Genomic DNA, 144,179 nt, shown 5'->3' on the forward strand with positions numbered 1-144,179 from the left:
TAATTGCTTGTTGCTAGTTGATCAATCTCATGTTGCCAATTGTGGGGTTAAATTGGAATAAAGTATAATGTATTTTATTCTATTTGTTCTTTTTAAGGTCTCCCCTTTTCTAACTCAATTAAACTGATTGCAGGATTATGTCTTCATCATATGAATATATCAGGCACAATTCCTCCATTCAGTGGCGGATCCAGAAATTTTCATAAGTAGGGGCCCTCTGACTGACCTAAGAGGGGGCCCACTCCAGTCACGCTTCAGTGATTCCCTATATAAGCAACCAAATTTTTTCCCAAAAAGGGGGGGGGCATGGCCCCCCCTTAAATCTGCCTCTGCCGTTAGGGGTTTAGTATCATACTATCATAAAATATATGAGAAGGACATAACCCGTGTCATGCCAACAACTATTTTTTAAAAATAAATGTGTTTAGTTCCGATGCAAAGACCCTATAAGTGAATCAATATTAAAGCCAAAATATGCAATCTTTAATGACCTGACAACAGTATCGTAACTATATCCCTTCTTAATAAGTCTGTTTAAAGTTTTTGTAAGCTTTTGAGGTGAATACTGACATTTTTGTGCTTTGTAAAGAATATTATCATAAAATATTGTATGTGAAATACCTGAACGTATAAGATGTCTGCATGTTGAGTTATATTTACGAATTATTGCCTTATACCGATGATAAAATTTATTAAATGTTTTGACTAGTTTATGATATCGAAATCCCTGGTGTAATAGTTTTTCAGTAATACATAAATTTTTCTCGCTAAAATCTAATACGTTGTTACATACACGAGCGAATCGTACAAGTTGAGATATATAAACACCATAAGATGGTGACAAGGGAACGTCCCCATCTAAAAAGGGATAATTAACGATAGGAAATGAAAAAACAATAAACAACTAAATATGTAATAACAGACATTTATAATGGTGTATTGTCTCTTAGATAAATTTATAATGAAATAATAATTAAATCGTAACTAAATCTTGTGATACAGCTAGGAACATTTTTAAACCTGCATCCTGTTCACAATATATTTGGCATTTTCAACTGATTTTTAGTTTGACTTAGGCTGTGCTGTTACACCACTGTCTCAATTTAAAGGGAGGTTTTAGCATTCAGAAACATTTTATCTTACCACATTTAAAATGTGTCTATCAAAGGTCCAGAGCCTGTAATTCAGCGATTGTCGTTGATGGCTTTCTACCATATTTTTTTCCAGTCATTGTTTATTTTATATATTGCCATTGGTTTTCTTCTTTTTATTGTTCAACAAGTTGTCATGCAAGGTTCTTTAATATCTTTCTATATGGTATGAACTTTGCCAAATTTAGAGGCCCTGCGTTGCAAATAGTTACTTTATACCAAATTCCTCTCAAAACTCTTAACACTGTTTGCCATATGTTGTTAAAATGTCAATTCCTCCACTGGTGGTAGAACGACCTTTTTTCAACACTGTATTTATGCTTCTTTTTTCTTTTCTTTTTGGCATGTAAGTTCAAATAAGGTAACAATTTTCAATTGCCTGTCCATTTAGAGTTAATGTATAGACGAAGGTTATCTTGTATGTCAACCTATTGTTGTGAGAAACCAGTTTCATTTATTACAAATAAGATATCCACAGCTAAAAGAGAGATAAAATAAAGAAGATGTGGTATGATTGCCAAAGAGACAACTGTCCACAAGAGACCAAAATGGCACAGACATTAACAACTATAGGTCACCTTGCGGCCTTCAACAATGAGCAAAGCCCATACTGCATAGTCAGCTATAAAAGGCATAAGTTTACTAAATGATTGTATGTACTGATGATTATAAGTCCATGTCTGAGGGCTAGAGAAAACTGATCAATTGCTAGCAAGAACTTAATTCTTTAGAGTTAACTTTTTTTGGTGTTGTTCTTATCGCTCAATGTTTAGTTACTAATATATGTGTGATACTTTTCTTCTTCTAACTATGAGGTTGACCTGTTGTCAGTGCGTACATAAAGGTATATATATTGATTGATATTCAGCACTAATAGGCTATTTCTTGGCAGTCATTTTTTACTGCTAGACGAAGCCAGAGTGCCCAGAGAGAAGCACAGACCTTCTGTAAAAAAAAATGATAATACTAGTTAATATAGATTCATGTTGAGCGCATCTGCAAAGGTTGGGATTGGAACCCACATCCTCAGTGTTTACAGGTTAATGATATCGAAGTTTGACTACTTGGACCAATGTATACCTTCTCACCTTGCAAATTATCAAAGAACTTGTTTTTTTTAAATATTTTATTCATAAATAGCTTTAAATCATGTTCTGTTGAGCCAACTGCCATTGTTGCATATATAAATAACAAATCAATACAGATTTTTGGTCTTTCAGTATGGAATATTCTTAAGACCAAAACTAGTTCATAACTGCTTTTATTACAGTTTTTTTGGATACATCATTAATAAAACAATTCAACATCACAGATCCTGACACAATAATGAAACATACAATATTCAAGCATAACAAGGGTCTTTTTTCTTTAATAAAAAGAAGATGTATGTACATGTATAATTATATAATCTCAATATGAGGCTTCCAACGGTTCCCATAGGTAACACTCTGAATGATGACCTTGTCATATATATATATACACATGTATTGAGTATCAATAGAAATAGAAAGATGTGTTTTCTATCAATAGTTTAAAAATCACTAACAAGATTAACAACCATATACATACAGTGTAAAAATTATTTACCACAGTAGATTTTTAACTGAATCAAATGGTTTGAACTATAATACTGTGGATTCATTACTATACAGGGGATACTAATTTTAGTACATTTTGTAGGTAAAGATGAACCACCAATTTCAATGTCTAAGAATTTTTTTTCTGTGCTTGTATTCAAATTTTTGCAAAACTAGGAAATAAAATGAATCCATTGTACTTAAATTAGATACCCTCAATACATCTAATATGTAATAGAACAATATAAATTGGTCAAAATGACTTTTGATGGATTTAAAAGTAATTTATATAGGCCTTTGTCAATAATGATTCCTTAAAGCGGTACCTAACACTACAGGGAGATAACTCTGTAAAGTCAGCTAAACATTTTAATTATATTGTGGTGTTGAGGGAATATTAAGCTATCAATGATCAAATTTGGTGTTTGTCAAACTGCTATATAACCAGTGTAATTTTTCTGAAAAAACGGTTGGTTCAAAATTTTTGAAATTTTTATATTTTTGTTAAAGGGTCAAAGTAAATACTTTGTAAAAATTTTATGAAAATTAAACGAGTCAAATTAATTTTAGTGAAAGTGTTAGGTACCACCTTAAGTTTAAAAAAATACATATCGTTTATAATAATATATTATATATTATTGTAAAAAAAATAATAAACCTTTCTGCAGTAACAAAACAGGGAAGAGGAGTAAATGAATCTACAGTTATAGTGATACACTAAATATTTGGTAAAACACAATGCCTACAATAACACATAGAATCATCAATCATCCAGTCATACTTTGTATGATGTCCACAATATTTGCATATTAATACAATGTAAAATATTTTCAAATCTGAATAATTACCTTTACAAACAAATTGTACAGAAATTTATAGTGCCTAACAAGATTTTGTGAGGTAGACGAAATTGACTTTAAAACGATCGTATTGACTTTTGATGTGCAGAAATAGGCAGATCGGACATATTTTGACTTTAGTTACTTACTTCTTAAGTTTGAGATTAATTGTAATCAACATATTCCAATGAGACTGAAAAATGCTTTTTTTTATTATGATAAATAATAATTTTACCTGCCGTAGTCGTGCGTAAAATATATTTTGGTATTTCTCTTACGAAAATGACTTGTTTAATGGAACAAAACGTATTATTTGTAAACTTTCTCTTTACTCTTCACAATAGGCGTTTAAAAAATAACCTTTCAACTGTATATTCCGAAAATTTTGTGAAAATCGAATAAGTGGCAATTCTTACCTTTCATACCTTAACTTTCATTGATAAAACATAATATTGACTCGTCCAGTGTCCAGTTTTAAGGTCATTTTAGTTACCGTACACATTCATGCACGTTCTAATTAATCAATAGTCATGTATGAAAAGCATAAACAAGTTTGAAGGTAAACTGATAACAACTTAATCCAATCAAATTGCCTACGATTCAATAACAATGACCAGTCCACATCATAAAAATGTATAGGGGTAAACTGGGTAGGGAGAAAATGTCAGATATATTAAGTTCATTATTTTGCAATAACGAGTAAACATTTGTTGACCAATAGATTTGTTATAATTTCATAAACATGTCGTTATGTATTGGTATAGTTTTTGGATCTTTCATTAGCGTATTTAAGGCTGTAGAAAGTTTGGCCTTCAAAAGTCAACATAATCATTGACTTTATAAAGAAAATTCGCCTTTTTAAAACATTGAATGTTCACAAATAATACGCGACAACAAAGCAAAATCATTTCTTAAAACACTGCAAAAAAAATAATTCTGATTGATGCAGTGGTATTGTCATAAATTGCACTGGAGTGAACAGTGGTACATCAAACGTCGAATTCCCTCACACAATGTTATCACACACTATAACATAAATCAAATTCAACATTAAACTCCCTAATATAAGGACAATAACATTACTAAATAAATTTAACATACTATCAAAAATAAACCATTAACATTAAATTTTCTTAAAATAAGGACAATAAACATTACTAATTATGCTAATAATTAAACTATTAATAACTTACTACCAAAGGTATGCCATCAACATTAAACTCCCAAACATGAAGGACAATAAACATTAGTAGATAATCAAAGACAATACCTAGTTTCCTAACTTGAGACCAGCACATAATGAGAATGTGTCGATATCAAAGCAGCTGTATTGAAATCTCAAACTATAGATTAGGAAAAATTTATACTTTGCAGATAAATTATTTTTAACTACAACATGTACAATGTTTACATTATTTTAATGCTACAAAAGAGAATCACGATGACAAGTACCTGAATTTTGAGATTCCATTTTTGTAAAAGTTAAAATAACTACTTGACAAAAACTCATTTGTATAATATATACTTTTCAAAATACTGTATATTAATTTCATAATGTATAATCTCTTTATCTTTATGTCTAATATGGAATCTCAAGTCTCCCCTTTACAAACAAGGACAAAACACATACCAGTAGATAGAAACAAATTACAATCATCTTACAGCCATTCATATAGAATTACAAAATGAAATATTCTATGAATTAAAAGAGCATTAACACATGTGTACCATAACAAAGAGTATTTTTCAAGAGATGTATTTTTCCTCTATGTAAAAGAAACAGAGAATGGATTGAAACTTAATTAGATCTGATATCTAACCACTGATTCTGTAAAAACCTCCTGACCATGGACAGTCCTTGGACATCTAACCACCGGTTCTGTAAAAATAATAAAAACAAAATCTCAACTAATTATCCATGGTATCGTGATTTCAATTCTCATGATTAACAAAGGGATTTCAATTGTTATGATAAAAAAAATGTTTCTATCTACTGTAGGCCCACTAACATGGTCCATATAACTGTTAAAACCATAATTTTAAAGAACAAGCTGCACTGTAATAAAGATACATGAAATGAACTGATTACATTTTGAGAGTTATTCTAATTTCATGCATACTAGAACACACCCGCGAAATCGCGGGCATATTCAGCTTGTGAACGGTTGTAGGATTATGTTTGTAAAAGATAATTATGTATCCTGGAGAATTTCAGAAAAACCGGTATCAAAAGCCCTCTCCCTTTTTCCAAAGTTCGATATTTGTTTCCTTTCTGTTATATTCAACTATTTTCGTGTTTCAGACCTCAGGCCGACTAAGGCTAATTTGAGGGATGGTCGGAGGGGTCCTGATCCCGAAATCCGGGTCTTAAAAACACGAAATCCCGAGATGCAGAATATAAAGAAATTCATATCCCGAAATACCGAAATCGAAAAATATATTCCAGGATCATGTATTGATCAATCCCCAGATCCCAGGCTTAACCAGGTGCTCCGCAGGGCGCAGCTTTATACGACCGCAGAGGTCGAACCCTGAACAGTTGGGGCAAGTATGGACAAAACATTCAAGCATGATACAGCTCTGAATTTGGATTGTGATCAAATTTTTGACATTACATGGTTTTTTTTTACACAAAACAAATGCCAAGATTTTACAAATCAATTAAAGATTTCTTCTTCAAACTTTTTAAATCTAAAATTAAATAGTTGACACAGCATAGGTTTCTGACATAGAATGAATGTGGTCTAATGAACTTAAAAGGTTTTTTTTGCCTTTGAGCAAATCACTATGCTGTTGAATATTAATCCTCTCAAAAAAATGTTTGAAGAAATTTTCTTTTTATTTATGAAATCTGAAATGAGAAAAATTTAACCCCCCCCCCTTTTTTTTCACATCCCCGTTTCCCTTTTTCAAAACTGATATCAATTCAAATTTTTAATGAAGTTTGCAACAATAACTACTCATTTAAATACATCATAAAATATTAAGATGTAAAAAAACTGCTTGTTATCACTGAATGGTAAAGATTATTTAAATTTATCAGTTGGTAGTAAAAAGTGTATATACATTGTATATTGTATATAACAAAGATTTAAGTTGATTCTGGACAAAGAAAGATAACTCCAATTAAAAAAAAATTCTTGCTATTGCACAAATAGGATATTTCTTGCTTACTATTCTGGACAAAGAAAGATAACTCTAATTAAAAAAAAAATTGCTATTTCACAATATTGTGCAATTAGATATTTCTTGCCATTGCACAATACTGTGCAATTGAAAAGACTTGCTATTGCACAATACTTAATATAATAATTTTATATCCTGATTTGGACCAACTTGAAAACTGGGCCCATAATCAAAAATCTAAGTACATGTTTAGATTCAGCATATCAAAGAGGCCCAAAAATTCAATTTTTGTTAAAATCAAACTTAGTTTAATTTTGGACCCTTTGGACTTTAATGTAGAATTTGAAATTTGAAAACAGGACCAAAAATGAAGAATCTACATACACAGTTAGATTTGGCATATCAAAGAACCCCAAGGATTCAATTTTTGATGAAATCAAACAAAGTTTAATTTTGGACCCTTTGGACCTTAATGTAGACCAATTTGAAAACTGGACCAAAAAAACTTCAATAATCAAGAATCTAAGTACATTTTTAGATTCAACATATCAAAGAACCCAACCGATTCAATTCAATTTTGATGAAATCAAACAAAGTTTAATTTTGGACCCTTTGGGCCCCTTTTTCCTAAACTGTTGGGACCAAAACTCCCAAAATCAATACCAACCTTCCTTTTATGGTCATAAGCCTTGTGTTTAAATTTCATAGATTTGTATTTACTTATACTAACATTATAGTGCGAAAACCAAGAAAAATGCTTATTTGGGTCCCTTTTTGGCCCCTAATTCCTAATCTGTTGGGTCCTAAACTCCCAAAATAAATACCAACCTTCCTTTTGTGGTCATAAACATTGTGTTTAAATTTCATAGATTTCCATTTACTTAACCTAAGGTTATTGTGCAAAAACCAAGAAAAATGCTTATTTGGGCCCTTTATTGGCCCCTTATTCCTAAACTATTGAAACCAAAACTCCCAAAATCAATCCCAATCTTTCTTTTGTGGTCATAAACCTTGTGTCAAAATTTCATAGATTTCTATTAACTTAAACTAAAGTTATGGTGCGAAAACCAAGAAAATGCTTATTTGGGCCCTTTTTGGCCCCTTATTCTTAAAATGTTGGGACCAAAACTCCCAAAATCAATACCAACCTTCCTTTTATGGTCATAAACCTTGTGTTAAAATTTCATAGATTTCTATTCACTTTTACTAAAGTTAGAGTGCGAAAACTAAAAGTATTCGGACGCCGGACGACGACGACGACGACGACGACGACGACGACGACGACGACGCAGACGCCAACGTGATAGCAATATACGACGAAAATTTTTTCAAAATTTGCGGTCGTATAAAAACAACTGATCCCGCAGTCCCGAAAAAGGTCTTGCCTCCCTCTAGTCTCTATCCTACTTTCATTTTCGCCAAATCACTACTTTCACTTTCAACAATAATTTTTTTTGTGCATTATGTTTTCTAGTCTGTACATCCTTGCGTTTGTTTGTTTGTTCGTGACGTCTGTCCGTTTGTCCCGCTTCAGGTTAAAGTTTTTGGTCGAGGTAGTTTTTGATGAAGTTGAAGTCCAATCAACTCGAAACTTAGTAAATATAGTGCCGAGGTGGCATCATTGTACTATGGACACATTCTTGTTTCCACATGTTTTACTTATTTTAATATACATGCAACTGGTATGACCCCTTAAATAGTACACATTTCAAAGAAAACAGTAGACAGAATACAGAGAGGATCTATATATTAAAGTAGCATAATCGTAGTTTACATGTAGATAAAATGCGTAAAATAATTGTCCTCTCTAAGGAGGCATAATAGTTGTGGTTCTTGCGACCTTAACACCATGATATGGAGAACGCTCTGATTGGCTTATTTATTTTTCGATTTTTGTTATCTATCATACGATTGGTTGTTTTAAACCGGAAGTCTTATCTATGACTAAAAGTCAGTATGATGACGGAATCAATATCTGGACTCCTGTTTTGTCGTTTTTCTCCAAAAATAACTCAATCTGAATTAAAGAACCTTAGTGAGCACGCTCACATACCCCACGTCCCCACATTGTCATTGGAGAAATTAAATAAGTATAAGAAAAAAAAATTGTATAAGAAAAAGTATTGAATAATAATTTACTGTCAATATACATAGTATGTCCTTATTATCTACAAAATTTCATGAAATTCTGTTGTGTGTTTTCAGAGGAGTTGAGATGACAAACTGTTGCAGAAGTACATTGAAGCAAATAAGTTCAAAGGGGCATAACTCCTAGAAAAAAAATTGAACCGTAATTTCCTGTTGATATGCACATCTACATAGTATGTCCTTATTATCTACAAAGTTTCATGAAATTCTGTTGTGTGGTTTGAGAGGAGTTGCGATGACAAACTGTTGCAGTAGTACATTAAAGTAAATAAGTTCAAAGGGGCGTAACTCCTAGAAAAAAAATTGAATCGCAATTTCCCGTCGATATGCACAACTACATAGTATGTCCTTATTATCTGAAAATGTTTCGTGAAATTCTGTTGTGTGGTTTGAGAGGAGTTGCGATGACAAACTGTTGCAGTAGTACATTAAAGTAAATAAGTTCAAAGGGGCGTAACTCCTAGAAAAAAAATTGAATCGCAATTTCCCGTCGATATGCACAACTACATAGTATGTCCTTATTATCTGAAAAGGTTTCGTGAAATTCTGTTGTGTGGTTTGAGAGGAGTTGCGATGACAAACTGTTGCAGTAGTACATTAAAGTAAATAAGTTCAAAGGGGCATAACTCCTAGAAAAAAAATTGAATCGCAATTTCCCATCGATATGCACAACTACATAGTATGTCCTTATTATCTGAAAAGGTTTCGTGAAATTCTGTTGTGTGGTTTGAGAGGAGTTGCGATGACAAGAAACAGGACTGACGGACGGACTGACGGACTGACGGACGGACGGGTCAAAAACATTATACCCTCCGCAACTTCGTTGCGTGGGGTATAATAATCATAAGAATGGATGACAAATGCGACTATGCATGTTACCTATAGAACACAGAGGCATGGTGATTAATAAATCGTGGAAGGAAGAGAAGCGACACACAAAATGAGGTCTCCTCGTTTAAAAGTATAGATATGGTTAAACATACTGCTATAAAGAAAATAACTGTCTGTTTCACGGCTATTTATTTTCTGTCACATAATTATAGTCAATAAATGTTGCTGGCTCGACAAAAAGAAGACTGATCCTTCACAAAATTTGAAAAAAATACAAAAATCATAATAAAACAATTTTTTGTAGCTATAATGAATTTTTTTTCTATGTCTTCAAGGCACAGAAAATTAAAATTTGGATAGAATAAGTTATTGGAAAATTTCGATTAACTATAGAGACATACACATTTGCTCTGATTATCATGACTATGTCTTTGTGCTACGTGTTTGGTTCACTGAAGTCTGATTCACTTAAGCTTGTTGAGCAATTATTCATTTCATCAACATTAACCTCCCCATCTACAGGCTGGAGAACTGTGCTATCTTTCAGTCTTTTTTCGATCTTGAATACATTTTCCTTTGTACCCTTGAATCTATCAATTCTAAAAATATAATAAAAAGATGGGTAAAGAATAAATTTATAACAATCTATTCAGTATGAAAGTCATTGCAATAGCTCACTATGAACCACAATTTTACTAAACTGATCTATTGTTTTTAGGGTAGTCATATGGGATTAACTTTTATTTTGAAGGAGAAGGGAGAACTAGTCTGTCTTGTTCTTTCCTTATAAATATTTAAACACAGTCCTAACAACAGATAAAAAGTTTCTGAGCTTGACAAAATCATCATTACATGAATAATAAAAATTCAACTCTTTAAAGGGTTCAATGAAGGATAAAAAAAAGAACAATGTTCAAAGATCAAAATGGGAAATTCCCTCTCAATTAAGGATGTACTTAGGTGTGGTTTAGGAATTTGTATTAAATGTTTGGACTCCGTTTTTTTCCCCTTCAAATACAGGCAAAAAATATTTAGCCCCAAAACACCCCTTTTTCTTTTTATTAAAGACTTCAATAGCTCATAAAAGGTTATTTATCGAAATTTAAGCAGATTCTATATTTCTTTTAGATCAATTTGAGACGGAAATACATGTAATACCAATGCAAATCTAAGATAAAAGTTTGAGTCAGACTTTTCTTGGCATTTTCAAAATCCAAATATTTCCAAAAGGAGCTCCATAACCTATCAATATTTTTAGCTTATTTTGATCCTTAACTAATGCTCTTCGGACTTATACTATCAATTTCAATTAAGATTTTTTTAACTTCACCTAAGTACATCCTTAAATTGTCTTTAAAAATATCCCCATAAAACCAATAAATAAATAAATATAATGCTGCTATACTTTTGTTGGCAGGGCATTACAACACCTGTTATTCAATTGAACACACTAGAAACTTTGTTTATCATATCTGGGAATTACTGGGGGGGGGGGGGGGGGGGGGGAATTTTAACAACACAAATAAGATAATAAACTTGTAATTGTATTGCAGATGCTGTTATATATGATTATATATTATACATCTATTTCATGAACTAAAGGCTTGCATTGCTTAATCATTATATTCATTCTGAACTAGTTTGGTTCAACATTTTCACACAACTAACTATTTGCCATGTTCAAAAGTAAAAAAATGTGCAATTGTGATGGCCATTTCAGAAATCAAGACATTTTGGCAATAGTATACCTTTAGTATCTTTACTACCAGGACCAGGATCTGGGTTCGTAAGGAAGTAATTGAAATCAGACTTAGTGCTTAGGTCAGAATAATTGAACTGAAATGTTTAACAACCTGAGGATCATTACTACCAGGACCTGGATCAGGGTTCTGAAGGCAGTCATTGAAATGAAACTAGACTTTGTGCTTGGTCAGATAAATTGAACTGAAATTTTTGACAAAAAAATGCATGTTGATTTTTACAAAAGTTGGATTGCAGGTTTAAAGCTAGCCTAACATTTTTATTTGTTTGAATATATTTTGACTTTTCCTGCATCACATTAATTATTCTTTATTCTGAATTTGATCTTAAACTTGCTCCAGGCCAAGTTATATGATTCAAAGAAATGGTGTTATGGCAAGCATGCAAGCAAATGTAATTCTATGAATAATGGTAAAAAAAATATCATTAAAATAGCATAAAATTTAGACATTGCAATATCAGATACTATAATCTTTTGAATTTCTATTTATATTTCTTAAAATGTAGCCCCCACAAATCAAAAAAAAAAAAAACATTTTGTAAATGAGATTAAAAGTGTCAATTTTATCCCTAGTGCACATTTGTTAAATTGATAGAAATCATCAAAATTATTTAGTTTCTTCTAGTAAACATCTTTGATGCTTGGTGTGTGTGTACCAAAAGACAAATAAAAGCACAGAAGTTTTGCATGTATCAAACCTTCATTTACATGATTTTTGGACTCATAAATGTTTTTTTTTTTTTTTATATAAATGGTGGCCATATTGTTTGGTAAACAAAACATTAGCAATAAATTCAGGATGAACAACCCAAAAATTGATTTTGAGTTTAATAATGGTTTCAAAGAAAACGATTTTAAAAAGACAATGAATGATGTAAATGCAATAATCACCAGCAATCTGGGCGAGGTGAGCTAAACCTTTGAGCCAGGTGAGCCAAAAAAGGATTTTACAAGTATTAATACAAGCTGGCTTAAAAAAAGTGCAAATCCGTCAATATATTCTGATATTATATATTATGCATAAACCAAATATGCAATAAAAAGCAAATAAATGAGTAAAATCATATAAATCTACAGCAATGTGCACACAAGTTACCCAATTATTTGCTTATCATCACTAATGATCCACAATTCTGATACGTCCTCATGCACCATCCATCTGTAATTTAAGTGTCTTTATTAAAAGAATAAAGCCTAACCTTACTGAGGCAGAACGAGGTAAAATTTACAACATGTGGAGCAAGGTCTGCACCTGAGACCACTCACAGTTTTGTTATTAGTAATTACGGAGTGGCTATTTGTCTGGCCATTGCAATGCCCATGCCATTTTATGTGCCTACAGAAGTGCATCTTCAGTAGTACCAGGGGGGTGCGTGTAATCCGATCACTGATTTTCAATATCAAGATCATGGCTGAAAACGGCGATATTAATATTTGCGATAAATTTTCCTGTTTTCAGGATTTGACAATGGAATACGATAGTATGGACTTCAATGAATGATATAATCTTATAAAATGGACTAAAAAAAATAATTGAAATCACATGGAAAATGGGAAATGAAAGCTTATTGGTCAGAGAACTATAGTGGTTATACTATGAGATATAACCTTCTTGGTTTGATCAAATTATTCGACTCCCTTCAGATGTATACATGGTGGAAAAGATTTTCAAAACAAGAGTAGTTGAGAATGGCCTTTACAATGACATGTCTAAGTTAATCAAACTTAATTATATTCTGATTATGCCAGAATCTTGCAGGTAGCCCTCAAAGTGGGATGGAGGGGGGGGGGGGGGAGTTAAAAATGCACGAGTCAAACACGACCCGAGTTTGTTTTACAAGTTATTTCTTCTCTCGTCTTACAATGTAAATCCATAGATGAAGCAAGGAATTGCATATTTAAATATACAATTCCTTGGATGAAGTAATAATTATGGAATATATATGATCTGTTCTAATTATTCATTACCCCTATTGGACTATATATGATAGTATAAAGAACACAACAATTTCAATTACCAGTAACAAACAAGATCAAGCCCCTACAATAAAGATTACAAATGTCCATATACATAATTTGCTACCCCCTGGTGCTGCTGAAGATAATATATCATGCACGCACAAATAGTGACATGCGCATTGCATTGGTCGGACAAATAGCAATGCCTGTTAATCTTGTTCTTATCTAGCCATGGCATTACCAGTTTGTTCTTAACTTTATGAGTTTGAATATCCCTTTGGTATCTTTCACTTCTTTTTTGCCAGTTTTTGGACATGATTTATTTTTAATTACAACAAGAATATGTGTCTTGAGGACACCATGCCATGCTCACTCTTTCACATTTCCATGTACTGTGAACTATGAACTCTGGTCAAAAACCCTAACTTGACATATATTTTCATAAGTTTATATCATAAAAATATGCAATTAGTACTGTAACTTTTAGGAACACTCCATATAGTTTGGGAAGTCAAGAATATATATTATACCCAGGGCTTCCAAAAAATATTTGAGCCAGCCAGACATTTTATATCTGATCCCGATTTTAATCCCTGAAGACTTAGTCACAAAAGGCAATTATGGTAATCAGATGGCCATTCCAATGATAATGATATTAGATTAAAAAACGATTTTAAACTTTACTTTGATATGAATTTGATGTTTGGATGTAAACTGTTAAATTGGCAGTGCATCATTCAGTGTGTGCACATCAACGTGCTCATATCTGCCTTTGACTCTTTATTTGTGCAAAATGACATGTCAAAAACTTTATTTTCGTTTCAAAATCACGTTTTTCTAAAACCGGATGTTGACTTGACAATGGTAAAACATTGACCATAAACGGATACGTAAAATCTGTGTACGTTTAGGTGTCATACCACCAATTAAAAGTCCCTATCTGTTCAACCAAATTTTGCAAATTTCACAGCTTTTTAAATATTTTACCTTAAGTTTAACTTCATAGAAACCAAGTATATCCTGATTCGTACATGTATCAGTTTTCTACATGCCAATTTTCAACAGATGTTTAAAGTCACATAAAAAAGAAAAGGTCTTCCTAATAGAGGTACCACCAAAAATAACCCCTGGTTTTCTGGAAATCTTAAATTAGTATACTATGGAGTGCATTGATCCTCAATTTTGAATGCAAACTCAGAAACAAGTAAATTTTAGCTCAAAATGGTCTTAATATATTTCTCTTTCACCAAAAGTTTCATTTCTGCCAATTTGTTAGTTAGTTTAAGTAAACAATGACATCAAATGCCCTATTTTTTAGTCCGAAGAGGCCTACTTTCACATACGTTCTAAATTTGAGGGAGTAATTGGTGGTGTGACACTTTTACAAAGCATGACTGAGTGAAGAAGCTCTTTCCACATTGTTTTTTCAATAAAATACTTGAAATGAATGTTTAGATACAGGTATCAATGATAATTTTAGCATTTTGAAGAAATAAAGGATGCATAATTAAATTTCCCACCTTTGCACATGCGCACACATGTTCTAGTTCATTCAACGTAGTTCTGACGATTTTTCATTTAAACCTTTTAAAATTTTTCATTAAATCATGTAGATAAACTAATTTCTTATAATTTTAATCTTTTGGACTAAATCAATGAGCTACAAACCGCTGAAATGTAAGAAAATAATTGTGAATAGACCGATCAATTTATACGATGTCCGGTACTGAACATAGTTTACCTGTCACCTGAACAGGTAGATTTCACCTGTCCAACAACTAATTAGCCTTGATTAAAATTAGAAAGTATTGAAGTAGGGGTTGTTTTGATAGTAATTAATCATCATGTCACTTTTATGACCGGAAATGTGTGGATGTTAAAGGCCGGTGCTTTTCATTTGCACCAATTGGCATTTCATTTGCGCCAAAAAAATCTTTCATTTGCGCCACAAACCATATTTCATTTGCGCCAATATTACAGGCGAGTACAGGTAAATACAGGTAAATACAGGTAATAATAGTATAAAACATAAAATTTTTCAAAAAGTCTTTTAATAATGAAGAAATAGTTATCAAAAGTACCAGGATTATAATTTTATACGCCAGACACGCGTTTCGTCTACATAAGACTCATCAGTGACGCTCAGATCAAAATAGTTAAAAAAGCCAAATAAATACAAAGTTGAAGAGCATTGAGGACCCAAAATTCCAAAAAGTTGTGCCAAATACGGTTAAGGTAATCTACTCCTGGGGTAAGAAAATCCTTAGTTTTCCGAAAAATTCAAAGTTTTGTAAACAGAAAATTTATAAAAATGACCAAATAATTGATATTCATGCCAACACCGAAGTGTTGACTACTGGGCTGGTGATACCCTCGGGGACGAAACGTCCACCAGCAGTGGCATCGACCCAGTGGTGTAAATAGTTATCAAAAGTACCAGGATTATAATTTTATACGCCAGACACGCGTTTCGTCTACATAAGACTCATCAGTGACGCTCAGATCAAAATAGTTAAAAAAGCCAAATAAATACAAAGTTGAAGAGCATTGAGGACCCAAAATTCCAAAAAGTTGTGCCAAATACGGTTAAGGTAATCTACTCCTGGGGTAAGAAAATCCTTAGTTTTCTGAAAAATTCAAAGTTTTGTAAACAGAAAATTTATAAAAATTTTATAAAAAAGAAACATACTCCTCAGAAATACATGTAATAAGAGTATAAAACATCATACAAGTTATGCTAAAACCTCGATAACAGTATAAAACATCATACAAGTTATGCTAAAACCTCGATAAAATCATACAAGTCATGCTAAAACCTCGATAAAATCATACAAGTAATGTTAAAACCTGAATAAAACCTTGGTAAAATCATTAAAGTAATGTTAAAACCTTGATAAAAACAGAAAAGAAAGCACTATACACTGGAGAACATTACTGAGACATTTGTTAGCACTATAGTAAAGTTACAAGTCTGTTCTGGCACAAAATTTATATGCAACGGTCTTGATGTAGTCATGCCTTGAAATTTCCCCTCTTAGGTACATGCCATGTTTCTCCATAAGATAGTCAGTTTTCTCTTTCTCCCATCGTCGAACTGCAGCCGGTGTGTCCATAGATCGGATTTTGATGTATGTTGTAGCCTGAATCTTCTTTACAACGTCAACATAAATAAACATGTTTGGATGTTTTGAATAAAATTGTTCATTAAAATGTGCATGGAATGACTCCGGTCCATTGTTGGTTCGTTTAAAATTAGCAGTGGGTGTAGCAGCCCAAAATGACGGTGGATATCTAGATTCCGGGCTTATATAAGTTTCCAAAACATAATCAGCAAATTTTATGCATCTGCTATCAGTTGGAGATTCAGTCATAATATCATCTACGAAGCAGTCTTCAATTTGATCAGGCGATAGATATGGTAACCCAAAAAATGATGATAACCATTTACCAATTTCGCAGGTCTTTTCCTTATACTCGGTACTTAATCCAAGATCTTGAATTTTCCGCCACCAATTTTGGCCAAGGTGAAATCTACAGCAATCGATTTTCGATCCTGGCAACATTCGCAAAATAACATTATGCATGGCTTGTTCAAAGTCTATATGAATAGACTGTGGTTTAAGTACAAGATTTCTCTGTTCACAAAGTTGAAATATAAAGTTCCACATGTTTGTGTAGCATTCTTCACTTTTTCCAGGAAGCAATGCATATACAAGCGGCACATAGTTACCATCTTTACATCCATGCAGTGTGTACATTTGAAAAAAATATCTTGGACAGCATTTAAAGGTACCATCCACAAATACATCTGGTACATCATTACAAAGACACTCAAGATTAGCAGTACAGGAAAAAATGATAATTCCACTTTCAACATCATTTATCAAAAGAAAATTCTCAAATTTGTTTATTTCCATTTTCATTTCCTTCACTGCTTCGTGGATATCTGCTTTATCTTTTGGTAAAGTAGGGTAATCTTTTCTTCGTTCTCGGTATATAGCCAAGGCAACATTTTTTAAGTCATTTGTACGTAGGTGGTTTTCATCCATTCCTGAAGAAGAAAAACAATGGTGTTAAAAATATTTATTCATAGAATACAAAGTAACATACAAGGAACTTAGAAAGTCCATAATCACATGGCAAATTGGAAGACAATGGAATCATTTAACTTTTCTGCTCTTATTTTCTTTTTTCAATTAAAATGAATTTAACAAAAGAAGATGTGGTAGTAATGTCAATGAGATAACTATAGGTGACAAACAAAATTACCCTGTAGTTCTGTGCGTATTATCTTTGAAGGTCTTGCAGTTATATCACCAGATGCTTTCCGAACTCGGACTCTGAGTTGTTGAGATTCTACTTTCTGCTGGTTTACTCCATGGTTGTGCTCGTTTAAAGTTTTTATAATTGTTTTGCTGTCCGCATCAGTCGTAATCCTGGCTTTACAGGTTTTTTTGGTACACCTGAAGGATTTGTCTCCATTTTTTAAAACATTTGATAACCTATATATGTGGTCATCAAATATCACAGAATTCTTTCCTCTGTTTGTCTCAGATTTGACTATGTCCATCTTGACACCTCACACTGGACTGGTCATGTGAACACTATATATATAATTATAACCTTAGTGACTCTCAGTTTTGTATTAGAAATGAGTATGAACTCACACATATATCCAGGGGGAGTTATGTACAAACAAAAAACAAAATAAATCGTAAATAATATTTAACTTTTCCGTTATATTACCTGTCATACCTGTAAAATGGCGCAAATTAAGGTTGTTTTTTTTGGCGCAAATGATATATAACCTTGTGGCGCAAATGAAAGGTTTGATTTTTTAAAAATTGGCGCAAATGAAATGCGCCCGTTAAAGGCAAAAGGTTGGGTCCTCCAAAAGTTTGTGAATTATATATAAATGACAGAAAAAGCCTTGAAAACTAAAATGTATATGACCGTTTTATGCTTTGCCCAGCCGGACTTTTACCGGAAATTATACAAATGTCCGGAATATATGACAGTTTTGGAAGCCCTGATTATATCAGTATAAATCACATCTGACACACAAATTTTGCTAGAACAAAATAATTGTTACTAGCTAGTATTGTTTTTTATTTTTAATAAAGTTATAAAGGCTAATTCAAGAAATAAATCTGAATACTGATTCTGACCAATTACTTTGAGCATTTCACAGCAGCATTTAAAGTGTTCAAGCTAATGAACATTGTGAGCATAAAGAGAATTTATATATTCATGAGAAACAATAAACAAAGGTACATGTATGAGTATACAATTGTTTAATCCTCCTCATATTGTTTAACTGATTCATAGACTATACATGCATTTTCAAGATAATAATGATGTGAATATGTTAATATTTATAAAATAACTAATTGAAGAATTCAAATAAACAAAACTATTTAACAAGCGACCAAACAACACATTAATTAACCATTGCAGTTAAACATCAGTGAAGTTGGATAACAAGTTGAATATTTTTCAATATTTGAGTTCTTTGTTTATTTATCCTTTATATTACATTGACAGTAGGTTTTTCAGTGAAAATAAGGTAGAAAATACAAGGAAAACTTCCTTTTTCAAAATCGTCAACAATGTCTTGCCAACACCTATTGTTGACGGACTTCAGAGGAGTCACATTTTTATTTAACTGGGAAATCACCGTATTTCATTGCAACTAATGTAATAACACAAGAAAAATACCCTGTTTTGTACTTTACTGATATGCTGAGTAAGCTTTTTATCATGCTGCAGAGGCGGATTTAGAGGGGAGCCCCCCCTTTTTGGGAAAAAATTTGGTTGCTTATATAGGGAATCACTGAAGCGTGACCGGAGCGGGCCACCTCTTAGGTCAGTTAGTGGGCCCCCACTTATGAAAATTTCTGGATCCGCCACTGTGCTGGATCACAATGATACACTCAATACTAAAACTTTGACAAATTTATCTTGACTTTCATCAAACTGTTCTTTGCTCACTATGAAATGATGCATGCTAAGATGGGCATTAAAAAAAACCCACAAAACAACTATTATCTCCACAATAAAGATTATCCCGTCCCCAAGGAAAAAAACACCTTAAGATTTACCACAAAAGCACATGTCATCATAATATACAATTACATAGAAACTAAATAAACATGCCATAAAGTGAATCCAATTTTGTTGTATCTTTCCTGAATGAATCTTACCTGTCATAAATAATTCCATCGACTCCAGATTGTCTCAGTTGATTGATTACATTAGAATCATTATTATCTTCACCCCAGCAAAACAACACTTGGCCAGATTTCTTGATATCTTTTATTAATTCAGGATGTTGTAATATAAACTTTGAATCAATATCTATACCCTGTATAATTAAATTCAAAAAAAATTAATTTGTCTAAATATAAGATGTGGTTTAACTGCCAATGAGTCAAATATCTACAAGTGACAATAGAATGAAGATGTAAAATTGAGTCTCAACTCCTCTGAAACCATACAAAGTCAGAAAGATTTGTGAAATGTAGTGTTTTGTACTTCCTAAATTTGTCTTGAAAACAATCTTTTTTCCCACATAAAACAGTCTTATTTGTCAGAGAAAATACCCAAATTTAGAGACTATTTTTATCAGTGTTTTATACACTTTCGTGCATGCTCCCCCAAAAAGCAAAATGGCCAGTTTTTGTGTTCTTCACATATTTACATATACAGATTGTTTATTATCAATGTATTTTAATTGAGTTTATTTTTATTTCTTATACGATTCTGCAACTTGACTTTGTCAACAGATTTGGAGAAGCATCAATGGTTTCTGAGATACAAGATGGGTTGATTCCTGAGGAAATGTTTTATTTTTTATTTTTTATCCGATTTAGATCATAATTTTTTCATTGTGTTAATTACTTTTAAAGAACATTAAACTAAAACTCATTTTTTTTTTACAGAACCAACAAATCATATGATTTTGATTATACATCATGGATTATTGGATTCACCAAAAACAGGCAACTAAAACTTGACACATAGCTCACCAATAAATCTGCAAAGTTTACAAAGCTGATGCCCATTGAGGCTTTGCTTGCCCTAGGATCTGAGTAATCATTTGGAAGTAAGGATTCTCCTGTTGTCAGGAATAAAACTGGATATTTATTCTGTTTTAATCTCAACCTAGAAATGAAATAAATATTAAAATGAATCAATGCAAATTTTACCATCTTCTTTTTCTTGAAATACAATACTGTTTAAATTATGTTTTATTAAAACATTTCTGTTCAAAATTTAAATTATATTAAAATTTTAAAAGAACCATGCAGTCATTCTCATTCTAAGCATACCCTAACTCTTAAGTCAAACTGTGGAAAAAGAGACCACATTATTTAGGTGCCTTGACATATTTGAACTAGATGCTCTGTAGAGCGTAGCTTTATGCGACCACAGAGGTCGAACCCTGAACTCTTGAGGCAAGTATGGACACACCATTCAAGCTGGATTCAGCTCTGAATTTGGATTGTGATTAAATAGTTGACACAGCATAGGTTTCTGACACAGAATGAATGTTGTCTAATGAACATAAACATTTTTTTTTGCTTTTGAGCAATTCACTTTGATGTTGAATATTAATCCTCACAAAAAAAAATGTTTGAAAAAGTTTTCTTTTTATTTCTGAAATATGAAAAATTGACCCTATAATTTTTTTCATCTCCCCCTTTCCTTTAATCCAAAAATGATCTCATTTCAAATTTCAAATGGAGTTTGCAACAAAAACTACTCATTTAAATACATCATAAAATATTAAAATATAAAATGTCATGGTTAAAATTAATTTTAATTACTTAGTAATAGTAACTTCTAAAAAGATAAATGGGGAATGTGTATAAAGGGACACAGATGATGCCCCCAATAGCATATAATGTTAAAAAGGGACATAACTCAAGAACTGTAAAAGTGAAGCTGCCAAAAATTGAACTTGAACTAAGTTTAGAGGTACTAAGAACTATGTAAACATTTCATTAAATTTAGTTGAGACAAACTTAAGTTAAGAGAACAGAAACGAAAAAAATCTTCAGTTTTTGTCACTTGTAAAGAGGCATAACCCTAGAATGGTAATCAAAGTGCTTGTAATCACTGAATGGCAAAGATTGTTTTAATTTATCAGTTGGTAGTAAAAGTGAATATTGCATCGTATATTGTATATAGCATTGATTCAACTACTATTCTGGACAAAGAAAGATAACTCCAATTTTCAAAGAATAATAATCATGGCTAAAAATAACAAAAAAAACTTCATCAGCAACATTTTATATTGGCAAATTTCCAATAAAGTTTATTAAACTAAAGTTATTGGCAAATTTCCAATGTACATAATTTAAAAGCAGTTTAGGTGAGATAAACAAAAAAGCTTCATCAGCAACATTTTATATTGGCAAATTTCCAATGAAATTCATTAAACTATAGTTATTGGCAAATTTCCAATGGAATTTATTAATAATAGTTTTTGGCAAATTTCCAATATACATAATTTAAAAGCACTTTAGGTGAGATATTCAAATGAATTTCAATTACCAACCTTACACTGCTTTAAAATTATGTTTTGTACTTAAGTAATTGTCCATTAACCCGGAAACCCTTTTCCCCCCTTTTTTGCACCTTATTCCTTAACGGTTTGAGCCATAACTCCCAAAGACAATTCTTACCATCCCTTTGTGGTATTCCAATATAGTAAATATAATATAATAAAGTTCAATTTAGGACCCTTTAGACCTCACTATGGACCACTCTAATAACCGGGCCCAAATATAAATCTAAATACATGGTTAGATTCAACATATAGAAGTACCCCATATATTCAATTTTTGTTGAAATCAAACAAAGTTTAATTTTGGACCCCAATTTTGACCAACTTGAAAACTGGGCCCATTACCAAAAAACTAAGTACTTGTTTAGATTCAGCGTATCAAAGAACCCCAAGAATTCAATTTTTGTTAAAATCAAACAAAGTTTAATTTTGGACCCTTTGAACCTTAATGTAGAACAATTTGAAAACGGGACCAAAAATTAAGAATCTACATACACAGTTAGATCCGGCATATCAAAGAACCCCAAGTATTCAATTCAAAGGGACCAAAAAAAAAGATTTTAAATACACGGTTAGATTCTGCATATCAAAGAACCCCCTTAGTTCAATTTTTGATGAAATCAAACAAATTTTAATTTTGGACCCTTTTGGCTCCTAATTCCTAAACTGTTGGAATTAAAACTCCAAAAATCAATCCCAACCTTCCTTTTGTGGTCATAAACCTTGTGTTTAAATTTCATAGATTTATTTACTTATACTACAGTTATTGTGCAAAAACCTTAAACATGCTTATTTGGGCCCTTTTTTAGCCCCTAATTCTTTTAAAACAGTTCGGACCAAAACTTCCAAAATCAATCCCAACCATCCTTTTGTTGTCATAAACCTTGTGTTTAAATTTCATAGATTTCTATTAACTTATACTAAAGTTATAGTGCAAAAACCAAATGTCTTCGTACGACGACGACGCCGCCGCCACTACTGCTGCCACCAACGTCATACCAACATACGACCGCAAAAATTTTACGGTCGTAAAAAGGCATCTACACTTTATAAGAAACTAATCACTAGTGGCTGATTAAATATATAGTCTTTTATACAGTAGCACCAATGAAATATTGTTCTGAAAGTTTGAAATTCAATTAATATGTAATGCCATATATGGAGCAGGACTGTATTACCCAAGTTACAGAGCACTTGAGAACACCAACAGTTTTGGCGGGATTTGTGTTGCTCAGTCTTTAGTTTTCTGTTGTTTTTTTGTTCACTGTTAGTCTTTTGGTGTTTTTTTTTTTTTGCCATGGCGTTTGTTTTGGTCTTCAACCATCCTTAGTTAAGATTTTAAGGAAGCTCAATTGTCAGGTTTTGGAATTATGGTCAGATTTTCGGAATCCTCTGGTTTTATTCTGTTGAATACCTTAACAAATTTTGCCCAGTGACCCCAATTTTTCTTTTTATAATTCTTTTACATGTATAATGATAAGCTGTCTGTTAAAGTCTTATAAAATTGTAATTATTCTTTTATAGTTTTTGTGGACTTAAAACTTGTCAATGACAAAGCTATGAAAAGTCAAGAGAGAACATTTTCCGCCAAAATTTCAACGGCTAATATCTTGAAACAAGATCGGTGATCTATATATTTTTTTTTGGTCTTTTGATTCCTTTATTAATTCCCTATCAGTATATGCTAGTGTTTTGGAAAGTTAATTATTTTGAAACTGAGAAGCCAACTCCCTTAAAGTGCCTTCACTGCGTCACATGTTTGTTTCAATGGAACAGACCCCCCCTTCTTAAGTGACTATAAATCTTATCTAGTCTAAAATACTTACAAAACACATGTGTCTGGATCAAAACTTGAGAAAACAATCCTTCGAGACTTAGCATTTTGAAACACACATCTCAAGATTGTGTCCACATATTTGTTTCTGTCAAAGAAGTTGATCTCCTCAAAAGTTCCATCCTGGAAAAAAAAAAATATTAAACTTTAAAATACAACATATTCCTTGATTGATTGATTGATTGTGGCATGCTTAATGTCAAATTGTAATTTTAATTTATATGCATATCCAACACCAGTTAGTTTTAACAATTAATACAATACGTTCTGAAAGGGGCGACAGCAGTGATGAAAAGCCAGAAATTTTGGCTTGTACTGGAAAACAATGTATGTTTGATAGGTGCAGAAATTTTGGATCACAACATCCACCTACAACCCCTTAAAGGCTTGTTTCAAGGATTCTTTAAAGTGCAGAGAGCATGAGAAAATACCAACGTGACAATATTTCTATAATCCAGCTTCCCTTGGGATTGATACTCTTTGATGCTTATGTTGCTACAACATATACAATTAAAGATGGAAGGATGATTAATTACCAATGACCAATTTCAAATCAAATGCCTTTTCAGTGGTATGCCACCTAAATGGGACATAAAACATATATAATTCATCCTATTTTGAACAAAAGATATAAATATAAGAAGATATAGTATGAGTGCAAATAAGACAACTCTCTCATCCAAGTCACGAATTGTAAAAGTAAACCATTGTAGTCAAAGTACGGTCTTCAACACAGGTCCATGGCTGACACCGAACAGCAAGCTATAAAGGGCCCATAAGACTGATGCACTGAGGATGATTTTTGTTTGCTAGCACAAGAGGCAGCAATTTGCAGAAAGAAATGTTGCACTACCTGGACACATCATTATGACACCTGAGCAATTAGTCTTTGCTCTTACTTAAATCCTGTGAGTTTAGAATAGAATCTGCATTTGACAATTTCGATATTTCTGATTTGATCTAGCCAATGCTTAAAGTGAACACATTACTGTGTGTATTTACCAATATATTTACAATACTGTGGAATCAATCATTTTTCATGTGTATCAAAATTCATGGATTGAGAAAATAAAAAAATTTCATGGATAATTTATTTCCTGGTTTTTCAAAAGTTTGTATGCAAAACTTAAGAAAACTTATACTTCATTGAACATTTAAATTCAGGTTTCCCCATTACACATGAAATCAACAAAAACAGATACCCAATGAGTGAAAAAGATGCCACAGTACCTGACGCTTGTTCTCCATTTGTTTGAGATGTTTGAGCTTATAGTTTTGCTATTTGATAACAAAATTTTCATTTGGAATTTCTGTGAAAGTTTGGTATTTTTGTTATTTTACTGTTTTTCTTAAGGACATATTCAAGATATTCCTCCATTTACCTGACTTACCTTCCATCTGTTTCACTTGTCATTGAATCTAATATCATTTGACCTATCAATAACCCTATAATATCATTGGATACTATTATCACATGACTGTCACATGACTTTTGTTTAAAATATCTAACCAGCTGTTCCATTGGGTATTTTACTTCCACGTTAAATCCCACATGCTCGTCCACAGCATCAAAACACCGTTCCAGAGTAGGGAATGGCTGTAAATCAAAGTGGTCAAGTTGGTCTTCATATTTATCATCTGCAATGAGACAAGAAAATTCCTGTAGTATTTTGTACTAATACTAACAAAGCAACAAAATATCCTCATTATCATAATTATAGTTGTCAACATATTAATCTGAACCTCAGACAAGGATGGGCATGATTGCACATGTAAACCATTTCTTGGAACATTTTTTCCCTTTTTTTACTTGAAATTAATCTGATTATAGTGTGTAATTAATGGACTAATATCAAAAGTATTTACATTACTTTTCAATAACTGTCAATAGCATGCTACTTACTTTTTAAAGATATCAAAGAAAGTTTTGCCCCATTATGTTGCTCAATGTATTTAAAGCGGAAATTCAGAACTTTACAAAAACTAAATTTTAAGTATCCTTTCTAAATTGTATGAGTGATTTGAATTTGTTTAATTTTGGTGGTTTAATGCTACTTTTAAGCACTGCATTTAGGCTTTTTTGTTGCGGCCAGTTTTTATTGGTGGAAGAAGCCGGAATGCCCGGAGAAAACCACCAACCTTTGATAGGAAAACTGACAATCCTAGTCAATTAAAGTTGGAGTCGAGTGAACCTGAACCTGCACCAGCGAGGTTTGAATTCACAACCTCAGTGTTGACTGGCTAGTGATTACAGCAGTATCCACTTAAACCATGTGGCCACTGAGGCCTCCTGATATGAGTGATAAAAGTTGATGAGGAATAAAAAGTTTTTGCAGATCGGTTTATATTCCTTTACAATAGGATATACATTAAAGGATATGACATGCACGGTAGGATTTGGAAAGAATTGACAAAGATAATCATGTTGCAAGCATGAGCACATTTTAAAATTGCATACATAGGGAACCAGATGCTCCGCAGGGCGCAGCTTTATACGACCGCAGAGGTTGAACCCTGAACGGTTGGGGCAAGTATGGACACAACTTTCAAGCTGGATTCAGCTCTAAATTTGGACTGTGATTAAATAGTTGACACAGCATAGGTTTCTGACACAGAATGAATGTGGTCTAATGAACTTAAAATGTTTGTTTTGCCTTTGAGCAATTCACTATGCTGTTGAATATTAATCCTCTCAAAAAAATTGAAGAAATAGCAATAACTACTCACTTAAATACATCATAAAATATTAAAATGTAAAAAAAGTGCTTGTTATCACTGAATGGTAAAGATTGTTTTATTTTATCAGTTGGTAGTAAAAGTGAATACACATTGTATATTGTATAAAACAATGATTTAAGTTGATTCAACTACTATTCTGGACAAAGAAAGACAACTCCAATCAATTGAAAATTTCTTGCTATTGCACAATATTGTGCAATTAGATATTTCTTGCTATTGCGCAATACTGTGCAATTGAAAATATTTGCTATTGCACAATACTGTGCAATTGAAGATTTCTTGCTATTGCTCAATACTGTGTAATTGAAAATTTCTTGCTATTGCACAATACTGTGCAATTGAAGATTTCTTGCTATTGCTGAAAACTCTGCAATTGAAATTTCTTGCTATTGCACAATACTTAATATAATAATTTTGGATCCTGATTTGGACCAACTTGAAAACTGGGCCCATAATCAAAAATCTAAGTACATGTTTAGATTCAGAATCTACATACACAGTTAGAATCGGCATATCAAAGAACCCCAATTATTCAATTTTTGATGAAATCAAACAAAGTTTAATTTTGGACCCCGATTTGGACCAACTTGAAAACTGGGCCAATAATCAAAAATCTAAGTACATTTTTCGATTCAGCATATCAAAGAACCCCAAGGATTCAATTTTTGTCAAAATCAAACAAAGTTTAATTTTGGACCCTTTGGACCTTAATGTAGACCAATTTGAAAACGGGACCAAAAATTTTATGGTCATAAACCTTGTGTTTAAAGGACAAGGTACGATAAGCATCAGAGAACGGCCCCCTAATTTCGTTCAAATTAAAAGTGACTTGCTATTAAATATAATAAATTAATAAGTTTAAAACCTATATTTTTGTAAACATTAATAGATTTTTCAACTTCCGTTGATATTATTCATGCCCTGTTGCTGTAAAGACCTCAAGATTCTGGAAAAGGGCAGAAAAATGGCAGTTTCCAAACCTTTTTCTGCATTTTAAGCTATGAGCGTACCTACGACCCACGATCATATTTATACCAGGCATTCCTTGAACATAAATGTTGATGCAGTTCAAATATTTTAGTGGGTCGTAAGTACGCTCATAGTTAAAAATTCAAAAAAGTGACAAAAAATCGTCGTTGTTTTCATTGAATCATCGAAATTTTTAACCGAACTGCGGACCGGAGATGATTTCCGGTATTTACTAGATCCGACGACGGAAATGTATTCTTGCTACGCTATAATAATGGCTAGTTTCTTTAGGAAGAAAAATAAACATATTTGAGACAGGAAAACAGGATATTCCTTTACTCATTATTCTTGAATTTAAAGTGACATTTTAGCAGACCGTCGAAATATGACCCAAAATTAGACGGAACTGTGATAAACTTCAGAGAAATACTGGGAACGTTATTGTGAATGAATATAATAACTGGTTCATACTCAAAAAGTGCATATATATACGTATTTTGTTTCATAATTGACAAAATCGTCGCCCTGGAATGTTTTAATCTCCGTTGACACTTTGTTGAAAAGTGCTTTCTTTCACGTCCGCATTTCTACCAAGTATGGCATGCCAAGTTAACATTTTAGACAATCATGTAATAAAAATACAGATGGCGAAAATAAACTACAGAACTGTGAATAATAACATACATTGTTATTCATATCACATAAGCAGACACCATGTGACAATTTTAATTAGTTAATTGTGTAAGTGTAACAATAATCAAGATTAAACAAAACTATCCAACACTTTTATGATCTAAATTATGTATCTTGAGTTAATATTTTTTTGGTCATGGTGTTGAATTTATTGGACTTATTATTTGTAATTGTCACCTGCCTTCTCGTTGTTCTATCTTGACGACAACGCGTGCTACTTCGTATTTCTTCTAAAATAACAGCACTACATGTATAATGAATTTAAACATATTCAAAAGAATAAAAGCTTCTTTTATTTTTTAATCTGATATTTACACGTCAAAGTATGGAATATGAAAGGAATAAAACGCATCATAATTAAAGATATCTTGCTTGTAAGACGTGTGTTTCGCATACAAAAGACTCATCAGTGACGGTCGAATAAAAAATGTCAAATGACCATATTAAAAAGGCTCAAAATTCCGATTTTTCTTTTTGTGAATAAAGGTTATTTATTCCTGAATATATTATCCGTAGTTTTTGCAAACAATATACAGTTTTGTTAACAGTTAATTCATAAAAGTTACTATTTCAATAATAATTCATGTTTACACAAAGTGCTACCTTTGGACATCATGTTGCTGCATGGATTGTTTGTTTCATTAATTGTTATTGTGCTATACCTTAAAAGGTTACAGTCCGTTGGAAGACATATTACCATAACTTGACACTCCGATCCAACTAGTTTTTGTTCTTACCCCTTAACGCAACTTGATTAACGGAAATCAGCAAATACCAATTTTTAAGTCTTAAGTTTGACCAGGCCGGTGTCAGAACCCACGATATCAGGCGTTTTAATTCATTTATTATATTTATTAAATTGTACAATGAATTAATAAAAGGGTGCATACTGTAAGAATCCATCTTATATGAATCCGCGCTTAAACATACACATCCACCCAAAAGAAATAACTTTTGCAACATAGAGTGGGAGGCCCATATTCGCCGGGGACACAATTTCGCCGTTTTATGATTTTGAGGTATAAACACTTCAAAGGATGGCTGAAATGGAAGAAAATATGCCGATAAATTATAATTTTATAACAAATATGATTATTTTTTAAACTTTAACAAAATTACGGCACTAACTGCAAAAGACCGAAAAACGGACAACAATTTTCGGTCAATTTCCTGAATGAAAAACAGGATTTTCAAAGATTTTTTTCTTAGTAATTTTTTGACTGATTGGCCTAAATTTCTGTTTTTTTACACCTTTGAAATGTCTGCCGTTCATCTATAATGAAATTTATTTGATAAATATTATAAAAAGCTGCATTTATTTGGTTTTAAATAGATGTGTAAAAACGGCGAATATGTGCCCCCCATTGACAAAACTTCAGGAAATTTCAAGCACCCTTTTAATCTAACTTTACAGATGATTATTTTCAAACAAACATGTTTTCAAGCTTAGGAACGTTTTGCATTTGAAGTTATCTTCATATAGAAATATCAGTATACTTCAAAAACATAACTATTCTTCTTCTTTTTTGGAATTTTATTCTCATACACACTTGTCCCGGTCTACACTTATTTAGTTTTTATACAATGACTTATGATATTTGGCAACAGTGTATAGCCATGACTCAAATATCATAACAGTCTAATTTTGTTTATTTTCTTTGGTTACATCTTCTGACATCAGACTCGGACTTCTCTTGAATTGAATTTTAAATGTACGTATTGTTATGCGTTTACTTTTCTACATTGGCTAGAGGTATAGGGGGAGGGTTGATATCTCATAAACATGTTTATACTGTTTGTGGCATGGAACACACGGATTAAACCTGATACTTGCATACAAACAAACACCATTGAAGGTACATCATTTATTACGTAACCGGAAACTCAGCATCATATATATATAACAGTACAAAGGGAGACAAGCAGTTCACATACATTGTTCCAACACATAACAGAGTTATCTCTCTTACTATACTGATATAAAACATACATAGCAAACACTACATCTCTTCCTTCTTTTTTAGATTTGAAAACATCTTGACATTTTTGTTTTACAAATAAAAATTGAACTACCCTATGTCAATTTTGTTTAAACATAAAAATTCAAATAAACAACATTGTCAATAATATGTCAACAACAACAAAAACATTTGTTATTAATACCTTTATAACATAAATCATGTAACTTGTAATTGTTCATAATGGTACACATATTATTTCAAAACAAAATCGTCAAACTTTGACGGTAACTTTTTCACTCTGACTGGTCTATCTTTCATACTACAAGTTTCATCTTGACTAGAAATTAAACACTTATTTTCATCAAAATTACTAGATTCATTTAAATTCTCAAAATCATCTTTGTGACTTGAAATAATTTCAGACTCTGTATTAACTACATTTTTGTTTGCATCAGATTGTGAGCAAGATAAATCATTATTTTCTCTCTCAATAAATTTCTTTAAATGTGTCACATTTCTCCTGTATTGAACACCTTGGTCAGATTCAACCAATACACTATTACCAATTTTCTCCACCACTTTAAAAGGGGATGGAACAAAAGGTGTAGACATTTTATTTCCACGGTCTTGCCTGACTAGAACTTGATCGGAGACACGAATATCACTCTCGCACGCACCACGACGCTTATCCGCATATATTTTTCCTTTTTCCTTTTGTTCGGCGTCTCGGTCGCGTACTTCAAAATCATCAATATTATAATCAATTAACTCCGGTAACTTTGTTCTGATTTTTCTACCAAAAAGTAATTCGGACGGACTTACTCCGGTTGTAGAATGAGCAGTACTACGGTACATAATTAAAAATTTATTCAATTCTAATTTCCAGTCGCGACCTTCGGCTTGAGCAATTTTGACACGCTTCATTATCAAACGATTTTGGCGCTCTACTTCGCCGTTAGCCTGTGGCCATAACGGAGTTGTTCTATGATGGACTATACCATGTTCGGACATAAAGTTGGGTAGTTCTTAAAATGTTGACTAACAAACTGGGGTCCATTATCGGTGTGAATTGATAACGGCAATCCATGAGTCAAGCAAAATTTTGAAATCAACGACGTAATATTTTCCGACGAAATATTCTTAGTAACAGCGACTTCAAAATAGCGGCTATAATAATCAACTAATACAAACATATAATGATTGCTCGGTAACGGTCCTAACAGATCAGCAGCTAAATGTTGCCACGGCGCAGAGGGCAACTCGGTACGCTTTAACGGTTCGGGTTTACTAGGCTGACTAACCAATTGACAACCGTAACAGCTTCGACAAAACTTCTCAATACTTTTGTCTATCCCTGGCCACCAGACCTTACTTCGTAAACGCGTTTTCATGACAACAATGCCAGGGTGACCTTCATGAGCAAGCTGAAGTACCTGTTCCCGTAAACTAATAGGTATCACGATACGAGTACCCCGAAGTACTAATTGACCAATAGCACATAGCTCACTTCGAATCGGTAGATATTCTTTGAACTCGATACGGTGCCACTGACTGTGAACAAGACATTCTCGGACAGCTTTTAATTCAGGATCATTCTCGGAAGCTCTTTCGATTTCGCATGTTGTCATCGCAACCGGTGTTGATTCTTGAGCTACAAATTTAACGTATTCCTCAGTTATATTTTCCCGATTGTCACGTGTTGTTCCTTCTTTGATCAAACGTGATAGCGAGTCGGCTATATTTTTCGGTCCGGGAATATACCGTACAGTATATGTATATGGTTGCATACGGAGAACCCAGCGCTCAATTCGAGCACATACTTTCGACTTTGTAGAGTAAATACACTCAAGCGGTTTATGATCCGTTAAGAGCTCGAACTGGCTTCCATAGATATAAACATGAAACCTTTCACACGCCCATACCAAGGCTAGAGCCTCCTTTTCGGTCTGCGAATATCTGTGTTCCGTATCGCTTAAACTCCTACTCGCGTAAGAAATAATGCGCATCTCACCGTTTTGTTCTTGTATGAGCACGGCTCCGAGTCCAACTGGACTAGCATCTGCGATTACCTTAGTCAGTGCCGACTTGTCATAATAACCTAAAGTTTCCGCATTGGCAAGACGACGTTTTAGCTCATCGAACGACCTTTGTTCATCTTTACCCCATGTGAACGTTGCATCTTTACGAGTAAGTGCACGCAGCGGAGCTGAAATAGTAGCTAAGTCAGAAATAAATCTAGCACTATAATTAACAAGACCTAAGAAACTACGAACTTCTGCTGAAGTTCTTGGCTCACGTGCTTCAACGACAGCTATGACTTTAACATCTGCTGGCCCAATACCCCGACCAGACAAAACATGACCCATGAACACTACTTTGGACATATTAAATTCACATTTATCATTGTTTAAAGTAATACCTTTGTCTCTCAGTACCCTAACAACATTTTCAAGACATTTATCATGTTCAACCTGGTTACTAGCATGTACAATAATATCATCCATAATGTTATGAACACCCTCACAGCCCTGAAGGACTTGTTGCATGATATTTTGATATAATTCAGGGGCACAACTAATACCAAACATAAGGCGCTTATACCTAAACAACCCTTTATGAGTTACAAAAGTAGTTATTTCCCTAGACTCTGGTTTTAACTCAATTTGGTGATAGGCCCAAGTTACATCAAGCTTACTAAACACTTTACTAGAGTTCATATCTTGCAATAGTTCATCTATTGTTGGAATCGGATGTCGTACTCGTTTCACAGCTGTATTAGCCTGGCGCATGTCAACACATAGTCTGATGTCATCACCTGAACGTTTTGGCACGACCACTACTGGAGAAACCCATTGACTAGGTTCATTGACATGTTCAATTATATCTAAATCTAAAAGTTCATCTAACTTCTTGCCAAGTTTATCGTGCAGATTAAACGGTACCCTCCTCATAGGCTGAATAACGGGTTCAACATCTGGGTCGATAGGTATCTGTAACTGAAATGATTTCAATTTACCAACTCCTGTAAAACATTCTGGATACTTGTCCTTAATTGTTCCAGGTTCACTAACACTGTGAACAAGCTGCAGCACACCTAACTGTTCTGCTGTATTACGACTCAACAAAGCCTGACCTTTGCCTTCAATAACAACAAATTCAATATCATTTAAAGTTCTGTTGTTACATTGTACAGTAGCTGTAAATATTCCAGCGATTTTCAATGGTTCCTCACTGCCATATGCGAATAAACTCTTTGTAGACTTGGACGAAACACATTTCACATGATTATCTTTTAAATAATTCCACAAATTTATTCCCATGATGTTACATGATGCTCCAGAATCAATTATCATTTTCAAATTCACATTCCCTATATTGACAACAATATTATCACATACAGAATTTATCTGATTTACACTGATCATGCTAAATACATATTCCTCATCATCCGTGTTATTCTGTGGTTGTTCAACAACTTGACGAATTTTTCCGTGTTTTGACTTATCCTTAGTTTTACAAACTTTATCAAAATGACCAATGATTTTACACTTCCTGCATTTCTTTCCCCGAGCCGGACAGCTTGGGTCAGTCCTAATGTGACCTTCACGTCCACAACTGTAGCAAGTTGCTGTACATGTAGACTTGTTACCCGAATTAAAACTTTTGTTACCAGAATTAAAACTGTTCTTTCCATACTGTTTACCTTTTGACTGTATCATGTTGACTTGACCTTGACCTTCAATTGATTTAGCTTGTCGTTCCGAGTCTTCCATAGCTTTTGCAATACTTCTTACATTTGCTAAAGTAAGTGTTCTACCTTTCTCAAGCAATTTACGTCTGAGATGGTGACTTAAACATTTATCAATAATTTGATCTCGTATTCTTTCATCAATTGCATTTTGATTGCCAAAATCACATGTATCAGCTCTCTGTCGAAGACGCGTTATATATTGTTCAATTGTCTCTGAAGAAGACTGAATCATAGATCGAAAAATTGATCGTTCATAAGGGGCATTTGAAAGTGGTGTGAAATAAGCATCTAGCGCACTCACCGCCTTCTCATATGCACCTTCTCCCGCACCTTCCGGCAATGTGAAGAAAATATCCTGAACATTCATTCCGGCTGTGTGCAATAATAATGCATATTTTTGATCTACGTCTGTAACCCCTTTTCCTGCGGCAAATAGTTGAAACGCCCGAAGCCATCGTTTCCAACGTGCAGACAGTCCTGTCGAGTCAGAAATGTCGAAATTCTGTATACCGCTAACATCTGGTAGTAAAACTGATCCCATTTTGTAATACAACCTTTGATTATCCTCGTCGCCAATTTAAATATATTGTTTGTGGCATGGAACACACGGATTAAACCTGATACTTGCATACAAACAAACACCATTGAAGGTACATCATTTATTACGTAACCGGAACCTCAGCATCATATATATATATAACAGTACAAAGGGAGACAAGCAGTTCACATACATTGTTCCAACACATAACAGAGTTATCTCTCTTACTATACTGATATAAAAACATACATAGCAAACACTACAATGTTTAACCCCGCCGCATTTTCGCGCCTATCCCAAGTCAGGAGCCACTGGTCTTTGTTAGTCTTGTATTATTTTAATTTTAGTTTCTTGTGTACAATTTGGAAATTAGGCAGCAACCATTTGATTTTCTGGGGGGGGGGGGGGGGGGGGCTATGGTTTTTTTTTTCTGTGCAAACTTTTTTTTCGCCTGCGGCGAAAAACAATCTATTTTTTCGCAACAAGTCGAAAACAATTTTTTTCTTTCAATTTTAGCATTACATATAGTGGCAGCTGAGGGTGAAATAAACATTTTTTTTTTCTCAGAATCAAAAACAAATTATTTTTTTCTCCAAAAACTGGAAACAAACTTTTTTTCCCAAAAAAAAACATAGCCCCCCCCCCCCCCCCCCAGAAAATCAAATGGTTGCTGCCTTAGGTATGGCGTTCATCATCACTGAACTAGTATATATTTGTTTAGGGGCCAGCTGAAGGACGACTCCGGGTGCGGGAATTTCTCGTTACATTGAAGACCTGTTGGTGACCTTCTGCTGTTGTTTTTTCTATGGTCGGGTTGTTGTCTCTTTGATACATTCCCCATTTCCATTCTCAATTTTAATATCATTCTGACATTTACCGTTGATCTCAAGGTCCAATTAATTGACCTTTAACTTTCATGGTTAAATGATTGTCCAACCCTTAAACCATATATATTCTTACAGGCTATGCCAGTTTCTTTACTGCACAATAGGCTTAATTTCTTAGGTCAATTAATGCCTCGTTGATAACTCCAAAAATGATTTATACACCCCCGTTTTTTGCCTTAATAAGTCGTTTCTAATTCACCATAGGTTTTGTACCCATGCAGAGGACACATTCCAACCCACGGTGTAGTACGTTGACGGTTGCTATTCGGAAAAAAAACGCGTCCACTGTTGCTATCCGAAACTTTTACGGTTGCTATCCGAAAAAACCCACGAGTAAACATGGTAAGTGTTTGAATTTCATCAATATTATGTATTAAAAAAACTTTGATCTTGTATGATATCGTCTTCACGGAATATAAGACATATTTGTCTAACGATTTCAGTTCAGTTTGATATTTTATATGAATTACTTTTCCAAATAATAAATAAAACAATCTAGATATTCAATTGGGAACGTAGGAGTGAACGAATTTATCGTCTAATTATTGCCATTATTGTCAAAAAACAGTAACATACTCATGATTTATACTTAGTTTAGTGCAAAAAACACATTTTCAACACATGAAATATACATTTTTCCTATTCAATTTACGTTTACACAAGTTTTTCGACAAAATGCTAGACTACGGTTACTATTGGACAAAGGCACCAGTTGCTGATTTCTATTTGACAACTTTTACAACGAGCATTTAGTAAAACAAATGCTAAATAACCTGAGATCAAATGCAATATCTTAACGCATTTTCTTTTCTATAAATAGTATGTATGGGGCGCCTGAGCGTTACTATGTATCTATATTCCAGTACTCCTTTTAACATACTTTTATTATAGGTGTAATTTTTTTTAAATATTTCTGCAAAACATACATTGCTTAATTTCCTTCGTGTGTTTCCTGGTATCTAGTGAAATGAGTCAACCGGTTATGTATTACAACGGAAAATAACCAATAGTTCATTCGAAGTGGCTACAGTTACGTTGAACAATAATTGCCGGAATGCAAGATCGGATTGGGACTTGATTAATTATGAACGTTACACTAATATTTGAGTAAGCGTAGACTCAGATATTATTGTTACGTTCGTAATAAACCAGGTCACAAATCGATCTTTTATTCCGCCAATTAGTGTTCAATGTAACAGTATTTTTAATTATAGTTAAGTTATCAAATGTAGCTTAGTTCATTTTGTATTGATATTACCGACTTTTGAATCCGGACAATATTTTTTTTCGACAACGTTTATTTACTTTGCTGATATGAAATTCTTGTCCCGAGAGCACCGAGTGAAATTTAGATTTTTACTTCTTTAAGTTGTTGTTAATTGAATGGGTAGAATAATACCGTCATATATCAGCCAAGAAGGTATCCTGTCGAAAGAAAACACTTGTACCGGATTCAAAAGTCGGTAATGTGAACATGAAATATTAAAGCTATATTTTGCAGTGCTAACATATATTCGAGTGACAAACGTGGAATATGTGAAGATACAATTTCTGATACTTTTTTTATTCGTTAAACTTGTTTTCGTTTTATAGAAAAGGTCTATAAAATAAAGGTTAAACAGTAAAATTCAGTCATAAAGGTAACATAAAATGATTTTTCCACAATTTCTACACGAAATCATTGTTTTTTTTCTTTCTTATATTCTCAAATTTCACCTTTTTATCATATTGTGAAATGCTTATAGTTTTATTTTCTGCATGTACTCAATATTCATATATAAATAATTTACAGGAGTTAAGTAAAGACATGTCCTACTTTGGCTTCAAGTTAATTACACACAGCCCTGAAAGTCATCATAATGAGTCTCAGACTATCTCAGGTCAGGTACTTGATGACTCTTTCTCAGATCCAGTTCCTCTCGATGAAGAAACCATAATACCTGAAACTCAGCTCACTCTGGTTGAATCCATCACAAGTGATGAAGAAATCATACCTGAAACTCCACAACCGAGCCCATCAATCAAGACCCAACTGGCCCAAGACCTGCTTGGTACAGTTGAAGTAACAATAGACAACAACAACAATAACCCTGCCTCAAAATCATATGTATGTGATATTTGTGATAAAACATTTGATAGGTGTACCAGTTTGAGGCGACATGTTGTGGGTCACACCGGTAATGGTCACGAGTGTCACATTTGTTCAAAGTCGTTTTACTCTAGGTATGATCTTACAAACCATGTCATGTCACATGGCAGTGAGAAAAAATTTGTCTGCACTGAATGTAACAAGACTTACAAGACTAGAGGAGGCCTGAACTCTCACAAAAAAGAACACCAAGGAAACTTTAAATATTTTTGTGACCAGTGCGGCAAAGGGTTTACCTACAAGAACAATTTTGAAGGGCATAAGGCCTCACACGAAAAAACAAAACCCTTTGGGTGTCCTGCGTGTGGCAATACATACAGATATAAATCTAGTCTAGCACGGCATGTGTGTTCGGCTAAAAGAGTTGATAAATTGTCTTGCGACGAATGTGGCAAGAAATTCAAATCAAAACGATATTTAGCTGACCATACAGCTGCTCACGCAAACCCTGAAAGGTACCAATGTGCCGGTTGTGGCAAGACATACAAATACCGGCCATCTTTATACAAACACAAAAAAGTTACAGGGCACGCCTAATTGTAATGTCTAACACATTTGTGTTGAATTTGAAGTATTTTCTTATAATAACATTAATCTTATTAGAAACATTTGGGCCTGTACACTGCTTATTGCATAAACATATTTAGATTTCTTCCAATCTTTTCCACCTTCTTTCATGAACTTATTTAACGCCATTTGCTGTTTCAAAAATAACATTCTCAAATCCTTTATTCGCACAGAAACAACCTTAACAGCTCTTTCTAACTGCTCTATCTTATCTTCTGTTTTGCCGGGAACACGCTGGCATTCTACTTTTGCTAGCTCTATAATATTTAGATCATTTTGAAGGCGCTCTCTTAGTTGGGATAGTGTTTCCTTCTCTTCATGACCAAACAGATCCTGATCCCCCCATTCATTAGTAAGTCCAGGAGCTAGTTTTTTGCCATCAAAGCTCAATACATACGATTTTGTTTCAGATTTTAACTCAAGAGCTTCATTTATAATACCCGGTTTCATTTCACTCGGTAAGCTGACTCCTACAGACTCGTAAGTAGCAACGCGCTTATGAGATGGAACAGCAAAGTTAATGGAACTGTTTTCTGGACTATATTCCCCTCGTCTATTATTGCCGCCATATTCAGACTTCATTCCTGTCATAAACCTCAGAGCCTTTCCATGGAAAAGTCTGTACATTACCTTCCAGAATTTTAAACAGTCTTCTGAATATTCCATGCTGGATGTATTATCTAGAGAATACCATCTAACAACATCAAGAAAAAGGAGGAACGCTATATTTGTTAAAGGAAATTTACCATTGTGAATAACTTTTAAGAAGTTGCAGAAATCCCCTAAAACATTTGCCGCTCTCAGCTTGCTTATGACTGTAGGTAATATTTCTGTAATTTCCTTATTTATTTTGTCGTCCGCGTGAGCATTATAGAGCTTCCTCCTAATTTTCCGCCTATTTCCTCTCGTTTTTAATGGGGCTTTTCTCAGTTCGATACTTTTAGGTCTTTCATTGGCATCTTTGCTTTGTAAAGGTGTAACAATAGCATTTTCAATTTTTGATTTCTTTTTTGGACGATTGAGCCACAGACATGCCTTTGACTTTCTCTTTTTTGCTGAAAATAACAATATAAAAACTACTAGTAACCGGTGCCTTTTTTTCAGTTTATAACCGGTGCCATATATAATGTGTTTGTATAGTAACCGTAACCCTAGCAAATCATGAAGAGTCCCGTATTATTGTCCCGTGACAAATAAAAAAACACTCTTTCGCTTAATACTTTTGAAAGCTCTTAGCAAACCAATAAATGCCCCTTTTGAAATCTTTATTTCATTCAAAACAATTAGTTTTTCGTTAAAAATGAATAAATCAGTGCAAACGATAACGGGTATTTGGCATGTGTGATCTAATTTATTCATCTCGCTTTCAAAGACGAGACCTATTTTCCTTGTTAGGGGTAGACAGTATTCGTTGATAATATCTATAGTATTCCGTAAGACCAGTTTTATTATATATATACACAAATTACCTGCGCCTGTTGACGTTTCTTTGGGCTGCTCCATCCTAAATTGCCATTTTATTTCGAATAGCAACCGTAAAAGTTTCGGAAAGCAACAGCGGACGCGTTTTTTTTCGAATAGCAACCGTCAACGTACTACACCGTGCAACCCCTACATCATATTAAATCGTAATTGCCTGGATTAGACATTTTATTCCACACAATGTCTGTAAGTGGTACAAGTCACGTCTCTTTCGTTCCATTAACTGTTAAGTATCTTTAAAAGCTGTTCAAACTCATCTCAAATTATTAAATCCTATATATTCTTGTTTTCATGAAAAGACTTTCACATTGGAACAAAGATTTTGTAGTGGTCTACAATTTAAAAAAATGTTTGATGTTGCTTAGCAAGATGTGGGATTCTATACTCGATATAGGATTCGTCCAAAAAATAATGATAATCTAGATGTTTATATTATAGTGTAACACCGTATTAGGAAGTATATTCTTAAAAAATAACTAAGCTCATACTTATAAAAATATAAAGAACCTATTATTGCATGGTTGATATGCACTTGTTATGTAACTTAGTTGTTGATCAGCGTGTAGTGACCTACAATTGAACTAAGTTTTCATTTCTAACTAAACATGTTCACAAACAGACAATCTGCATTGCGTTCAATTTAATTTGTTCAATAAAATGACTTATTGATTTGTAGTTGGCTTTAATTCAAACATGTTTTGCTGTTGCTAAACAACACTTGTGTTGCTATGCTCAATACGGAATTTGTAAAGAATAAAAAAAGATGTTTATGAAAAAATATTGGAATGAAACACCAAATGGAAAGAAAAATCTTCAAACAACAGCTTAATTCATACTTAAGAGGGGCAAGAACCAATTTTTTAACCGTTGCTAGGCAACATTTCTGTTGTCAAGGTTGTTTTTAAGCATATAATAAACAAAACCAAAGGGTATTTTCATTTGTGACTTCAAGTTCTTCTTGGACAAACAATATCATGTGCAAATATTTAAATTTTTACTGATAAAGCAATTAATATGTGATAATTTTCATTCTTAATGAAAACCGTTGCTAGGCAACCTTCCTTTCACCGGAACACAATAAAATCATTATTTTTTCAAGTGTCTACACTAAGACCATCATTGATATCAATTTAAACTTATTAGGAGAGGGGGCCAAAAATAGCCCTTATCATACCTTGTCCTTTCATAGATTTCTATTTACTTATACTAAAGTTATGGTGCAAAAACCAAGAAAAATGCTTATTTGGGCCCCTTTTTGGCCCCTAATTCCTAAACTGTTCGGACCTCAACTCCCAAAATCAATCCCAACCTTCCTTTTGTGGTCATAAACCTTGTGTCAAAATTTCATAAATTTCTATTTACTTAAACTAAAGTTATAGTGCGAAAACCAAGAAAATGCTTATTTGGGCCCTTTTTGGCCCCTAATTCCTAAAATGTTGGGATCAAAACTCCCAAAACCAATCCCAACCTTCCTTTTGTGGTCATAAACCTTGTGTTAAAATTTCATAGATTTCTATTCACTTTTACTAAAGTTAGAGTGCGAAAACTAAAAGTATTCGGAAGACGACGACGACGCCAACATGATAGCAATATACGACGTAAAATTAAAACTTTTGCGGTCATATAATAAAAACCAGTTCCACAAGTGTAAAAACAAAAGGTTTTCAGGAAAATTCTTTTTAACATGAAGGGGAAATAATCATCTTTTCTTTTTAATACAATAACATGGACAATTTGTGTTTCCCAACCCCAACCTCCCCATAAATAAGGCATGTGACTCCCTATTTTTTTTGATAATTTAAAAGCACTATGAAAACTCATTTTCTAATTGAATTTTAACCGATTCAATTGATTAATGCTACTTCAACATGGAAAAATCAAGTTTTCCTTATGACCCATATAAATTAGCTGATAATTTCAGTGTATTTTAACACAAGAGTGCACACGCTGAAATATCTCGCCTTTTTTACTAATCATTGATATTATGTTGATAGTCCTAAGTATAAAGCTTTATTACAACTGTCATATAAACTCAACATTAACCAAGAAAACTAACATTGATCAATGAACCATGAAAATGAGGTCAAGGTCAGATGAACCATGCCAGGCAGACATGTACAGCTAACAATTCTTCCATACAACAAATACAGTTGACCAATTGCTTATAAATTAAGAAAAACAGACCAAAACACAAATACTTAACACTGTGCAATGAACCGTGAAAATAAAACCTGCAGGACTGACATATGGATCATAAAATATTTCAATACACCAAATATAGTTGACCTATTGCATTTAGTATTAGAAAAAAATAGACCAAAACTCAAAAATTTAACTTTGACCACTGAACCATGAAAATGAGGTCAAGGTCAGATGACACATGTCAGCTAGACATGTACACCTTACAATCATTCCATACACCAAATACAGTAGACCTATTGCATATAGTATAAGAAAAAAGGACCAAAACACAAATACTTAACTGGGCTGGGCTGGGTCAGTGAAAAAACTATGTGAATTTAGATTTTTATCCTACATTGAAACTTTTGATGTCGTTCCTAAAAGATTGAATATTCAGATTTATTTTTTAATACTGTGAAAGTGCTTTTCGTGTAATGATCCCCATCAGTAGGTTTGACCACTGTTGTGATCTAGAGAATATATTGAATAACGCCAAATCTGAGAATACTTTAATTCTAAGTAATTTTTAACAGTCACAGAACTACAACCGCATGCAGGATTATACCCATTTAACCTTCAATAACCTTAACTGTACAACTTTTGATCTTTAAATTCTCATAAAAAATATTTTTGATCAATGAAAGTCAGATTTCCGGTATTGATATGCTAGTATGATAAAGTGTTCATTTATATCAACATAGTTCTCCTACATATGGGAAACAATAATTTCATGCTGGGCTTGATTTTGATAAGAATTATTTGACAATTCAAGATAAGTTTATAGCATTTGTTTATGTTACTGTTTTCTTTAGGTGACATGTTTATGGGGGCGTATGACATTTGCGCCGATTTTGAAATTTGTCATTCTTTCATTTGCGCCGATTTAATTTTTTCATTTGCGCCGATTTTATATTTTTTCCTAATTGGATTTACAGGTAAGTTTACAGGTAAGTTCATACTTTTACATTGGCTGAGCACAGAGTATAAAGACAAATCAAGTGACATTGCAATTGGTAAATGGCTACCCCAATGTTTCGCGTTACCATTCCTTTCCCTAAATGAAATCGATGACTACTTCACGTTTGACATTGTCTGACGCTCCGCTCCTTCTGATGACAAATGTCATACATTCTACAACAACGTACAAGAACACATTCCATAACGGTCAACCAATTCGTGATGGCGTCCATAAAATTAACGAAGGGATGAATTCAACTTCACCATTTGGAACTCTTGGTTTAATAGCTTCCTTGTGAGAAAATGCGAACTCTAGAAATGTCCCCACCAGTACGTATGCCAGACAAAGAAAAGATTGCCTTCGTTATCGACAATTACGCCAAATATAGAAGAGACGAAATCATAAGAAAGGAATATATTAGATGTGTTGCCTATACATACTCGGCAAGAACAGATTTATGATTTGAATGTATTCCGTTTTTATGGATTTGAATGCTGTACATATATTTTTAATTCGTCATTTTAGTATAAACAAAGTGCTTTTATCTTAGGTTTTTACTTCTTGATTTTAAGAATGAGACAAGAGTTATATCCATGTTATGATTGACAATTCATAACATACAAAATGTATGTACAACTGGCTAACGGAAGAGGTCTTTAATGATAAATGAAAATATCTTTACTGGGATGGAGAGTTGTCTCATTGGCACTCATACCACATCTTCTTATGTCATTTCACCTGCAATTTACCTGTTATTTACCTGTTAAAAAAATCGGCGCAAATGAAAGAAAAAATCGGCGCAAATGCAAAACGCCGGTTTATGGCATAATTAACACCTTTGATGGTCTTTAATCTGTTGATCACTTTATCATTGGTTAGTTAGTGTTATCACTACGATTCACACGGTCAATGTTTACTTTGCAATTTCCTTCAATCCAGACTATTTGTAATCGGCTTTAATTTTTCAATTATTTTTTTTTTTCAGAAACCTTAAATCCATGAATTTAAAAACCCACGAACATGTAAATATTGCTCAAACCACGACAATTGATACCCATGAATTAAAGTACTTTCACAGTATACCAAAACAATCACTTAAGGTTATATAGACATAAATCTATAGATAGTTGAATAAACCTTGAATGTACATACATGATTATTTTAGGGTGAACTTATTACAAAATATACACTTAAAAGCAAACAAATGAGATGTGATCAAACTGGCTTTCATGAACAGAGTTCCAGGATGAAAGAGGAATGTGTGATCTTGATTTATATACACTGACATTTTATCAAATGTAATATATGTCGACATCCAAATCAGAATGTCAACAAATGTGCACCACTCACCAGCATCATGGTCTTCCTTCTTATGCTCTGCAGACGACAACTAAAAAAGAGAACTGGGAATAGCATCTTCACATTAAACTCCCCCTTTCTCACTCAACTTACATAAAGATATCACATTGTTGGAAGGAGTTAGATAATTGTGTTTCATTTGTGAGATGAAAACATATTGTTTGAAGGAGTAATATCATTGAGTTAAATTTGTGAGATGAAGCAAATTTACTATTATGCATCATTGTACATTATGCATATAACATTATACAAGCACATACTTGCCAACCTCTGGCAATGGGAAATCATGTCATGACTAACATGACATGTCAAAAAGTGTGTGAAAACGTGTGACGTAGATGCGGACTTTTTAATATGAATGTGGTAATGTTCATAATTTCACATACAAAGGAGTAGGTCCAGTAAGACCCATTTTTGGCCCAAAATATAGCAGTTTTGCAAAATTGTTAAAATGTTAACCTTTAGTTATTTCTTGGAAAGTAGAAGTAGAGTGCACATATATTGGGTACTAGCATCATTAAGTCATGCGAAATTACTGAAATCTTCACAATTTTAGCATTTTAGTTTAATTTTAGACGGTTTCCGTCTTAAATAAAAGTGGCCACATTCGTGTTCATTCTTAATATGGAAATGTAAAGTTGTATTTGATAATAATAACATATATAAAGGTTGAGGATGAACACGGATGCGGCCACTTTCATTTTTGACAAAAAACATCTGAAAAGTGACATTTTTTGGCATATTTGATAGATTTTTCATATTTAAGCTAGAATCGGAGCGTTTTTAATGACTGAATCAGTTAAAATCTTTCACATAAACTAATTGAATCAACTGAAATAGACACTTAAGTGTTCAAAATCTTTCGTGAGATGAACCTGAAATTTGAGGCCAAAATCAGCCCTTACCGTACCTACTCTTTTAAATTTGTTAATATAAAAAACAATATATATTCTACTGTGAACTTGATTATGGCTATTTAAGAGTGCACATTCTAAAATCTCTTGCCTGCTGTATATATGACTGAAATTTATGATGAAAGTCTTTTAAATCAAGGTCTCAGTACTACATATACTAAACGCTATCAATGAATCTTCAAAAAAACAAGGTCAAAGTCAGGAGAATCCTGTCTGACATCTACAACTTATCATCATCCAATACACCAAAAATGGTGGATCTATCGCCTATGCTTAGAATATCTGAGGTATAGACCTTACCACAAAACCTAATGTTGATAACTAACACATGAAATGAGGGTGAGGTCAAGTGAATTTTGTCTGACAGACACATATAATTTGCAATGATTCTACATAAAAATATAATTGTACTATCCAGTATTTCCATCATTCTAATTGGCAGGCCAACTGTTGTCCTTGACAGTTATAACCATGGAAACTCAACACCAAACAAGATTTTACTAATGTTCCTGCTTATAATGGTTTCCTTTTCTTCAACAATGTTCAGGGTATTAAAATATACAACTTTAAGACTATTAATAATCTTAAGCTTTTTGTCAAAAAATGTATTTTTTTTTTTTAGAAAATCTAATGTTATAAATACATGCACTTTATCATGAACAAATATTGTCATGTATGATGTTCTAACTTTGTACCAAAGAAGTCTTTTAAAGCATCATGTTATGCTATGGAGATTTTGACCTGAGTCAGGAATAAAGATAGGATTTTGAGACCAAGAATAGAATAGTTGTATGTTTTTCTGTAAAGTTAAATACGAACCTGCATAGATTGTAGGTCAGCTAAAGACAAATCTTTAACAGATATCTTAAAGTTTTCAAGTTCATTTCTCTTTTTCTACAAAAAAATTTTTAAAAATATAAATCAATAAGACAAAGGTTTAGCTGGCATTACATACACATGTATATTTTATTTGTGTTTTTTTTTCTGTTCTTCTGACAAATATACAGTCTCAAAACTGGATATTGATAAAATTTTATATGATTTATATAATGGTTATATATTATAATGGTCTTTAAACACTTTGTATTTTAAGGTATATTGTTACAAGATTTTTAGGTTACAACTAATTTGAAAGGTGTTAAGTGGTGACCTTTGCAGGTAGATCAAAATGACCCTCAGTACAAATACTGACTTAAGAGGTAATAAGCCTATGGATTGCACCAATCCTTGACTGACTAAGAATTTTTCAAATATTACAATCTGAAAAATACACACATAGATGATATATATTTCTATTAGCACTGAGTATATAATAAATATCCTACCTTTCTATATGTAATAAGAACATGGAAGTCATGATAAACAACTGGTATCAGATCTTTGCTTAACATAACATCAAACTCAACAAAGTCAGCACCCTACAACATAAATCAAAATATAAATCTACATGTCTTCTAGGTTTATTTCGGCTATTTAGTGGTGGCCAGTTTTCATTGGTGGAGGAAGCCAGAGTGCCCTGAGAAAACCACTGACCTCCGATAGGAAAACTGACAATCTAGTCAATTAAGATTGGAGTCGAGTGCACCCACACAAGCGGGGTTCGAACTCACAACCTCAGTGTTGACTGGCTAGTGATAACAGTAGGTTCTAGGGTCTCTTTAATCACTACCCTAACCCATAGCATTTTTTGAAAGCTGTACCTCTAAAACTAATATTTGTTCAGTAGTTTGACATCTTGCCAAATTAGAACCATGAAGAACATTTTTTAGTGTTTTAAGCAAACAAAAATTACCAGTGAAAAATACACAGAAAAATATTTTAGCAAAAAATAAATGTGTTCGGCAAGCATAAAAAATTGGCAATCAGAATGTGCAAATAATAGATTTAATTTTCAGTAAAGATAGGGATAAAGAGGCTCCTTTGTAATGACTGAGACAGGGAACATTTTTTTTTGGAAAAAAATGAAAAAGATTGATATCTTCTGCAATAGAAATGTGAGAGAACTTAACCGTCAGTAGCAGCCATTAAAATAAGGAAAAGGAAACAAATAATTAAGTTCATTTTCAATCTTAATTTAAAACCTCTTCACACCAGAGACTATAAAGTCTACTGCACAATTAACAATGGCTGTGGAGCTTCAGAATTTGTTTAGTTTAAAAAATATTATTGTTAAATTTTATTTCATTGTAAATATCAAACTACAGAAAATGTGCATGCAAGACTAAAGTATACTGACACATATCATGCATTTAGTAAACTTACATGACTGCCTGCTGATTGTAAGGATGTAATAGTATTTTCTCTGATGGCATCTGACCTGTAAAAACAAACAAGTCATCTATGGTTTCCAATATAGTCTCATAAAAGAAAAAAACATGCAATCTAAGGTTTTCAATATAGTCTCATAAAAAAATAAACATTTTGGTATTCAAATAAATAATACAATTCCATTGAACATGTTGAAGGGACAAACTATCAAATATATTTCAGATAAGAACAAGTTTTAAAATAATGATACCTGCTTATGCTAGATTGAAACATCATGTCTGATTTTTTAATTTGATATGTTTTAAAACAAGTTGACAGTCCACAAACAGGCATGTTACCTCATACAGGGATATTTTTATGACAATTAAGACAGATTATACATGTTCTATATACATTTGAAAATGCACTACCATTTCTGAGTTCATAGTTCTGTTGCCTGATCATTTTTTTCCAAGATGGTTTTCAGTATAGTACCACCAAAATATTCTCATGATAACATGAAAGCTGAATTATAAGTATCTTTGACTTATATGAGTCAGACTTGATATTGGAATTGTTACAAATGAAAATTAATGAAAATATTGTTTTTTTTTATATAATGAAATTAGATAAACTAAACAATATCAGTCTATTCACCATTCTTTAGAATGCAATGGAAAAATAAAACAATTTCTATCAAAACACAATTGCTTTTGTCCAGTGTGAGGTTCCTACATGGAGATCATGGATATGTGCAAGATAAGATAAAATAATAGTGTTTAAAGTATATTTTTTTCCACTTGATAAAACCTCTAATTAATGTCTGAATTTACTGTAATATAATTACTTTTTATGTTTATATGATGATCCCATTCCCTTATGTCCTATATCTAGTGCAGCTCTTTCAAACTTCCAGTAATTCTGGTATGATACTTCCATTGTCATAGGTAGACCAACCAGTGGTTTAATAAATAAGTAATCCACTAGAAATTATAAAACATGCAAAAAAGATTATACAAAATATAAATAAAGTGGATGTATTATTTTTTCATATGGTGCACAATTTGGTGGACTTTTTCTATGGAATTATGTGAACCACTTATCTATAGTCATATGAAACAAGTTTTACGTAATTATATTACATAAATTGAACCAACAATCTAAGCCCTCTTTTCTTCCATCACGATTTTCCCCGCACAACTGAACTGTGCAGTTCACAAAGTTCTAGTCACTGCATACAGAAAAGCTGTATACCAGTACAGTATTGGAAGACATTAATTCAATATCATTCAATTTTGAAGATTTCGATGATATAAAGTATTTTATTTTAAAAGAAAGTCCTTGTACATGTCTTCTCTAGTAAAACTTAGCCATTCTAGTATTAAAGGAAAAAATATTCAACTTTTATTCTTAATTGAAGTATCCCATATATATGCATGACTTTAAATGTTTAAAAAAATGGAAAAAAAAACATCTTCAATCAGTTTTATGTACAATTTGTAGGAATTGTGAAATATATACATAGATATTCATAAAAATTCATTTTTCCTAAATCAGCTAAAAATTATACCAACAAAAACAAAATTTGTACACAGTAGTCATTAAAATTACTGAACATAAGTTACACAATACTATTAATTAAGAAACATTTATTTCATTTGGTTAAATTTCTTAGATTTTAGCAGGTGAATTTAAAAGAGTAGGGCCAGAAATGCCAAAATTTAGTCCATAAATTTGGACTTTGTAATATGAGTTTCGACAAGATTGTCCTTGAAACAACTATCACAGGACAAGGATGCAAACAACAACATCAACAATGAGCAAAACCAATAAGGTAAAGTAAGTTGGGGATAAAACAGTCAATATATAGCTTAGTATGCGGTATGAGCTTTGCTCATTGTTTAAGCCGTACAGTGACCTATAGTTGTTAATTTCTGTGTCATTTTGATATCTTGTGGAGAGTTGTCTCATTGGCAATAATACCACATCTTCTTTTTATAATTAAGGAAGTAATATCAAGTGAAAACAATTATGGCATATAGCAATTGATCACAACAACCAGACTAAACACTCCTGGTTTAGGACAGGCAAATAAGGAAGTGTTAATGATAATATTAAAATCAGGACTTGTTTATCCAATCAGAAGTAGGGATTTAAACAACTAAGACACAAGAGTAACAAACTTAAAAGAGTTCTCAAAAATACTGAAATCTATTTTAAAGGGAAAATTCGCTATTTTTTACTTATGGTTTAAATATGTTCATTATGACATAATATATATATTCACAAAGTTTTATCGCTATAAGTGCAGTAATAAAGGAGAAATTCAATAATCAATGAAAAAATATTAACAACTTCCTGTAGGTCGTGACGTTTTCTCCTTGTTTTTGCATGCCGGGATTTAAAATATAATCATTAAAAGTCTTGGTTTTTAATCATATTTTAACGTAATCGTAAGCGCGTCGATGACTTCTGCTTTATCTAATAACCAGCCGATAATAAGAAGATAAAACGCACAGACGTGCAATTGTACATATTCATGATATAAATTTTCTATGTTAATCGTATATATTCAAATTAATTTTTTAGACAACACAAAATGTTATAAATTTATTTTTAATTAACGCATTTTCGGACTGATAAGGTGAACAAATCAAAGTACAATAATCTGTAAAGACAATATGTTGGTGTACTCTTATTGACCTTTTACTGTCTCTGCTATGACTAGGTTTATACGATGTGTGTATTCACGGTTCTGTGGCAAAACTCGTAGATGGCTTTGTTGAAAGGTAAATTGTTATTTGCACTTCGGTATCATGTTAACCACGCCTCTAGGCACACCTTGCCAGGTGTGACTGTCTATTCGGATCAGTGGATTATAAAACAAGGGAGCATTTAATACACACATTTAAAATACATATTCAAGTTGGTGACAAATGAAAATAGATCGCCGTGGAATTATTTAATTAAATTTGGTGCTATTATTTATTTGAATTCAAATAAATCAATTTACTAAGAAATAAACAATTTTCGGTTAAAGACGGGAAACTTAATTCATGTTTCAGAATGAAATGATATACACCTCTTGTCCTTGATTTATGTCTCATAAAAAAAGGGGAACTTAGAAATTAGAAATAGCTTTACCAAAGCATTTTGATTGTCTTTATTAGGCAAAAAAATGTACGAGAATACTTACATTTATACTTTTGAAACCCATGTATTAATTAATATCTGAAACTATTTGAAGATAACTCTACCGAAGCGGAATATAATACGTACAAATAAAGAAAAACTACTGTTGTTTTTTAATCTTTGCACATTAATGATTAATTATTGTTATCAATAATATTGTTCATTTAATTACTTAATTAGTACCTAAAATATGTCTACCGCTTGACATTAAATCTCAGTGTGGTAGGAAACGATTATTACATATAGATTATATTATTTGGATGAGGATTTGAGTTAGTCTATAAAAACGTTAACATACATTCGAGACCAAATACAGTTGTTGTAATAAAACTTATATTTTAGTCATGCATAACTGATATTGACGAAATTAGAATAGTTCGTCCCTACATCGTTGTTCTTGAAACAATCATTGTAAGTATACATGTAAGTTTCCTGACGTATAAGCGCCATTGAGGATGAGCTCCAGAGAAAGCAGACTAGTAGCGTTTCGTTAGTTTGTTTGTTGGGAAAGGAGAGGAAATGCAACCAGTTGTACAGATAACTTGAACGACAGAATAACCATACAAGCATATATAGTCAACACAACCAGAAAGAGTTCCAATCGTTGGACGGGGAATATGAAGGCTTCCAAGAATGAACAAGTGACATGTCTGACTCTGAACAGTTAGAAAACGGACTATCGACATCGACCGTTTGTTCTTGATATTTGAAACTGCATGCATATATACGTATACGTTTATGATAGTGATGAGTTCTTGCGTCTGACAAAAACTAAATTCCTTCAATCATGGTTATATCTTGCCATACGTTTATATTGGTTCGTTAGGGGATTACTCAAAATCGTTATTTAAACATCCTGTTTGTGAGATGTAGATTCATTTCAATACCGAAATTTCGTCTATATATTAAGATTCACAAGTTATAACACGGAGAAGCTCTGAAGGTACATCACTCCCATTGTGTTTGGGTGTGAACCATCGATGTTAACAGCAATATTAAAGAATAAGATGATGATGGTAGAAAGAACTATGGGCGTCATGTGGCAAATATTACATGCATATCGGACCATGAGTTGTCAATCTGTATGAAAAGATTTCCAATACAACAATATTATTGAGAAGGAATGTTTACATGCTATACTCTCGTACTAGTATTACAGGGTTCTTGTGGCGTTCACCTTAGACACACATCTTTTTAACGATGTTTTAAAAAAAAGACAGAACCAATTTAATGTCATATTTCCCTATTTTTTTGATATAACTGAAAGTCTTTTATCTGACAAGAATACCCCTATTTAGCGGACAAGCAATTAATTTTTATAATAAGTGTCCGTCCAGTGGCATATATAACAATTGTGATGACGAATTCCTTCCTTTGTTCGAGTACAATCTTATTGAAATATAAATCTGTGATTTTACTATGTCCACAACTTCGATGAACCAAAGCAAGTTATACATCGACCTGTATTTAAATCAAATTGGTTCTCTGCTTCTTCTTCTTTTGGTATACAATAGTCTATCGACATTCGATGATTACATACTGTTGGCAACTTGGCATACGTGGACTAGTCTATTTACAAAACTTTTACCCCAATTTATTCAAAATATATATTTTTTTCTTATGTTCAATGTATACATGTATATATTTTAAATTGCGCTATAGTTCCGTAACTTTCTACCCAGTCGTATAAACGAATCGTCGACAAGTGCGTTCATTTTTAAAATCAATATTTCTAGTATGTTCCACTCTGTCCTTCACTATTAACAACGAGTATATCTTACATTTTCCCAAATTCACCCTTGGAAAAAATATTTAAATAGATTTTAATTTCATCAAATCTTATTTTTTGGGGTATTATTTATATTTTTATGAATAATATTCTTTACACCAGAAATGTTATTTATAAACAAGCGTATGAGTTTAGTAATGACAAGTAAGACAGACTTGTATATTATACATCTGATAGTTCAAAATGGAAAGTTATAAGTTATCGGCCGTGTACACTGATCAATACCTGCAGATGTGAAACGATGCATGAACTTGCAAGCCCGACAGGAAATCGCTTGAATACCTGGACGTGTCACCTCACACCCCTCACAATACCTTTGGAAGTAATACCTTTAGCCATGCTGGTGATCAGATGAGGGAAGATCAGAATTTATTTGAAAAAAGTTTATTACTTTAAAGAATTATGAACAAATTAGATTTTCGAAAACAATTTTCACGGAACACTTATTTATGATTTCAACTTTGACTTTTTACCTAATTCCAATATTAACAGTTTAAAAACAACAGACCATGGTAATTAAAAAAAAATAAGAATATTTTCCGTATCAAGTTAGTTAGTCGGATAAAACAACCGTACGAGTGACAAGATATCGACACGCAATTACGACTACATCGGTTACTGTCGTTTTGTTCCTTTGTGGTTTATAGACATATCGTTGTTATTAATCGAGAAAGAAGACAAAATGGCCGAACGCAGAGAATTGATACGCTAAATTTAAAATCGATGGTGATCGCTTATCTAGCGGAATAAAACTTTAATATCTATGAATTTGAGCATTTTTATACAGAATGAACATAATATCAATTTTTGATTTTTTTGAGAAGTTTCCCTTTTAAAGTCCTATTTCAACTATATACAGTTAACTCTCGTTGTCTCGAACTCGGTTGACTCGAAATTTCGGATGAGTCGAAGTTTTCACGTGGTCCCGAACTTTATTTTATACAAAAGTATGTAATTCGACTCCTGATGAGTCGAAATTGGATGAGTCGAAATTTCGGTTGAGTCGAACTAAATTTACGGTCCCAAGGTTAACAAAAGCATACAAAATTCATTTTTTATCTCGAACTAATACACATATGTCAAAACATGACCTCCGGGATTTAAATGGATTGAAGAGTTAATCTGACAATACACGTGTAATTAAATTTCCGGTCACTGACCACTGTATTGATTTATGACGTGCTATTTCCATGAGTGTTTACCTAAGATTATCTTTTATAAAATTTTTATAAATAATTAGTGATACATTGTTAATGTTCATGAAAAAGTATGAAAAAGTATTTAAATTGTTTACAAAACAATTAAATTGTGATTTACACTAATGAGCTTGGGTGTGTATAAAGTTAGGATTATGGCTTCCGTTGATGATCACCTAAAAACTACTCAAACGGCGTCTTTAATCTTGTTATATATTCTTTTGAAAAGAAAAAGTGAGATAAAACAAAATGAATAGAAATCAAAATTTTCTTAAATCTCTTGTATCCGATAATAAACAATTTTGTCAGCTATTAGCGACCTGAATTACGAAACTATCGATTGGAAATTACCCTCTTGGAAAAGCCATAGGATTTTTTTTTTAATTGAAACAATTGAATAAGTAAAAATAAAGGTCATTATAATAATAAAAGACTGTGACATACAAATACATCGATCTGATACTAGAATATCGATCCCCTTGCCATATTCACCCGGATTTATTTTAGCTTTACCAAGCTAAGCAAGAGTTGTGTCCCTTAGATTGTCGAACTTCCGGTGTTCGTTTGAGTCGAACTACGTGTATCTCGAAATATTTCTCTGGTCCGGCTGACTTCGACATAACGAGAGTCGACTGTAATATAAATTAACCATATTCTCCCAGACAAAAATGTCAATCAGTACCCATCTTTAATATAAAGATGATTTCAGCCATCAGAGAAAAAATATATAAAGTTAGCATCAGGATAAAGGACAAAATGTTTCATTAACTGGATAGCAATAAATGTACAGTTACTCATGTGTGTCCTGAGTTATTGAATCATGTTAGTACTGATAGAGACAATATCAAAGGTTCTTATTCAAAATTTAGTCAATTAAGAATGATGGAAGGTTTTCTGTATTTATGGCATTGGTGATATGTTATTTTCCATAGCAATATTTACTTAATTTGCTTATTATAATACCTTTAATCTGGCCAATTGGTTTATGCTTAAGACCTGTGATTGGTAAGTTTTTAATATCATTGGAGTGTTTCATTTCCATTGGTAACAAATAACTGTAACCAACATGCTTTGGTTCCTTGTCAGGGAATTGTACATAGAAATCAAACTGAAATCCCTGAAATTAAAATAGAAATCAAAATATTATGCCAGGATTTTCTGCTGACTACCACATTTTGCATAAAAATATAAATAGTTATGGCTAAAAATATCATTTATCAGTTTATGGTTAAAATTCTTTAAAAAAATTAGAACACATTGAAAAATTCAAGTTGAAGGAAATAAGATCTGTATGTAGATGTTTTTGAAATCGAAATAATCAAACTCACATTAATTATATCTGTGATACTTTATTTAAAAGTGGATATTGTAAATTCAAAAACTTATGCAATGTTTTTATTATTACACATTTTGCAAGGGGAAAGGTTTATAAATTATTAATCAAAGTGGTTGTATGCCCTAAAGGTAAATTAAACATTGCCTTGATTTATCAGTAAGAAGTAGTATTAAATATTGCATTGTATAAAACATTGGTTGTAGTTGATTCAACTACATTTCCGGACAAAGGAAGACAAAGGAAGATAACTCAATTTTGGAAAGATGATTTAACAATATTATCATGATATCATGAATCTATACGATTAAATGAGAAGAACTCATTTTGTGTGTCGCGTCTCTTCCTTCCACAATAAATCAATCATCATGCCTCTGTGTCATATAGGTAACATGCATAGTCACATTTGTCATCCATTCTTATGATTATTCAGATTGAGTTATTTTGGGAGAAAAACGACAAAAAAAAAGATATTATTCTGTCATCAGACTGATTTTTAGTCATGGATATGATTTCCGGTTTGAAACATGCACGCTTTTATCTACATGTAAACCACGATTATACTACTTTAATATATAGATACTCTCTGTATTCTGTCCAGACTTGGGGTCAATTACATTGGAATGAAATTAATTAAATTACACATTACATAGCAAAAATGGTCAATTACACTAATTACACATTACACAGTTTTTGAAATGTAATTAATTAAATTACAATTACTTTACTAAAGTAATTAATTAAATTACACATTACATTTCTTCATGATATTTTCTAACAATATTTTACATGTTTATATAATGCATGTGTAAAATATTCATGTAAGCATAGTTTTTAAAAAGCGTTGCATTTGATAATCATTTAATATAGTTATTTTAATGTTTTGTCAATTAGTCTGAATCTTCTGGTCTGAAAACAGCAATTGTAAACAGTCTTTCAACATGAGCTAATGTTGTGCAAGATATTGCTTGATCAGGACATGGAGGTTTTATGATTAGAAGATCATTATATTGATAGGAGAGGGAATTTGTTACCATTAACTTGCCAATACATCAAAAGGTATTTTGACATCTCAGAAATGAACTCATTTGAATTAAACATAATATGAATAAAGAAATTATAAATGAATTTAAAATATTTTTTTATTTTACTTTCAAAATATTAAAAAGTGTGCTTGTCACAATATTGAAAATAATTTTTAGTACAAACAATGTATATGCTGTACTGTTATACCATTGTCCCAGGTTAGGGGGAGGGTTGGGATCCAGCTAACATGTTTAACTCCGCCACATTATTTATGTATGTGCCTGTCCCTAGTCAGGAGCCTGTAATTCAGTGGTTGTCGTTTGTTTATGTGTTACATATTTGTTTTTCATTAATTTTTTTACATAAATAAGGCTGTTAGTTTTCTCGTTTGAATTGTTTTACATTGTCTTATTGGGGCCTTACCTATAGATGTTAATGTCTGTGTTATTTTCGTCTTTTGTGGATAGTTGTCTCATTGGCAATCATACCACATCTTCTTTTTTATATTTTATCTTTTATAGCTGACTAAGTAGTATGGGCTTTGCTCATTGTTGAAAGCCGTACAGTGACCTATAGTTGTTAATGTCTGTGTCATTTTGGTCTTTTGTGGATAGTTGTCTCATTGGCAATCATACCACATCTTCTTTTTTATATATAATGTCTAAATATTAGCAATATTTTGCTAATTAGATAAAATATCTGTAATAGTGGCATTGCCCCTGGACATTTTAATCTGATTAATTGCTGTTTGTTTTTACAGCTGTTACTTTTTATTTCTATAATCCTTTTGTGTATACTATTTTGTCAACATGATTGTATGCAGTGATTTAAATTCTAAATGAACCGTCTCAGAAAGATGTTTCACAGTGACACAATTTATTGTTTTTGTTTAACAAGGTGTTTATTACTTATCAATCTATTTAGTTAAAGATCTTTCTTAAAAACTGAACAACCCTTATATATGATTATCACATTTTTTAAATTATAAGACTATTAAAAAAAATCTATAGGTCAAATAAATGATATAAAAACTTCAAAATAAATTACAGACTTCATATATTAAAAGAGCATTGATATTTGAAAAATATATATAATTTTACAATTTATATTATTAAACACAAATCCTTAACTGTAACACCATAAAAGTACATGTAACTGAAATGTAATTCAAAAGTAATTGAGCATTACATGCTTTTTTCAATATAATTAATTAAATTACCATTACATGTAATTAAAAAAATGCTCAATTACACATTACATTCAAGTACATGGACAAGTGTAATGCATTACACTTAATTACCATTACATTTTTAATTACCCCATCCCTGATTCTGTCTACTGTTTTCTTTGAAATGTTTACTATTTAAGGGGTCATACCAGTTGCATATATATTAAAATAAGTAAAACATGTGACACAAGTACAACCAATCGTATGATAGATAACAAAACTGAACTAGAGGCTCTAAAGAGCCTGTGTCGCTCACCTTGGTCTATGTGAATATTAAACGAAGGACGCAGATGGATTCATGACAAAATTGTGTTTTGGTGATGGTGATGTGTTTGTACATCTAACTTTACTGAACATTCTTGCTGCTTACAATTATCTCTATCTATAATGAACTTGGACCAGTAGTTTCAGAGGAGAAGATTTTTGTAAAAGATTACTAAAGATTTACGAAAAATGGTTAAAAATTGACTATACAGGGCAATAACTCCTAAAGGGGTCAACTGACCATTTTAGTCATGTTGACTTATGTGTAAATCTTACTTTGCTGAACATAATTGCTGTTTACAGTTTATCTCTATCTATAATAATATTCAAGATAATAACCAAAAACAGCAAAATTTCCATAAAATTACCAATTCAGGGGCAGCAACCCAACAACAGGTTGTCCGATTCATCTGAAAATTTCAGGGCAGATAGATCTTGACCTGATAAACAATTTTACTCCGTCAGATTTGCTCTAAATGCTTTGGTTTTTGAGTTATAAGCCAAAAACTGCATTTTACCCCTATGTTCTATTTTTAGCCATGGCGGCCATCTTGGTTGGTTGGCCAGGTCACCCGACACATTTTTTAAACTAGATACGCCAATGATGATTGTGGCCAAGTTTGGTAAAATTTGGCCCAGTAGTTTCAGAGGAGAAGATTTTTGTAAAAGTTAACGACGACAGACGGAGGACGAAGACGGACGACGGACGCCAAGTGATGAGAAAAGCTCACTTGGCCCTTTGGGCCAGGTGAGCTAAAAATAACAAGTGAAACTGCGAGCTACTGCTCACTGATGATACCCCCGCCGCAAGTGGATAATATTAATAGTGTAAAAATATGCAAGTGTTCGGTTAACAGGAAGTTGTCGAGTGATGAATCTGAAAACGCATCACACGGTATAGCTGACTTATAAAAATCCTGAAACCAAATTTCAGAAATCCTTGTATTGTAGTTCCTGAGAAAAATGTGACGAAAATTTTTAACTTGGTTATCATGTGTAAAATCATACAAGTGTTCGGTAAACAGGAAGTTGTCGAGTGATGAATCTGAAAACGCATCACACGGTATAGCTGACTTATATAAATCCTGAAACCAAATTTCAGAAATCCTTGTATTGTAGTTCCTGAGAAAAATGTGACGAAAATTTTCAACTTGGCTATCATGTGTAAAATCAGACAAGTGTTCGGTAAACAGGAAGTTGTCAAGTGATGAATCTGAAAACGCATCACACGGTATGGCTGACATATATAAATGTTGATACCAAATTACAGAAAGGGTGGATGTGTAGTTCCTGAGAAAAATGTGACGAAAGTTTCATGGGACGGACTGACTGACAGACTGATGGACGGACTGACAGACAGAGGTAAAACAGTATACCCCCCCTTTTTTAAAGCGGGGGTATAAATAAGCCATTTAGAGGGTTCTCCATATCAAGGTGTTTAGATCGCAAGGATCACAACTATTCTACCTTCTTAGAGAGGACAATTATTTTTCGTGTTTCATATATATCATGGTGTTTGAATCGCAATAACCACAACTATTATACCTCCTTAGAGAGGACAATTATTTTTTGCGTTTATCTACATGTAAACTACGATTATACTACTTTAATATATAGAGACTCTCTGTATTCTGTCAGAGACTTTCTATGTAAGTAAAGAAAGTCCTGATTCTGTCTACTGTTTTCTTTGAAATGTTTAATATTTAAGGGGTCATACCACTTGCATATATATTAAAATAAGTAAAACATGCTCAACTTCATCTAAAACCACCTCGACCAAAATCCTTAACCTGAAGCAGGACAGACGGACGGATGACCGAACGCACGGATGCACAGACTTGAAAACATAATGCCCATAAATGGGGCAAAACAAAATATTGTTGAAAGGGAAAATAGTGATTTGGCAAAAATGAAATTACAGTAAAGTAGAGATTAGAGGGAGGCAGGACCTTTTTCGGGGCGTCGGGATCAGGTGTTTTTAAACTCGGGATTTGGGGATTGATCTTTACGAGATCAGGGAATATATTTTTCGATTTCGGGATATGAATTTCTTTAAATTCTGCATCTCGGGATTTCATGGTTAAATGCCCGGGATTTTGAATCAGGACCCCTCTGACCACCCCTCAAATTAGCCTTAGTCAGTCTTAGTCATTTATACATGATTCATATCCTACCAATGGCATGTTTATAAGGCTCTTAAAAGAAAAAGCACTGATAGGTTGTCCTAGAAGCATATTTTGTTAGACTCATAATGGTCTATATATAAGCAGTTACATTTAGGAAACGGTGCAAATTTTTATTTGATTTAACGAAGCATTGTAGCAAAGGAGAAGAACAATTGTGGTTTGAGGCCAGAAGCACGAAAATGAATTGAATTTAACAGAAAGGAAACAAATACCGGACTTTGGAAAAAGGGAGAGGGCTTTTGGTACCTTTTATACATAATATCTTTTACAAAAAATTATCCTACAACAGTTCAGAAGCTAAATGCCCGCGATATCGCGGGTGTGTTCTAGTATATATTGATATTTTTAGAACAGATTCCTACACCTTTCAAAAGTTCTTTAATTTTCTTAACAAGTATAACTAATGTTGTATAATGTTCCTTAATTATTTTAAATATGAATTATTAATAAACCTTGTTCTAACCCAAGATATAACATACCAAGTATTCTGGGTCTATTGTTCTGGCTGAAAATATCATGAAGTCACTGTGACAGTATATTTCTCCATGAGACTCTTGTGCACGAGGTTTTTCCTTTTCATTTTTCAAAGTCTAAAAAATAAACATCGAAAAAACCCAAAATTAGTATGAGTATTGTTCGGTGTGAGCCAAGGCTCCGTGTTGATGGCAGTACATTGACCTATAATGGATTACTTTTATAAATTGTTATTTGGATGGAGAGTTGTCTCATTGGCACTCACACCTCATCTTCCTATATCTATGATAAAAAAAATAATATATACTATACTTGAATAGCTTGTTTATTTCTTTCATTAGGAAAGCAATTAAGTCATCTTGCATTAGATATTCATGCTCAAGCGACAGCTAGCAGGATGTGCACCTTTAAGTCTAAAAATATCCTATTTTAATCATAAAAATCCAAAAACATGTTTGTATCACTCTGCTGTGTAATTTTTTTTTTATATATCAACAATTTTGCCAAATGCTGTTCACTGATTTTTTTACTTACTTACTTATCTATGTCAGTAAAGATCGTTGTATATTAGTACCTTAATACCAGGGTATCTTCAGGTATATATTTAGAATTTTGTTAGTATACATATTATTTATCATTAAGGTCACACTCTCCCTAAACATGAATTCAAGGAAGGAAGAGCATGATCAATCCAATTAGGTGATGTGCTGTAATGAGATGTAACTTCTGAAGATGATTTGACACCTGGGAGCATGTTTTTGTATGCATGCCAATGTAGCTTGCTTTTGTATGCACATGAATGTAGCCTGTTTTTGTATGCATATGAATGTAGCCTGTTTTTGTACGCAAATGAATGTAGCCTGTTTTTGTATGATAATCAATGTAGCTTGTTTATTAGTAGCCTGTTTTTTTGTATACATAAAGGCGGCTTGTTTCTTGTAAGCACACAAATAAAAGCTGCTTTAGTATGTACATTGATGTAGCTTTTTTTATAGAAAATAAATGTATTTGAGTGGGTTTTTGTACATAATGGTAAATACTGTAAACATATGATTAATAAATCCCTGAAATATAGTGAACTCATATGCCTGCATACTTACAGAAACCAACACTTTAGTAAAAGTCTGTGGAGGCATAGTGTGTGGCTGGTAATCATCTTCTTCATCTTCATCTATTGTCTACAAATAAAATTGGCACCCTATAGATCATCTTTATATTTCAATTCCTGAATGCCTGGAGTCGATTTCACAAAAAAGCTTATGACTAAATTTGATCGTAAGTACATGAAGTATACTGAATTTTCCATTACTTTCGATCAATCTTAGTCAACTTTTTTTGTGAAACTGACTCCTGGTCATCAGAATCATTAAAAGTGTACACAACTTTACTGGAAAAATGTATTCTGGTAATCATGGTTATGAAACTTTGCAAAAATCATATAAAGGAGTAGGTTCAGTAAGACCCCTTTTTGGCCCCAAAATATAGTAGTTTTACAAAATTGTGAAAATGTAATCTTATAGCTATTTACTGGTAAGTAGAATGCTTCTGCTACATAAATATGGGCTGTTTTTGACAATACAATGCACATATATCAGGTACTAGCATCATTAAGTCATGCTAAATTACTGAAATCTTCACAATTTTAGCATTTTAGCTAAATTTTAGACGGTTTCTGTCTTAAATGAAAGTGACCGCATTCGTGTTCATTCATAATATTGAAATGTAAGTTGTATTTGATGATATTACATAACATATATAAAGGTATAGGATGAACATGGGTGTGGCCACTTTCAATTTTTACAAAAAAACATCTGAAAAGTAACGTTTTTTGGCATATTTGATAGATTTTTCATATTTAAGCTTGAATCGGAGCGTTTTTAATGACTAAATCAGTTAAAATCTTTTACATAAACTAATTGAATCAATTGAAATAGACACTTAGGTGTTTAAAAAATGTCCAAAATCTTTCGTTAGATGAACCTGAAATTTGAGGCCAAAATCTGCCCTTACCGGACCTACCCCTTTTGTAGAGACAAAATATAAAATATAAACATCACAACACTTTTCATTTTAGTTTAACATACATCTCTAAATCGATGATCTAAAGGAGTACATTTGATACTGTAGGTCTGTGTTCTGTGACGAGCTTTCCACATATATATTGGGTTGCTGTGAAGTCGTATGTGTATTTCTGTCTTGTCAATCAGCCAGCCATTTGTCACATACTTGTTCTGTCCTACAAGTAAAAATAAAATAAGATAAAACACACGGAGACAATAGTTGCCTTCTAATGCAACTAAAATGAACTATCGGCAGTTTTCTTCTCTTTGGTTGAGTTGTTGTCTCTTTGACAGATTCCAATTTTACCAGGGGTTTCTTTTTTTATTTGTTCATTTCCCAATTTTCTATGAAATATGTATGTTGTTCTATACATTGTATATAACCTAATTGAATATATTTTATTTCCTTGATACACATTAGTAGCTTAGAATGGTCAAGCATCAGGTACTGACTCTAAATGAGGCCTATGATGATGAATAATGTTACCGAAAATGTGTCAGTCAGTTTAGCTTTCTTAAACAAAGTTTTCAAGTTGCAGATCAGAACAAAATTGTTGGACAGAGATGCAAAAGAAGGAAAGACTTTTCTTAACACATATGATTGATTTACGTTGTCCCTTAAAGCTACACATGTTTTTTATAATATTTCAATTATAAATACCGTATTCTCCAAAGGTATCAATTGTATTTTCATACTTTGCAGGTTCATCCATATATGCTGAAATATAAAGAAATCAAAGTCAGCATTTTGTGTCAACTAAAATGTACAATAGTAATAAAATTTATCAGAGACATAAATAGGAAGACATTTTATAACATTATTAAGTGTGGTCAGTCCCTGAGTCTGTAGTCATATGATTGACATGCAGATACCAAATGAATATTACAAAGTGTACATAGTAGAAATCTTTGAGGGTGCAAAAACTAAAACATTATTTGCCATTGACAGGACAATTTATTATTTACTCAAATTTGAGATAAGATCCATGCATATCAAATATAGAACCTGTCAAAACTCATAATATTGTTAGCCTATCCACACACTTGCAAAAATTATGTTGTGCAAAAGTGTAAAATGGGATCACACATGAGAAAACATGTTTTTTTTTCAGTTTCGTTCATATGCAAAATTAGAATAAAATCCTGATCAACCATCCATATTTTATAATGGTAGGTGACAAAAACCAGATATTTACTTTTCTTTTTTACTTTTAATTAGTTGAGTGGTCAAATATATTTTTACTGTTACAAACTTATTTTCATGTCCCTTTTGGTCTTACACCTTTCCCCTCTTCTACTATTTTTACATCCTTGGCTTTCAAAATATTGCTTTCTGTACATGTGTTTCTGATAAAGGTTCATCCAGAAAATGCTTAAGGTGGTACCTAACACCTGAACTAAAATTAATTTGGCTCGTTTAATTTTCTTAAAATTTTGACAAAGTATTTACTTTGACCCTTTGACAAAAATATAAAAAAAAATAAAAAAAATTGAACCAACCGTTTAATTAGAAAAAATACACTGGTTATATAGCAGTTTGACAAACACTCATTTTGATCATTGAGAAGCTTAATATTCCCTTAAGAACACAACGTCATTAAAACGTTCTGCTGATTTTACAGAGTTATCTCCCTGTAGTGTTAGGTACCACCTTAAGATGATAAAAATTTCATTTCTTCCCCTGAACATTTAAAATGTTTTTAAATAGACATGGTAATATAAGGACATGTACATTATTACACAACACAGCATAAACATATACTATATAGTATGCACCTCTTGGAGAGAAAACTCTTTGTCTTATATTAGTTTCCCATTTACTGACATCTACTGTTGTTTCACAGTCCTCACTATCAGATTCAACAATTCTTGCAATAAAGTAACGGTATTTATAATCATGCATCCCATTTGTCAATCTAATTTTTCTTTTCCATATATTCCTGCAATTGTACACATAAAAATGCATATTTATAAAATAAAATAAACGTCAGATGGCAAAAGTTTTCAAATAAAAGCCAGAAACCAGCAAAATTTACTGCTTAGGGCTTACATGTATTTATATATCATGTATATGCTACCCTAGGGGCCTAGATAAACATGATAAAAGTTATGAATATGCATGGTACATGTATTTATGCAGCAGTCAATTTATGATCGCCTATTAGTGTAGATCTCTGCCACAAGCATGACAGAGTCACAGAAGCAGAGATTGAAATCCAGCTGAGAGAAGGACAAACATTTGCTGGTGCAAATTTGGAGATCTAACATTGTTTGTCTAAATTTCAAACAAGGTTATTTAAGAATTGAATGCTTCTTTTTGTAACTGTATTGGGGTGTAAAAGCGTTGACCGAAGTACCTTTTGTATAAAGCGTGGAAGCGCTTCATTCTAAAAATGTGGGTACGGTCAACGCTTTTACAACCCTATGAACATGATGAAGTTACAAAAAGAAACATTCAATACTTGTAATTACATTTTTTTTATTTAGGATCATGAAAACATGATTTTTATCCAGTTTTTATTTAATTTACCTATGCACTTTATTGTTGGACCTCGTTTCATCATGAATGAATGTGTACTGCAATTGTTTAAGGAATAACGTGAGATTGCAGTGTAGCCAATCAGAATAACGTATTAAAATGAAACATACATCTAATGTAATTATTATGATATATACATATCAAATCAGGCCTTTGGTCCTGTTGGTTTTCTTGTTTAAATTTTTTAACACTTCATCATGTTCATGATATATCAGAAATTATTTTGCTCACATATCCACATTGAGACTGGAAACGGCTTTTAAACAGGAAGTGAATAAATATGTATACATATTAAATCAGGCCTTCAGTTTTCTTGTTTGAATTCTTTCACACTTTATGATATCATGGACGATTTTGCTCACTTATCAATACAGCCAGTGGAAATGCCTCAACAGGAAGTGAATCAGTGCATAAGAAAGAAATTGTAATACATTTATGTAAATCTACATACAATATAGTGGAAATACACTAAAAACTAGAATATTTCCAGCCATACATTGCATGAACATGTACATTTTTACAGCTAAATCTCCTCTCATATATTTACATTCCATTTGTGTTACTTTTATCGTTGCTATCAGCTTTCCTGGAAGGTCTAGGACTTGAAACTCTAGTTAGTTTTACAGCCCGGTGTGGATTCCAATTTCCTAGCATGTCACAATCTCCTATGATACATACTGTTTCTCCTGGATGTGTGTCAGCTCGCATACAAAATGTCACCTCAAAAGTTACAGACATCTGCATGTTGACTTTGTAAGGTAGTTGATTTCAAATAAAAGCAGGTAGGTTTATGAATCTTTCCTAAAATAAGCGTCTGTTATCTAAATCCATACCAGAACAGAAACAATTGCATATTGTAAATGTATCTAAAAAAGAAAAGAAAAAAACAGGACATAATTAACATAATTAAGTAATTACAATGTAAATGATATTCATGTAACAGGATAAAACACTTACACCTTTCTTAATGTTGTGACTACATGTCCATGTTTAAATTTTTACTTTTAATTCTTACAATGTAGTATAAATAATGGGTTTTACAATATATAGCTACATCATACACATAGACAATAACTGTTTAGTGTCTTTAAATATCAGCTGTATTTGTACGAGGCTAGGAAACAAGGTGTATGCGAGCTTTTAGCGAGCTACTACACCTGTTTCGAGCTGAGTACAAATACAGCTGATATTTAAAGACACTAAACAGTTATTGTCTTTATCCTGCAATTAATTCTGTATATTGTTTGTGTATTGAAAGACACAAAAACTAACATATTAAGAATTTATTTTCTATTTGTAATCCCTTGAGGCCTGCGTAGTAATATCACAATCAAACATTCGCAAAAAAGAATCTTGAATGGTCAACAATAATACATCGCTCAAGGTTGATAATTATCTATTTTAACATAACAACTAATTTCAACAGTTAACACAAATAACAAAACATTGTCAAATTTGAAACAGAAGTGTACGAGTTGTCCTACGCTGTATAGTAGGACACCCCATTGCATCCTTCAGAGTTATTACTTGAAAAAAATACATTATGCATTATGAGAAAAATAGTAATCCCATGATATTATCTTAATATTTGGGAGAGTTAGACGACTCCACTTACCTGCAAAAGTCAAATTACTGGTTTCTTTTTAAAAACACTGAATTTTATTTAGACATACACTATTCCATAAAACCTAGCATGTTTGTAAACCTGATTTTCCTTAACAATGCATAATGTACATGTATATGTCATGCATGTAGGCATTGAAGAAATAAACCGGTTTATTCTGGCTAATCTTATATTCTGAATGTTATCATGTTTATAGGTAAAATATTAAGAAATTCATGTTGGACATTTGGAGTTCCCATAATTATTGTGTATACAATGAACTAATGCTGGATTATTGGATTATGTAACTTGTAATAACACTTATAACTAATTTATCAAGGTTACATGTAATCCTGGTGTAATTTGTTAAAATTGAAGAGATGGAATACTTTATATTTTAATGTCCCAAAATGGAGAGTACTGACATGACTGATTGTAATTTTAAGATAAAAATAAACTGTGTATAAAGGTGTGATGTTCATTTTCAATTTGTAACTTTAGTTAATATATTCTTTTTCAAATATGAAAATTGTCCTGATTATTAACTTAATTGATAATGTGTCCAGTTCAACAAATGCTAAAGATTATCGTTTATTCTAGGCCTAGGCCTATTTTAATAAAATTCAGGTAATTTATTCTGTCTCTCAGATGTCTATTGATGTTTTAAAATATTCAAAACAGCCAAATTTAATCAGTTTTTATATTTTATAATTTGCACATGTACATATAACAGGCTATTATTTGAACTTGAAATTATTTTTAATTATGGAATTTGCTTGATTTCTTGGCCTTATTGAAATTTTCAATAAATTCCATGTTTATTCTGTACTGAAATGTTCTGTGCTACGCACAACACTTTCTACAATGTATTACAAAGAAAATAGTATATTTTCAATAGAATGTACTGTGCTGTGCACAACACTATCTAACCAAAATATATTTTATGGAAAGTGTTATTAACCGCTCAAAAGATTATAATACCAAATAAACATGTAATTTAATAAAAATTTTAAACACAAGAAATTATGCAAATTCTATAAGGCCAACTAAAATTAATTAGTAGATTTTCATCCAAATTTTTGAAAAAAATGGGGCGGGTGGGAGGATTTTATTTTTTAAATTTTATTTCATATGAAACCCTTTTGCATGTTTTGTGACGAGTTCTTCATATATGCAAGTGAAATAATAAGCTTATATCATGTATTGTTAAGGCCGTACAGTGACTTATAGTTATAATGTCTGTGTCATTTTGGTCTTTTGTGGATACATGTAGTTGTCTCATTGGCAATCATACCACATCTTCTTTTTTATATACACAAGTATGAGGAATCTAACATAATTTTTCCAATCCTTAAATGAATATATCTAATTGCGGCTTTAAAAACTTAAGAACAAAAACGTGTGAGAAATACTCTCTTCAGTTAAGACTACCTACACCAAATGTATTTGGGTTTCTAAACAATGGTTTGTATTCCCATAAAATGAAGCATATGCATTGGTATGCAACACAATTATTATGAGTACAGAATAAAATGAAAACTCAGAGAGTGTTGAAAATAATAGGGTTGGTACTTTATATGCAAGATGAAAATATAATTATCATGTAAAACATGAACTTTATAATAAAAAAAAGTTGTTGTTTAATGACTCTTTTTGGGTGTATTGGGACATTTGCTGTTTGTCAACATAAAAAGACAGCCATGGGTGAAATCAAAGGGCTTGCATAAATAAAATGCATATGTTAGTCGACTTTTTAAATTCAATAAACGGTCATAAATCTGACAAGTTTGTGCTTGTGTTTCAATATCTTTAATCCAGTCATGTTTTCTGTATCAATGGTTTCCACGAATCTTGCGCTTTGGGTATCATTTACAGTTTAAATTTCCTGAGACAAAGTCATTGCATAAATAAAAAAGTCCGCAGTTTTCCGTAATCACAGAAATTTGTGACATACCGCGATTTGCAGTCTTGGAAACAGCGTGTTTCTCGTAACACCAATATTTCACGTCATTCTCGTTATCAATCTTTACTCTCGGAAGATGATGTTGTCATCATAGAGCAGCGGAAAGGTCGACTTAATCATTTTTGTTCGATTTACTTGAGGTACAAAACCGAAATTTGAAACAGGAAGCTTTGAGGATGAAACGAAATTTTAACGGTTACCGGTAACGGGAATGAACGAAATCCGGAAATCGTAAATTTTATAAAATAAAAAAATTGGGGGCGGGACGATTTCAGAGGGGCGGGCGGGGATGAAAATCTATCAATTAATTTTAATTGGCCTAAATAAAAATAATTCCAAGTTCAAATAATAGCCTGTTATATATATCTTTATCCAAATAGGTCATATGGATCCTGAATTTATCTTTGATTCTGATAGAATATCAAAAAGGCATTTATAAATGTATGCAATGAAAATAGCACTGTATAACTTTAGTCCTTCCAAAGTTTTTCTAAATTTACCTTCATCATATGACATCATATGTTCATCAGGATCATACCAAAACATTTCAAAGCAGAGTTCATGTATGTACATGTCATCTAAACATGACCAACCAGGTGCTCCGCAGGGCGCAGCTTTATACGACCGCAGAGGTCGAACCCTGAACAGTTGGGGCAAGTATGGACAAAACATTCAAGCGTGATACAGCTCTGAATTTGGAATGTGATCAAATTTTTGACATTACATGGTTTTTTTTTTACACAAAACAAATGTCTAGATTTTACAAATCAATTAAAGATTTCTTCTTCAAACTTTTTAAATCTAAAATTAAATAGTTGACACAGCATAGGTTTCTGACACAGAATGAATGTGGTCTAATGAACTTAAAAGTTTTTTTTTTGCCTTTGAGCAATTCACTATGCTGTTGAATATTAATCCTCTCAAAAAAATGTTTGAAGAAATTTTCTTTTTATTTATGAAATCTGAAATGAGAAAAATTTAACCCCCCCCCCTTTTTTTCACATCCCCGTTTCCCTTTTTCCAAAACTGATATCAATTCAAATTTCTAATGGAGTTTGCAACAATAACTACTCTTTTAAATACATCATAAAATATTAAAATGTAAAATAAAGTGCTTGTTTGCTTGTTATCACTGAATGGTAAAGATTGTTTGGTAGTAAAAGTGAATATACATTGTTTATTGTATAAAACAATAAAAAAAACTTCATCAGCAACATTTTATATTGGCAAATTTCCAATGAAGTTATTTACATAAAGTTATTGGCAAATAAAAATAGAAAATGACATCATAGTCATGTCTGGCAAATTTCCAACATATATTATCAACTACTATTCTATACAAAGAAAGATAACTCCAATTGAAAATTAATTGCTATTGCACAATATTGTGCAATTAGATATTTCTTGCTATTGTGCAATACTGTGCAATTGAAAATTTCTTGCTATTGCACAATACTTGATATGGAATCCTGATTTGGACCAACTTGAAAACTGGGCCCATAATCAAAAATCAAAGTACATATTTAGATAAAGCATATCAAATAAGCCCAAGAATTCAATTTTTGATGAAATCAAACAGTTTAATTTTGGACCCCCATTTGGACCAACTTGAAAACTAGGCCAATAATTAACCAGGTGCTCCGCAGGGCGCAGCTTTATACGACCGCAGAGGTCGAACCCTGAACAGTTGGGGCAAGTATGGACAAAACATTCAAGCATGATACAGCTCTGAATTTGGATTGTGATCAAATTTTTGACATTACATGGTTTTTTTTTACACAAAACAAATGCCAAGATTTTACAAATCAATTAAAGATTTCTTCTTCAAACTTTTTAAATCTAAAATTAAATAGTTGACACAGCATAGGTTTCTGACACAGAATGAATGTGGTCTAATGAACTTAAAAGGTTTTTTTTGCCTTTGAGCAAATCACTATGCTGTTGAATATTAATCCTCTCAAAAAAATGTTTGAAGAAATTTTCTTTTTATTTATGAAATCTGAAATGAGAAAAATTTAACCCCCCCCCCCCTTTTTTTCACATCCCCGTTTCCCTTTTTCAAAACTGATATCAATTCAAATTTCTAATGGAGTTTGCAACAATAACTACTCATTTAAATACATCATAAAATATTAAGATGTAAAAAAACTGCTTGTTATCACTGAATGGTAAAGATGATTTAAATTTATCAGTTGGTAGTAAAAAGTGTATATACATTGTATATTGTATAAAAACTGCTTGTTATCACTGAATGGTAAAGATGATTTAAATTTATCAGTTGGTAGTAAAAAGTGTATATACATTGTATATTGTATATAACAAAGATTTAAGTTGATTCTGGACAAAGAAAGATAACTCCAATTAAAAAAAATTCTTGCTATTGCACAAATAGGATATTTCTTGCTTACTATTCTGGACAAAGAAAGATAACTCTAATTAAAAAAAAATTTGCTATTTCACAAAATTGTGCAATTAGATATTTCTTGCCATTGCACAATACTGTGCAATTGAAAAGACTTGCTATTGCACAATACTTAATATAATAATTTTAGATCCTGATTTGGACCAACTTGAAAACTGGGCCCATAATCAAAAATCTAAGTACATGTTTAGATTCAGCATATCAAAGAGGCCCAAGAATTCAATTTTTGTTAAAATCAAACTTAGTTTAATTTTGGACCCTTTGGACTTTAATGTAGAATTTGAAATTTGAAAACAGGACCAAAAATGAAGAATCTACATACACAGTTAGATTTGGCATATCAAAGAACCCCAAGGATTCAATTTTTGATGAAATCAAACAAAGTTTAATTTTGGACCCTTTGGACCTTAATGTAGACCAATTTGAAAACTGGACCAAAAAAACTTCAATAATCAAGAATCTAAGTACATTTTTAGATTCAACATATCAAAGAACCCAACCGATTCATTTTTTGTCAAAATCAAACTAAGTTTAATTTTGGACCCTTTGGACCTTAATGTAGACCAATTTGAAAACGGGACCAAAAGTTGAGAATCTACATATACAGTTAGATTCAGCATATCAAAGAACCCCAATTATTCAATTTTGATGAAATCAAACAAAGTTTAATTTTGGACCCTTTGGGCCCCTTTTTCCTAAACTGTTGGGACCAAAACTCCCAAAATCAATACCAACCTTCCTTTTATGGTCATAAGCCTTGTGTTTAAATTTCATAGATTTGTATTTACTTATACTAACATTATAGTGCGAAAACCAAGAAAAATGCTTATTTGGGTCCCTTTTTGGCCCCTAATTCCTAATCTGTTGGGTCCTAAACTCCCAAAATAAATACCAACCTTCCTTTTGTGGTCATAAACATTGTGTTTAAATTTCATAGATTTCCATTTACTTAACCTAAGGTTATTGTGCAAAAACCAAGAAAAATGCTTATTTGGGCCCTTTATTGGCCCCTTATTCCTAAACTATTGAAACCAAAACTCCCAAAATCAATCCCAATCTTTCTTTTGTGGTCATAAACCTTGTGTCAAAATTTCATAGATTTCTATTAACTTAAACTAAAGTTATGGTGCGAAAACCAAGAAAATGCTTATTTGGGCCCTTTTTGGCCCCTTATTCCTAAAATGTTGGGACCAAAACTCCCAAAATCAATACCAACCTTCCTTTTATGGTCATAAACCTTGTGTTAAAATTTCATAGATTTCTATTCACTTTTACTAAAGTTAGAGTGCGAAAACTAAAAGTATTCGGACGCCAGACGACGACGACGACGACGACGACGACGACGCCAACGTGATAGCAATATACGACGAAAATTTTTTCAAAATTTGCGGTCGTATAAAAATCTAAGTACATTTTTAAATTCAGCATATCAAAGAACCCCAAGGATTCAATTTTTGTTAAAATCAAACTAAGTTTAATTTTGGACCCTTTGGACCTTAATGTAGACCAATTTGAAAACGGGACCAAAAATTAAGAATCTACATACATAGTTAGATTCGGCATATCAAAGAACCCCAATTATTCAATTTTTGATGAAATCACACAAAGTTCAATTTTGGACCCTTTGGGCCCCTTATTCCTAAACTGTTAGGACCAAAACTCCCAAAATCAAACCCAACCTTCCTTTTATGGTCATAAACCTTGTGTTTAAATTTCATAGATTTCTATTTACTAATACTAAAGTTATGGTGCAAAAACCAAAAATAATGCTTATTTGGGCCCCTTTTTGGCCCCTAATTCATAAACTGTTGTGACCTCAACTCCAAAAATCAATCCCAACCTTCCTTTTGTGGTCATAAACCTTGTGTTAAAATTTCATTGATTTCTATTTACTTATACTAAAGTTATTGTGCGAAAACCAAGAATAATGCTTATTTGGGCCCTTTTTTGGCCCTTAATTCCTAAACTGTTGGAACCAAAACTCCCAAAATCAATCCCAACCTTCCTTTTGTGGTCATAAACCTTGTGTCAAAATTTCATAGATTTCTATTCACTTAAACTAAAGTTATAGTGCGAAAACCAAGAAAATGCTTATTTGGGCCCTTTATGGCCCTAATTCCTAAAATGTTGGGACCAAAACTCCCAAAATCAATCCCAACCTTCCTTTTGTGGTCATAAACCTTGTGTTAAAATTTCATTGATTTCTATTCACTTTTACTAAAGTTAGAGTGCGAAAACTAAAAGTATTCGGACGCCAGACGACGACGACGACGACGACGACGACGACGCCAACGTGATAGCAATATACGACGAAAATTTTTTCAAAATTTGCGGTCGTATAAAAATCTAAGTACATTTTTAAATTCAGCATATCAAAGAACCCCAAGGATTCAATTTTTGTTAAAATCAAACTAAGTTTAATTTTGGACCCTTTGGACCTTAATGTAGACCAATTTGAAAACGGGACCAAAAATTAAGAATCTACATACATAGTTAGATTCGGCATATCAAAGAACCCCAATTATTCAATTTTTGATGAAATCACACAAAGTTCAATTTTGGACCCTTTGGGCCCCTTATTCCTAAACTGTTAGGACCAAAACTCCCAAAATCAAACCCAACCTTCCTTTTATGGTCATAAACCTTGTGTTTAAATTTCATAGATTTCTATTTACTAATACTAAAGTTATGGTGCAAAAACCAAAAATAATGCTTATTTGGGCCCCTTTTTGGCCCCTAATTCATAAACTGTTGTGACCTCAACTCCAAAAATCAATCCCAACCTTCCTTTTGTGGTCATAAACCTTGTGTTAAAATTTCATTGATTTCTATTTACTTATACTAAAGTTATTGTGCGAAAACCAAGAATAATGCTTATTTGGGCCCTTTTTTGGCCCTTAATTCCTAAACTGTTGGAACCAAAACTCCCAAAATCAATCCCAACCTTCCTTTTGTGGTCATAAACCTTGTGTCAAAATTTCATAGATTTCTATTCACTTAAACTAAAGTTATAGTGCGAAAACCAAGAAAATGCTTATTTGGGCCCTTTATGGCCCTAATTCCTAAAATGTTGGGACCAAAACTCCCAAAATCAATCCCAACCTTCCTTTTGTGGTCATAAACCTTGTGTTAAAATTTCATTGATTTCTATTCACTTTTACTAAAGTTAGAGTGCGAAAACTAAAAGTATTCGGACGACGACGACGCAGGACGACGACGCCAACGTGATAGCAATATACGACCAAAAAATTAAAATTTTTGCGGTCGTATAAAAAGTACATTATTAACATAAACATTATCCAAATCCAACCAGGGCCAACTCTGCAGAATGAAAAATTATCTATATGTTTATGTACATGTAACAAAAAAATATTGAGAAAACATCGAAATTTTTTAAAGAATAAAATATAAATGTTCCAATATATATCTCACCTAAAATAACAGTTGTCAGACTTTAAAATCTTATATACATTTTAGAAATAATAGTCTATAAAAATTTGAGGGAAGCTCTATTGTCATATATTGTGATAGTTGATTTAAACATATATATAGACCATTATTGCTAAGTTTTCAAAGTCCTGTGAAAAGAAAATGAACCTGTATTTGAATTAAAATAGGTAGCTGCGGAACGATAGCTCTTTGGTCATGTTGGTCTTTCGATTATTTTTTTACAATTTTTCTGTATAAAATAAAATATTGTGCAAACAAGACCTAATAACCATGATAAAAATGCTGTCATGAAAGTTAATATTTTTGCTTTGGAGGATGTGTTACAGTAGGGCGTCAAAGCAAAAAATAAAAAAATGGCTTTTCAAGACGTCATGATTCTTCGTAGTTGTACTTCTACACCTTATCGCTATTTGTCCTTCATTACTGGACATCACAAATGTTCCTGAAAAATTTTGACATCATAATACAAAATAACTGACGCCACAATGGAAAAAAAATTGTTACATGACGTCAATAGTTCGGGATTTTCGGGTCAGCTGGTAAATACTATGTATACTGTTAAAGTGTTTGTTTAGGAAGGGAATGGACCTGTTACCCATTATCCGAAACCTTAGTGTAACCATATAGGTACTTCTAAAATCAAAGAAGACACATCAAAGACTGACATTTTCATGTATCAAAATAACTATTTTTTATATTACATTGTACATGTATCATGTAACCTCCATCATGTCCATACACTGATGCCACAGGCACTTGTTTTCTATCCATGGCATTATCTACTATCCCTGTAATATATAGGGATAGTAGATTTAGCCATGGATAGATAACAAGTGCCTGTGACTGAGTACAGCCAAGGATAATATTTTGTATAGTAAATATAAATCCTTGATGCCATACGCACAGGTTACATATTATAAGAAATAAATTGTTTGAAAAAAATTAAATTACCAATTCGTTTTATATTCTTTTATAATTTGACACAATCTTGTTCTTTCTCTCTTGTGTAGTATTTAGGAAAATAATTTTGCTATGATTATGTTATGAACATCATCAATGATCATGATCTTATTGTCTGAATGAGGAACCAGTAGTAGAAACAAGAACGGTAACTCTAAAGAAGAACTAAGAGGTTTTGGCCTCGACAAGTTTCGGCCTAATATGCATCCAAAATACCGAAAGAAGTTATTTAGTGGCAGGTTGAGAAGACCGAATTCTTCTGTCTCTATAATGCATATATTTACTAATTTACATTTATTTTTTATTGATTTTGCTATTTTCTACTTCTTTTTTTTTTTGGCAAAAAAAATAAAAAAAATAATAGAAAATAGCAAAAGCAATAAAAAGCAAATGTAAATTAGTAAATATATGCATTTTGCTATTTTCTATTTTTTTTTTTTTTGATTCGCCTAGAGGAATAGTTAATATCTCAGGGAAAACAAACTTGCTATATAATACCCTCACACCCAGTCAATAGGTGTATAATAAGGTGAAAGATTCATAGTCAAATTTAATTTACATGATTTGTGTCTGAAACTTGGATGAAAAAATTCATTTCAATTGAACAACTGAAGCTAGAAATATTTGGCAGATGCAATTTTTTCCCATTTATCAAATTAGGGAACAAATAAGTTACTGCTAAAGAATGCAAGATTCTATAAGGCATTAGAGCGACATATTTAGATTATTGGTACATTTATACAATAATCATATTCAAAACAATGAACACAATTTGCAGCACCATTTTCCATAGAGGGGGTCTCATTGGGGGATTCCAATCCCGGATCCCCTTACTGTTTTGTCAGATTCCCGTATCCCGCTTACACTAGTATACGTAAGCAATTCTCATTTTTTGTCATTTCCCGGGTCCCGCAAGACCTCTTTTCCCGTTTTCACGACATGATAATTTGACTTTCACGTATCACGCTTACAAAAAATCGGCAATCCCGCGTCGCGCTTTAATAGACCCCAATGAGACCCACCATAGAGGAACGCATCATTGTTATGTATGACAGGTATTGAAGTTTCGAAATGACTCTACACTATTGTGGATTCATTATCATTCGTTGAATACAAATTTTCATGGGTTTCGTGCGTAGATACTAGAAGTGAACCACGTCACGAATTCAAATCTTCCACAAATAATATAATTTTAATAGGCTTTGTATTTGTATACAGTGATAAGCAAAACCATCAAATCAAATATCCACGAAATACAAGTTTTCAGCAATCCACAAAAATTGCTACCTACGAAAATAAATGAATCCACATCATTTACTATTATAACATTTAAATATAAATCTTTGATGCCATACGCACAGGTCACATATTATAAGAAATATTCAAATAAATTATTTGAAAAAAAATAAATTACCAATTCGTTGTATATTCTTTTATAATTTGACACAATCTTGTTCTTTCTCTCTTGTGTAGTATTTAGAAAATAATTTTGCAATGATTATGTTATGAACATCATCAATAATCATGATCTTATTGTCAACGAAAACGAGGAACCAATAGTAGAAACAAGAACGGTAACTCTAAAGTAGAACTAAGAGGTTTCGGCCTCGACAAGTTTCGGCCTTATGCATCCAAAATACCAAAAGTAGTTATTTAGTGGCACGTTGAGAATACCGAATTCTTCTGTCTCTATAATGCATATATTTACTAATTTAAATTTGCTTTTTATTGATTTTGTTATTCTCTACTTCTTTTTTTTTTGGCAAAAAAAAAAAAAAAAATAAATAAAAAAATAATAGAAAATAGCAAAAGCAATAAGAACCAAATGTAAATAAGTAAATATGTATGCATTTTGCTACTTTGCTATTTTTTTTTTTTTTTTTTTTTTGCTTCGCCTCGAGCAATAGTTAGTATCTCAGGGAAACCAGTCACAACCAGTCAATAGGTGTATAAAAAGGCTAATTTTAAAGATTCATAGTCTAATTCATAGTCTAATTCATAGTCTAATTAAATTTACATGATCGATTTGTGTCTGACAATGCCTGAAACCTGGATGAAAAAATTCAACATTTCAATTGAACAACTGAAGCTAGAAATATTTGGCAGACGCATTTTTTCCCGTTTATCAAATTGGGGAACAAATAAGTTAATGTTAAAGAATGCAAGATTCTATAAGACATTAGAGCGACATATTTATATTATTCGTACATAAATACAATAATCATATTCAAAATAATGAACACAATTTGCAGTAACATTTTCCATAGAGGAACGCATCATTGTTATGTATGACAGGTATTGAAGTTTCGAAATGACTCTACACTATTGTAGATTCATTATTATTCGTTGGATACAAATTCTCGTGGGTTTCGTGCGTAGAGGTGAGACACGAATTCCAATTTTCCACAAATAATATAATTTTAATAGGCTTTGTATACAGTGATTGACAAAACCATCAAATCAAATATCCACGAAAATACAAGTTTTCAGTAATCAACGAAAATTCTACCTACGAAAATAAATGAATCCACATCATTTACTATTATTAAATTTAATTATATTTTATCACTACTATTTTGGTGTTGTTGATGTAAATTACACTTTAATAATTTTTGTGCATCCGTAGCTCATCTTAGGATGTTCCTGTACCTGTAAATAATTACTTGCATTACATTTTCAAAGACACAGTAGTTCTACGTTTATTGGTGATGTTTCCCAAATAAGTTTAGTAGAAAAAAATATTCTACGTGCAATCGAAAGCATTTTTGTTTGGCTATGCCTTCATTGCATGGAAATGCCATTTAAAAGAAATGACAATATGGTTATATGTAGAAATATCATTTAAAACTGCAATTATAAAGAGATTTCGCCTTTATAACTTTATATAACTTATATGTTGAAATGTCACTTTGAAAAGGGATGAAAGTGTTATGTGTCTTTTTTGGTAAAATTATGTGTGTAATAAACGCAGACAGGTAATAAAATTCAAATGGTAACAAATTTAAATGCCAAAGTTATATTGCCTCTATTTAAGTGTAAATTATTATTATTTTTTACGGCAGAGGGCTTTCTATTTTCTGTTTAATTTGAAGATAATAAAATTGGGAGGGGTCGATGTGGAAAAGAATTGTACAAGTTTTGCTGACCACAACATAAAAACAAGTCCACTTTTAAATGAAGAAGCTATTTCGAATGAAAACAATATTTCACTTACTAATCCTAGTTACACTAATGTTCATCGAGTGTTTATAAAAAAACAAGGCATCTGAAGATATGAAGCTTTATGAGATTATATCTACCTTTGTTGTTGACTCTTTATTAATTTTGTGCTTTCTGCTTGAAACATTTCAATGTAGGGATCTTAGACTTTCATACGTTTGTATGCAGAAAGATTATCAACACACATTTACATCGATTAATGATTGTAATACCGTTTTTCTCGGGATTCATGTTATACCCACTATAGATAGTGGCGGATCCATGGGAGGGGGTGTTCCGGGGGTTGGAACCCCCTTTTTTGGATGATCAATGCATTTGAATGGTGATCTATGATTGGATCCCCCTTTATCCTGTTTTTCAAAATAGCTTGACCCGCCCCTGATATATATATGTAGGACTCGGAGGTGCGATGGGGACGCTGAAGTGCGATGGTCCACGCCGGAGTACGATGGTCCCTACGCTAAGGTCCGATGGTTTACGTTTCAAATACAACATGGATTCGAAGGCGACTACTTCCCGATTTATCATTCTCAGCTAAGTTGAACACCATATTTTCGTGCTAATGGAAAATTGGCATATTTGAAATTAGATTAAAAACACATCAACATTTTTTATTTGACCTAAACAGAAGTTAAAAGAGCCACCAAATACAAGGCTAGCAAACTACGGTTGTCAAATCTAAGGGAACGACAGGCAAAACATATATTTTGAATCCAAGATTTTTGTTAGTACCTTATAGTGTTATTTCTTAATATAGTTATTTTAATTGAAAGTGTCGAAAAACTTTAAAAAAAAATATGCGTTTTGCATGAAATCTTTTGTTTAACTCAGACAAATACCATACCCCCTTCATAAGTTAAAGGATTGCTAGTTTAGTGATGCTGTTTCATTTAAACATTTCGTGCACGTGTCTATTCTGCTTGACCTACCGAATTAGACTATTTACCGGATTTGTAATAACAAGAGCAACATAACGGGTGCCACATGTGCAACAGGATCTGCTTACCCTTCCGGAACACCTGAGATCACTCCCAGTTTTTGGTGGGGTTCGTGTTGCTTAGTCCTTTGGTTTTCTAAGTTGTGTTTTGTCTGTCTGTTTGTCTTTTGAATTTTTAGCCATGGTGTTGTTAGTTTATTTTCGATCTATGAGTTTGACTGTCCCTCTGGTATCTTTCGCCCCTCTTTTGATCAGTTTTTAATTTCTATCTTGTGTTTTGAAAATTGTTGTTTGTCTTTTCGTTGTTTTTCGTTTTCGTTTTCCATGACGTTATCATGGTTATCCGTTTTCTTCCCGACTTATTAGTTTGTATGTTATGTCTCTTTGGTATCTTTATCTTCTCGTTTAATGTCAAGAGGAGCATATTATTGTAAAATATCCAACAAGAGGTCTACGCACTGACAGTGATGACATCATACTATTGATTGTGTACATAACAGTTGAGTAGCCTCCATGAGTTTTGTTCAGTCGTTGATGTTTTAGTTAAAATAATACCATAAAAGTCAGTATCATGTAGTTGAAACTACTAGTATAATGTAGTGCCTCCGAATTTCTAGCTCTAACTTGGCAGAAAAATAAACAATAACCAGAAAATCAAATGAATTATATCAATTACACCTGCAAAAAGCTGATTCCAACCAATTACTGAAAACCAACTAAAAAATGTTTAGGGGTTCAGTAAGTCTTTGCGTGTTTCGTCTACAAAAAGACTGATCAGGGACACTACAATCAAAACTACCGAAAGACCAAATTAAATACTGGTATTCCAAGCATTTTTTTTTACCAAATACAACTAAGGCAATGCAACCAGGAGTAGAAAAATCAAAAATTGCACTGGAATATTTTGTTAATTTAAAAAAATGTATTTTCAATTGTTTTAATTGGTTCATTCGGAAAGAAAAATCAGCAACACAATTAAAACTTATTGGCGTTACTTCTCTGATCTCTGTAGTACAACAGTTATCATACATGTTGTATTTGAGTCAAGATCATTACAAGCTTATAACTAAAGGAAAACAATGTCGATTGATCTACCTTCAACCCTCCACTTGAGTGAACGAGAAACTGAGAAGTGTATTCAATTTGATCAACTAGGGGGAATACACAGAGATTTGGATATATATAGAATAATACATGGCAAAATCCGTATTGCATGCTGTATCACCACGAAAAACCAATATCAGTCCCGAGGGCTGATATTGGTCGAGTGTTAATACAGCATGCGATACGGATTTTGCCATGTATTATTCTGTTTATCATATATTTTAATAGAATCAGATTTATGGGATATATATTTTTTTTAAATCGTCTGAAATTATAAGCTGGCAAAGACCCATTGGCGGACATCAGCTGTCGTCTGCTCTATGGTCGGGTTGTTTTCTCTTTGACACATTCCCCATTACTATTCTCAATTCTATTATGATTTCCTGTATTTTTCCAGCTGACTTTTTTTTTTTTTTATAGACATCCTTATTTGCTTAATATCCACATCGCAATGCCCCTATAATCTTATTACATTCTCAATATATGAGCTGAGTCGGATAGTAATCGACCTTATGCAAATCAACACAATGCATTGTTAACCTATTTGGTTTTGAAAAAAAAAAATCAGCAAGAAGTATAGGGCTTTGTGCTTTAGTTGAGTTATTTATCAAATGCTCTAAAACAGACCAAACTTCATCTTTTATTTCATTATATTTCGTAGATGTTTCAAAATCAACCAGAGTCTTATACATTCGTACATTCGATTTTTATCCGACGCAGCTGATATGTTAAAGACCATCACCTGTAATAGGGATATTATGAAAATGAATGCATCATTGATACCAGGTTTTAATTTTGTACCTTAGACGCGCATTTTGTCTTTCAACGACTCATCAGTTACGCTCATACAAAAAAGTAAAAAGGTAATATACTGTACGAAGATGAGGAGCATTTAGAATACAAAATTCTGAAAGATGTTGCAAAATACAGCTAAGGTCATTTAATTCTGGGGCTGAATAAAATCATTACAATTTTTCAAAATCAAAATAATGTACTTTTAAGTAAAACACTTTATCTATAAAACTAAACTGAACCAAAGCTAATTTCTCTTGGGCAATTTCTTTTTTTTTTTTTTTTAGTGTGGTTTAAAATAGTACTACATATTCAATCGACAGATTGCATAGCAAACAGGTTTCCGATATATCGTTTATTTAGCCTCTAGTTTGAAATAACTGTAACAAGGACAGTTAAATAAATAAATTGTATAAAACATTCAGATGAGGTTACAACATAACGCTTTATATTTGTATAAAGTGCCGTTCAGAAGGCTACAGAATTTGAAAAATTGAAACAATAAATATTGACAAGAAAAAAACTTTTTTATTTGCGTTAATCAAATTGGTTATCAATTATTTTTATGCGAAAGAACACAAAAATCCATCAGCAGAACATATTCAGGTTATTATAGTACATTTAAAATACATAAATCATATTCTGAATAAAGTACACAGTTTGAAGAAATATTTTCGATAAAGAAACGTATCAGTGTTATGATTGATAGTTGTGTAAAGTTTATTTTTGAAATGCATTTACAGGATTTTGTTTAATATTTGATTGTATTTGGTCACCTATAGTCTGGTGATTATGATGATGAAAATAACACTTTATCAATAATTTTGCTTCAGAAGCGCTTTTCAGATGTACCTGTTGTTGATTAATATTTGCCTTGATTAGTTTATTAGGGAAATAAGTTTCATGCAGTCGAAGGACGTTTTTTGGTTGGCTATGACATCATTGCATTAAAATGGCATTTAAAAGAAATGAAAATATGGTTATTTGTAGAACTATTATTTCAAAATGAAATTATAAAAACCGATATTGCCAGTTTAACTTTATATAGCTAATATTTTGAAATGTCATTTTGAAAACAGATAAAAGTGTTAAGTGTCCTCTTCGTTAATACTACTTAATTAATATACTTTGACAGGTATTAAACGTGCAAATATTGTAACCGTTTTTATAACTGCCAAAGTTATATGGTGAAGTTTCTAAACTGTTGTTCTTCTTAATCACGTTAATGATGTTTTTCGTTTGTTGTCGTCATAACGTTGTCAAATTGTTTTCGACTTTTAAGTTTTAATGTCACTTTAGTATCTTTCGCATCTCTTTTAATATCTAGTGGAACAATGTTTTGTCATAATAACCATCTAGAAGTGTACACATTCTAATTGGGAATAAGAAGATGTTTAATGAGCACCAATGAGACAACTTTCCAAGTCACAATGCATAAAAAATTAAAAAAAATATTTTTCAATGTACGGTCTTCAACACAAAGCATTAGTACATACTCAATAGTTACTAAAAATTACTTGGCTAGAATGACCAGATAACAAAAACAAGAACATAAAGTGCCTCACAGCAATTACACAATTAAAAGCAACTTAATTCATCAATAACCATTTACTTAATACCGACGAAAATCATAATTTGGGGTAAAGCAAGTATTTGGGCGTTTCTTCAACACAAAGACGGATCAGTACCACTGATCTGTAGGACTCGAATCAAAACTGTTATAAGGCCAAATAGGTATAAAGATCAATGAATACTTCTATCAAAATTTCAAAACGTTATACCAAATACAGCCAAGGCAATATACCAGGAGTTGAAACATGTTAGTTTTTCGAATAGCTCAAAACATAAATCAACAGTTAATTTACAGGAAAGGACCGTTTAAATGACTTCTCACAATGTTTTGCTCGTCAAATTCATATAACAATGTCTGGAATATGACAGCTGTTTTCATTAGTTCCGTTAATTGATATAGTAGAACGTTTGATTTTGTCGGATTTTATAGAGCTCTCGCTTTTGAATTTACGTTGGAGGTCGGAATTTTCGTTAAAGAAATTTGATTTACATTTCAAAACATCAGTTTTTATTCCCAAGTAGGTGCAAAAAGACAAGTCCAATAGCAGTCCTTTTTTCTATTGGTAGCTATAAACTATATATTTTATGATGGTATAATACTAAACCTCTAATGGGAGAGATTGTACTTGATATTCCTATGATGAGGACATAATTTTTCAATCAATTTATTTGATTTCTTGGATGCTTGTCAGTAACTGCTAGTAGTCCTTGGTTAGTTTATGCATCATTGCCATTTTGTTTAGTTTCCTTTGTTACCTATTCTGACATCGGACTCGAACTTCTTTTGAATTGACTTTTACTGTGCGTATTGTGTGTTTGTTTTTTTCTACAGTGTCTGCAAGAGGTACAAGACTTGAGAAGAGGAGAGTTGAGATCTAAAAAAATCCGACGCATTTTTGCGCCTGTCCCAAGTAGAATGCATATCTTATTTTTATGTATAGAAAAGGATCTGAGTAGGCTAGGTTATGACATGCATGATTATTGCAATAAAAACGCGATTTCATGACAAAGAACCTTGGAAACAGCGAATGTCGTAAATCGATATCAGTTAATTTGACCTTCAAAAGAGAGTAAATTATCACATTTAAATGCAAGTTCAAGAGGATTCCTGTTATAACTGTTCTGGCCAATAAGATTGAAAACAATGAAGAAACCAAATTTGCTTTATTTTCAATTGTTTCGATTGGTTCATTGTGAACAGAAAGGACAGACACATAATTAACACTTCTTGGCTTTTCGTACAAAAGATCTCTGTGGAAGACAATTTATCAAACACATTGTTTTTGAGTCAAGAACATTACAAGCTTATTATCAAAGCAGAAGCAATGTCGATTGTTCTACCTTCATTCCTCGACTTGAGTGAACGTGAGTCTGAGAAATGTATTGCATATGACCAATCAAAAGGAATACACAGATATATATGTGTGGCACACAGTCAGTGTATGGATGGACATTTTGCTGGTGGCTCTGATATCCTATTTGCGGAGATATTTTCTCTCGGAACGAATGCATTTTGAATATTTCTGAAAATTTACCAGGAAACAGCAAAATATTGTTATTCTCTTGAACATTTATCTGAAAAACAAAGTATTGGACGTACTGTCTAAAACTAGTCGACTTTTTGATTGATAAGAAAGTGGATAAATATAAGTAATATTGATGACTTTAGTAAAGGAAGGTAGAAATGCATTGTGAACGGAAAGGAAAGGACAGAAACAAAGCAATCGTTTTGCTAGGATGTATAAGCACTAACGTTAGAAATATAATACAACTAGAACGTTTAAATGAAAAACAACAGCATGATGTGTATAATGAGTTATGAATAACTGATGTAAATGATAATAATAAAATATTTAACCAGCAAATTGATTTCGTATATTTATGTTGATTTTCAGAGATATCTATCTATCGTATAAAATGAATCTCCGATGATATGACACACTATCAAAAATAACTGCAAACTAAGCTAGCTAAATCAAATTATATATCAAAAATGATAAAACGATAATAAGTTGGTCTACAACAACATTAGGGTCTATACCATTGGTGACCACTTGTTGTAATGCAAAAGAGATTATAATTCAAAATGTACAACATATTAAGGTTATCATAACAATACATTATTCAATTTGAAGAGACTATAATTAGTAAATGTTTTGTACCAGCATTAAAGACATTTTGTAAATATATACATCTTTTATAACAGGATTGCATATGTGTACGCTAGACGCACGTTTCGTCTTTCAAAGACTCGTAAATGACGCCCTAACAAACAATAGTAAAACAGAATCAGATAAAGTACAGAATTGAAGAGCATTAAAGAACAAAACGTTTGAAAGCTGTTGCCCAATACAGTCGGAAACCAGGTTGAAATAGAACAAAAGAATCGAAGCTCTTTGTTAGAGAAGGCGATAAATGTTTACTGTATTGTTTACTATAGTGACAAAATTTTTAAAAGTTAATAGAAACAAACAAAATTGCAATTTTCTTCTCAATTACGAGGTATTCTATTTTAAAAACACCACTTGCATAAGTTTTCAATTTATCTAGTACATAGTTAAGCAGAACAATTAGATATCAAGTCGACGACATGGGTATCTTTCAAGTTGGATGAAGAAAATGCATAACCTCCAATTTTTATGAAAAAATTACCACGGATGGAAAACATATCAATCTGTTAGTTCAGTAATTTTCGTGTCTGCCCTTCCATTATGTGACTGAAGAAAAAATTCCAAAAAATGGGTAACAATTGTATCGAAAAGAGAAAATCGAGTGCACCTTTTTATGTTAGGGCGTGTTTGAGTTGAGTATTTTGTCTTGATATCGTACAAAGTAAGAATATTTCATACATCGTCTCGCTTCAGATTCTATCATTTTTATATATTAAAGCTACAGGTTGACTTTATAACACAAAAAAATCACAGTACTAAAAGATGAAATATATGGGTCAAGTGAAATACCTATCTAATGAGTCACAAAAACAGAGAAGGTGTGTTTGAATAGCTATTTTTTTTATTGAAAGTACTTGACGACAGTCTTTCAAGTTGGATGATGAAAATGCATATCTTCGAAAAATTATAATTTTTTGTGTGTGATTACTAGGGTTTATAGTCTTCAAACACTAAAAAAATCTAGTCTGCCCTTCCACGAAATATTTAATTAGAATTTTTTTAAATGTTTTTGAATTTTCGAAAATTCCACCTGACAACCGATCAGACAATAGTTTTAAGTTGAATCAATGCAGACAAGATTATTAACTGATGCTCATTAGCTAGTTGATACATTTGTCTTTTAAAATACAACTGACATATAAGGATCGTAATGGTGCAATGTGGATAAATTTATCGGTTTCCAAGAGCAATATTGGTAGCGCGTCATCCCTACAATGGCTTCCATTTCTACGATAGTGAAAATGAACTGGCGTAATGGGGAGATAATTTTGACGAATTAGACTCCTGACTGAATAAAGCTATGGTTATTTATTTCTAGAAAATAAACACATCCTTATATTTTCTCCTTGAGATGAAGTTACACTATTAACGTTATAGCTAAGACCAGGCAAGTACACTATATCATTTTCTGTTGGTAGGTTCAAATGAAAGAATGCATTGCAAACAGGTTAGAATGCCGACTTTTTTAGACTGTAATTTGATATAACTGCAATAAGTACAGTAAATTAATATTTTTGTATGGATTTACGCGGGGTTACAATCTCAAGCTTGATATTTGTATAAGGTACACTTTATATGGAGGTTCCTGACTTAGTACAGACATTCCTTTCTGTAGAAAATGGTGGATAACACATGATTAACCTGAATAACATGATGTAAACATTAATTTAGTTTTAAATATGACATTTAGAGGGGAAAAAACTTTAACATGCAAAAAAAATGCAATATTCCATTAACAACATATTTAGATTATTCGTACATTAATACAATAATCATATTATGAATAATTTACGCTATTTACAGAAATATATCCCAAATAGCAACACATCATCGGTATGTGTACATGTTACCGTTTTCACTTTTTGGAATGACATTACGTTATTTCATTAAATATTCTATCATTGAGTTATTTCTAATCAATTATATATTTGTGTTAATATGATAGTGAAACTATCCTTAAATTAATTTCGTATGTCCGTAGCGTTTTTTTTTTTTTTTTTTTATGGATTATTGATGTCATAATTAAACTCATCATAGATAAAAGGACTAGATTTTCTATATACGCCAGACGCGCGTTTCGTCTACAAAAATACTCATCAGTGACGCTCAAGTCCAAAAAAGTAAAAAAAGGCCAAATAAAGTACGAAGTTGAAGAGCATTGAGAACCAAAATTTCTAAAAGTTTTGCCAAATTCAGCTAAGGTAATCTATGCCTGAGGTAGAAAAGCCTTAGTATTTCAAAAATTTAATATTTTGTAAACAGTTAATTTATAAATATAACCATATCAATGACAATTCATGTCAGTACAAAAAGTTATATAAATGTTGCAAAGATATAGTCGGCTTCCGTTGATTTGCTATTTTCCGCAAAAGTTTTGCAGCGAAGCAAGCTTCATGCAGTCGAAAGCATATTTGTTTGGGAATAACATCATTGCATGAAAATTCCATTTAAAAGAAACGATAACATGATTATTTACAGAAATGTCATTTCAAACTGCAATTAACAACTGAGATCGACTTTTTAAATTTATATAACTAATATAATGAAATGTCACTTTGGAAAAAGCTTACAGTGTTAAGTGACTTTACTTGAATAATATACTTTGACAAAAGTGCAAATGTTGAAAACATTTTTAGAACTGTCAAAGTTATATTATTTCTATTTTGATTGAATTTCGATGGAAATTATTATTGATTTTTACTGAAGAGGTCTTTCTATTTTCTGTTCAATATGAAGATATTAAAATTAGGAAGGATCGAGGGGAGGGGGAGGGGATTGTTACAATTATAGTATTATTGATTTTTTTTACTACAGAGGTCTTTCAATTTTCTGTTCAATGTGAAGATATTAAAATAGGGAGGGATCGAGGGGGTAAATTGTTACAATTATCATTGCATTTTTTTTACTACAGAGGTCTTTCTTTTTTTGTACAATATGAAGATATTAAAATAAGAAGGGATCGAGAGGGGTAATTTGTCAGAACAAAATGCTTAATGTTGACGAAGAAGAAATTTCAAAAGAAACCTAAAGTCAAGTCTAAATTATCTAAAATTGAGAATGGAAATGGGGAATGTGTCAAAGAGACATAAACCCGACCATAGAGCAGACAACAACAGAACGTCACCAGCAGGTCTTCAATGCAGCGAGAAATTCCCGCAACCGGAGGTGTCCTTCAGCTGGCCCGTAGACAAATATATATACTAATGATAATGAACGCCATACTAAACTCCAAAATGTACACAATAAACTAAAATTAACAAGACTAACAAAACAAGACTAACAAAGGCAGAGGCTCCTGACTTGGGACAGGCACAGAAATATTTATGATAGCTCAACCCTCCCCTATAACTCTAGCCAATGCAGAAAAGTAAACGCATAACAATACACATTATTGAATCTAGATTGTTTATAAAAGAAATGCCATCTGAATATATATTGCTTTGCATAGATTCAATATAAATTGTTTTGTTGACATTATGTTTTATTAATTGAAATATTTTAGCATAAAGATAGTTATCATGTGTTTTGCAGAATGACTTTAAGTACACATTAATATTGTTTTATGATTGTTGCCACGGTCCTTGATGGGATTTGTGCTAATCAGTCAGTGTTCTGTGTTGTGTTTTGCATACTGTTGTTTGTCGTTTTTGTTGTTTTTCGTATTTTACATGGCGTTGTCAGTTTGTTGTCGAAAAATGAATGTCTATTTTGTATCTTTCACCTCTTTTTTAATGTCCAGAGAATTCACCGTTGTTATATTGTCAAACAAGGGGTTCGTAATCACTAGTATCAGAATATTGATTGTTCACTTTATAGTTCCCCTAGCTTCCCTGAGTTTCTTTCAGGCGTTGCTGTTAAATTTGAAACACTACCATACATGATAGATTAAATATCACATAGTTTAAATTGTTCCTTACGTCGTAGCTACAATCCCCTTCCCTTCATTAATGTGACCTACCGAATTAGACTATTTACCGGATTTGTTATAACATAAGCAACACGACGGGTGCCACATGTGGAGCAGGATATGGTTACCCTTCCGGAGCACCTGAGATCACCCCTAAGTTTTGGTGCGGTTCGTGTTGCTTATTCTTTAGTTTTCTATGTTGTGTTATGTGTTTTATTGTTTGTCTGTTTGTCTTCTTTAATTTTTAGCCAGGCGTTGTCAGTTTATTTTCGATTTATGAGTTTGACTGTCCCTCTGGTATCTTTCGTCCTTCTTTTAAACCAGACTGCTAATCCAAAAATGCCTCTTAGACTACAGATACTTTTTGATATTAAAGAATATTGAAGCTTACTTTTAGGCGAAGATAGAAAGAATAAATTCTACATTTTTTTTTTATCAGTAATCGTTTTAGTTTAAACATATTTTATTTGCTTAAATGTGCAAAAGGGATGAGACAAGTAAATTATAACAATAGAATATTTACAAAACATGCATACAAACAATACATTATATATATAAAAAAAATATTGGAACTGTGAAGAGTTGGTGTGTGATGATGTGAATGGTTATACACAATATGCATGTATTTGCACTTTATAATGTGCTATATTACACAATTAGAAACCTCCTAGATTCTTTAATAATTTCATATACATTCTTAACAATTTTTTCATTTTCAACATTAGTTGAAGACGTATCGCCGGAGATTAAGATGTTCAAATTTAGTAGAGAGTTATCTGGTAACCAATGTAGATTATTAAATAATTAGGTTCTTATATTCACATAATTAGGACAATGAAAAAAGAAATGGTGTGAATCTTCGCACTAAGCACCGCAACTACAAGACGGATCTGAAATAATGTTGACTCTGTGAAGATCATAATTCAAAAAAGAAGCTGAGCACTTAAGTTGTGTCAAAATAATGTTGAGTGATTGTTTATCTTACCTTTTGCACAAAATCCTAATTCAAATATGTATTTCCATTGTTACAGCATCTTCATATTTAATATTAGACCGAACTTGAAAACTAGCAAAAAAAAAAAAAAAAAAAAAAAAATCAAAAAATCAAACCCTAAGATATGATGTTATGATATTGTAATTATTGTATTTATTTATGTTGGCCTGATTTGTGTTGTGTGGCCTGATAGTTGTTTACAGAATAATCTTAGAACTGTGCAGTTTAGAAATCACTGGAACAATTACAAAATGATTGGAACTTTCCAGAATGATCCGAATAAAAGATGCGTTATATAAACTTCTACACTTTACTAGAAACTTCTGTTGTAACTTTCTAGGATGTTCCATTATAGACTGTTCTAGAATCTTCCATGACAACTATATATATTCAGACACTAAAGTTAAACAGACACTCTTGGACTTAGACTTAGACATCGATAGATAGTTTTCACAGCAATTTAGATTGAAACTTTAATTCTACAAACGACATCATACTGGATTGTGGCCGTAGTAGTGAACATAGAATCATATTCAAAACAGTGTGGCTGTGGCCATTGATTGACGACCTAAATTATCCCATTGACTGGGACAGATTAGGTGAACGTGTGTCTGTAACGACCACTGCTCACTATTTACTTATTGTAGAATTTAAACTGTGGGGTAACCAAAGGTTCTTAACGCCTTCAATAATAAAATAATTCGAAAAATTAATCAGGAATAATCTTTATGTTTTGATTTATATTATTGATATAAATCATAACATCGTGTTATTCCTGATTTATTTTTCGAATAACTTCATTTAGGTGTTGAGAACATTTGGTGACCCCACAGTTTAAGTGTCTTTAACAAGTACATAGTGAGCAGTGGTCGTTACAGACAAACGTTCACATAATCTGTCCCAGTCAATGGGATAATTTAGGTCGTCAATCAATGGCCACAGCCACACTGTTTTGAATATGATTCTAATATTCAGATTGGATTCCGAAAGATATCCGGATACAGATACAGATAAAAGATTGGACTCATATTTTGACAGTTAAGTTGACAGTAATATTTGTGTAATACTTCTTGTAAACTTTTGTATAATAAATATTGTTAAATTTTATTATTGATTTGTGTCTTTTGTTGGCTACAATTTAAAGGCGATTTCTGGCCGTAACAGAAATAAGAGGAAATTTTATTACAAAGTATTTGATGGAACAAATAAAGAACCAGAGTCACCGTTTATACACAATAACTACCCAGTGAATGGTTTGCATATTATATGAATATCTATCATTCTCCTTTTTATACCAGACAAAGGAACTATACAATGAATATTTTAGCAGTTTAAAAAGTATGTTATTCAAATTATATATCAAAATATCAAAATATAAGCCTGGTACCTTTGATTTCAGTAATGTTATTGCTATTTTCGCCAAAAACTTGTACCTGTTTTTAAAAGAGGAAAGTGTTAAGTGGCCTTTGGCAATTTTTCTTATATCTAATGTAAATAACGAAACTGATTAAAAATGGAAGTTTAAATTAAACAAATTCTTAAAAATAACCATATTATCACTTCTATTAGATGAAATTTTCATGCTGTGATGGCATATTCAAACAACAATGCCTTCGACTTTCAGATTCTTAACTTTGGACCAAATTTTTCAGATGCACAATGGAACGGTTGGTAGCCTTTTTACCACATAAAACATTTGTAAGAACACCGGAACGTTTGCCGTATTTAATTGTGGTTACAGTGTTAATCTTCCACTACAAATAAGACCGAAAATAAATCCGACTGGTCACTACGAAATACTCATAATTTCTCCTGCTCAGCGTCGACATAAGTCAAACATAAATGTACTCCTCGTTTAAAGACTGTTATGACATAAGATAAATGGAGGAATAATTGTTGTGAGTAATGTTCAGCTATGGCATGACGAGAAAAGGTTACTTTTGATAAACAAGATGGATCCTGCTTATAACTTTTTAGACAGACACGGTTACTTTTTTTATCGCACTTAATCATTTCATATCAAGTCATTCACTCCCACTCGAATCCATTATACTTAATCTGCGCCTGTATTTTTTCTTGCTTAATACGGCTGCATGCTGGGCGGAGATTTAGAAAATTAAAAGTTTAAAGTATTGGCTTCACCAGATCACAAATTAAATCGACCTTCCAATGCCAGTCTAGAACGCTAAGCACTACATCATCGCTTTAAATCAGTCCATAAAGAAGTATGTTTATTAATTTCTATCAGATATCTTTTGTTAAACCGGGTTTAATCCAACATATTCTACATAACATAATGTCTGTACCAAGTCTGGAATATGAAAATTGTTATCCAATCGTTTGATGTGTTTGCACTTTTCATTTTGTCATTTGATTAGGGACTTTCCTTTTTTAAGTTTCCTTAGATTTCGGTATTTTTGTGATTTAACTTTGTAGTGTAATACTACCAAATCATATAATAGTATGTCACAACCGGTTAAATACGAATATTGATATAACAAAAAATTGCCTTGATTTGGCAGTTGTAGGCAATAAATCCTACATCTACTTGCAAGAAAATATGTCTGAACCATAAACATGTCTTGAGTGTTTCAGTGCACCATTCTTTTTTATTTTAGGTTTCTATAAATTGTTAAGTAAACTTGAGGTTTCGTGGTAACTTAAGTTTGAAAACCGGGGGGGGGGGGGGGGGGGGGGGGGGGAAGGATGAAAAATTGACTGCTAAACATTCAGTGATTGTTATCATCTTATAGGTTTTCTTGAAATGTCCTGTACCAAGTCAGAAAAATGGTCATTGTTATATTATAGTTCATTTATGTGTGTGTTACATTTTAATGTTGTGTTTCTGTTGTGTCGTAGTTCTCCTCTTATATTTGATGCGTTCCCCTCAGTTTTAGTTTATAACCCGTATTTGCTTTTTTCTCAATCGATTTATGAATTTCGAACAGCGGTATACTACTGTTGCCTTTACTTATATGCAAGGAAATATTATCTGTAGTATTAGACAGGATAACACTTTACTCATGCCATGTTCTTTTTTTATTTGTAACAAGGATAAGTTGTACACAATGTTTTTGAAAAAAAACAATTGATTAAAGACTAATAGGAAAAAAAACAATGATGGTATTGCACCTTTAGACCAGATATAAAAATGATAAGAAATCTTAAGCTTTTTTGCAATTTTGATAAATGACTTTATTCTTTTTTTTTTTTATTACGAAATGAAATGTTTACGAAAAGGTCGATAAACATCTATTCCTGTTTTTAAAAAGCTGAAACTGTTTAGTGGCATTTCAAAATGTCTGTAATATCTAATCTAACTGCAGAAAGTTGCAGTTTGATTAAACAAACATTTTAACAAAAACCATATCATTTCTTTAAATGACATTTCCATGCAGTGATGGCATATCCGAACAAAGATGTTTTCGACCTCCTCAGGTTTATATTCGACAAAACGTGTGTAAGGAAAATAAACGTAATGATAGGCGACTACCATTATGGGATATATAACATACAGCACATCATAAAAGTAAAAACAAATACCGAACTCCATCGTAAATCAAAAGAGGGAAAGTTCTTAAAAACTGACAAATATTGTGGTATATTGCATGTGAAATTAATCGGATATTTTACGAAACAGTCATCAGACCTGATGACATAAATCTTACATTTCTTGACTGCATTTGTAAAATTCACGTAAGATGTGGTATATTTGGGACACAACTCTCCAACTGAGACTATATGACGTAGAGGTTAACACCAAAAGGTTCCCATACAGCCATCAGCAATTAGCCAAACTAATACCGCAGTCAGTTATAAACATCCGAAATGACAAATGTAAAAACATTAAACGAAAAAACGCATGGCCTGATTCATGTACAAAGCAATGAACGAAAAATAAATATTATATACATCAACATACGACATCCATAGACATGCAGGCCCTTGACTTAGACAAGCACATACATAATGTGGCCCAGCTAGACATGTTTGCGGGCGCCCGACCTACATCAACTAAGTAAATGAACGAATGAAAAAGAACTGTAAACATATTATGCTTTTAGTGTATTAAAAGAAAAAAAATGTATAACTGTAATTTAAAATGCAGCGTTTATGCTGATACAACATAAGCAATACATCTTCAAATTGTGTATAATATTTTCACCATGATTAATGTTATGTAATGAAAACCTTAGTATGTTGAGCAAGTTGGCTTATAAATTATTTCGCATTGAAATATAAAAAGTGGAACGGACAAATTATGGATCTTTTGACCTAATAGTGCTGAAACCAACTGATATTCGTAGAATTATTTTCGCGTTTATATATAATATATAGTTTTTTCCAGTCTAAAGGTTCCCGTCCGGCCTTATATTTATTTGGCTATTTTATAAGGTTCCTTTTGTTACATGCTTTTTAACTGTTTCGGTTCTTATACATTTTAGCTTTCATATATACGGCTTTGAGTGTTCCTAATGAAGGTTTATCCAGAAAAGCGCTTCGGACGCATGCAATTTATAACGTGTTATTTCATCTTTTTTCAAACCTTTTGCAATTATGTATATGTTTGTATAAAATATCAAAAGATTCATTATAGACGCAACGATTGCTATAAGAAATATTATCCACTTCTTCGTTTTACAGTAGCTTCATATTAAAAATAAATAGATTCCGTTTCCAAAGCGAATATAGCATACTTATATAACTTAATATTTTTTTTGATGCAATGAGAACCATTGTCATAGATTCATGCTAGCTAGAAACAAGGTGCCAAATAGAGAGGCCGAGATCTAAATACAAGATAAAATAGAAGACATCTTTCAATCTTCAAAAGAAGTACTTTCAATCCAAATGCAAAAGTCTCAGCAAATGAAATATCATAACCTCCTGCAACCTGTCGTTCTTGATATTGACTCAAACATGTATCGACGACTCTATTCATACTTCGTGATCTATCATGTTGAAAAAATGTCGCGGCCTCCAGTTCACCGAAGTCTAAGATTGAAGGTAAAACAATTGATATTGTTTTGCTTTAGTAATGAGCTTGTTATGTGTCTGATTAAAACACAACGTGAATGATAACTAGTGTATTGCAGAGATACTTTATACTTGGTACAGGACATTTTTAGCAAAATATACAACAACCAATGGAAGTTTTTAACGACCTTGACTGGCTATACAGCCCTTGCACGTGCAGTATAAAAAAAAAGAAAAACAATGGTTGGTTGAACCAGGTTTTATACCTAGCCAAACCTCGTGCTTTTATGTCAATGTTAAAAATAACACCAAAATATGTGTGTGAACGTGGCAACCTGTGTAATCAAATTTGATTAATTTTGGTCGGTGTTTACTATTCGAGGTTTAAAATGTTCTATTATCTGAGCACCAATTACTAGCGTCAACATTTTTCAGAGATATTGTGAAGAATACTTTAAACAATTTCAAAAATGGATGTTGACAACGTGTGGGTATTATTTTTTTGGAGACAAGGGTGGATACCAGTGACCAAAATCCGAATCTAATTCACCAGTATTGAGTGTCAATAGTAGATTCAATAAAGAAAAGGAAATAATGAAAAATATGTTTTTACACTTTATTTTGTCCGTTTAAATCATTTCTAGAGATCTCACTTGATTGAAAAACATTAGCTGAATATCTGAAATGAGCCTTTACGGTGAATATATATCACAACTCAATCGCTATGCCCGTGTCTGTTGTGACGTTTTAGATTGATATGAACTAACACTGTGTGTTACTGGTAGCCAATTAAGTCAGGTCAGGGATTAAGTTAACACAGATTACTTAAAACTTTTACTAAATTCTTCAATAAATATAAAGATTTTGTTTTCAAGTTTGGTTGTAAAACTTATTTCAAACAGAATAACACATCTTCACATTTAGGGAAATATTGTGTACTGTAATACAGGAATATGGTAGTTGTTATCCATTCATTTGATGTGTTTGAGCTATTGATTTTGCCATTCGATAAGGGACTTTCCGTTTTGAATTTTCTTTGAGTATTTTTGTGATTTTACTTTTTACCATGCTCAGAAATTTAGAAACGATCCTGGTAAACTTAGCGATCCTTTGAATAAACTTATTCTAAAAGGTTACCAATTCAACACTATAATATAGATCTTTGAATACTGTTTTATTGGTACTTACATTGATTTTGATTATCAGTAAATTAAAAGCAAACTAAATAGTATTGTAATATACATATGCATATTCATGGATCTATAATCTGTCTATACCTGTATATTGGCATTGCACAAGGTCATATAAAAAAAGAGGATGTGTCATAATTGCAACTTTACACCGTGGAATGCCAATACCAACGACATACATTGGCTACCATAATGTTGACACTGTCGTCTAGTGAACCGTATCACTGAATCCATACTCAGACGCTTCTCTTGTCCTACTGAACTGAAGCTCTCGTAACATTTATGTGCTAAATAATTCACTGGAAATTCTAGAAAATCACTGCGGACACACGAAATTAGAAAGCTTTTTTGTGCATTTATAACAGCACAAAAGAATAAAGTAGTCACTAAAAAAGAGAAGCCGCATCAACTGTAATAATTAACAAAACTGCACTCCTACTGGTAAAATATGTCTACAAATTGTGTTCATTTTTAGAATATGATGACGTTTTGATTACGTATATATTCACATAGTGGGTGATATGTTCATAGACGCTTACCTTCTCAATGCATCCAGGTCTGAATCCTCGTTGTGTGAATGCGATGTTTGCGGTTTTTTTTTGTTTCCTTGATTTGTCTCATCTTAAATCGATGTACCACATAATATCATATGTGAACAACTATCACCTTTGGTTACCATGAATTTGGCTATCGATTTATGGTTAAACTGTTCCTCGGGTATTAAAAAGAGTAATCTTAAGTGAAAAGAAAGATATAGTAGACGTATAATGTCACCAACAAACAAAGAGTGATACTGAATTGCCCATTTGATACAAAATGTATAATTCAAATAAATTTAAACGAACACGATTCAATTTTACCGACACTATCACATTTACTTCTAAAGGTTCAAACTTTTGACTCATGAATATTTCGATTGTCCACCATAAGATAATTAATTGATTAATGCATTATTAAACAAAAAGTACATTGACTATACACTATAACATATTCACATACATGAAAGTTATGATACCAAATTGAACATTTATCGTAGACAGAAATATTTCTCAATTTTATTTTTACGAAATATCTGTTTTCAAAAAATTACTTTTTATGATCTAGAAAAAAAAAGAGAGTCAACACACGTATTGTTGAAAATATCAAGTGTAGTGCCATATACAATTAATTTATAAGTGAACCTTTAACATTTGCATGAAGACCCACAATACTTGTTTGTTTCTCACTTATATCATACTGACTTTAGGTATGCTAAAAAAACTTGACATTTATATGAATTTATTGTGAACAATAAAAGGTGTTCTAATTCTAAATTTTATTCTTTATTAGAGAAATCATCGACATTTTTTGTCCAATAAAAATATAGCCATAAAACAATACACAAATGACCACATTTAATTATCAAGATCAGTCTCTGAAATCAAATTAAACTGTTACGTTCAAAAGTAACTATTTTCCTATTGCCTTTCAATTATTTTGAGGAAACGTACATTAAAAAGAAGGTGGAGGGAGAAACTGATAAATGTATATTCGTTGCAACGGTATTATGAGTATATTCAAACCAAGTGTCAGTTCAGGTAACAGAGTCATATAAACTAATTATTATCAAAATACTTACAAATTAGAGACTATATAATGGCCACTAGAATGGACTAAATGAACACCTATTAGTATAATCTAGTCTGCTCATATTCCTTTTTGTATACAAAACAGAAAGATGAATCATTTTGTTTTACTGCAAATTTGATTATAAATATCCACACTTAAAACTGAAAAGGCACACAGTGGTTGAAAGTTTCCTTTCCGAGAGTGACACCGTCCTCTTGCCGACCTGTTCTTATTTTCATATGAATTGGAGTTCATTTAGACATTTATCAAAAAAGTAGATCAAAGAAGCCAGGTTTTTAAATTTCACATTCAGATATATTGATGATGTTCTTTCCATTAACAAGTCGACATTTTTAGATCGGGTTCCATTTAAATATCCTCCAGAACTAGATTATAGAAACAAAAGACACGGCAGCATCCGCCTCATTTTAGATTTTTATCTCGAATTTGACCTACCCAGTCAACTCAGTACCAAAATCAATGACGAAAGAGACGATTTTGATTTTGAAAATATCAATTCCCACCCTCCTCTTATTAGCAATATAACATCTTCACTTGCATATGGAATTTACATTTCCCAATATATTTTGTATTCAAGAGCTTGCAGCACCTATTCAGACTTTTTAAAACGTCACCAGTATCTGAGCAGAAAGTAGATTAACCAGGGGTCTGCCAAAAAAAGCGTCTCGTTTTTTTTCTAGAAAAGTTCACCGGAAGATACCAAGACCTTGTTGATAAATAATCCGTATCAACTTTACAAATAAGACATGATGATCTTGGAGTTTAAATTTTATATATTGACCATGTTTATCATATTACTAACTTGTTATGTTATTCTTTTCTTTGTCTTTTAAATTATTGGTTTTACTGTTTAGTGTATTTTCGATAATATTCATTTGACGTTCCTCTGTACTTCCAATCATTGTGTTATAGTGCTATGGTAAATTTTTGTATGCTTGTATTTTTTTTTGCTAATGTGTTTAATAAATAATTTGGTCATTTTTATAAATTTTCTGTTTACTAAACTTTGAATTTTTCGAAAAACTAAGGATTTTCTTATCCCAGGTATAGATTACCTTAGCCGTATTTGGCATAAATTTTTGGAAATGTGGATAAATGCTCTTCAACTTTGTACTTGTTTGGCTTTATAAATATTTTGATATGAGCGTCACTGATGAGTCTTGTGTAGACGAAACGGGCGTCTGGCGTACTAAATTATAATCCTGGTACCTTTGATAACTATTTACCTATATGCCATTTTGTTTTTCTTTGTTAACATATCTGTTTGTTTTTATAGTGATTAAGAATATACATCAGTGACTGATGTACCCTTATTTTTGACATTTCTTTTTACCTAAAATGTCAGTAAATATAGGAAGATTCTGGTATAAGTGCCAATGAGACAACTCTCAATCCAAATAACAATTTATAAAATTAAACCATTATAGGTCAATGTAATGTACGGCCTTCAACACAGAGCCTTAGCTCACACCGAACAACAAGATTGGCCCCCAAATTACTCGTGTAAAACCATTTAAACGGGGAAAGCAACGGTCTAATCTATATAAAAACGAGAAACGAGAAACACGTATAAATTACATAAACAAACGAAAACTACTGTACATCAGATTCCTGACTTAGGACAGTTGCAAACATTTGCAGCGGGATTAAACATTTTAATGGTACCAAACCTTCTCCCTTTTTCTTTAACAAGATTTTGACAGCAGAAGTATAGCAATAAATTAAAAAAATATAAGTATAAGGTAACAAATACAGTGGTAGTATCATGCCGTCGAAATTCAACATAAATAGAAAAAAATCATTAGTTCAGTTAAACTGTTTAATATTACTACATGTATTTACAACAGTAACTCATAACTCAAAAAATAGATGCAATGTTTTTTTCATGAAAAAATAAATGTTTCAGTGTTATCTCCTGTCTTAAAAAATTGTGGTGTCATGCATAGAACAAACTAGCTCTTTTCGTTCTCACTTTCACGTTTTCTATGCATTTTTCTTTCCATGACATGTTATACTGATATTTTCGCAGATTCTTTTCAATGGCAAAGTAAGTACAGAAAGTACGTCCACTTTTTTGCCTTCCAGATTAAAATGTACTAGTAAAAATGTTAATGGTAGTTTCCATGTTCATTTCTGGAACTATTTAAAACACTTTCATTCAGAACGCAAATGTTTCAGCAACAGTGGTAGAATATAGAAGATCATTACCACCTGCAAGATGTCCTGCCATATCGTTACTGTGTATCATGCATCTATCAATATCTGTGTTCATTATTGCTGATTGTCCAAGTTGAATACATTTCGCAGCTTCCCGTTCATTCAAGTGGGTGATTGAAGGTAGAACAATCGACATTGCTTTTGATTTAAGCAGAATCTTGTTATGTTCTTTACCAATTACAACGTGTATCATAAGTGTTGTACTAATACTACAGAGATCTTATATAAGTAACGCGAATAAGTGTTAATTATTTTACTCTCCTTTTGGTTTTTAATAGACCAATCAAAACAATTTGACATTCAATAAATTATCTTTCTATATCGTTTTAATTGGCAGAAAAAGTCTAAACATCAACATTGATAAATGAATATTAATATATTCAGATATCATGTATCTCCCTCATGCAAAGCTCTAATTCCTTTCACAGATTTGGCTATACTTTTTGGACCTTTTGGATTATAGCTCTTCATCTTTTATATAAGCTTTGGATTTCAAATATTTTGGCCACGAACATCACTGAAGAGACATGTATTGTCGAAATGCGCATCTGGTGCAAGAAAATGGGTACCGTTAATTTTATTACTACCACTGGGTCGATGCCTCTGCTGGTGGACTATAAGTCCCCGAGGGTATCACCAGCCCAGAAATGAAAATACGGATTTTTTGTGTTATTAAAATTTGCTGTTACAAAATGATAAAAATTATTATAAATTAAGGAATGTATCTCCCTCATGCAAAGCTCTGATTCCTTTCACGGATTTGGCTATACTTTTTGGACCTTTTGGATTATAGCTCTTCATCTTTTATATAAGCTTTGGATTTCAAATATTTTGTCCACGAGCATCACTGAAGAGACATGTATTGTCGAAATGCGCATCTGGTGCAAGAAAATTGGTACCGTTAATTTTATTCTGTCAGAAACAAAAACATTTAACAGTTGCGGTGAGATGTGAAGAGTCGCCCTATGTAGAAACCAGAATAACAAAAATCGTTGTTTTAATAACGTGTGTGGTGAACTCAATCATGTGGAGCAGGATCTGCTTACCCTTCCGGAGCATCTGAGATCACCCCTAGTGTTTTTTGGGGTTCGTGTTGCTTATTCTTTAGTTTTCTATGTTTCTCATGTGTACTATTGTTTGTCTGTTTGTCTTTTTTCTTTTTTAGCCATGGCGTTGTCTGTTTATTTTCGATTTATGAGTTTGACTGTCCCTCTGGTATCTTTCGTCCCTCTTTTACAGTAACTATACCTGTTAAAATCTATTCTGATCAGATTACTTTTTGTATACAATAGTCAAAAGTAATTCATTGGAGTTAAACATCTAGAACCAGCGAGTTTTTAACTGCAATGTTATAACATCTATTCTTCATCTTTTGCATTTTTTTTAACGTATAGATCTATGTACTTACTGCTTGTAGATGTTTCGTATAAATAATGCGACAAAACAAGACGCTCTGCCATATTATGAAACAGAACGGAAGGAAACCAAGTGTCATTCTCCGATGTTGGTATATTCAATCTCCGAATGAGTTGGTAGAACATATTCGAATGTTGAGGTATTTGAAATAGTATGATTTTTCTTTTCTCGGCATACATTGTCGTAGAAGTATTTGGAATCACTTTGTGTATAACTTGGTGATCCTCGCAATATGTTTATTAGTCTGTTCTAAGGTGTTAGTTGTTGAAGAATCATCTTTTTGGATGTTATAATTTAAATGAAGGACATGCTTTTCTAGTATTACGTATTCTTTTTGGTTATACATAAAATCAAACTTCAATATAAATTTGTTACGAAAATTGTTTCCATATTAAAGGAGTTATCTTTATAATGACAATAAAGCTTTAACTGAATGATAATTAAACTTATTTTTACTCAGCCAAAACCTTAACATATACGGTATTTTAACTAACAGAGGAAACTAGCTATGAGATCAATAAAAAAGGATAAAGTAGGATTTTGTTTTGTTCAACCATGAATGAAATTCAAATAGTGAAATAATAATTCGCTTTTAGCAACCAGCAGGATCCAATTTTGTCAAAATGAGCCAAGAAACATTGATGATGAGTTATACACTTGCATGCGAATGATTCGACCTCCCTTAATCAACTGTATTCATGTGAACTTCAATTCAACCCTTAGCTACAGATGGATAACGCATAAATTTGACCGTGTTTGGTTATTTAAAGGAAAGGAATGTCAACATCGACAGTGAAACAAAGGTAAATCATTTTATTGGCTGATTCAATCCTCAAATAAATCATTCTTATACAGGTAAAAATGATGATGAACATATATTTTTTTTTATCTATAAATGGAAATAAATAGACTTAGAAGAATCCAATTACACGAGTTTGGATATCTATTTATATCTATATTTATGTTTATATCGCTTTATAGGCATCAGTCTTTTTCGGGAGATCAGCTCGACATTTAATTAAATGGCGACAAAATTAAAATATACACGAAACGAACCTATATATAATTGAGCCTATGCCCTGTAAATTGTTAAATTTAGACTTTTACTAATTTGGATGAATGTTTTACATTATAATAAAACAAATATGACAATTTGAGTCAAATCAATGAACATGATTTTGACAGCTAGTTCCACTTTAAACAGCGACCACTAACAGAAATTGAGACGGACAAATACACTGTATTATGTTAACTACTTAGTAATATCATTGTAGAAAGCAAACATGAAAAAACGTGCATATTTATAAAGTTGACATGTTATATTTTAACTACACAGTCAGCACAATAGGGTGTGTTTCATTTTACCATCATATTTTAGATATGCAGACATTCCCAAATGTAAATTATTAAAAGTTCTTTTTAATGTTGGGTTAAAATAATGATACATAGGTTCTATGAATTTCAAATATTTTCTTGGCTTTATTGTTTAGGTCATGAAGGTTCTGAATAATACAACTTGATCACTGAATAGTCTTACTATAATTATTTGTATTGATCACTATAAAAACTGACACAATTTAATCATTTTCTATACAATTATGTTTGAACTCCCAAAATAAATATTTTCGGTAAAATAAATTCGTGACATTAGTGACCTGATGCAATATATACGGGACAGTTATTTCAATAGTGCCTTGATCGTTCTCGACAAAGGTGTAATTCTCTGACACCTTATATTCATTATGTCACTAGCACACTGTGTAATTAAAAAGGTGAACAGCACGTATTATGATTTCGGTGCTTACATTGTGTAAACATTTTGATAGATATTATTACAACCATTGTGTTTTCTTCTGTACATAAGCATTCACAAATCCCCTTTAATTTTTGCTGGTATTTTTTCGGCAAAAGTAATATGATAGATCTCCAATTCGCACACTGAACATTTTAAACCTTTTTGCACAAGCTAGAGTAACCAAAAATGTATATGGAATCTGTTCACTACTGAGAGACTGAAGATGCCATTGTTTTTGAAAAACTCTCAATGCTTATTGATCTCGCTGGGATTATTAACACTGATGACTTTTGACTTGTATTTATTCAAAGTTTCGTTTTCATTAAACAGTGAACGTGTTTTGTGTTGGTCATCAAAACTTTAAGCAACCTAGCCTCATCACTTTTTTCAGTTTCTATTATCTTTATATTGAACATAAAATAGTCAGACATCGGGCGCTAAATGTTATGATTATTTTCATCAAAATTACATAAAAATATAAGAAACATCCATCTCCGCAACGTGCTATTTCTTAATAAAACACTGTATTCTCCTATGACAACGTTCCCGATGACCTGATTGTCACGTGCTTAGCGTAAATTTGACATATAAAACATTATTTTTCAACGAACAATGGTAATAGATCCTGTCTAACAGCATGTTAAACTTCCAGTGCATGTAAACGGCAGATTGAACATTCCTGTGCATTCAATTCGGAAAATTACTCCCAACAGCTCATCTTTCCAATCAGAAGCAACATAGTTTTGATAAATATTGATATTTTAGACTTTGATGTATTCACCATATCAGTTCCAGCATTATTTAAGGTGCAGAGTAAAACGTCTTTGTATTTGTTATCCCTTAATGTTAGGAACACTGTAAGTTCGATTTGACTGTAAATCGTGGCTTTAACAATGTTAATTTTAACAAATGTAATGTCAAAGATTAGATAGTGCGTTCCTCTAAGTGTGTGAATTTCATTTCTTTCGATCCTTTTGTCTTTGATATATAAACATATTTTGTTTACCCAGATATATGCAGGATACTGACTTATGTACGAATTCATCATGCTAAGTAAGGTCAAAAACAGCTTACAGGGATTTATCGTCTACCAGAGTTTTACAAAAGTGTCAAAGGAGAAAAGTTTTGAAACATGCCAAAAATAAATACTAGTATATACTTACTCTGATTGCCTTGATTTCATTTCACTTGATTGAATATAAGAACTTTCCAAAAAGATTGTTCATAAACGATAACTGTCTGTGGATTAATATGTTATATTGGTGTCTAGCATTTTAAAGCAGAGGAAGAATAAGGAAAATTTGCAGTAGTTACAATCTTTGTACTTTGAATACTTATTTTGAAAGTAAAATACATGTAACCGAAAGTTCACTGAACGATTTAGCTGTTTTCAAATTATTATTTACACATATTAGTCATTTAACACTTAAACTTGTTTCCTAACGCCAAAAGGGTCAAGTGACATTAGGAAATTAATATATCTATTTCACATAACAAAAACAATATAGATGTTTTAATTAATACAATTTTTGAAAATAGCCATATTATCACTTCCTTCTTATTGCCTTTCCATGTAATACTATCATATCTAAACAACAATGTTTTCGAATGCATAAGACAAACCTCGTCTGAGGGAAAATATCTTACGGAAAGATTCTTTTCCTAAGTAAAATTTTAATTAAAAAACCCTGTTGAAATATTAGTGATCAAATGTGATTGAATGTTATTATAGCTAATAAATTTCATGTAAAGTTATCTCAAAAGTGAAACTTTAACAACTGTTATACATTCCAACTGGTATAATACTTCTGCTAATAGCACAGTTTGAGTGGAATATGATTCACATAATGTAATGTAAGAATAGATTAGATATATTGGTCTTATGTAATTATTTGTTTTTTACATTACATTAATTGAAGAAGACTTTTTTCTGACAAAATATTTTATAGTTTAATTTTTTTTTCATTTTGTATGTTGAGTTGTTTTTCCTCTTAATTTCAGGCACGTATAGATTGATGTTATTTATCAACATCATGCTATTATAATTTGACTGTGAATCATTAACCTTATCAAGAAACTGCACTCAAATATACATCTAAAGGTAAGTACCCTTCCTGAATGTCTCCGTACAATTTGCATGATTTGTGTTATTATCTGTTCTTGTTACAATTATTTTCAAAGGGAGTCTCAAAATATCGCATATCGCTTACCTGGTGTGTAAGCATACAATTTGCTGTAGTTCCTGCAAGGTTTTCAAATCATAACGAAAAGCAATAACTTTATGCACAGGAGTTCTGAATTTTGCCCTCATGAATGATCTTTGTGATACAATAGGTAAAATTCAATAAATACAGTTTTTATTTAACGCAATTATTATTCAGCTCAACCAAAAGCAACAAATATATCGTTCCGTATCCTGAAAACTGAGATTTAATCTCCTAAAATGATGTAATAAAAAAATCAACAAAACGAACAAAACAGATATTACACTCTCCGTAACCATGACATTTAACGGTCACCTACATATGTTGAAATTCTTTAGTATACAGGGGTAAATATTAATTAACTAACGATTATAATTTGAACTTTTGTGATTTTCACAATTGAGCTTTAACAATTTTAGGCTGATACAAAATTGTTCTAGTAGACTTGATCTACTTACCCCACATTTGATTTTTTTTTCTTATTCTCTGGATTGATTAGTTTAACTCAGTCGTGTAAGCCTTGTTCAAAGAAGTAATGATGTTTGATATTGAACAGATATGTCATGTTAGGGAGGATTATTTGCGAAAAATACCAGTCAAGAGACTGTAAAATTACCAAGCCGCTAGGCGAGGGAAATTTGGACCCAAGACTGGTATTTTTCGCAAATACCCCTCCATAAAATGATATATCTGTTTAATTACACCGAATAGATTTTGATTGATACTGTCTGTACATGTGAATGGTAATCGTAGTACTGCAGGAATGATACATGTACGTTATTGCTGTCTTTTTGTAACGTCATGGTATCTAAATGTGTAAACGTCATTGTTATTCCATCATTAAATCGTTCATTTGTACAGACGTCCTTTTACCTCTTTATATGTATATATCTCTAACAGTTATCGATTCAACTCAATCAATAGTGTTTAACCAAGTTGTCTTACCAATCGGGATCAGTGAGAAAGGTTCCGAATAATTTTGTCGGGGGTTAAAAAGTAATATCCAAAATGGGAAATACCATGGTATTTGAGGTAAATTCACCGGCAGTGGTAAAAAAAGGCAAATTCTTTTCAAATGAGGAAAAAAAGTTAAAATGTGCAAAAAATACACTGGTTCTCAGCCAATCAAAATGCAGCATTCTTACATAAGATGTAATTATATATAAAAATACATTTTACTAATATAGTTTGTAACGTAACATTATTTCTTGCATACAAATACAAATTGTCATATTCCAAACTAGACACATATTCTGGATTACTTATTTTCACTGTCTCATTATTGGTTTAAAGCTCCTAATCCTTTTAATAAGCTTTGAAATTTGAAATACAGTGGCCTCGAGGATCACATGTACAAAAAACATTGATTGTCGACATGCGCATCTAGTGCAGAAAAATTGGTACCATCTATGTTATTAATATTATTCAAGGGACGTATGATATTAATAACCGAACTAATGTTTTATTACAGGCAATACATAAAAACTAAGTCTACTTTTCATTAGAAATTCATCAAATTTCGAATATTCAGTAATAAGCGCAATCCATAAAAAAATGATGGAATAGTTATTCCAACGCACAAATTAGTCTGGACGTACTATGCTATACCGTAGTCTGTCTGTACTTATGTCTGTATGTGCTTATGTCTGTCTGTCTGTGCTTATGTCTATATGTGCTTATGTCTATCTGTCAAGGAGTGAAAAGTGAGGAAATATTAGGCTGAAAAGTTGACCGAGGTCAAGCTTCTGATTCAAATCAAAACCGATCTATAGCCTAACTGTATAGAAGTTAGTCAATGCCATCTTTAATTTTCATTATTTATTTTCCATAATTTTGTCACAGAGAGGGAGGATCAATAACAAACTGTCCATTTGAAAACAGAGGAGAAGGTGATTTTCAACATTTAAAGATTTCAAAATGTGGTGTTTCTAAAGCTAATTGTATGCTGCAAAGGAATGAGATCTGAAAATCTGATACAATAATTCTTGTATTACCGAAAAAAGATGTAATTATTTAAAAAAAAAATATGAATGTATGTTCGAGACATTCAATTTGAAAAAAAACTGCAAAAATTAAGAAGAACGTGCACCATGACTTCAGAATCAGTATTCAGAAGACATGCATGCCTTTTTTGTAACAAATCAGGAACACAGCATATAAATTACTCATAAGTTTTTAGAAAGAGCAGTGACAGGTTTTATTTCATCAAATTGTATTCTAAAATCATGAAAGACAAAAATGTACTTACAAAGAAAAATTAAGAAAAGCACACTAAGTCTAGTAAAAATAAATAGGCTGTTTGATTTTGAAATAATCACATTCAGAAGATTGAATTTATCCTTTTAATATATTTTAACGTCTGCTGCTTATTTTGAACCATGTTGATAGTTTAAAACGTTTGATATTTTACAGGGTATTAATCGGACTGACTATTGTTATGCAATTTTATTTTTCTATTTTCTTATTTCAAAAGTCATAAAATGCCTTCACACAAAATTTCAAGATACAACCACTCATAAAAATAAATAGGCTGTTCGGTCTTTGAACAGATACCCTTTGTATTTATATTTGTTTGTTGTTCGTTTTAACTATGTTGACAGCTTTAAATGTGTGTCATTTTACAGGATGTTAACCGAAGTATATATGTTGTCGCATTTGCATACCTTTTGAAAAAAAATAAAGGTGTTATTCAAAGATTTATTTATACAAATAGGTCCGATACACATCCTAACAATATGATATGGTGGAACAAATTTTGATTTAATAAAACCTTTTTCGAATCTAGTCAAAATGAAAAGATGTATTTCAATTATAGTGCAAAATTACGAGGTCATAGTAACATCATAAGTGTTGTCAAGTATGGACTTGTTGGTTTTTATATTTGTCAGATGTTGTTACATATGTTGTTTTTAAAAGTTTCATTTAATTGCAATATGAAAACTCATGGAATAATTTAACCTACTCCCAAAGCATTTGCAAATCTGTTGAGTGCAATTGAGGTCTGGGAAAACTTTTAAAAGTATACATTTTTAGTCTTATGTTCGAGGATTTAGTCAGAACCATCTTTCATTTTTATTTTTGATTATAAATTATGTCGTCAAAGCGAAGGAGGAGTTAACACAAAGTTTCATTTTTCAAACGTAGTAGCCGGTGATTTTGAACAATTTTACATTTCAACGAGCGAAGTGTCAAAAATTAAATCTTGTGCAGCAACATAATACGATCTTACAAAAATACTGTTAAACTGATATGATTACATGTACGACAGGATTATAGACTCGATAGAGAAGGTGTATATCATTCTTATGTTAAAAAAAAATAAATATGTCTTTTAAATTTTCGAATTGCATGATTTGCAAGAGATACCAGATATACTATGATGTCAGATCCATTGTTCAGAAGACGGACAACTGTTTTTTGTCGAGAATAAAACAAATTATATTTTAAAGATTAAAACACCAAGAGTTTTAAACTCTATAATTTTTTCTTGATAGATACAAATCTATTGTTAAATGTAAAAAAAGAAAGAAATTATACCAATTGGTTCGTAATTATTTGATTATTCAAAATTTCTAATAACAAACAATTAATCTTCATATTGGGAGTTGAAAATGAGGTCGCTTTCGTGTCGAACTCGGTAACCCTCAATTATTTTCATAAAATTTTATTTTAAAAATCAAGAAATACCTTTACACAGAATCATTAGAAACAATCACAAGTGCAATCGAATAGAATGTTTGATCTTTAAATAAACATGCAAATAAATAAATATACACTTATTGTTTCTTTTTATGTCTGCAACTAATTTTTAACTATGTTGACAGCTTAAAATCTGTGGTATTTTACAGGATCTTAACCGGATTAGATGTTGTTATGCATTTGTACTTTCTAGGTCCTTATAAAAATCCCTGTCAACACCTTTTTACAAAAACATCCTTAAAAACATTATAGTGACATATACATGTGGTCAATGCCGTTTGGATGAAAGATTTAAGAATCTAGACCAAAAAGTTTTAATGAAACTTTAACCACACGAATACCAAATCAAGACATGTATAAGGTCATAATAAAAGTTGTTGGTTTTATGTTTATCAGATTTTGTTATATAATTGTTCATCAGATGTTTAACTGCTTAATTTTACCATGTTTATTACTATATTAAATGTAATGGAATAGGTTAATCTATTTTTAAAGAATTTGCAAATGAATAGAGTGGAAAAAGAACTGGGTCTAATTCTAAATGTAATGAGCCAAAACAAACAGATCTTTTGTTTTAGTCATTAAGTCAGTATAACAATAAGGAAAAGTGGTATGGTTGCCAATGAGACAACAATATCTACCAAAGTTCAAAATGAAGCAGTTGGGAGGAATTATAGGTCTTGAGAAAATCTGACACTGTATAGTCGGCTATATCAGGACAAGACATACACAATATGAAACAATGCAATTTAGAAAACTGAGTAATGACAAACATACATTAACGACAATCACTGAACTATAGGTTCCTGACTTGGGACAGTCCCATACAAAATGATCATTCTACAAAAGCGCTCATGGTAATTCTGCGATCGTAACACTGAAATGTTTCAAGCTCATTTCACAACATATAACATAAAGTTGACAAAACATGTGCTGGTTTTCTCGCTGTGTTGAAGACCCGGTGGTTGTCTTGACCTGTTTTCTGCGCTATAGTCAGGTTGTTTTTACTTAGACATTTTCCTCATTTCCGTTCTTAATTTTACATCTAATCAGCCCACAACAACATATTTTCAAATTCTATCATTCTTCATAATCACTCAATGATCATGAACTTTTTAGGATAAGTAACACAGGTAAACTATGTTTCAACTGCCTTGAATTATTCATTAATAATTTCTTCATTTTTACTTACGGAACTGTTGGATTTTTGTGGTCAGTAAATTTGACACAGTCTCCCCCTCGCCCCCTCCCTATTTTGTTATCTTCATATTGAACCTGTTTAAGAAAGGCCTGTGCAGTAAAAATCACTTATAACCTACATAAAAATAACACACAAACAGAAACAACACCTCTAATGACCATGCTTTGTTGCAGTAACTGACTTCCATCAAGATATGTTTCGACCAGTTGTTAATCACGAAGTTATACCTAAAAAGTAAAATAAATTAATAGAAAAAGCAACTATTCGGAAAATTCAAAATGGCAAGTGACTTTTAAATAATAAAATTAAAAGCTCAAACCCATAAAAAATAATGCTGCCAAAGAAGATAACATCACAGGTGACATAAATAAAAAAAAAAATTTTCATGGAGTACGGAAATATTTATACAACATTTTGTTTTGGTTCATAGCATAGAGAAATGAAGAGAAAATTTATCGTAATACCAAACTCTTATCAAAGGCATGAAAAATAGTGAGACGAGATATTACATTAAATAAGTAAACATTAGATAACAGAAATGCATTACAAATTGTATCAACAGGTCCTATTAACATGAAAGTAAGATTTGAGAGTACATGCGGTTACTGAAAGCTAGTTAAAAGACAAAAAACAATTATCAAAACACATCATGCATCAGACATCATATATTATTTTTGAAGTTGATACGGAATATTTATCGACAAGGTTTTGGTATCATTTATAGAAAAAGGATGATACTTTCTTTCATTAAATCCCAGCTATCAACTTCTGTTCTGATACTGGTGATGTTTTATAAAGTCTAAGTAGAAGTTTCAAGCTCTTGAATACCAAATGATCTGGGAAACGTATATCCCATATGCAGGTGAAGTTGGTATACTGCTGCGCTGCTAAGATTGAGGAATTAATAATTTCAAAATTAGAATCGACTCGTTTGTGATGCGTTCTGGTACTGAGATGATCACTTTTTTTTTATCGATACGAGATTAAAGCCGTTTCTGTTTTTCTTTAATTTCTAGTTTAGGGAGGAAAGGGGAGGGTGAAATATTAATTGAACTCAATCAGAAAAGTGTGGATTGAACGTCATCAAAATATCTGTATCTGATTATGAATTACATGATCTGGCTTCTTTGATGATTTTGTGTTTTAAGGAACTACATATGAAAATAAACATCAGTTCGTTCCCATTTGAATGCCGATTATTTGTTGAAAAGTTTAACTCAACATTCAACGGATATGTTGTCAATATGAAACTTCAGGAAACTGATAACTTGTTTCTTGGTACAGCCTGTTTCCCTTTTTGTACACTGTTAACAAAATATGCCTTTTGGTAGCCAAAGATATAAATGTATAGTATATGCTAACAATTTTATTTTGAAAAGCATTGCAATAGATGTTGACTACCATTATGTCCATCTTTCAAGGCATAGGAACGTTATTAAACCAAGTCATCATTGCATGCACACATTTTTCTGTGTACTGCCAACTTTCCAACAGTCGATTTTACCAATCAGACTTTTCATTATTTGAAAAAAGATTTAAAGTTTAATCACCTTATAATCAATGTCAACAATTTTCAACAGAATACCAACCTCCCTGCTTTAGGTGTTCATGTTCTTATCAATCTATGATATTTTCAATTGCAGACATACATGTACATATGTAGCGGAAATCGTCTTTATTGAAAGTTCATTTTAGATCAGTGGCAGTATACTGTACCTTTGCAGTACAAACATGTTGTCAATTTTTGCGCTTTGACTTATCGTCAAAGTATACTTTATATTCAAGTATGCTTTATGAAAAGGACACTTAACACATTTACCTGTTTTCAAAAGGGACATTTGAACTTAAGTGAAAAATCAAATGTTGATATCAGTTTACAATTGCAGTTTGAAATGATATTTCTACAAATAACTATTTTACGATGTCTGTTAATCAACATTCTATGTATTGATATCAAAACAAAAATGTTTTCGACTGTACGAAGCTCATGTCCTAATATAAGGGTTTTACAAATGATTGACGAATTTGGTGATGTCTTTCGGTTAAAAAAGAGTCGATTATCAATCTGCTATTGTGTAACATGTGTTAATAATGCATTATGACTTCATTAACTTATCAACGTTTCATACGTGTAACACAACGGATGTCATGTTTGGCGTAGAATCGGCTTATCCTGCGAGAGCTACTGAGATCACCCCTGGTTTTTGATTGGGTTCATGTAACTCAGTCTTTAGTTTTCTATGCTGTGTTTTGTGTACCTTTGTTGGTATTTCACATTTTTTGCCATGGCGTTGTCAGTTTATTTTCGACTTCAGATTTTGTGTATGTATGTCCCCAAGGTATCTATAACCTTTCTTCTATAAAATATGGAAATATACAACATATTCTTCATCCCTTTGCGGCAAAATAAGGCGTGGTAATCTTTAAACTAGAGGCTCTCAAGAGCCTGTGTCGCTCACCTGTTACTGTATTTACTGATGTCGGCCATCTTGGTTGGTAGGCGGGGTCATTAGACCCTTTTAAAAATGATACCCTAGTAATGATTGTGACCAAGTTTGGTTAAATTTGGTCCATAGTTTTAGAAAAGAAGATTTTTGTACAAGTTACAAAAATGACAAAAAGTTGTTCAATATTGACTATAAAGGACAATTACTCCTTAAGGGGTTCTGACAATTTTGGTCATGTTGACTTATTTGTAGATCTTACTTTGCTGAACATTATTGCTGTTTACAGTTTATCTCTATCTATAATAGTATTCAAGATAATAACCAAAAACTGCAAAATCTCCTTAAAATTACCAATTTTAGGGTAGCAACCCAACAACAGGTTGTCCGATTCGTCTGAAAATTTCAGGGCAGATAGATCTTAACCTGATAACAATTTTACTCAATGTTAGATTTTCTCTAAATGCTTTGGTTTTAAAGATATAAGCCAAAATATACATTTTACCCCTGTGTTCTATTTTTTAGCCATGGCGGCCATCTTGGTTTGATGACCAGGTCATCGGACACATTTTTAAAACTAGATACCCCAAGGATGATTGTGGCCAAGTTTGGTTAAATTTGGCCCAGTAGTTTCAGAGGAGAAGAATTTTGTAAAAGTTTACGGACGACGGACGACGGACGCAGGACGACGGACGCCAAATGATGAGAAAAGCTCACTTTACCTTTCAGGTCAGGTGAGCTAAAAACCCAATATAAGTTCATTAAAAAACTATGTTCATTAAGTAAAAATAACTATTTATAACAGTAAAATAATTGTTCATACAATAAACGCGGGACTTTAGACGCGGTCTGGATGACGAACCAGGGCTGAGACAATAATGAGGAAAGTTTTTCTACTTTCCTCACGACACGACGTATAGCAATGTAAGTTCACATTTAGTAAAACAGTTGTACTTGGGAATATGACAATATTGGTATTGAAGGCATTTTTTTAAAAATTATGCCAATCATATGCCAATCATTCTTTTTACACAGTAACAGAGATAACAATAAATTTGTCATTAAAAGGTGCTTAGAAGGTGCACTAAAATGGACGTAGCATGTGTATTCATTGACTCATTCAGTATATGTAGTTTAACTTGTATCAACGACCTCACATACATAACCAATTCGGAAATAGCATCTACATATTCTTTAGTTTAGTGATATCCCTCAATATTTCAATATAAGTTCGGTTTTCAATTGATGAATTTAGGCTGAAGACATTTCGTGTCTTTTGATAAAACATTTTACAGAGAAAGAAATCCAAAGGAGACTGATTACAATCTAGATAAATATGTATTTGATTGGTTACAGTTTCTATTTTAGACACCTACAAAATAACTGTTCATAACAGTAAGGCAGCAACCAATTGATTTTCTGGGGGGGGGGGGGGGGGGGGGGGGGGGCTATGGTTTTTTTTTCTGGACAAATTTTTTTTTCGCGAACAATTCGAAAACAATTTTTTTCTTTCAATTTTAGAATAACATATAGTGGCAGTTGAGGGTGAAACAAACAATTTTTTTTTCTCAGAATCAAAAACAAATTATTTTTTTCTCCAAAAACTGGAAAAAAACTTTCCAAAAAAAAACCATAGCCCCCTCCCCCCCCAGAAAATCAAATGGTTGCTGCCTAAAATAAATGTTCTAATAGATATAAGTTTTCCTGTTAAAGTTTATCTGTTTTTTTTTCTGCCCTTGGACCATTTTTCTCACCTCATTTTTGACAGTTACTTGTGATTATAACTTGTACAATGTTAGCAGTAGAAATAACTAAACATTTATAAATCCATTGATTTAAAAAAACACTCTGACTTTGCATTACTTTTAAAATGAAATATTGATGGAAGATATGTGTAGTGTTAAGAATAAGTACACGTTATATCGCAGCGAAAGATTAATATTATTACAAGAATAGCGTTGTCTTAGAATGTTAACGTAAACAAACGGGAAATCGAAGAATAAATTGAGTACCTTGTTTATAAAAGCAACGTTTCCTGGAATGAAAAAATCAATATACCCAAAAAACATCCTTTATTTTATATTTTCAAATTGATTTGATTTTCATTGATTATAATTTTGTTTTAGTCTTAACATTTTTTATAGTGTAAATGTATAATCATGACGAAAGACGTATGAGAAAGGTCAAAAATATGTAAAATCAAATTAGAAGTAAATTTTAGATTTTAAATTCTTCAATGGTAACAGTTACCTTGATACGAGAAAAACTGCCTTTGATTTAACAGTAAATATTGTTTTTAGCGTGAGTCGAGCGGAACTCGGTATAGATAGAGGGGAACTTTCACGAATCAATCTCCAGCAATCAATTCATGAGTGTAAATAGTTGAAATAACGATTGTTTGAATAATCAAATCTAATCTTTTCATTTCACGTGCATATTTGTATCAACATTCAGAAGAATTCAGCATTGAAAATTCCTGAAGAATCTAAGCTTTATTTGTTCCTTTATATAAGTACTGGACTGTGATGTTATATATGTATTGGTGATGTTATATATGTATTGGACTGTGATATTATATATGTAATGAACTGTGATGTTATATATGTATTGCATCAGAATTTAACACATTTATTTTAAAACCAGTTGTTGGCATGACACGGGGTATGTTCTTCTTATATATTTTATTATGGTATAATACTTAACCCCTAACGGGAGGGATTTTGCCTGATATTCATATGATGAAGACATAATCTTTCAATCAGTTTAACTGAGGTCTAGAACTAGCATGGCAATTACTGCTTGTAATCTTTAAAACAGGTAATTGTAGTTCGTGATTCATACTGAGCTTTGTGATAATGACTTATTTTCATTTTTTTACTTACAGAAGGTAGTGCACTTGGCAAAAGTGTTTTCAATAAAAAAGAACAAAAAAAAAAATACCAAAGAGACATTCAGACTCACTAGTACAAAACAAATCGACAACTCCATAGAAAATGATAAACACAAAAAATACCAAACACAGCACTAAAGACTGAGTAACCATAATTTTCAATTATAAAAAGACATATATGATGTCTCAAGTCAGGTGCCTATAGAATGTTGAAATGATTATCAGGAATGTCCTCTTTCAACACCAAATTTATTGTTTTGTTGTGGTCGGTAAACTTTGAAAATTCTAATCTCTTTCTCGCACCCTTTCCATTCTTACATTCTTTATATTGAACTGAAAATACAACGAAATCTGCAGTAAAAGACAATGATAGTCTATATTCAAAATTTACATCAAAACAGAAGCAATATATCCCTCACGAAAAGTGCTTCATGTTAATAGACACTGACTCTCATCATAATAAAATACCCTAGCACTTGTTGTTCAAGGAGTTGTTCGTGACATCGGATATGTGACCTCAGCGAAACACAATTCTCTGCAATTTGTACAAAAATTGTTTTCAGAGACATGCGGTAATAGATGGCGACTAGCAGTATGTCTCACTTTCAATGTTTAAAAAACATCAGTGTTCCAAGTCATCATTGCATGCACACCTATTTCTTGTTATGGAAAAATCTTCCAACAATCGATTTAACCAAAAAACCTACTTGCTTGATGTTTTAATGTTCGTGTTAGTCTGTGTTATTCTGCATTACAGATCTTCATATGTAGCAAACATCGTCTTATTCTCTATACAGAAATCATGTTTATGATTGGTAAAAGAATATGGAACTTTGAAAATATAAAAATGTTTTCCCTTTATACTTCTACTACTTGTGAAAGTATATTTATCAAGTTAACCGTGTGAAAAGGAAAATTATCCCGTTAAGCTGTTTCCAAATTGACATTTGAATATATTAGAATTATAGAGTTTTATTTGCAGTTTGAAATGGTATTTCTACAAATAAGCATTTGCTCATGTCTTTTAAATGTCATTTCCATGCAGTGATATCATATCCAAACATATGTATTTTCCACTGTATGCAGATCATATCCATATTAAGAGATTTTACGAATGATTTACAAATTTGATAAGCGTTAGATAAGAGTCGATTGTAATCCCCTTACACGTTAATCCTTATGACTTGATATAGCTAATCAGCGTATTTTAAAGATATCACAAGTAGGACGTCACATGCGGAACCTAATCTGCTAACCCTTCTAGCAAACAGAGATCACTCCTTGTTTTGGTGGGATTCTCGTAGCTTAGTCATTTGTTTTCGAAATTGTGCTTTGTGTACCGTTGTCTGTCTTTTTTGCTCTCTCTGTTTTTGTCTAGGCGTTAGAACCCAAGTGAAAGGTATAGATACATTAAATAAAGTTAAGCTTTGTCTTTAAAATTAATCTTTGAAGTTGTAATATCTAAAACGATCTTAATTTGTATCATGTTATTTTACTGTTGATTTTTATTTGTAAATAAACAATTTGCTTTAGTATAGAATTTCAGTTTATTGATAGACCTTTTGTCTGATTCTAAAATATACCTTAAATTGTTATTATATTCGAATTAGCTCTCGCCGCTATAAAGCCTTTCTGTGGTAATGCGGCGTAAAGCAAACAACAATCAATCAATCAATCTTTTTGCCTTCCATTTACCACAGACGTCAATTTTGTGCTTGCACGTACAGTATCCTGGTTAAACATACCTTAAAGGAGACGTGACATGATTTTTTTAAAATATAAATCTATCAACATGCTCAACATGCATATTTGAAACCCAGAAGTCACTCAGATGTCCATGGTTCTCATTAGTCATATTGGCAAACGGTTGGACAGGCATATCAGCGCAATTTCATTTTCGAATATCTACCAATAAACCGCAGGACAGTGATTAAAAATGGTTCTGTGTTCTGCCAGAGGATGCAACAATAGACACATGGACGGTGTAATACGTTTTTTGTTTGTTTTTGGATTAACACACATACCAAGAATGCCTTGGACACACTATTGTAAGAGATATGACTTTCTACTAAGCACAAATCAAAGACTTTATTCTGCCCATTTTTCTTGTGCATGCTAAGATCGTTGCACAAATGTAACTAGGCATCTCGGCTATCCTACCGTTAAAATTTGCGAAACATTGATTTACACTTGTCTGTGCAAAGCTTTGTTTCTTTTGAAGTTGAAAGCTACATATGTCATGCCCAAGGTGGTGATAGATAAAACATAAGTAAAACGCAATATTACGTCACATTCTCAAAATCTCTGTACACCCTTGGTCACCTTCCGAGTGTACAGGTGAGTTGAAATATATACTAGTAATTGCTACGTAATGCATACCTGTTTTGCAAAACAATACCTTATGGTCTGGACAGGTTTCTAGAAGGATAAGCAGATCCTGATCCATATGTGGTGCAAACCAACTCTAACCGTTAACCAAAACTTTCTAAGAGATGATATTACTTCACCACTTGGAAATATGGGTTTAACAGCTTCTATGTGAGCAGCAACCATCTATTAATAACATCATGATAGGAAAGTTCATCCCAGGAATATCGTATCTGCATGGATACATATACTCCGTATACAGGCGCTGCTGGAATTTTGCTTCATAGAAATGTAAAATTCACAATAAGAAGCTGAAATCATCTCTTTGTTGTAAAGTTTAAGTTTCAACCGACTCGCATTGTCAGGTTGTAGATGTTAAGATATGAGACAGATTTAACTGTATCTGTTGTTTCCGTTATATCAAATTTGATGGAATAGATGCGTTCAACATAGATACCAAATTTAGATTTTTAGGGAGAGAACATCGTCTACATAGCGGCAAGGAAATTACAGAATACTGCTATCTTCTTTTCCTTCTTCCTGAGAAGTTCATGTAAGAAGTCAGCTTCATATGAATAAAGTATTCCTTGGGTAATGTCTTCCTCTTTCAACTCTTAACAATTTGTGTTTATGTAGTCAGTGAACTGGTAACAATTTAAACCCCTCGCTTCTCTCTGTGCTTTAATGATGTTTTTATTCTGCGATATTTGCATTACAGAAATTCATATGCAGTAGATATAGTCTTATTTTCTATATCAAATCTTTATTATAGATCAGTAGAAGAATAAGGATCTTTGGCAATATTTAAATGTTCCTAATAATTGGCAAAGAATATTATTCAAGTAATTTTTATAAAAAGGACTTTTAACACATTAAGCTGACATTTGAACTTTAATTCCAATTGATAATTGCTGTTTGAAATGATATTCTTACAAATATATTCAAAATTACCATCCCTTTCCAATGACTTATCCACGGAATGATGTTATATTAAACACATTTTGTATTGTCCTTGATGCTTATATCCTTATTTAAGGATTGCACAAATAGTTAGGAATTCGGTGATTTCTTGTGGTTAGATAAAAGTCGATTACACATCCGATGTTGTGTGATGCCTTGTTAGGCGAACGACTTTAATAAACTTACCTAGCATATGGCTATATGATGTATATGCCGTTTGGTGTTTGATACATATGACGTGACTCTGTACTTATACTTCCCGTCATTGTATTATTGTTCTGTTGTAAATTTTTGTTATCTTGTCTTTCATTTTTGCTAATGTGTTTTGTTTATATGCTTTTTGTGCCCTTTTGTTACATATTTTATTTATAGTGATTAAGATAATAACACAATGTTGACTGCTGTACCCCTATTTTTAACATTTTTTCCTATTATGTCTGTTTCTATTGTTCACCCATTGTTGTCAATAAAATGGAATTTGATGCGACTGTACTCATACACGTTAGCGTTCTAGCTAGCTATAAAACCAGATTTAATACATCATTGTCTACATAAGAACATGCCTGTACCAAATCAGGAATATGGCAGTTGTTGTCCATTCGTTTGATGTGTTTGAGCTTTGACTTTGTCATTTGATTAGGGACTTTCAGTTATGAATTTTACTTGGAACTCAATATTTTTGTGATTTTACCTTCTAATATACATTTGGAAAGCTTACTGTCTGTTCTTTATATTTTGTCCCGTCGTCAATATTTTGTGTAATTTTTGCTCAATCAAGGTAAAAGGTCAAGAAGGAACATTACTTAATTTCCAAAAAAATGCCCTTTGGTGGTACTTGGATGATATATTTTTTTCTAAAATCATTTGAACGTAATATAACGGAAGATCATAATTCTAAATCAAATGTATATCAAAATGTTAATTGCGTAATATTTACATAAACTTGCGATACTTAAACGATCTTTCAAAAATGATAAAAAAGCGCTAAAAGCAAAATATGTCTCTGGTGATAATGCGTATATTCCTGAACTAGAATTAATTTATTGAAGGGATTTTATACTGTATAGTAACTTTTTAGGAATCAGTCGTCTAATGAAGCTTTTGTGGTTGTCCTAAATACCACCATCTGCAAATAGGGATCACATTACAAGTTGAGGCATGAATGTCAGGAGAACATGATTTAGTATATTTAAAAAAGAAGATAATAAAGATGAATACGGAATATATTATAAAGTACATACAGTAAAAATATGTTTTTCGATGTCGAAAATGGAAGTATATTCTCGTTTAAAATTCGAATGAATACTGTTCATTATCACTGAACTAGTCTACATATTTGTTTAGGAGCCAGCTTAAGGACGCCTCCGGGTGCGGGAGTTTCTCGCTAAACTGAAGACGCATTGGTGGCCTTCGGCTGTTGTCTGCTCTATGTTCGGGTTGTTGTCGCTTTGGCACATTTCCCATTTCCATTCTCAATTTAATGTATTAAACCACGTACTGAACCATCACAAATCCAGCATTTTTTTATTAGCACATATATACATACTATTAATTGCTATTATCAAATATGAAAGCAAAGAGGTGAAATCGCTAAGAAATCCTTGCCAGGTCAATAACAGAGAGCTTAATGCAGAAATATGAATGGGCTTAATGTGTTTTGTCAGAGGTTGTCTACTTTTAAAACGTTCCCGATGATGATTGATTGAATTGTTGCTGTGACATCTACACCGTAATTTCCTTCTTTCTTTTTTTAAATTCTATATGTAATACTTAATAGTTACCAAAAGTACAAGAATTATAATTAAGTACGTCAGACGCGCGTTTCATCTACATAAGACTCATAAGTGACGCTCATATCAAAATAGTTATAAAGCAAAACAAGTACAAAGTTGAAGAGCATTAAAGGATCCGAAATTCCTTAAACTTTTTATGAAGTCTAATTATTACTATGATTACTGTGAATTATTTACTTTTGTGGGTACCAATTTTCGTGGAATTCTGAAAACTTATATTTTCGTGGATATTTGATTTCATGGTTTTGCTTAAGTCTGCATATAATCTGATAGAAGAAAATAACAATTTGTTCAACACCGAATTTCTTGGTTCACTTTTAATTCGTTCACTAACAATTTGTTCAACAACGAAGTCCATATAAATTGATAATAATCTTTGATCTGAATCCACAGAATTGCTAATGGCTAAAATGAACAAACAAACATAGACTGTAAGTTAATAAATAAAGGCAACAGTAGTATATTAGTTTTAGGCAATTCATCTTACATTTTATTGCAGTAAAACATTTATGGGTCATAAACATATGTCTTCGGTATTTCAAAGCACCATTATCTTTATTTGGGGTTTCTATAGAATATTTTTGAAAGTTGAAGTTACATGGTTACTAAAGCTTGTACACAGGTTAAATAAGAGGGGAATGTGATTGGTTAACTTCCAGTGATGGTTATTGTCTTATATGCAATGAAATGTTGTAAGATTTTTTTTCTATAGTACCGATAAAGGCAAAACAGTATTTCTTTATTTGAAACATAAATAAATTCTGCAAATTTTTTTTTTTGGAAAGTGCAAATTTAACAAAGACTAATAAGGGAAATAAATGATGGTATTACACCTGTAAACACCATACGTTGGGGCAGAGGCAATGTTACTGCTGAGAAATTGGAAATTGATAAATGGGTAGTTGAAATTGTCCCATTTGTCATATATTTTAGTGTGAAGTCGTCCATCTGTGTCAATATTGAGGACGGGATCAAGGTATGAAACAGTCCTTCTAGTATCAGTAGTATCCTTAACTTCAAGTTCACTAGGATATATGATATGCAAGTACGGACTGGAATATAGATTCTATTCTTTCTCATCCTGTTGCCTTCATTTCTATAAAATGTATGGAGGAATGTATAGGAGCTAACATTTACAGTTGTCAGTTTGCGTCATAAGAGGGATAATCATTATAAAAAAGTAACATAAAATTTCTGGATAATCGTGCGGTCTCAACACTAGTTGATGTATTATTGTTTTTGATTACGAGTATAGAGCTGTGGCAATGATTGGTAATATTTAAAATGAAAAAATATAAAATAAAAAAGTCAATGGAAATATGATCTTATACATAATCGAGTTAAGGTTTGCTTCTCATATTAAAATATATTAAGTTTACATGAATTAACAATATACAATTATGGCCCATTGAAAAGGTGAATATCCAAAATTATTAACACGAGAAGGTTATTTCAATGAGGGTTTTATTATACCGAACTTACAGTGGAAAGTCCTTTCAAAGACTTACTATATTCTTTAGATTTAAAATAACAAAGACAAGCTGATGTTTGAAAACACATTTGTGTTCTATAATTTCTCTAATGTACAACAAAGGCAGAATCTTTTTGTTAAATATTGATGGACCTGAAAAGGACTGTTTATAAGAGATATCATCGGCTGCTGGCACTCTATTCATGTCCAATGCTTTACTTCCCCGTCTCTCAGTGGGCTTCCAGTGTTACGTGAACGCTGCCATTTTGTTTACTTACGTCTGTGACGTCATAATCATGGGAGATAACTCAAGTACAAATCAACAAACTGAAAAGGTTATTCGTCGGTGAATAATATGGTTATTCATCGCGGGTGGAATGCTCTAGGGTTATTCGTCCTTCTCGCAATTGAATGAAAAACCACTGAATTATTCCATGCCACGTGATAACGTTTCACCCAATAGAATTGATTAAAATATATGTAAGGTATAATAAAAGACATTAAAAAAAAACATTTGGATGCACACAGAATAACTAAAAAAGGCAAAACGTATGGAACATTTGTTGTGAATAGGTATCAAAAGTACCAGGATTATAATTTAGTACGCCAGACGCGCGTTTCGTCTACATAAGACTCATCAGTGACGCTCATATCAAAATAGTTATAAAGCCAAACAACCAGTATTTTTTTTTGGAATTTACCATATCCAGAAATCTTCGCCACTTTGCTTATTTGAATATTATACTAAAGAAATCGGATACGGTTCACGGAAATTATATTGAAATGATGGGGAATTTTGAAAAAATGTCTTTTTTAACTTTAATTTAAGTGATAAACAGGTTGCCGGGGCAGAAAATAAATATACACAACAATATACACCATTCAAACGAAACATGATGATTGTTGTTGCAAAAATCCAGGTTCCGGAGCTATTTTAAAAATCGAAGCGGGAGGCTTTTAACATTGCAGTATAAAATACAGGCTAAAATGTCTGAAACGTCAAATTTACAAACTTCGACTTGAAAATTTGCTAACAAGGTCATTAGAAAAGTAGGTTGACGGGGTGAAATTTGAAACTTGAATGTCCAAAGAATAAGCAAGTCCAAACCTTGTATGTGTAGTCATTGAACTCTAGGTTCCCACGTAAAGTTAAAATGCACCTATTTCAAGAAGAATCAACTCACAAAAACGCGAAAAAATCACTAAATTCGCGTTCATTGTTTTGATTTTGACCGCCTGACAACTTTCCGGAAATATCATAGTGATTATAAACAAGGACTCAGTGACGGGCACATTATAATATCCATGTTTTAAAGGTTTTAATGATACCAAGCCAGTCCAGTTCAAACTATTATCACGTGGTACAATTCTCATTTACATATTATGAATATTAATTAGCAAAAGCACTACTAATTTCTGGCTAAGCTGTTTCATGCGTTCTCGTTCGATAGGTTTATTCTCAAAAAACGGTTTTTCCTAGTTCTATAATAAGATGAACACGAAGAGTTTCCTCCCGTACACTATGAGTTTGACTTTTTAGGTAAAAAATGTTTAAATGAATTTACGTAGTCTCCCTCAAAGAACAGTGTGTTTGATGGTCAAAATTTTTATAAGCTGAATTTTTGTCATATATCAGTAAAATAACGGAAAACAAATTCCACATTTATAACGGAATTACAAACTTGTGTTTGCCAATACAGCGAGTGAAATCGAAAAATGAGAAAAATTTGTGAAAAGGTACTGTATCTTTGTAACTTTCAACAGCGCTTCGAACACAAACAAATTAATATACGTAGTGTTATTTTTAGTTACAACACCTAATTAAACTATCAATAATTATTTTTAAGTAAATGATGTAATAGTTAATGAAACTAGCGTAAAGTAATTTCTAAAGTGAAACTTAAATAACAGTAAAACATATCAATGCTGGCTTCCTTCTTTGCAAATATGTTTGTATAACAGTTTTTTTTATTATTTAGAATATGATTGATGAATGAATGTAACAATAATCTTCAAATGTTGTTTTAATAGAATCCTGCATTCTGTCACATTAACGTAATCCGTTGCCAGCTTTATATGATCTGACAAACGGCAATGAATTTTTGATCTGCGAAATATTTATTCCTTCTATTGTTAATTTAACATGCTGAAGGTTTTTTTCTATTAATTTTATTCACAAATAAGTTGATGTAATCTAAGAACATAATGTTAATATAATTTGAAAGTGAATCTTGATCCTAATACTTTGTACTCGATAAAAACATACAGCTTAAGTTTGTAACTCTACCTGAATATTGATATACTGTCCTCGTTATATTTATTTCAAACTAGACGCAAAAACGTTGCTGTAAGACTTTTGAATGAAACAAAACATAAATAGACGAAATGCGCATCTGTCGTATTAAATTATAAGCCTGGTACCTTTTCGACTGCAAATACTGCTGTTAGGGTTAAAATTACAAGTTTATTGAAATAAAAAGACAATTCTCATTCCTATAAGCAGTAAAATATGGACGTATTAAGATTAATATTTGAAAAATTGTGCTCTTTATAGTGTGTTATGGTCTTTACAATCTGTCTTTTACTCTTATATCAATCATTTTATGGCATTGCTTATCTGAATGCATTGAAATGACTTGGTGAATAAAAGAGAACTATTTCTAAAACAATAAAAATAAATTCTGTCACTTTTATAATATGCAAAAATAACTTTTTTCCCTCTTATATTTAATAAGCAAAAACCCAATCCATCCTGATGTATAAAAAGTTCTATTAACTAAAGTTCATGGTTTCGATAAAAAATGCTGGTAAACAGTATCAAAATACTAAGTATCTACACTCTTTTAATATTCAAACTTTATGAAAAAAGAACCAGACCGAAACGGATTTATAAAACAATCTGGCACTATAAACTGAAGCAGAAAATTTTATATGAGTATCATTAATATAACAGTCAAGTACACGGTCATCAATCATTCATCGATTAGTCAAGTCCACATGACACAGCTACCCCCAAAGTTGCAAGTACTTTTGATAGGTGTATGCATGTTGAAGCTTAAAGTGTCTCCTTCTTTAATATTTAAACTCAAATTTAATGTGTGTATTCTAAGCTAAACTATCTATCAAAATGTGTAATAATGTACTACTGCTTTGATTTGTAGGAAACTACAAGTCAAATTCAACTTCTTGTTCAAAATAATTAACAGCTGCAACATATCACAAATAAAGGCAACAGTATCATAAATTGATTGAGAAAAATTAAATCCGGGCTAAAAACTAAAACCGAGGGAAACGCATCAAATATAAGAGGAGAACTAGGACACAACAGAAACAAAACATTGAAGTGTAACACACACAGACAAGAACTATTCTATAACAATGGCCATTTTCCTGACTTGTAACAGGACATTTTAAGCAAAAGCAAAAAAATGGTGGGTTGAACCTGGTTTTGTGGCATGCCTAACCTCCCGATTTAATGGCAGTGTTAAATATAACATTAAAATGATAACATTACATGACAGGACTACAATACAAATAAAGAGGAAAAAATATAGGACAGAGAAACACACGAATAATAGCTAACAAAAGGTACTAGGTTCAAAATTAAATAGGCCAGACGTGCGTTTCGTCCACACAAGACTAACCGGTGACGCTCAGATGAAAAAAGTTGGAAAGCCAAAGTCCACAAGCTGTTTAATATATATTACATCATCCCTCAATCATATTGCCAATTTCTAGAATGAGACAGACTGAATTTTATCTGTGGCATTCATTTTCTTTCAAATTCATAGGGACTGATGCAGTCATCAATTCCTCATACTCTCTATACTTCAATCAGTGGACCTCATCTATTTGCAATAAAATGAATGCCAGTTGTCCTTAGGTTTTATATATTCGTGACGAAGTTTGCTGCATAAGAACTAGGAACAAGTCTGGCGTCAAAGTGACAAGCTTGGTTCCCTTGTGAATGGCGATTAGCAGTTACAAACCCAGTCTGTCAAACGTAAAACGATATGTTGATAGAGTTGATGATTTCAGTTTCGGCTAATCGATATTTTTCTTAAATCTGAGTTATTTGATGACCATGTGTCTTTCTATGTTGTGATGTTATACTAATGTTTAAGAAAAGGGAGAAGGTTTGGTACCATTAAAAGTTTAATCCCGCTGCAATTGTTTGCATCTGTCTTTAGAAAAGAATTTGATGTTTAGTGGTTGTCGTTTGTTTATGTGGTTCATAAGTGTTTCTCGTTTCTCGTTTTAATATAGATTAGACCATTGGTTTTCCCGTTTGAATGGTTTTACACTAGTAATTGTTTGGGCCCTTTATAGTTGGTTGTTCGCTGTGAGCCAAAGCTCCATGTTGAAGGCCGTACCTTGACATATAATGGTTTACCTTAATAAATTGTTACTTGGAGTGAGAGTAGTCTCATTGGCACTCATACCGCATCTTTTTTTTTTTAATTTATCATATTTTATTGAAATCTGTACATTTGTTAGTTTAAAAACATCAAGTACCGGTACCTTATCCCGGCCTCGTTAACATTAGTAAATAGCATATTTATACAGCTGTTAGTTTTTGTTAGTATTTACATACAATTTTCCATACTTGAAAAAATTATATACCATATCAGTAATATCAAAAAATGAAGTTTACCATTAAGAATTTCAAACATAATTATGTAATATAACAAATGCACAGGTTATGAAAAATATATAATGTGGGTAGTTAAAGTAGTAAAATTTAAAGATATATAAGATATATATTTTAGGTATGTCTGTAGATTATTTTGAATTCAAAATTATGAAAAGAAGAAAAAATAACCAAAAAACAAAAAGAAAGAAAGAAAGAAAAAAAACCCAACAAAAACAACAAAAGAAAGAGTCAAAATTATAGATAATTGAAAGATAAATATTAAATTTAAAGGAAGTTAAAAGTTTTTTGTTTGTTTTTGGTTCTTTATTTGCAGAGATGAATTATGTAGTTCTTTCTCATGTAATAGACAATATATCATAATATGACAATTTTCTTTCTACTAATTTATGTACACATATACAATGTAAAAAATTATCTGATCATTCATCGAAAAGAATAGCAAAATCATTCCAACTTTTGTCAAAAATATCTACTCTTTTATTTTTAACAGCAATTATTTTTTCAGTGCTGTATAAAGATTTTAATTTACTTTGCACAGCCTGCATTGTCGAAGCTTTCTTAAAATATTTGCAGTTGAAAATATATTGTTTTATTTGCATATATATCAAATTTGCAGCATTCCCCCTAAATGATTTTGTAATATCCCCAAATATTTTAAGGTAAATGGAACACTTATACCATTTGACAAAAACCATGAGTCAATTTCATCAATGAATGTTTGAACAATCTCACAATTCCAAAATAAATGTACAATAGTTTCTACTTCTTCTTGACAAAAAATACAATTTGGGTTGTCAATGACATTAATTTTATTCAAAAACTTATTTGTACCTAAAATATGCTGATTTATTCTATATTGTAACCACTGTAGTTTGGTATTTTTTGTGACTTTAAAAGGTAATTTGAAAATTAATTTCCATTCATCTTCATCTACTTTTACAATTTGATCCCATTTTTTCTGACCCGTTGAAACTGTATTATTTTTAATTAATAGTGAATACATATCTTTTGTTCCCCTTGAGCTTTTAAAAAAAATCTTGGCAAATGAAGGAATAAAAGGGGCGACTAGTTTATAATTATCAAAAACATAGCCTTTTCTTGCATTCTTTACAGCCGAAATTATGCTGTTATATTTCATAACATTTCAATCAATTTGAAAGATTCTTCTAACTGTTCCAAACTGAGAATATTTCCAGCATCTGATACAATGTCATTAATGAAAAATATACCTTTATTAAACCAGTTTTTATAAAATACAGGTTTATTTTCTATTTTTATACAAGTATTCATCCACAGTGGGCTTGACAAAAATATTCCCACATATTCTTTTCTTCTTTATCAACAATAATGTCCCATGCACGGGATACGTCCTGCCAAAATTTATTTTTCATCTTTACTTTAATGTTTGACAAATAACCATTTCCAAACTTAAATAATTTATCTTGATTTATTATGGAAAATGAAACATTTTTCCATTTATTATTAGATTGAAAAAGTTTTCTAACCAATGTAGATTTGAGTGCTATGATGAAGGAATTAAGATTGATCATTTTCAATCCACCTTCACTGTAATCCTTTTGTAACAGCTCCTTCTTGACTCTATGAACAGGTGAATTCCAAATAAATGTAAAAATAACCTCATTAATCTTTTTCACAATTTCTTGATTTGGGTTTGGCAATGTAATTATAAGGTGATTAAGGACAGGTAAAATCAGAGTTTTTACAACTGTAATTTTCCCAATTACTGTAAGATTTCTTTTTGACCATATTTTGATTAGATTTTTTATCTGCAAAACTCTCTCATTATAATTGATGTTAATAAATTTATCAAGATCTACGTCAAAATTAATACCCAATAACTTAAAAGATGTTGCACCCCAGGATAAATTTCTATTTGGACAAAGTTTGTCACTACAGTATCTTTTACTCCCAATCCAAACTACCTGTGTTTTAGAAAAGTTTATATTTAGCCCCGAGAGGTTTGCATACCAATCTAATTCATTTAAAGTTTGATTTAAGGACTGTTCACTTCCATCTAAAATAAGTGAAGTATCATCTGCAAACTGTGGTAACTTATGTTCTATCCTAGTCACAGTTATGCCAGTAATATTTTTATTCCCCCGTATTCTAATTGCCAAAATTTCTGCACAAAGTATAAAAAGGTAGGGTGATAAGGGATCCCCTTGTCTACAGCCACGTCCTATTTGAAAAAAGTCTGAAAGATTTCCTCCTTGAATGACTGCAGATGAGATATTATTATAAAATACTTTAACCCAGTTGATAATAGATTCACCAAAATTAAAAAATTGCTATACTGACAACAAAAAGTCCCAAGATAGAGAATCAAATGCTTTTTCAAAATCAATTAAAAGCAATAAACCTGGAATGTTATGTTCTTCTGTATATTGTAAAAGATCATAAATCAATCTGATGTTATCCCCAATAAAACGCCCACTAATAAAGCCAGTTTGATCTAAATCAATCAGTTTGTCTAAAACTTTTTAAAATCTACTAGCAATAACCCCTGAACCAATTTTGTATACAGTATTAAGCAAGGAGATAGGTCTCCAATTTTTTAGTAAATGCATACCGCATCTTCATATATCTATGTATTAAGTAATTAAATCATTATGACCATAAAATTTTGAGGTTCCCATTTGGATAACATAGCTTTCAAATCAGCAGCAAAGTCATATTCCCGAAATCATGACAGGACATGATTACTTGATAACATTGGAATATTGATTTAGAGACGTATACTCCAAATATTGTAATGCTGTAACATCATGCACATCTTGTACATAACAGGGCCTGCTCACAACGGAAGTATCGATATCATATGTTTTGTCATTCGACAATCACTGTCAATAACTAGATGTATGTTAATATATGATGACCAACTTACTGTTTGTGTGACATCATTTATTTTTCGCTCCACTTTATAACTTGTATAACTTTCTATATAATGACAGCATGAGAAATTAAAAGCCTACAATTAAGTTTGCATGTAGTAGTATTAAAGTATCACAGGGATAGATCAAACACATGTACAGGATTGACACCATTATGAGTCAAAGTATTTTACTGAAGTATGTTAATACTTTAGGTGTAACGTATTTTCTACAACAATAGACGTAATAATAGTTTTGGTGTTAAAAATAATTTATGCAGCCAAACCTTTAACTGTAAGGATCATCGATAAAAACCAGTTTTTTACAAATGTAAGTTTTGCTGAAGCCATAGAAGCAAATATATAAAGTATTTATATATATGATAATGAATTATCTTGCAATCTTAGTATATATATAATTAGTTATCAAAGGTACCAGGATTATAATTTAGTACGCCAGACGCGCGTTTCGTCTACATAAGACTCATCAGTGACGCTCATATCAAAATATTTATAAAGCCAAACAAGTACAAAGTTGAAGAGCATTGAGGATCCAAAATTCCAAAAAGGTGTGCCAAATACGGCCAAGGTAATCTATGCCTGGGATAAGAAAATCCTTAGTCCTTATAATGCTGATGTTATTGCAGATTGAAATAACAATTATTACCTGTTAGACTGTTGTCACACTATTTAAAGTTGTTATTCTTAGCAGTCATGTCTGTTCACGTTTTGATCAAGCCACTCAAATCTTAATGCTAAACTATAAACTATTCAATACGATTTTATTCATTTTATTCATGCATAGTTTTATTATTGGACTGAACATACAACACACATTTCTTTTGCATTTGCATTTTACGTACTGTAGGCAAATTACAGAATCAAAACCAAAATTAACATTTGCATGAATATTGTGAAGGACCTTATGCATCTAGGTCTGTTTAATTAGAAGTTGGGGTGTTTAAAAAGCGAATTGTTTCAAGAGTTTACTTACTGTTTTCGTTTAGTATGGGACTTTACGAGTCTACTGCATGAATATTGACTAATTAAAACATCAAATATATATTCTAAGAATTTTTGTACAGAACATTTATTGGTCAGTTGTGAATGAGGTCTGAATAGGTGTTTGAATTTCCTCATTTTTAACATAAAATATTGTTATATTGAAGAGTTGGAATTTAAAAACTATGAATTAACCCCTCAATTTTATAAAACTATCCTATGATGTTATTGTAATGATACAAAATGCATATTAAATAAATAATTAAACGTTGCAATGCTTTTTAATAGGTCTGTTTGTGATCGTGATATCAACATCCCTTTTTCGAAGGTCTTTTGATGTTAATATTAATTTATCATTAAGATGTTACTATTACTTAAAAGTAGTTAATGCACAGAACATTTCTGGCTTCAAAATCAACACATTTTGAATATTTTGTCAAAATACGATGATTTTGTCAATTGACGTTACAACTAAGATAATGCATACTTCAAGAGTTAATACTTCGTCAGTTTTAATATGATGTTCCATAATGAAGCTATCAAGTATTAATAGTATTATGATAACTATTTCCATGTGTAATGAGTAGTATAATGACCTTATAAAAACATCAAAATCTTTTGGCCAGTTTTAACCTTTCATCAACTTAATAAGGTATGCATCGTTAGGGAGTCATGCTCACTGAAAAATCTGTTCTACTTTTTTTTCAATTTTCGATGTTGTGTTTTGTATTCTGTTTTTCTTTAGATCTATTTGTCAGTTTTTATCATTGCATTGACAGTTTGTACTCAACTTATGATGTAGAGTATATATACTGATATACTGAATCCGTTCCCGTATACTCTGTGTTAACGTTTGTGTGCTGTTAACTACTTTAAATTTAACATAAAATCATGTTAAATCTTCATCAGTGACGTTTCCGTCTTCGCCAGGGTATTAAAAAATATATTTGCCAATTATTGCATTGAAATAACTTCTTGGAATAAAACATCTCATTTTGAAAACTGCAAAAATGACGCATTTACTGTTTTGGCCAAATTGAGGCCTTCTATGTAGTATCTGATTTAAAGCGTTGGTTCACAGGCAGCACAAACGACGTATTAGCTAGTTAAAGACTTTTGAGGTGGTAAAAGTAGTCTCTCAGTCAGTGTTAAAATCAGCAATAGCATAATTTTCATATACAATAACTCTTATAGAAGTGAAAATTACATTATCTGCATATTACGTAAGTATTTTCTTCTGACATCTCACCTGACATTAGCATAATCTTAACATTGTATCACTGCAGTCCAAAGTACGCAATGAAGTTATTAAATTGATTAAGATTTGTACATATGATTCCATTTTTTGCAATTCGGTGTTTCGGACTAAATATTAATGCAGTTAATCGCCACCTGTTAGTTAAATCGCAATGTAAATTCCCAGCGGTAAATATGAAGCCCTTTGACAGATGCTCAGTTTTTATTGTTGAGTTTTGTAGTAATGTTTGGGTCTTTTGGTCGTTTCTCGGTTTTTGTCATGAGTTTTTTCGATTTGTTTTTCACATACGAGTTTAACTTTCGTTTACTATTTTATTTACAATTAATAAGCTATTTGGTATTATGAGGAGTATTATATTTTTTTAAGTCAGGGCTGATAGATAAAAGCCCAATATGGGTTGTACTCAAGTTCTCTTTTCCGAAAATGTTAGAAACAAATTAAATGTAGCCTTGTTCTGAAATAAGTCCAGTACATGGTGCATATATTCTGCCAATTACAACTAAAGTAAAAACAAACCCATATTTGAATCCCATATCGTAAGATGAGACTCCATTACTATTTCATAAAGTGGAACTAAAAACTTTTAGTCAAAAACGGGTTATCATTGAGAACCAGATAAAGTCACATTGTGTTAACTTTGTATGTAATTAGTGTGGTTACAGCATACTGATCGGAACTTGAAAACAATTGCATGATCAGGAAAATTAGTTGTTTTTCTGTTTTAACAAGGCAATGACAACTTAATTATTTTTTTAAGTTAAATGTCGTCGTTTTTCTATTCCGCTGAATCATTCAAAAGAATGAAAAATGTGTATAAATGAAAAAGATAAAACGTCTGTAATGCATCAGTAAAGGTAGCATAGAGAATTTAATGTTAAGTGTTTTAAATTCTTGAAAAAATGAGATTAATTACAAAGGCAGCTTTACGAAATGTCGGCTTCAAGTAAAAATGCAAAACATATCTTCCTTATAATTACAATATTGCACATTTATAGATAACAATAGTTTTGGGATAAATGAGTAGGTTCAGTAAGACCTCTTTAATTTTTTGGCCCCAAAATATAGCAGTTTTACAAAATTGAATGTAATCTTTTAGCCATTTATTGGTAAGTAGAATGCTTCATAAATGTAGTCTGTTTTTTTTTACAATACAACGCATATATGTAAGACTCTAAAGTGCGATGGTACTCTAAAGTGCGATGGTCACGCTAAAGTGCGATTGTCTACGCTAAAGTACGATGGGGTCTCACGCTAAAGTGCGTTGGTTGTTTGTTCGCGAAAGTACGATGGTGTATCAGGCTGAAGTGTGATGGTCCAAAGGGTAAGATTCGAAGTATTAAAACATCGAGGTTTAAATAAAAGTCTTTTTGCAAAAGTCTTTTTGCAAAAGTTATTATGCTAAGGTATAACATATGTGATAGGCTTTACAATTTACTGGTAGGCGGAAGTAATTTATTTCTAAATTAACAAGTCCGACCAAGTAATAATTGCTATAAAGGTAATTTATGTTTTGCTAATATTATATTTCATGTAAAATGAATTTTTAACAATTCGGAGCGTATTGAATATTTGGATAATTGGTAAAGATTGCCGTTCACACTAATATTACAACCTCCCATACATTTGTCATTGAAAGTTAAAAATCCCTTATTCGTTCATTGTCGGGATATGCAACATTTATTTGCATAAGCTTAAATCTAAATGCAAGAGAAAAGCAATGTTCGCCGAGCTTTCTCCTTTTCCGTATTTTCCTACAATATACAGTACGAACTTATGTTTTAGCAGACAATTTATAGTTAACGCATGTGTAGGATACAAGTCCTTTTTTCAGCACTCGAAAAAAATAAACATTGTGATTCAGCCGACAAAGAACGGTTAAATTCAATCAATAACTCGTAAGTCATGGACATATGGTGTAAAAATTGTTAATCAAATATTCCTAATATATTTTCTGGTATGTTCATTTTTTTTAGTTTGTATAAACAACTGTTAACGTCATTATCGAACTACGTTTTTATGTCTACATTTATTTTCCCGGAACATCGCACTTTAGCGTATGGAACCACGCACTTTAGCGTAGACCATCGTACTTTAGCGTATGGAACCACGCACTTTAGCGTAGACCATCGCACTTTAGCGTGACCATCGTACTTAAGCGTCCCCATCGCACTTTAGAGTCCTACATATATATTGTGTACTAGCATCATTAAGTCATGCTACATTACTGAAATCTTCACAATTTATGCATTTTAGTTAAATTTTAGACGGTTTCCGTCTTAAATGAAAGTGGCCACATTCGTGTTCATGCATAAAATTGAAATGTAAGTTTTATTTGGTGATAATACATAACATATATGAAGGTTGAGGATGAACACGGATGAAGCCACTTTCAGTTTTGACAAAAAACATCGGAAAATTGGTATTTTTGATAGATTTTTAATATTTAAGCTTGAATCGGAGCGTTTTTAATGAATAAATCAGTTAAAAATCTTTCACATACAGTAATAATTCAATTGAAATAGACACTTAAGTGTTTAAAAAGTGTCAAAAATCTTTTGTTAGATGAACTCAAAATTTGAGGCCAAAATCGGCTCTTACCGGACCTACTACTTTTCTTCAAACAAAATTATAATGAACATATTCTATATAATGAACTCTATACTGTAAATGATAAAGCGGGTTGATAAATAGGTAAAATTCATATCTTTAGTAGAATGCAGTGTAGGCCCTACTAGACATCAGTTGTCTTATTATCTAAGGGTAATGTATATAACATAAAATAGAAGCGAACTTGTTAACCATATATTATTTGAAATTGGGGTTTAATTGCCAATAATATTACTCTCCACCATAGATCCAATGACTTCGCAAAATCCCATAGCATATACACGATGGGTATGGTTGTCCTGCGAGAGAACGTACTGTGCTGGTGATTTGGTCCTGACGGGTGCTGGTGATCAATGGAAAAATGTAAACAAAGACGAAAATGATGATTTTTGACGTTTTCACTCATAAAAAATGGAAGAAAACAGTTGAGATTTTTCAAATTTGTTTCTTTTGGGTTCATATGTAAACCATTAAAAAGTTGACCCTCTAAACTGCTTCAGTAAGCGTAACACAAAAATGCTCAATTTCAGAAAATGTCGAACTGAAAAAATAAAACAAAAATGCTCATAGAGTCCGCTTTCTATACCGCAATCCACACGACAAAACTATTTTGTGAAAAAAACATTGCAATTTATTAAAATTTAGCATTTTCTCAATTTATTCATGTCCTGATACTGTGCTGGTGGGTCCTGTCATTGTGCTGGTGGGTCCTGATACGGTGCTGGTGATTTTGGATAAGAAGTTGGTCATATTTGAAACAAATGTTACAAAATCAATAAAATTGGGCAGATAATTGTTGTCAATAGGATCTATGACTCCTATTTTAGCTCTTGTGCATCCATTTGACTGTTTAATGTGTGTTTTCAAATGATCGTAACTTGTATTAAATAATTACATAAAAGGGCAACATCTTTCGTCCAATATCAGATAACAATATATAGTATCTAAAATAAGAATAGTTTATTAAGATATTAAATGCCCCTTACATTGATGCTTCAACAATGATCAAAGCCCATGCCGCATAGACATGTTTGTTAGCGCTCCGCATACCCCTCCCCACTTCCATTCAACCAATCCTCCTCATTTCCTCCTTCATTGTTACAGTGGTGTACCAACACAACAATTTATTACATAAACTAATAATACAAAGACACACATTATTGAATAACGAATGCTTGCAGGTACTGAAAGCTAGTTCAAAGCTGCATTTTCAACTAATAGATAAACCACGTTCTCATATACAAAAATCCCAATCGTGTCGATGAAAAAAGTCTCAAAACTTAAGTTCACATTTCAATGTTTGATGAAGCAGAACTTTAAAAATGTGCAGTGAATCTTGTGCTCACAACATTCATTGTCATAATTATGTTTACATAAGACTTATAAAGGAATTAAGCAGGTACCAAGAAATATTTTACAGTTCAATTTAATGATCATGAATGGAAGGAAATGGTATGGAAGTTACATAGGACAAAAAGAAATTGATAGTATTTTTGGGCGAAAGACTTAAACGCTTCTTTGCATTATATAGTACAGCTCTTCTATAAAAGCATGCAAAAAAACTTTGATTGACTTGCATGCTATGTTTGCTTGGATGTTTTCAAACAATAGGTAGGCGGAGTTTCAATACATACTGGGATTTGATTGGACAAATACAAACTGACAGGAATTGAAGTTAATGTTTATTGTCCAAACAAATTGTAGTATATAGTAAACAGACTACTTACCTGTCGTTTACAAACATCCAAACAATCATAGCAAGCAATTTAATCAATGGTTTGCTTTGCATATATTTATAGAAGAGCTGTAAATTCTAAAAAAAGAAATTTTGTTGTCGTAGATGGTTAAATCCTCAGTAAAATCTCAATAACTTTGTTTATAAGTTGTTTGTGTGTGTAGATTTGTATTGTTGTAAACTGTTATGACTTTTTAAAGTTAAATCTAGGTGTTTAATCTAAGAATTTCTTTTTTAAACTTATATACTTGTTTTATACTCAATTGGTAATATGAAGTTACGAGATATTTTAACTTTTGAAATTGAAGGCACAATTAACAAAGCAAACGTTAGTTTCAAATACTTTTAAATAGATTTTTAAGGATAATGTACCCTTGTGTTGATCCCATGCTAAACATAACAAAAATCTCTGTACAAAGGTCTGTGAATTTTCTACCAAAAAATAGTGATTTTATTTTCACCAAATTCTCTTTTTCTACTAAATACAATAATGAACTATAAATAATAATGCTTTGCAAGAAGTTTCCCCTTGATACATGTAAATGTACAAAATTATATCTCTATTATTCATTGTCTGTGCTGTTTTGATACTATTGCAGTTTGCACATTTTCGTAATTGACAGGCCACAGGAGGGGGAGATAAACCATAATCGAAAATATAAAATATTGATCTAAGTACTTAATTTGCATCTCTGAACCCCTATCCCGGCCTGTTTTTTTAGGAGGGTGTCAAAAAATGGTTGATTACAGACAGTCGAGTACGCATTTTACTTTCCAGGCGTGTTTACGTTGATTGTTAAAGTCCTGAAAACGGATAGATGGAAACAAAAATGTTTGATTTATCTGGCTTTAGATTCAGTTTTTTTAAATATAAATTAAGGCTACATTTTAATATAATAATACTAAGAATTCACAATATAAAAAAATGCAGAAAAAAAATGGAGAAGTGAAATATCTTAGTAAGGAGTCACTACTACAGAGATGGTGTGTTTGACACACAAAACTTAAAAGCTTGGTGATATTACCAATATTAAAATAAAATTGTATTTTAGGTGGATATTTTTTCCATTTACTCATTTTCAATTATAATTAAGGCACATTTGATTTTTATTCATAAAAATATTTAAATATAGAAAAGTAGGACACATTGTTCACTTCCTCCCCTGTAATTCTTTATCAAAAAATATTTATTTATTTTGGAATTTTGAAATGAAAAAGCTAAGAAATCTTAGTTTTGTTAGTGTTCTCTAGGTTATCTCGTCTTCATTCTCTGACATATTCTCTGGCATATTCTAGTCTGCCCTTTCATAAAATAGTGATTTTTTTTAGTGTTCTATCGAACTTTCGAAAAAAAAATACCTGATAACCGTTCAGACAAAAAAATTATGTTGAAAACATCTTACAGATACAGCAAGTGATTCTTAATAGCTGTAAGATACATTTTTCTTTTAAAATACAACTTTTAAATCTTACGGGAAACTATTCAAAGCTTAACACTTCCACTGTAACCTCGCTCTAACTTACCCACATCCCCTCCAAAAAAAAAAACACAAACAAATCCGCAATACTATTGTCATTCTTATAGTCAGCACTCAATTGTTCACAAACAAATGTGTTTTAAGCTGCTAAAGACATATGATTCAAACGCTCAGAAAGTCCTTTGTTCTATATTTTTGCTCTCCATTTTTATGCAAAACCTTTTACATTTTTATTTTATGGGTTATTGTTGAAGGTCGTACAATGACGTATGGTTGTTAACACATATTTCCTTTGGTTTCTTATGGAAATTTGTCCATTGACAACAAACATACCACATCATCTACTTTATATAAGTATTGTATAAATTACAACGTATTTTGGTGATCTTGCAAAATGATCGTAATCCCGAAAATCGTAAACATATTTTCTTATCTTCAAAGGGGGCAAGAAGGGTTCCATCAACAGGCCAATAAATAAAATTACAGTTAATTTTAAAAAGAATAAAAAATAGGGGTAATTTTTCTCTCATAATAACAGTAAACAGATTCATAACAATGTCAATTTCAAGAAAGCAGACAACAGTTAATTAGTCAATAACAGTACAGCATCAATTATCTTGAATATATGCCACTTTTAACTAAAATATAAAGGCACAGAACCAGGACATAGGAGCACAGAACCAGGACCGTTTTTCTTATCACCAGCACATCGTCAGGACAATTCCGTTTAACGAACTTGCACGACTTTTGCAATATAATATTGTTGTAATATACTTTGCATGGTACTTATGACGCATCAGAGAAAAATTAAGCAACAAAACAGTCGTTTTATTGCCGTTCTGATACAATGTAAACAAACCCACCAGCACAGAATCAGGACCAACCAGCACCCGTCAGGACCGAATCACCAGCACAGTACGTTCTCTCGCAGGACAACCCTACCCACCGTGATATAGTTAGTTATTAAAAGGCCCTAGAATGTCAAATGTAAAGTAGAAAACCTAAGGTTTGATGTATGTACAAAACAATAACCAAAATGCAAATATTATATACAACAACAAATGACAATCATAGATTATACAAGCCTGACTTTGGACAGACATATAATATGAAAGGGTTAACCCTCCATAGACATTTCAAACGAAGAATGAATTGTATACTGTAAGTGACTATAACATTTGCACAGAGACGGTCTTGTCTTCGTTAACCCAGTATGTCAATACGTCGTCTTTTTATTCCAAATGCATAACTGCCATGATAAATCAGAATCAATAGTATTAGAGGAAAAAGTAAAATCACAAAAATACTGAACTCCGATGAAAATTCTAAAAGAGAAAAGTCCCTAATCAAATAGTAAACTCAAAAGCTCAAACACTTCAAACAAATGGATAACAACTGTCATATTCATGACTTGGTACAGGCATTTTTTTATGTAACAAATGGTGGATTAATCCTGATTTTATGGCTTGTTAAACCTCTTACTTTTGAAACAGTTGCATCAAGTTGCATTTTATTGACAAAACAAACAGACACAATAGGTAAAAATGTCAAAAGTAGGAGTACAGCAGTCAACATTGTGCTATAATATGAATTACAATAAAAACAAACAAATATGTAACACAGAAGAACACAAAGGCATTTATAAAGTAATTTTCTCTTCATTTATCTTCTTTTGCTGAGAGCTAAGTAGACTTAATAAAATAAACCAGCGTGTACATATTAAATACTTTAGTTTTAACAGAAAATATACTTCGTTTGAAATTATTTGTATTGTTTTCTTCTGCTCAGTTCAATAGTCTTTAAGTGGATATAGGCCAAGAGACATTAGAACGTTTTGTAATGTAATTGTTTCCCGTACTTTCGCGCACACTATTGTTAATGTAACGTAACGTTATTGTTACGTATATATATATCTTATCTTACGATCATAAAGCATCTGAACTAGCAAGACGTTATTTTCTTCCACAACAAAAGTGAATAACCCTCATGATATTGGTGCCGTGACGAAAACCACAACTAGAGATGAGTTCGAAACTCAAAACAGTACGAGCCGCACATCGACGAGCAGTAATAAAGCTACTGAAAAAAGCAGACCCGACAGAAGAACCGCAACAAGATGTTGTCAACCTCAGATCCATGATGGAGCTTATCAAAACCAAAAAGAAGACATTGTCCGACCTCAATGAGAAGATTTTAGAATCTATTGAAGAAGAAGAAGACCTCGACGAAGAAATTGAAGAAGTTGACAGATACGAGTTAGAGATTCAAATTGGAATAACGAAAATTGAAAAGTTCATAAAAGAAGTAAGTGTTAGTCAGTCTAAAAATCAATCAGCTCTTAACCCTAATGCATCAGATTTTATATGCAATAATCCCAGCGTGCAAGAACATTCTAACCAGATAATTTTCAACTCAGAGCAAACAAGCCTAAGCCAGTCAAGCATGCCCACCTCCACAGTGTCAAGTCATTATAACAAATTGCCTAAACTCAACTTGCCAACTTTCGGCGGAAATCTATTGGAATGGTCAGCCTTTTGGGATTCCTATAATAATTCCGTACATGAAAATCCTTCATTGAGTGACGTGCAACGATTTAATTATTTAAAATCGCAACTTTATGGAGAAGCTAGCCAGTGTATTTCGGGAATGCAAATGACTAATACAAACTATAATCAAGCAATACAAATTCTACACGAGAGATTTGGCCAACAACACAAAATAGTAAACGCATACATGCAAAATTTACTAAATTTGCCTGCACCAACGCCCGGAATTAGGGGACTGAAATCGTTCAGTGACACAATAGAAAGTAATATACGTGAATTAGAAGGAATGGCTCGATATCAGGAATCGTACGGAAGCCTATTAATACCATTAATACTCAACAAACTTCCATGTTTTGTCAGACAAAACATTACTCGAGACCACGGTAATGATGATTGGGATATTTTAAGTTTACGCAAAGCAATAAAGAAAGAAATTTGTATCCAAGAGGCCGCTAACGCCAATCCTATTGAAACCGATATTATCCCCACCGCATCGTTCGTGACAGAAACAACAAATAAAAGATGGAAGTCAACAGGGTCTAAAGATAGTAACAACAATAGTTCCATTAAGACTAAAAGGCCGTGTTTGTTTTGTCAAAACCCGCATCACCCAAATGAATGTACAAAGATCACCGATATAAACGCCCGCACCCAAATCGTAAAGGAAAAACGAGTTTGCTTTAACTGTTTCGGTAATCACAAGGTCTCGGAATGCAAGTCAAAATACAGTTGCCGAAATTGCAGTAAGAAACAGCACAGTAGCATCTGCCGTAATAATTTGCTAAATGAAAACTCCACTTCAAATGAAAATAAAGCCGTAACAAAACCTGTCAACGAAGAGCTACAAAGTACCACAGAAACAAAGAGCGCCGCTATGCATTCTGCAGTTACAGCACATACCGAAATTCTATTGAAAACCGCCGTAGCGCCCGTATGGTACCATGATGAAAGTGTTATGACTAACATTCTACTCGATGAAGGCGCCCAGAATTCATTTATTTCTAACTAGTAGAGAAACTCAATATCAAACCAACTGGTATAGTAAGCATGCAAATTTCTGCATTTGGCGGGAAAGAAGGTGATGTACGCAACCTGGAGAAAGCAACATTATCCATTGAGACCGAAAGAAAAGAAAGAATTCCAATGGAAGTAATTATTGTTCCAAAAATTGCCGCACCGATACATATGAAGAAACGGGTAAACATTAACAGCTTGCCCTATTTACGAGGATTACAACTTGCCCACCCAGTCACGCAGGATGAAAAGTTTTCCATTTCACTTCTCGTTGGAGCAGACTACTACTGGTCTTTAGTACAAGATGAAATTATTCGAGGTGACGGACCAACAGCTGTTAAATCTAAAATAGGCTATTTGCTATCAGGACCACTGAACACAGATATCAACACTCAACAATGGAACTCTACGATGATGAATGTCTTAGTTGCGCACAAACCCGAGGAGTGCGATTTACACAAATTTTGGGAAATTGAGTCGAGCGGATTAGAGGCGCATTCTGATGAAAACACAAAAAATGTACAAAACCTAATGCTTGAGTACCAAAACTCTAGCATAACATTTAAGGAAAATAAATATGTCGCAAAACTGCCATGGAAACAAGATCATCCCGAGTTACCAACTAATGAATATATAGCAAGAAGGAGGACCCAGAATGTTATAGATAGGTTGGCTAAAGATCCGGATATGTTAAATCTATACGACAAGATTATCAAAGAACAGGAGATGAAAGACTTCATAGAAAAGGTACCCATTACAGAAATAGATCGCGAGCATGGAAGAATCCACTACATACCACACCATCCCGTTAAGAAAGATTCAAACACGACCCCTATTAGGATTGTATATGACTGCAGTTGCCATGGAAATCAAGATTTACCCAGCCTTAATGACTGCCTATCTTCAGCACCACCCATTTTAAATAAATTGACAAGCATTCTTACAAGATTTAGATTAGGAAAATATGGCATCACAACGGACATAGAAAAAGCATTCTTACAAGTAAGACTTGACAATGATGACCGAGACGCCACACGTTTCTTTTGGTTGTCCGATTCAACTGACCCAACAAGTGAATTGATAATGTACAGATTCAAAGTTGTTCTTTTTGGAGCAACGTGTTCGCCGTTTATTTTAAACGCAACATTACTGAAACATTTATCCATGAATCAGAGCAAAGTAGCAACAATTCTACAAGAAGATCTATATGTTGACAATGTACTATCTAGCAATAACTCGGAAGAAGCCACAATTAAATATTTCAATGAATCCAGAGAACTGCTAAAACAGGGAGGCTTCAATTTACGGTCATGGATGTCCAACAGCGACAAACTCAGAGATTTGGCCCTATCGGAAAAAGTATTGGATTCAGACAAGGACACTAAAATATTGGGAATGCGCTGGGATGCAAACTCAGATACACTCAGCTTTGACGAAACAAAACAATTAAAGATGGACACACAGTTGACAAAACGTGAACTTTTGAGACAGTCTTTTGCTATATATGACCCGTTAGGACTACTCGGACCGATAACAATTAGAGCAAAAACACTTATTCAAGACCTTTGGAAAAAAGGATATGCATGGGACGAGACACTACCAAAAGAAATTGAAAACGAATGGACCGATGTGAAGAATGACATCTTACAGATAACTACGAAACTTCAAATACAGAGATACTATTTTGCAAACGAGGACGAAGAAACTAGCGAGTCTACTCTACACATTTTTGTTGATGCAAGTCAGAAAGCATACGGAGCTTCCGTTTACTTGAGTAAAGGCACAAGGTCGACACTTGTTATCGCGAAGAACCGTGTTGCACCGTTAAAATTAATAACTCTACCAAAATTAGAATTAATGGCTGCAGTGATTGGAGCACGACTCTCAAAAGATGTAATCAAAAACTTAGGAATCAAAAGAGCAGTATTTTGGAGCGATAGCCAAATAGTTCTACATTGGCTCACCTCATCGAAATCGTTAAACAAGTTTGTAAAAAATCGTGTAAGTGAAATTAAAGAACTAACTGAAACTCATGAATGGAAATACGTACCCACAGAAATGAACCCAGCTGACTTACAAACACGTGGATTGACTGCATCGCAATTTGAAGATTCGACATTATGGATGAATGGACCCCAGTGGTTAACGGACGAGTGTAAATGGCCTACGTGGACAGGACATGTGGAAATAAGCACACAGCTATCTAATATCACCGGACCAAAGACACACAGAAGTGACGATAACATACCAAGTGATCCGCAGCGAATATCACAAATCATAGACATAAACAGGTATTCTGATCTAAATAGACTTTTAACTGTAACTGGATACGTCTTGAAATTCGTTAAGAACTGCCAGAGAAAACGTCCATATCGACTACGGAGTTCACAAGGTGACAGGAACCTAAGAACAAGTCTAACAAAAGAGGAAATTTCATTAGCTATGAATTTATGGATCAAAGATACACAGCAAGACAGGTTCGTGAAAGAGCTAGAACATATTTCGTTAAACCCGAAAGTTAAATCACTACCGCTTGTACAACAGTTACGTTTATATTTGGATGAAAATGGAATCATACGATGTAAAGGCAGAATACAAAATTCATCTATAGAAGAAAACGCGAAGTTTCCTATTTTACTACCAAAGAACCGCAAACTTACAGATTTTGTCATTATGGACGCACATCTAAGAAATCTACATACAGGAGTCGGTCAGACAATAACACATATAAGGCAATCTTACTGGATACCAGCAATTCGACAATGTGTGAACAGTGTCTTACGTAAATGCATACAGTGCCAAAAAATAATTGGTAAACCGTATAACAGCCCGGAACCACCACCACTACCAAAGGATCGAGTAAAAGACACCATACCATTTTGTACAACTGGGATAGATTTTGCCGGACCTCTACACATCAAGGATACATCAAAACAACCGCGAAAGGTATATATATGTTTATTCACATGTACATGTATACGAGCTATACATTTGGAACTTGTACCTGATTTGTCATTGAACACTTTTATCCTAGCATTTAGACGTTTCATCAGTCGAAAAGGAACACCACAAACTATTTATTCTGATAACGCGCCTACATTTGTAGCCGCATCAAATGCACTTCAAAGTCAGCTGAATTTACATATCAACTGGAAATTCATTCCGAA

The 144,179-nt window shown here is 32.2% G+C and overlaps 1 protein-coding gene across 5 annotated transcripts; it reads right to left on the reverse strand.

The window, feature by feature from the left end:
- Positions 1-4,602: 4,602 nt before the first annotated feature.
- Positions 4,603-76,429, reverse strand: LOC143063602 (glycerophosphocholine phosphodiesterase GPCPD1-like). Of its 5 annotated transcripts, none has more exons than XM_076235823.1 (19): positions 76,294-76,429; positions 65,029-65,347; positions 63,719-63,882; positions 62,604-62,660; positions 61,967-62,118; positions 60,983-61,060; positions 59,888-59,998; positions 54,335-54,488; positions 48,042-48,177; positions 47,210-47,264; positions 46,273-46,365; positions 45,767-45,841; positions 44,025-44,064; positions 25,310-25,437; positions 23,792-23,922; positions 20,422-20,557; positions 19,597-19,757; positions 12,531-12,593; positions 9,845-10,271 (listed from the first exon to the last, which is right to left on the reverse strand). In XM_076235823.1, the coding sequence occupies exons 2-19, from the start codon at positions 65,223-65,225 to the stop codon at positions 10,109-10,111; spliced, it is 2,094 nt and encodes a 697-aa protein (XP_076091938.1). In that variant the 5' UTR covers positions 65,226-65,347; positions 76,294-76,429; the 3' UTR covers positions 9,845-10,108. The 5 variants fall into 5 exon arrangements, with proteins under 5 accessions (XP_076091942.1, XP_076091938.1, XP_076091939.1 ...); XM_076235824.1 differs by lacking the exon at positions 76,294-76,429 and adding an exon at positions 74,871-74,888 and having other exon boundaries at positions 10,074-10,271; XM_076235825.1 differs by lacking the exon at positions 76,294-76,429 and adding an exon at positions 66,097-66,113 and having other exon boundaries at positions 10,074-10,271.
- Positions 76,430-144,179: the final 67,750 nt, after the last annotated feature.

The sequence above is a fragment of the Mytilus galloprovincialis genome, chromosome 2, assembly GCF_965363235.1.
Source record: "Mytilus galloprovincialis chromosome 2, xbMytGall1.hap1.1, whole genome shotgun sequence".
NCBI classification, from domain to species: Eukaryota; Metazoa; Mollusca; class Bivalvia; order Mytilida; family Mytilidae; genus Mytilus; species Mytilus galloprovincialis.

Bases quoted from the DNA above. Each gene is read 5' to 3' on its own strand.
- LOC143063602 (XM_076235823.1), bottom strand. From the start codon at position 65,225: ATGCAGATGTCTGTAACTTTTGAGGTGACATTTTGTATGCGAGCTGAC. The intron at 48,178-54,334 runs GTATTATAATAA...TATAATTTCTAG, and splicing joins ACCAATTGGCCAGATTAAAG to TGGATTACTTATTTATTAAA. The intron at 25,438-44,024 runs GTGAGTGGTGCA...GTCTCATTGCAG, and splicing joins GAAGGAAGACCATGATGCTG to ATGATAAATATGAAGACCAA.